The sequence below is a fragment of the Xiphophorus maculatus genome, chromosome 21 (assembly GCF_002775205.1).
Source record: "Xiphophorus maculatus strain JP 163 A chromosome 21, X_maculatus-5.0-male, whole genome shotgun sequence".
Lineage (NCBI taxonomy): Eukaryota > Metazoa > Chordata > Actinopteri > Cyprinodontiformes > Poeciliidae > Xiphophorus > Xiphophorus maculatus.
The window spans coordinates 16,908,443-17,035,508 of NC_036463.1; the positions used below are offsets into that span (position 1 = coordinate 16,908,443).

The 127,066-nt window shown below is 40.1% G+C and overlaps 9 protein-coding genes and 1 pseudogene across 14 annotated transcripts; 5 read left to right on the forward strand and 5 right to left on the reverse strand.

Annotated features, from left to right (window-relative positions):
• Positions 1–2,910: 2,910 nt before the first annotated feature.
• On the forward strand, positions 2,911–15,041 carry LOC102218620 (cyclic nucleotide-gated cation channel beta-3-like). The gene is made up of 17 exons (XM_023326442.1): positions 2,911–3,128; positions 3,606–3,660; positions 4,808–5,009; positions 7,043–7,203; positions 7,337–7,851; positions 7,931–7,981; positions 8,271–8,357; positions 8,430–8,494; positions 8,740–8,862; positions 9,803–9,944; positions 11,017–11,176; positions 11,263–11,360; positions 11,436–11,519; positions 12,729–12,847; positions 12,959–13,111; positions 13,916–14,066; positions 14,165–15,041. The coding sequence occupies exons 1-17, from the start codon at positions 3,018–3,020 to the stop codon at positions 14,180–14,182; spliced, it is 2,295 nt and encodes a 764-aa protein (XP_023182210.1). The 5' UTR covers positions 2,911–3,017; the 3' UTR covers positions 14,183–15,041.
• A 375-nt stretch (positions 15,042–15,416) lies between these two features.
• On the forward strand, positions 15,417–27,208 carry LOC102218879 (cyclic nucleotide-gated cation channel beta-3-like). The gene is made up of 18 exons (XM_005803693.3): positions 15,417–15,634; positions 16,410–16,542; positions 17,202–17,265; positions 19,693–19,835; positions 19,930–20,229; positions 20,320–20,528; positions 21,036–21,086; positions 21,418–21,504; positions 21,596–21,660; positions 22,110–22,232; positions 23,934–24,075; positions 24,321–24,480; positions 24,580–24,677; positions 24,812–24,895; positions 24,968–25,086; positions 26,107–26,259; positions 26,352–26,502; positions 26,902–27,208. The coding sequence occupies exons 1-18, from the start codon at positions 15,533–15,535 to the stop codon at positions 26,923–26,925; spliced, it is 2,208 nt and encodes a 735-aa protein (XP_005803750.1). The 5' UTR covers positions 15,417–15,532; the 3' UTR covers positions 26,926–27,208.
• nsmaf (neutral sphingomyelinase activation associated factor) lies at positions 27,197–43,949 on the reverse strand. Of its 2 annotated transcripts, none has more exons than XM_023326441.1 (31): positions 43,845–43,949; positions 41,322–41,408; positions 40,300–40,378; positions 39,898–39,959; positions 39,690–39,726; positions 39,547–39,597; positions 39,217–39,288; positions 37,596–37,643; positions 37,404–37,456; positions 37,178–37,307; positions 37,022–37,090; positions 36,810–36,918; positions 35,697–35,873; positions 35,491–35,570; positions 35,298–35,388; positions 34,586–34,649; positions 34,305–34,356; positions 33,769–33,889; positions 33,222–33,353; positions 33,097–33,139; positions 32,837–33,003; positions 32,167–32,278; positions 31,900–31,958; positions 31,691–31,758; positions 31,539–31,606; positions 31,336–31,459; positions 31,084–31,167; positions 30,738–30,888; positions 30,391–30,493; positions 29,409–29,518; positions 27,197–28,908 (listed from the first exon to the last, which is right to left on the reverse strand). In XM_023326441.1, exons 1-31 carry the CDS (start codon positions 43,880–43,882, stop codon positions 28,814–28,816), a joined length of 2,736 nt encoding a protein of 911 aa, XP_023182209.1. In that variant the 5' UTR covers positions 43,883–43,949; the 3' UTR covers positions 27,197–28,813. The 2 variants fall into 2 exon arrangements, with proteins under 2 accessions (XP_023182209.1, XP_023182208.1); XM_023326440.1 differs by having other exon boundaries at positions 37,022–37,093.
• A 959-nt stretch (positions 43,950–44,908) lies between these two features.
• tmem241 (transmembrane protein 241) lies at positions 44,909–49,850 on the forward strand. The gene is made up of 15 exons (XM_005803660.3): positions 44,909–45,119; positions 45,738–45,784; positions 45,866–45,943; positions 46,047–46,128; positions 46,243–46,320; positions 47,387–47,412; positions 47,779–47,830; positions 47,914–47,962; positions 48,048–48,090; positions 48,767–48,802; positions 49,035–49,069; positions 49,168–49,237; positions 49,374–49,467; positions 49,550–49,614; positions 49,697–49,850. Exons 1-15 carry the CDS (start codon positions 45,048–45,050, stop codon positions 49,758–49,760), a joined length of 891 nt encoding a protein of 296 aa, XP_005803717.1. The 5' UTR covers positions 44,909–45,047; the 3' UTR covers positions 49,761–49,850.
• On the reverse strand, positions 49,778–56,279 carry rbbp8 (RB binding protein 8, endonuclease). 3 transcript variants are annotated; one of them, XM_023326658.1, is made up of 18 exons: positions 55,737–56,279; positions 55,377–55,419; positions 55,214–55,309; positions 54,689–54,780; positions 53,860–53,932; positions 53,387–53,580; positions 53,212–53,304; positions 52,939–53,009; positions 52,264–52,331; positions 51,922–52,177; positions 51,643–51,787; positions 51,092–51,165; positions 50,864–50,978; positions 50,623–50,763; positions 50,500–50,542; positions 50,336–50,423; positions 50,124–50,265; positions 49,778–50,042 (listed from the first exon to the last, which is right to left on the reverse strand). In XM_023326658.1, exons 1-18 carry the CDS (start codon positions 55,837–55,839, stop codon positions 49,945–49,947), a joined length of 1,935 nt encoding a protein of 644 aa, XP_023182426.1. In that variant the 5' UTR covers positions 55,840–56,279; the 3' UTR covers positions 49,778–49,944. The 3 variants fall into 3 exon arrangements, with proteins under 3 accessions (XP_023182426.1, XP_023182425.1, XP_023182427.1); XM_023326657.1 differs by having other exon boundaries at positions 53,387–53,583; XM_023326659.1 differs by having other exon boundaries at positions 53,387–53,562; positions 55,737–56,277.
• Positions 56,280–56,897: 618 nt separating this feature from the next.
• On the reverse strand, positions 56,898–62,204 carry fam168b (family with sequence similarity 168 member B). 3 transcript variants are annotated; one of them, XM_023326420.1, is made up of 7 exons: positions 62,033–62,204; positions 60,781–60,872; positions 60,590–60,673; positions 59,896–60,035; positions 59,611–59,809; positions 59,407–59,531; positions 56,898–58,448 (listed from the first exon to the last, which is right to left on the reverse strand). In XM_023326420.1, exons 2-6 carry the CDS (start codon positions 60,848–60,850, stop codon positions 59,419–59,421), a joined length of 606 nt encoding a protein of 201 aa, XP_023182188.1. In that variant the 5' UTR covers positions 60,851–60,872; positions 62,033–62,204; the 3' UTR covers positions 56,898–58,448; positions 59,407–59,418. The 3 variants fall into 3 exon arrangements, with proteins under 3 accessions (XP_023182188.1, XP_023182187.1, XP_005803718.1); XM_023326419.1 differs by having other exon boundaries at positions 59,396–59,531; positions 60,590–60,676; positions 62,033–62,186; XM_005803661.2 differs by having other exon boundaries at positions 60,590–60,676; positions 62,033–62,179.
• A 466-nt stretch (positions 62,205–62,670) lies between these two features.
• On the forward strand, positions 62,671–66,950 carry fbxo45 (F-box protein 45). Its single transcript, XM_005803663.3, has 3 exons — positions 62,671–63,604; positions 64,469–64,825; positions 65,971–66,950. The coding sequence occupies exons 1-3, from the start codon at positions 63,272–63,274 to the stop codon at positions 66,154–66,156; spliced, it is 876 nt and encodes a 291-aa protein (XP_005803720.1). The 5' UTR covers positions 62,671–63,271; the 3' UTR covers positions 66,157–66,950.
• Positions 66,951–73,504: 6,554 nt separating this feature from the next.
• Positions 73,505–78,738, forward strand: nrros (negative regulator of reactive oxygen species). Its single transcript, XM_005803664.2, has 3 exons — positions 73,505–73,630; positions 74,911–75,025; positions 76,700–78,738. Exons 2-3 carry the CDS (start codon positions 74,924–74,926, stop codon positions 78,653–78,655), a joined length of 2,058 nt encoding a protein of 685 aa, XP_005803721.1. The 5' UTR covers positions 73,505–73,630; positions 74,911–74,923; the 3' UTR covers positions 78,656–78,738.
• A 5,879-nt stretch (positions 78,739–84,617) lies between these two features.
• Positions 84,618–95,121, reverse strand: LOC102232721 (endophilin-B1-like). Its single transcript, XM_005803665.3, has 9 exons — positions 94,904–95,121; positions 94,395–94,536; positions 93,563–93,691; positions 91,355–91,488; positions 91,011–91,103; positions 87,553–87,642; positions 87,298–87,398; positions 86,827–87,064; positions 84,618–85,728 (listed from the first exon to the last, which is right to left on the reverse strand). The coding sequence occupies exons 1-9, from the start codon at positions 94,964–94,966 to the stop codon at positions 85,621–85,623; spliced, it is 1,098 nt and encodes a 365-aa protein (XP_005803722.1). The 5' UTR covers positions 94,967–95,121; the 3' UTR covers positions 84,618–85,620.
• A 2,319-nt stretch (positions 95,122–97,440) lies between these two features.
• Positions 97,441–104,255, reverse strand: LOC102232984 (annotated as a pseudogene).
• Positions 104,256–127,066: the final 22,811 nt, after the last annotated feature.

Sequence of the window (127,066 nt, forward strand, 5' to 3'; positions counted from 1 at the left end):
ACAGCATCTTTAGGTGAGCCTTCTCCTTCAGCACAAGAGTCTGAAAGTACCAGCAATTTTCAGACTAGCATCTAGAATAGTGTTGATTTAGGTTCGCCTCCTTTCTCAGGACCAGACACAAAAACCCTTTGGCCCCTCTCAGTGACACACCTCGGTGCTGCGGGGGCTCGCTTGCTGGGTTACCACCGCGCCGAAACTCACACTGTAGAGTCCACGCCGAGGGTTGCCGTCATCGCCGCGGCGCACACGCACCCAAAGAAAACACCGCTTCGGCAGCGGGAGCCAATAAACCGGCACGCTGCAGCTGGAGAGACAGAAACGGCGCCAGAGAAATAAATGCATCGCAGCTGCAGCCCGGGGTGTTACTTCATTTTATCCTCCTTTAGCTAACAGCTGAAACACATGTTCACAGATGGGATGTCAATTAAAGGGTTGCTTCTCATTCTCCTGATGTATGAGTTTGTAGTTGTTTTAACCCCAGAACCAATATATGAATCAAATGTGCTGATGTAAGTAATGGCATTTTTAATGCCATTCAAGCTGAATCCGCTATTAGGGACGGGTGACGTCACGACAAAAAGTGCGTTTTAGCTAATCATTGTTTAATGTTGCCGTCTGAAAAACCACAGCAACCTTTTGATAAGTCATTTATCAACCATATCTGGTTTCCAGGAAAACTCTCAGTTGATGAATACCCGTTCTGCGGCTTTTGGGATTAAACCATTTAAGTTTCTTTCTGTTTCCTTGGGACGGGTTTTGACGTGACACCGGATGTTGGTGTCTTTAAAATGCTCATAAGTCATGCTGGCTGGAGTCTCTCAATGAGCCCGGAGAAATACTCGATGACATCTGGCTGGTTCTACTGAAATCGGTTTCACGATCTGCTGCAGGAAGAAAAAGGAGAGGTGTAATTTCTAAGGATTTACTGCCCCCGTGTGGCAGCTCAGAAAAATGCAACACTCCACACTAAACTGGAACTAATTGGATCTTTTAGCATCTTCTGCATTAGAAACTGGCTTTTTTTAAAGTGACAAAACTCAGGTAAACTTTAGAAACTTATATGTTGCTAAATATGTATAACTTCTGGTTTTTATTCTCATTTTTTGGTTTTGAGTTTCATTTTGCCGAGTTTGATGTAGAGATTTTGATTTAATTAGTGTGATCAAATCATGACAACAGTATAAACCAAAGAACAATAAAGCAAAAATATTTAATTTATTCTTAAATCAAACACTATAAGCTTGTTACAAATCCAGGTTTTGTCTTTAATTTATTTGTTTTAAGGCAGAGTTTAATAAATTTATGCGCACAATAGAGTCAATGGTTAAGAATTTGACATTATTGCGAATGTTAAAGTCCCTTTTTGATTTTTAATAAAGCGGTGTAATTAAAATATTCTAAGTGTGGATATGGAAGATGTGGATAAAACAATATTCATAAAAAACTTTGCCATAAATGTTTATCATGTAGATTCATATATATTTATTCGAAATAGTTAATATGTGATAAACCTAAGATTTCATATATCCAGAGAAATAAGATTACACAATTTATGAAATCTAAATCAATATAGAAAAAGTTATTGCATATTTTATTTTGATTTCATCATATATGAAGATCCAAATTTTTGTATGAACCATTCCTATATTTAGTGGAACTACATCTTCCTATATTATATGACCACTTAGGTGGCGTAAAGGTACGTTATGTCCACCATGCATAAGGAATCTGCTAGCTACTGTTTGTAATCTGACAATCCGGACTGAGATTATCAGATGAAGTTCAGACGAACTGAGTTTACGTCTTAAGAGAGGACATCGTTTTTTGACCTTTTCGGGTCTTTTTTCTGCAACCAGAACCTGTTGTTATCCATGTGTTATCTGAATGCATGTTAATTCCATTTCGAAAAGGAAAATCAAAGAAGCTAAAGTCCATTTTGCTAAAACAAAACCCCCAAAAAACGTGTTGCTCTGTCCTCATTAATAATCTAAGAAATAATCGGTCCTTTGATTAGCATGTTGTGATTCTGGGACTCAGAAGTTGTCAGCAGGTTGACCGACATGGACCTGGAGCTTCTACCACCGCCGTGTCAAAGGCTTAACCCCACAACAAGGCTTTAATTAGATTATTCAAGGCAATGGAAGAGGATCTAATGACTATTTTCTTTGATACAGTAGACAACACAAAGGTGAAGAAGCAAATGTTCTGCTTCTTCGTCCTCGTATTCTCTTCTTCTGTCCCAGAAAACCTCCGGTCCTTCACGAAACTCAACGGATGTTGCACAAAGAGTCGAGACTTTCAAAACGAAGAAATAAACCGGCCAAAACCATTTCTATCAACAATGAAAATTAAGCTAAATTAAATTAGAAAATCAAATCTCAGATGAAGGGGTGCTGAAGCAAACATGCAAACAGCTGAACTTTTTAGAAATCCAAACTGCTGACAAAAAATAAAAACAAACAAACAAGAAAACGGGAAACATATCCAGCAACAAAACACAGTGGCAAGGAGTTTTAACAAGCTACTTCTTGTTGCCAAGTGCTCTTAAATCTGCAAAAGGATAAATGAGCTCATTTCATTGCCAATTCACTCTTGGCCTTCTTGGTCTTGGTCTTCCTTTAATGTGAACCTCCATACTAGATTCAAGACCTCGGCAACAGGTTTTCTTCCAGGATTTAACTCCATTCAACGAGTTTGAACTCGTACCAATCTAGAGAGGGTGCCCTCGCTTTTTCCAGCTCTGCTGCAGCCGTCCTCCTTGCTTTCGTGGTCACCCATAAGCCTATTTGCATCCCAAATGAGATAGCGATGGGTTTACATGTCAGTGGCAATGGCGCGGACTATTCCCTCTGCGAGAGCATTAGTGGGGCTAAAAGCAGTAATGCCATCGGGGCCAGCTCAGTTCAGACACGTCGCTCTGCAGAGGACGGCGAGCAAAGTGGATCGGTTAGCTCCACGGGCCTCAGCAAAGGGGAGCGCAGTCCAACAGATGCGCCGGTATCCGCGTCTTCAAAAATATGTTTGCCAAGTTTAAGGGCCTCTTCTCAGGCCCGCATGTTCCACCTGATTCTGGGACCACTAAAGCATCACCAGCACCAGCTCCTGCTCCAGCTCCTGCACCAGCCAAGGTAAGACACCTTGTAAATATGCCTTTAAAGTCTCTGCTTTATAAGATGCAAGAAATGTTTTTATACTCGGATTAGCTTCCATTGCCTCTAAGCAGCATGAAATATTAGAAGTGCCATCCAAGCATTTTAAAAGAAATGCGTGTCCCGTCCTGCATGTCATGCAGATCCGTTTAATGTTTTCCCAAACTTGCAACTTTGACTTTCTATCCGCTCTTCCACTGATGGGCTCAAATATTTCTGATTATTCTAAATTGGATTTTTAATAAAGTCAAAGCCAACAAGTTCAACCTGAAGACATGTTCTTTTTTTATTTTTTATTGACTTCCAGCCAATAGAATAATTTGCTAATGTGGTACTTTGAGGGTTTTTTCCCCCCTTTCTTTTAAATAATAATACCAAATGTTTATCTGATGCCATCTGGTTTGACTAGTAAAACCAAGCATCTGAATCTGTGGAAAATGATGATTTGTCATGTAGGAGGAGAAGCCGAACGAGAAAGAAAATGAAGCCAAGAAAGAGGACCAACCGCAGGGTAAGCTTGTGACTTTACTGTGTCCTGAAACTAGGGGTGTAACTTTACACGTCTCTCTTTTCTGCTTTGAGTTTGTGGGAATACTGACTCATCCGTTCAAGTGGCAACACAGAATTATAGGGATGTATATTGTCATCAACTATATTCCAGAAGATATTGTCGTACATGGCACTGTAAAAGATCAGTGTTGTACGTATAAATGTCGAGAGAGAAAAAAAAGGCACGAGAATAGAGCCTTGAGGTACCCCACGTGACTTTTTTTTTTTTTTTCTCGCTCTGATTTATAATCACCTAATGACTCAAAGTCAAATAAGGCTGACACAATACTGCCATACAAAACCTTCACCGGTGCCGTCTCAGAAGAATCTGACTGAAACGCATGAAAGATATTTTGTTCTCATAAAAAAAATACTTTCTGATAAACAGATTTTTCAATTATGTTAACCAGAAATCCAGATATTAGCCTGTATCGCTGTCTGCAGTACTCCAGGTGCAACCTACAGCTTGACAAATAAAACCATTGGAACCAATTCAAGATGGCGAGCTGTGGATTTCGTGTCAATTCTTACTTCCTCCTGATGTCAAAGGAACATTGAAAAATTCTCCTTCAGGAGACTACGGTACTTTTGATCGTTATTCTTTTTTTTAAAAAAAGCACAAATAACTGAAATGCAAAAGACTTATTGATAGTAGATGTTACCGCCAAGAGTGACACAAGGGTTGCTTAGAATTTGGAGCCATTTGCTGCTTCACACAAGGCCGGTTAGTTCGGCCATTTTCACTCAATAAACTAAATCACTGTTTGAAAACTGTTTCTTCTACCTAAATTTCCGCAGTGTGGGACATTTTTTCTTCTTCTTTTTTTCCTCCTTCTCCTTTGTTTACTTCTCTTCTGTCCTCTTTTCAAATGATTATTTTCTGTATTTTTCGTTGCGACCACAAAGCAATAACAGAAGACTTCTTTAAAGGGGAAACTTTTCTTCTTTTTTTTTGGCACTGTAGACAGCCGGATGATACATGCTTAGAAATAATTGATCTGTGTAATATCGATGACAGCGAGATGAAAGGAATTAGAAAAGTCGCATGTGTTTTCCACGAGTGCATTTTATTTAGAGGAATGCTATATTTTTGCATGTTGCATCTCCAGCCCCTGCACCTGCACCGGCCCCAGAACCGACTGCTGCACCGGCATCGGCTCCAGCACCAGTCCCAGAACCGACTGCTCCACCGGCATCGGCTCCAGCACCAGTCCCAGAACCGACTGCTGCACCGGCGTCGGCCCCAGCACCTGCCTCAGCTCCGGCTCCAGCAGCCACACCTGCAAACCCTGAGCAGCCGGAACCTGAAGGGTGAGTCCCGCACCTGGCAACTAAACGAACACCGCCTGCACTCAAATGATTCATTTCAGGGGAGATTCATTCAATCTAAGGAGATTTAGTACGTCTCAGTGCATTTTACGTAGGCAGACACGGCAACCCAGTATCTAATTAATCACGACTTAATCAGGTAGCCCGATAAGTTGCGGGGAGAGAGGCGGAGAAAGCTGGGAGAGGTAAACAGAGTATCTGAGATCTTTATCCCTTGGTTTCAACGTGTATATTATCAGAGCAATGACCCGAGAGTGGATTATGGGCTTTTCAGCTCTTTAGGCATAAGAAGCTCATCAGAGCTGCGTGTGGCTCAGCCATGAAAGACATGTGGCTAACGGGAAGCAGCAGCTGCTAATCTTCTCAGCTGTAGAGACAAGGCTTGCAATCAAAACACGATGAATGGAAGAGGTAGAAGGGAGAGAATGAGACCTGATGGAGGTGTGGACTGAGCGACACAGGTTTCATGGGCGACATGAGGACACGCCCCCTGCAGGTGACCTGGGTGCAGGTCACCTGGGTTACGAGCTGGTAATTGTTCCGACCAAAATATTTCAAGATCTATCAACCGCGATGCGAGTCTGACTTTATTTTTGGGTCACACACTGCGTTTGTCTTCATCCCAGTGCTAAACACTATGGTGAAAAAGTACTTGCTTCCCCTATAGATTTATTTTTTGTGACACTGAAAAGTTTTAGACCTTCAAAAAACAAAAAGAAAAGAAAACAATAAATAATTTCAGTAAATATAAGATGCCGTTTTTATGTAATGATTTGATTCATTAGGGCAGGGAAAAAAATATCTAAACCGACCTGGACCTGTGTGAAAATATAATTGGCTCCCTTGATAAATTATGAAGTTTGATGCAAAAAAAAAAAAAACAACTCAAGGTGTTTATCAAATACCTTACACTAAGGAGTGCAAACAGTTACTTCTCAGTATCATCATGCTACTCTGTGATAAAGAAAAGGTTTTATCTTAAAATGATTTTCCTTAAAAAGTAAAAAAAAAAAAAAAAAACTTGCACACCCGAGTGAAGTCTTCAGTCTGGTGTATTACTGATTCTGTCCACAAGAGGGCATGATTTGAACACCCATTTTCTGATTCCATTGGGGAAAGTTACATCGATAGTATCTTCATTCATAATATTATTTTATATAAAAATATTAAAACTATATAATATTGTGTTATGCTTTTCATTGTACGATGCGTTGTTTTTATTGTTAATCTTCATAATTAATTTGCTTATTTGTGTGTATTTGCAAATTAATACACATAAATTATTATTTCACTGTTATTTTACTGCTGTACTCCTGTAGTGCACTTTGTAAAAGGGGGCAGTTGTCAGATTTAAATTCAATTCAATTCAATTAAGTAGCTTCACTTTCAAAAGTGGAGGTTCACTGACCACAACAAGATCACAGTAATGGGTTTGGGCTGAGATTTGACCACAACAACGGGTCAAAGAGACAAATGTCTAAGATTAAAGATTAAATGTCTAAGATTAAAGATTAAATGTCTAAGATTAAAGCTGCCATAGAGTTCATAAATAAGAATAACATATGAACTGGAGAACTAAATGAGTAATATTTGTCTTTGGCTTACGTCCAGTGGACAGCATGGTATTTCCTGGATATGTTGGGAGTTCATCACATTGAAGGTACAAATAACAAACATTTAAGCTCTCACACTAACCTGAGGGCAACGTAAGAGTGTTCAGTTGACTCAACATGCATGTTTTTAGGGTAAGGAAGCCATTAGATCCAGAAAGAAGCGATTCATACTCAAGGAGGACCAGTAAACTGCTTCAAGGACCTTCTGGCTGTGAGGCAACAAAGCTAACAGCTGCTCCACCATGAGCTACACAATGATTTTTATTTTTATTTCTTATCTAATCCAACAAACTCGGTCACAATTTTTCGCCAGAAAAGCTCGATTGAGACTTCTCAACTTCCATACACTTCCAGTTTTGTTGTCAGGTGACTTTTTTTTGTTTTTATTCTTGTTTTCTCTAGACAAAACGAGGCCCCTCCTCCTCCGCCGCCGATTGTCATCAACAAATATTCAGATGAGCAGCTCAGAAAGGTATCCCAACGGATGAAACAGAGGCTGAATTTATACAAGGAGAAAGTGATCGATCAGTACGCTTCGTCCCCCGAGATAACCCCTCCTGTCAGTGAGTACGACTGCATTCACCGTCTTTGTGCTCAGCTGTGACACATTCGTATCGATGACGCTGACCTGCGACTGCTAAGTCAGGACGAAAATAGAAAAATTAGGTCGTCTCACTTGACCTGTTGTCATTTTAGCTCCACTGCTACTTAAAGACGAATACGCCAGAGTGATGGAGGAAAGGGCGAGGCAAGCGGAGGAGGACAGAATAAAGAAGGAGGAGGCGGATAAGAAGAAGAAAGAAGAACAGGAGAAGAAAAAGAAGGAGGCTGAGCAGAGGAAGAAAGAGGAGGAGGAGAAAAGGAAAGAAGAGGAGAAGAAGGTGAAGGTGCCCCTAAAGACGAGGTTGATTGCAGCTTACTGGGCATCAGTGGACTTCGTGATGAACCCGCTGGCGAACTGGATGGATTCCGTCCTGGGTCCCACCATCGACCCCTTCACGGATCGTCGCTACATCGCGTGGCTCAGCCTGGTTACTGTGGCCATCAACTACAACACTTGGTTCATCACTGCCAGGATGTGTTTCCCGTACCACAACGAGATCATCAACCCTATCTGGTTCACCATGGACATCCTGGCGGACGTCATTTACCTGCTGGATGCCATCTTGTTTCAGCCTCGCAAACAGTTTGTCAAAGGAGGAGACATCATAGTGAGTGTGGAGACAAGAGACCGTCTCAGAAAGCAGCTAAGAGTATAATGGGTCAAATTATTTTTTGTCTCTCTTTTAGAAAGACCGTGTCTCGACAACCAAGCACTACAGGGAATCTGAGAGATTACTGGTACTTCAGCTCAGATTCATGCATGTTTAAACTCATAGGAGATCTTAGAAGCATACACAACCCTGAAGTCATTTAAAGCGTTTCCCATATTTAATGAGACATATTGTACATTTCAACTGAAACCTCAGAGTACCTCCAAACACTCTAAGGGGGACTTTCCTGATTGAGCGGTTGCGTGTCCAAATATCTCTCATTAGCATCCCCAGATAGACTAGAAAGCTTTTTAGAACCTCTGTAAATTTCTTTAAAGTTGTTTCGACCGCAAATGTCGTTTGTTTCCCGCCAACAGGCAGACGTGGTTTCTCTTCTGCCACTCGACTTGTTGTACCTACAGTTCGGATTCAGATCTGGTTTCAGAGTCAACCGCTTAGTAAAGGTAAATTTAGTAATGTGCTGACAGTGAATTGCACTTCCTCCTAACTGACATCCTCCTGCTCTTATTCTCAAGATAGATACATTTTTTGAGTTCAGTGACCGTCTGGAGAGCATCTTGGCTAAGGCGTACATCTGGAGGTGAGTTCCATTCATTTAATTTTGGGGCGGGGGGAGACATACAAGTTCTTGTTGCTGATAACGTTCATCTTTTAAGTGAGTCCAACAATGAATTGAGGTTCCACTCAGAAAGCTTTGCCTCCGATCACGGTTATTTCCCGATACAGCTCATTTTTAAAGAAACCTGTCAAGATATGCAACATAAGTCCCATGAATTTCAAGCTACGAACCTGTAACGTTTAACTGTTGCCATTATTCCTTTTAAGAGTGATTCGCACCATTGGGTATCTGCTCTTTATGCTCCACCTGAACGCCTGCTTCTACTATGTGGCCTCGGAGTACCAGGGCATCGGTGGAACAAAATGGGTCTACTCCGGTCTGGGCAGCGCGTGAGTACACTACCATTTATATTACTGAATGCGCAAAAACTCTAATAAACTATAAGCTTCTCATTTGGTAAAGTGTAGTAAAATTGTCATGGTGTGAGAATGTCACTGAAGATATACAGTTTGAGAAGGGAAAAGACGCACATCATTGGTAAGCCTTTGCTGAATATTAAATACGAATATATCAAAGTCAAACTCTACAATTGAATCCTCTAATTTCCTTTTTCAATTTATCACCCCAACATTTGAGTAAAAACCTTTTTAAACAATCCTGCTTTTAACTGCAGGTCATTGCATCAAGTTAATTATATATTTATGTGTTTGTCTGGACTCAGAATGCCAAATAAATTTAAATAAATAAACTGCTGACAGATTTGTTACCGTTTCACAGGCTATGATGAGACTCCAGAAATATAAAAATGTTTTGTCACCATCATGTTTAGCTGCTACGTGACAAAGTTTGTGCCAAAGAAATTGTCAGAAACCCCAAACCTGAAAGTTTTGTTGTTCGTTTGTGCTGCTGATGGAGTTACCTCAGCTGCTTCTTCTATGCGGAGAAGTCCCTTCTGATGATTGCTGAGTTGCCATTTCCAGACACCATGTTTGGACAGATCTTTCAGATGGCGAACTACCTTTTCGGGGCATTCTTTATGTCCGTCATTCTTGGCCAGGTAGCTTCTTTCTCGTGGCGTCCTTTGTGTTATATTTTTGCTTTGTTTTGTGTCTATGTTGGATTGTAAAAGAAAATGCACCAAAAGAAACTGCAGCAAGACCTCATGGGAATCATAAGGGGAAAAGAATTTAATATTTTCCAAAAGAAGAATACATATTTATCCCTGACATTCTTTCATGATATCCAGTCGAGTCAGGCACAGCTGCCTCTCGGGAAACTCTCAGCGCCGTTTGTGAACGTCCCTCTAACACCCCTTCGCCTCCTCCACAGGTACCTTCGCTGCTACTACTTTGCCGTCCGCAGTCTGATCAACATCGGGGGTCTTAACGAGCCTCACACGGTCTTTGAGATTACCTTTCAGATGACTAACTTTTTCGTAGGCGTCTTTGTGTTCTCCAGTTTGATTGGACAGGTAACGCAGAGACCAAATTGTCCGTAGCGTAGGTCGTAGACCAAGCACCTCTCGTCAGTATGCGTCCTGAAATTAGCGCCTCCTAACTTAAAACACTGGCACCTCTTTCAACATGTTTTATTAGCGTGATAGCTGAATGGACTGTGTCCCGGTAGGAGTTATAGGCACCCAACATCCCTATAATCCTTCACACTTTTGGATTTTTTTTTTCTGATTCCCTTTGGAGTCTTGACTGTGGGTACAGTGTCTAGTATGTATCTCTTGAACTCTTTTCCACTTTACAGCTACAAGCTTTGACAACGTTTACTGGTATTTTATGTGGTACACCAACACAAACCAGTGGATGATTGTAAAGTGGTAGATACCTTATACAAATTTCTATAGGAGAAAATTTGAGGCACCTGGTGGCCTGCTTTGTAGAGCACCATGTGCCGAGGCTACAGTCCTCCACTCAGTTGAACTGGGTTTGATTCCCAGTCTCAGACTATTTGCTGCATGTCTTCCCCCCCCAAATTTCCTGTCAATTTACTGTGTAGTCAAAGCCAATAGGGGCAAGAAAATTTGAAAAGCATCTTGTGCATTTGTATGCAGCCACCAATCACGATGGATCGGTTTTTTTTTTGGCAGTCTCTTTCATTCTTCTCTCCAAAATGTCTCAAACTTAGTCGGACTGGATGGAGAACATCCGTGAGCAAGAATTCAAGCCTTGCCACAGATTCTCGGTTGGAGTTAGCTCTGTTGACTGGATCGCTCTTTATAGCCAACAGGTGGAGTGTAGTCACTGATTTGGGGACTTCTGAAGGTGATTGGCTGGAATACATTTATTTTGTGGTACCAGAGTAAAGGGGGCGAATACAAATGCACAAACACATATTAAAAGGTTTTCTTAAAATTTGACACTGCTTTGTGTTGTTCAGTCTTGTAAAGTAAAATTAAAGTTTGTGGCTGTAACATGACCAAATATGAAAAGGTTCAAAGAATACGTTTACTTCTGCCCAGCACTGTAGCTTTTCATTTACGCGCCGCTCAGTCGTCCTCTGTTTATTTAACTGTTTTTATCATGTTGCTTTAGATGAGAGATGTTATTGGCGCGGCCACAGCAGGACAGACCTACTTTCGAACCTCCATGGACAACACAGTGGCTTACATGGTGACCAATAACATTCCCTCTATGGTGCAGAACAGGGTGCGCACCTGGTACACCTACACTTGGGACGCTCAGGGCATGCTGGGTCAGTGAAGACTGGCTGAATAATAATTTGGGGTTTGGGAGTTGGCCTGTTTCTCCTGACCTCTCCCGCTTTATGCTGATGCGCAGATGAGTCTGAACTGCTGGATAAGATGCCTCTCGTAATGAGGACCGCCATTGCTGTGGACATCAACCTGGCGACGTTTCAGAAGATTGATCTTTTCAAGGTACGGGCATGTGAAATCATCCCACCAACGTGGTCAGAAGACTGGTGTGCTAAAAAAAAACCCGTGCCTCCACAGGGCTGCGACCAGCAGATGTTGGTGGACATGCTGCTGAGACTGAAGTCCATCATCTACCTACCGGAAGACTTTGTGGTGAAAAAAGTGAGTTTGTGTCCTTTTCCCACTGGACATCTGACGTACGATTAAATTATTTGGATAAGGCCTCCGCAACATCTGTTGGCACCTTAAAAAAAGATGCGGAGAATAAACAAACATATTTCATACTTACATGGTATTCGCAAATACTGAAATAATGTCCTTCCTTATAAACGTAGACAAACATTTGCCTTTCCCGAATGGTGTACTTCCTTTGTTTTTACCATTTTGAAGAGTGACTAAGAGAAATTGGTATTTGTTACGAAGTGGTTTGAACAGTGAGTAGATCGCCAGTCTAATACCAGATATCTCACTTATGAGAATCGGAGTTACTTCAACATTCGCTGATTCGACTGTATCTGAAGCTAGAGAGTATTGTATCATCAATGTTTACAGGAAATTGTATGATTAATGTCAGAACAATGCAAAGATTTAGGAATGCACCATGTATCAGCACCAATATTGGTATCGGACAATATTAGTCGCTTTTTAACATATCGGTTTTGGTCCAATAATTAAAATTGTGTCCATATTAATAACTGATATTTATTTCCCTCTTCTTTGTTTCTGGAGAGGAAAGGGGGCAATTGGTGATGTGGTATCTGTTTGGTCATGTGACAGTGATAGTGGTGCAGCAAAGGATTGTGGGGAGTTATAGTGGGTGAAGCCAGCTGTGTGGTAGTTCTTTTCAAGGTGTCCAAAGGAAATATATATATATATGTGTGTGTGTGTGTAAATGTTGGTAGGTATCAGTTATTGGTCATAACAGCAATATTAATATCGGATTTTGATATCGGCTTAGATTTTTATATCAGTAGATACATTCTTTCAATTCTTTGTATGCTTTTTTTTTCTTCTGTTTTTGCTGGACACATAAAACAGGTGAGGTCTGTTTGAAAACCTCCAGGTGAAACCCAGGTAAACAGAGGTCACAGGTCGCATGTTAAAAGTGACTTTTTCCCCCTCCGTTACCTTATAGAGAAGTTGATTGGCTACATGTGCCAGAGACATTTTCCACTACAAAAAGGCACCTAGACACTCGGATCAGCTCAAAAAGAACACAAACTATAGAATTTGTCAACTGCGTTATTTGACAGAACTGGGTTTTTGCTGATAAGTGAAGTATTGAGGTATTTTTGAACAAGGGTGCTAATACGTGTGGAGGTTGCTGTGCAGACTGTGTCGTTTGTGTCAGTAGTTTTTGTCTCTCTGCAGGGTGACATCGGGAAGGAGATGTACATCATCAAAAGTGGAGCGGTGCAGGTGGTGGGAGGACCCGACAACAGCATCGTGTTTGTGACGCTGAAGGCCGGCTGCGTGTTTGGAGAAATCAGGTGAGTTCACACAGACGAAACGAGTTACGGGTTGCACACGCAGCTTCCATCGGAAGAAAAATGCACCACGAAAAGCTCTGCATATCATGAAAAATCACCTGTTTTCTGTAGTTTGTTGCAGTCTTCTAAGGACGGAGGGAACAGGCGAACAGCCAACGTCAAAGCTTATGGCTTCGCGAACCTTTTTGTTCTGGAGAAGAAGGACCTGTTTGACATTCTCATCCACTACCCGGAGTCTCAGAAGGTCTTGGCCAGAAAAGGAAGGTGAATACAGGACCTGATTAAAAGGTTCACCTTGAATATCACATTAACTTCAGGTGTTTGAGCCGTTCGTATTCCGGTGTGAAAGGGTTTCATAATGCACAGTCTCCTACTGCAGTATTTCATTTAAATTATGGAGTCATATACATTTATTTTTCATTTATAGTGAAATTACTCAAATCAAAATTAAAATCAATCACAATTATACATACAGGAACATACAGTGCTGTGAAAAAAGTACAGATGAGAGGTAGGGTTCTTTTTTCAGACTTTTTACAAAGTCACAAGTGGAGAAAATACAGGAGCTTGTTTTAAGTAAATAATTCCTTCATATAGATGAAAAAATGCTAGTTCCACTGGCAGATAATTTCACTTACAGCAAGACGGTTTTACCATGTTATGAGTAAAATATTCTGCCAAATGTAACTAGTAGTTTTAAGAATTATTTACTTAAAACAAGCTCCAATATCCTCCGGAAAAGTTACTCATAAATTAGATTTGTCTTATTTCAAGGGTACTAAGCCATTTGCAGTATAAACTAGATTAAAAATACCTGGTAAAATTCTGTGTTTTTGCAGTTTTAAATAAAATTTGCGAAATCTGCACAGAAAAGAAGTCAAATATTGAGGCGCACATTGCTAAAGGACATTCAACCAAATGTTCTTGGGGATGCATGAGTGTCCTTGATGTTGTATGCAACAATTTACGTTTTAGTAAAAGTTCAACATTAATCTGACATTTTCTCCTGTGATGGGTGGATGAAAACTTCAGAGTTACCTGTTCTTATTTTTGTGTATCTGCGTGTAGGAAACTAATGAAGGCGAAGGGCCCAGCAGTAGCAACAGCAAAAGAAGAGAAGAAGAAAGGACTGGCGCTGTTCGGCCCCAAACCGCCGACGCCCAAACTGCTGCGAGTTTTCGGAGGAAACTTTAATAAAAAGATGTTTAACCAATTAAAGGTAAGTCGACGCTACTTAAGACACATGATAGAAATCAATACTTAACATTTTTAAACCCTACTTGATTTTGTGTTTTTTTGTTTTGTTTTCCTCGACAGAACACTGAGGAAAAGTGAGAACTCAGCTAAACTGCATTTTTGTCGATTCCTCCAGTTTAGGAGTAAAGGTACAGCTTTATTTCAGGTTCTTTTCCTTGTTTTATATCAAGTGTTTTGTTTTAATGTGATATAAATCATGGGCTGTGCAGGCACCTGTAAGTTTGTTAATAACATCACTGGCATCAGAACCGTTAGAAACAGCTGTGGTTCTTGATTAAATGGCGCCCGATATTCTGCTGCCGCTTGCCTTTGCTTTTTTCCTACCACAAATAAAGTCAGTGAATATTCAAAACTCAACACTGTTTTGAACAAGCTGTGTAACCATATCTAAACCGGGGTTTGATCCGTCTGTATATTGTGGCTGTTATGTCATGAATCTTGAAACCTGCTGCCACCGTCTAATGGTTTTGCTGCCAGAAGGCCAATTGTTTCTTACATCGCTTTCAGTGTTGCAATGCAGGCTAATAAGAAACAGAAACTTAGCTTTTTCTCAATTTGTAAAGCACTCTTGCCGCCCCTAGATGAAGTGATGCCCCGGGTGGTGAGCCACACGGCCCATATCAAAAATAAAAAATAAAATAACCCGTCACTGGTTTCACGAACTACTTCTAATGGTGGGCAATGCAGGATGTTTATCGTTTCATTTTACACTGAATGTTTTTGTCTTTTTATGGCTTTACTGTCCAGTTCTGTTGTGTTTTCTTTTCTTTTTTTTACACAATTATTTCATTCTTATTATTTCATGTGACTGATTTAATCTTCCATATTTACCTTAATAAATAATTGACAGATGTAACGGCGGCTCTGTTTTGTTTTCTCGTGTCTGTTCATTTAGTCCCACAGCCTCCAGTTTGCGCAGCAGAAGCTCTGGTGCAGATCCGACCTAATCCTGTTAGACAGACAGACAGACAGACAGACAGACATTGTAAAGGCTGATTAATTGCTTGGTCTCTTCATGAACTCTGCATCCTCCTAAGCCACTGAAAAGAGTGAAATTTACCCCGTACCTTCTCACCCTATATGTTTTCTTCCACGTCCTAACCCTTAAAAAGGAATAAAAAAAATTTGCTGTATAAAGTATAGCTTCATCTCCATGTCAGATTATATGCAATATGTAATAATTGCGATATACTTCAACTGTTTTAAGTCAGGCTCTTCAGAGTACGGCAGGAAATACGTTTATCCCGCCTGGCAGGGATTGGCAGATGCGATAGTTCATCTTGTGCTGGCCCAGAGAGACAAGGGGGAGGGCCCAAAGGGAATTACTGATTCAAAGAAATTTAAAAGCCTCAGCGTGTTGTTTGGGTCCGACGCAGCAGTCCACCGGGTTCCTGTGGTTCAGACGAGCCCACGGAAAATTCCTCCAGCATGTTCAGCAGGTTGAGGAGGTTTCTGGGCGCTCCTGAGCCTCCGCCTGCCCCTGCAACAACCCCACCAACCCCACCAACCCCACCAGCTCCACCAGCCAAGGTAAGGCCTCGTCTGTGTTTATTTCCTTTTTCAAAATTAACTTAAGTTCTTCGCTTCTCTATCTTTTAGCTGCAGCTAAGAGATAAAACCTACTGAAATGTGAACTGGATGGCACTTCACTACACCAGATGATGATCAGTGGAAGCAGCTTGGCTCTGATGTGAAGAAGAGCTCCTGTTCTAGTTTTTACTCACATTCTTGCCTGTGACTGTGAATGAAATGATTTGTCTCTAGAATAATGAAAGAGAATCTTTTCTTTCAAATTCAGACATTTAAAAACATTTCTTTAGCATTTGGTAGAATTGCTCTAAGACATATAACAATGTCTTAGAGCATTGCTCTATGTCAGATGTTTTGGCTATCCTTCCATATTCTTCTTTTGGGCCAAACCTGCTGACAGAATTTGCTTTAGCTCATTTTCAGCTGACACGGCGTCATCGTCACCTGTTTGTGTCCAAGCTTTAATTTCCTGGCCGATGTCTTGAGATATTGCTTCAAATTCTCACAGGACGCTTTTTCCTCGTGCTGCCATCAGCAAAACACTTCCACAGCACGATGCTGCTTCCCCTATACCTGTAATTTAGTATAAATTACAATTTGATCCTAATTTAGAGAGCGGTGATTATTAAAGCTTTGGATACTTCCAAAATAATCCGCAGCAAAATAATTGAAACTTAAGTAAAAAGGTACGAGGAGGGGGGAGGGAGGGTCTGAGTAAGTTTTATTGATCCGAGAGAAACATCTAACAGATTTCTCTTGTTTTGATGAATTGCAGGAGGAGACGTTAACAGAAAAGAAAGATGAAAAAGTAGAGGAGCCAAAGGCGACAAGTGAAAAGAAGGAGGAGAAAAATGAAGAGAAACAAGAGGAGCAAATAAATGAGCAGAAGAAGGAAGAGCAGACAGCTGGTGAGACGTTGTTTGTATTCATGTGAACCCCAGATGTAGTTGTGTTTTATTTTACTAACTTTGCACAGACAGTTTTTGGCCTCACAATCTGTTCGTATTCTTCGTCTTCTCACTTCAGTTGTCTCGTAGAGCCACTTGGTGAAGCATTAAATCTCACACCTAGCAAGTTGGACTGATGAATGTGTGTTCAGTTATTTTCTGACACCAAACCTACAGTAATTACTGTTTTTGCCTGAGCCTAATGTCAAAGTTTTGCACTGGCCATAAGGCAATCCATTAAAAGATGTATTTAAAGAGTGTTGAATTTATCTTCTGGGGTCTTAAAGAAATCTGGTAAAGTTTTGTTTCTTTTAGCATGCTCAGTGTTATGTATATGTATCGACAGAAGTTTGAATTTGTTTTAAATTTTCCATTTCACACATGGACAAAGTCATACACACAGGCTCTGTCGTATGGATGCACCACTGATAATATTTAAGACTAAGGAGTTAAATGGGCTGTATGATCTTGAAATATTTTACAAACCGGTGATATTTACGTTACATTTACCTGTTCACCACCGCAGAGAACACACTTAAGTTTTCTCCGCCTCACCTTTTTAAAGTCTCAAGACTTTAAAACGACCCAAAAGTTTTTCTAAACTCTTTTTTTTTTTCCAGGTCCTGCTCCTGTTCCTCCTTCTCCAGCTCCTATTGCTCCTGTTAACCCAGAAGGGGCTGAAGGGTAAGAATGTGGACAAAGTGATGCATGCTGGGAACCTCAATCAGTTTGAGTTAGAATCAGCGTAAGAAATAGGATATTATACATTTCAGAATCGGTAAATCTGAAGTTTTAAGGCGGTGCATGTTATTTGTTTGGATTCACGTTTGGAAGGGATCCCCCTTCATTTAGTGTTTTGATAACTGCGTTTTACTTAAGCCGATGTAAAAGAGTGAAAGTTGGATGGGAAGTGTTTACATGAATACAAAGAAATGCAAAAGTAGGAAAATCTAGCTTGTAGATTCTTTTGTCCACACAAAGGACAATGTAATAATAACAGAACCTTTCTGGATATATCCATCTTCAAAACCCATAAAGATCCTAGCATTCCTTTTCAGAAGCTGATCTATTCAGAAGCATTGGCACTTATGTAAATATCCGTGGGTGAAGTCTTGAGATTTCATAACTTAAGAACCAAAGTCTTGTGACCAATAACTTGCAACATTTGTCAAGCTTAAGATTTCCTCTATGATGGCGGGAATTTCTTTTTGGTTTTTTTTTTTGCTTTGTACTACATTATACTAGTTCTACAATCCTGTGTTACGGTTTATTACAGCTGATAGCGATCGGAGGTTTGTTAGAACGTTCCAAGGTGGGTCAGGGGTATAATACTGGTGGTTCAATTTCATGTTAGGACCTTCCAGTTGATCGCAAGGCATAAAGCAGATCACAGAATGAAAAGATGAACTGAAAGGGACGAGAGAAATGAGCTTGTAGCCTGGAACAGACTCTTACGTAGACAAGCTAGCAAATAACAGTACCATGTTAAACGCAATGGCATGTCATGATGAAAGGGCAGGTAAATGACCTAAATGCCTGCATATGGAACAAAAAGAGAAAGCTCTTTATAGCAGCTTAGTCAAAATGGCACATTACTAAAGCTTAGAAATGCAATGAAAACATCTGTTCACAGTACTAATCTAAGAAAAACTTGTATTGATAAGAAGAATTTCCTTTGACCTAAAGTCTAAAGCGCTGGAAAGTAAAGGTTGTGGACAAGTCAAAAACAAAGTCCCTGAAAATAGACATCTAAGAATGACCCAAAGGCAGAAAGAAGCCTAGGCAAAAATAGACAAAGTAAATCCTGTACTGCTTAAGACCAACGCTTCCAGATCGTCCTGCAGGTACAGTGATCAGCCACTATAAAAAGGCTTGGCTAAGGTTAAATCCCTCCACATGAGTTCACTAAATTAGCTCCAGTTCCTCTCCACCTATTTTTATCTCTACTCTATTGTTGCAAATAAGCAGTGCATTCTACACACAATGGTTGCAGCATTATCTGGGCCTCGGTGTGTATTATGGCTAAAAAGCTTGAGAAGATTCAGCGATTCCAGTCTTTTAAGTACTGCAGAATCACTTTCACCTGAGTTTAGAACAAGATGATTGATATCTGCTGCCAAATTGAGTCTCTAGTAAGTGAATGATTGTGCATATTGATCAGTGTGGACAGGCTAGTGTGAAATTAAAGGAACAATCCCAAGCTTTCAAAGATGGCACGATGTAAGGGGTAAATTGGGTGAGTCAGGTTAGAGTGAGTGAGATATTTCTCAGTCTGCCCTCAAGTGGTGACAAAATGCCATGACACGTGCAAGGGGTTGCTTCAAAAGTGTACTATGAGTAGCTAAAACTATCAATAAGGCCTCATTGTAATGGAATAAAATGGATGTATTTCAATTCAGTCTATACACAATTTCATATTATGATTGGATATGAATTTAATGTGTTTGTCTTTTAAAATGTCTTAACATGACATTTGTTGTAAGTTGTTGTACAGTTGCATTCAGTCGTATATAACTAAACGTGAAAAGCCTCAAACAGTTTCTGTGGGTGCATGTAGCAGAATCGCAAACCTTGATCCACCTGTGACCTGCAGCGTGACTCCTAAAGCAGGAAAAGGAGATTACCAGCTCAGTGCAGCGTTTGGGACTAAGGATGATCTCAGGCTGCATTCTTGTTATCTTTTTCAATAAATAATTTTTTTCCCCAGACTTCATTCAGATGTAAGCTACCACTGATTTAAAACAGTCAGCTTTTTTTTTTTTTTTTTTGCCATCAATGTACTCAGCAATATAAATATGCATTATAAGACATTCATATAAAAGTTAAACAAAATCATAAATTTCAGGTTTTCCAAAACTGTGCCTTTTTTAAAGTAGCCATACCTCTTGGACTTTTTTTTTTACATTCTGACACATTCAATATAGAACTTTTTGGCCTCCTTGCATATGGGAAAATTAACAAAGTCTTGGAGTTTGTGTTTTACAATGCGAGTCCAAGTGCTAGGAATATTAATGCACTACGTCAAACCCTCACCTTAGAATGTTATTTAACATATCTTAACCAGCAGCTTTCAACTGATTTTCTTTTTTTTTTTTTGCTTCCTGTTTTCAGAGACGAGCCCCCGGTGGTCTACTCCAGATATGCAGATAACGTCCTGAGGAATGTCATAAAGAGTTTGAGAGAACGAACCGAAATCCTCAAAGAGAAGACTATAGACCCTTATGCTACATCTCCAGAAATCACTCCACCTGTTAGTAAGTGTGGGAAATAATCGGGGTCAAGTTGGTAACACGGAAACTCTGGAGAGTTGGGTTTTTTTCCCCCACCGTGACCCCTTTGCCTTTTCAGCACCCATTTTGAGGAAAGAGGACTACGTCAGACAGAAGGAAGAGGAGCGCATAGCCAAAGAAGAAGAAGACAGGAAGAAGGCCGAGGAAGCAGCCAAAAAAGCGGAGGAGAAAAAGAAGAAAGACGAGGAGAAACGACTGGAGGCTGAGAAGAAAGCAGAGGAGGAGAGGCTGGCGGAGGAGGCCAGGAGGAAGGCAAAGATTCTGCCGGACATCAGCTGCTCGTGCTTTGACGTCCTCTTCCATCCAGTCGAGGAGAAGATGGACACCATGTTGGGAAGCACCATTGATCCTTTCACGGGTACGAGGTGCCAGCAACGCAACACCAACGATCACATCTGGTCATCGTCAGCTTGAAATGCTTCACGTCTCCCTTCGTTTCTCTCGCCAGATCGCCGGTATATCACCTGGTTGACGGTCGTAGCCGTTGCGTACAACTACAACGTCTGGTTCTGCCCCACCCGGCTGGCCTTCCCTTACCACAACGACACTGCCAACCCATTCTGGATTTTGCTCGACGTCCTCTCTGACGTCGTCAACGTCATCGACATTGTGGTTTGGCAGCCTCGACTACAGTTTGTCAAAGCCGGAGACATTATTGTAAGTCCCAAAGCACCTCTGTCCGGGAGGTTGACCCGACCCAGGGGTCAGTCAGTGACACCAAGTCAGTTTTCGCCAAAGGAAAGTTTTTTTTCCCCACCGTTTTCTGTGACTGCATGCAAAAATAAAACAGAGGTGCTAATTCAAACACCTTTTCAACTTTAGTTACGTAATCGACTGATTGGAACAAGATCTGACTGATATTTAGTTTTTGTTGTTTACAATTATATTTTTTATTTATTTTGCTTCAAATCCTTAAATTAGATGATTACAAGATGAATCAAAGAAGTATCTCACAAACAGCAAAATGTGACCAAACAGACTAAATGTGACAATTTTTTTGTTGTTGTTGTTGTTTTGCTTTTGGAAAATTAAGAAAAGCTCCAAAACCCTTCCAAACCCAAGTTGTTGGGGTTTTTTTAAACAAATCCTGGGTGCATTCCCATTTTCAAAAGTCCAGATACATTTTAACCATGCATCATTCACATCAACCCTTTGTGCTTTCAGAAAGACAGAGCTCTGACCAAAGTGCATTATCGGAAATCTTATCGATTTCAGGTAAGAACGTATCTTCGTGTTCCACATTGAATTGCAACAATACGCGCATGCATATTTTGTTGTTAAATATTCAAACCTAACACAGTGAAAAAAGTGATCGTCTTTCCTGAGCTATGCAGCAAATGTTCAATGGGAAAACCGCCATCTTTCTGGCTCAGATCACGTTCCTTAACTTCGTAGGATGCTAATGAATAATATTTTAGTTCACTTCGACCAGCAAGTTTTCCCTACATGTCTTACAATGTTTCTTCTATGATTTAGTAATTGTTTCATTTAGACACGGGAACTTCAAAAGATTCAAACGTTTCTTTTTTTGTTGTTGTTGTTGCAGACAGACATGTTCAGCATCATCCCCTTTGACCTTCTCTCTCTACACTTCGGCTTCTCCTCCATTTACAGATTCAACCGCTTCATCAGGGTAGGCGGCCGTCGCGTCATCTCGATTGAAATGCTGGAATGTTTGTTGCTCCACTCGACTTCACACGAGTCCCTCTGTCTGTCCGTTTCAGATAGAGTCTTTCTTTGAGTTCAGTGACCGACTTGAGAGTATCATGGCCAAAGCTTACATCTGGAGGTAAATGCTCGACGCTAAACATCGCAATTACATTTTACACTTTTGCGAGATACAGGATTAGATGGAAACCCACATCTGGTGCTATTAAAAAGGTTATTCGGACGGCCTTTTTTGCATTTGTCTTGTAAATATACGACAGTTTCCTGTCTGATGAAGGGGAAAGAGGTGGCGTGAGCGAACTATGGAAAGCCATGTCACCACCAGAACAAAGGTGGAAGGAGATAACCTCTTAAAATATTCATATTGGTTAAAAACATTCACACATTGACATCTAATCTCAGTTTCATCTCCAGAAAACAAAATCACTTGATTACAGGCGATAATAAGACAAAACATATCAATATAACTTTGAAGACATGCAATATGCTGAGGAAATGAATTAAATCTGATATGTAATCCCAGTTAACCGTGTCTGCCTCTGTCTCATCATCCCTGTGTGTGTGATGCAGGGTGGCCCGTACCACAGGTTACCTTCTCTACATGCTCCATCTCAACGCCTGTGCTTACTACGTAGCCTCAGTGTACCAGGGTCTGGCTTCGACTACATGGGTGTATGATGGAAAAGGCACAGCGTATGTACTTTTTATCTTTGACTCCTTTAGGAAGTGTTTTGGGTGGGGGTTTTTTTTCTTGCCCAAAGATCCATTTAAGGCTGTAATCCAAAGTGCCAACCCTTCTGGAAGCCTCCGTACATGGTGCTGATGGCTTGAAGCAGAACGTAAAATCTCATAGAAATAAAATCGATGAGAAGTGTACTAACTGTGCAAGTTAATGTTGCTGCAGCTGCTATAGCTGAGTGATAAATGTGACAAAAACCAGAAGGTTCTGTCACATTTACGTTTTGAATCATCAAACAAATGTTAGTATCACAGAGTGATAACTTGAGTAAATACAGAAAAAGAGCCATTTTCAAATGAGGATTTAATATGGGCCCAAACGAACTCGATTCTATGTGAAAAGTAACATTGTGCCACCCTGGACGAGAACGTCTGTCACCAAACGTTGGTGCTAACTGGTAGTGGGTTTTTGATACAGCTGTGGAGGAACGCTGACCAACTCAATGTTATAATTTAGCTATAGTGGATGGTTTTATGCACAAATTGCCCTAACCATCACCTTAAAAGTACCAACGAAAAAACAAATCCTATCCAAATTCAATCACTTGTTGTTTTTGAACTTTTTGGAGTATGTGCAATAGCTTGTACAGGTCACAATTTGTTGTATTATAGACCAGTTTTTATTTATTGAAGTTGCAACACAAATTAAACTTTTTTTTTTTCATTCCCATTTTTAAATTTCCTTTCTTTGTCATGCAACTGCAGACTCAGTCCATGTGGTACTGACTGAAAAAAGAAAGGTGACTATGAAAAGTTCAAATTTGAAATCACAGGCATAGAAACGGGACTATTCTGGACCTGTTCTGTGGTGGTCAAGTCTCGGCATCGTCCATGAGTCATCCCTCCTCCGCGCCTGCTGACTCGGCTTCCCCACCAGACTAGTGGCCGCTAGTCTGGCCGCACCAGACTGAGCGTCTACTGAGCTTATCAAAGGAACTACAACGCCCCTAAGAACGATTGTAAACAGCAAAATGGGGAAGCATCGTTTGTGATGATGTTCTGAAGGGGGAGCGACGGAAATAGTAAGAGCTTCTTAAAGAGACAGAGGCGTATTTCAAGGCGTCCGATACTGCTATGACGCAATTTCCGATTTCTTTTAAGTTATTTTTTATACATGCAGCTTTTTTCATAACAATAAGGTGACATAATTACTTGATTATGCAATACAATGCCTGAAAAATATGTAATGACTCCTCCCCTTAAAGTTTGGAATGGGTTAATTATCTTAATCATTGGTCTTTGGATCATTTTCATACTGCAGAACTGAGTTGCACTTGAGCTTTAGGTCATGACCTCTCTACCCGATATACAGATTTCATAGTTCTGAGTCGTCATAAAAGTCCCAAAGAAGCTGTAAACTAATCTAAACTATCCTTTTGAGAAAAACCTTTGTGATTTATTCAGATGATTCTTAGAAACGGAAAGTGATTTTATGCAACACGTCTTAGAATGACCTCCATGTCTGCTAACCCTTCACTTTGAATATTCCTCTCCTATAAATAGTTCAACCAGCAGCAATAACAGCATCAATAATTCAGCTTGAGTACAAGATGAATTTTAAGGGTTTGTTACCTTAAATCAACTGAGCTGCTGCATAAATACCAGCAAGCCTACAACAGACCAGATGAATGTTATTTCTCTGCCGTTTCCTGTCAGGTACCTGCGCTGTTATTACTTTGCGGTACGAAGCCTCATCAACATCGGGGGCCTCCCGGAGCCGGTGACTCTGTTCGAGATCACCTTTCAGATGACCAACTTTTTCGTCGGCGTCTTTGTGTTCTCCAGCCTGATTGGACAGGTGGAATACTTTTTATTCATTGAAAAATTACTTCGCCCCTGACAAAAGGAATAATTAACACTTTTAAAATATCTGAAAGTGTGATAATTAAGGCTGGATGACCATATATTGTTAGAGGTGCAATAGATATTGACATCGTGGCATCCCTAAGCCTCCGTGATCCACATTTACTTCTAAGCTTGTGTCCACGTCCGTACAGGGGGGGAACCCAGTGATTAAGGAGAGTTTCTGTCTCTTCCCTCCAGATGAGAGACGTCATAGGAGCGGCCACGGCGGCTCAGGCGTACTTCCGCGCGTCGATGGACGGCTGCGTCGAGTACATGAACACGTACACCATCCCAAAGCTGGTCCAGAACAGAGTTCGCACCTGGTACAACTACACCTGGGATTCTCAGGGAATGCTAGGTGTGAACTAATATACTTCTACAATCAGTGAAAGACCGAAAATAAATGCTAAGCCACTGCGTACCTGTAAGAATCAGAAGCCTGTCTCGACCTCTTCAGATGAGGCGGAGCTCCTGGACAAGATGCCTCTGGTGATGCGAATCGCCATCGCTGTGGATATAAACCTGGCCACCTTCCAAAAGATCCAGCTTTTTCAGGTGATTCAGACTGAAAACTAAAGAATATGCCGTTTTAAACTGAATGCTAGAATGACCTGTTAGCAGAAAAGGATCACAATCTTAGCCAACCGAACTAATGTCGCTTTAATGAACTTAACTGGGGTCTGTTTCAGGGCTGCGACCAGCAGATGTTGGTGGACATGTTGCTGAGGCTGAAGTCCATCATCTACCTGCCGGGAGACTTTGTCGTGAGGAAGGTGAGAGCGAGTCGTGCTACTATGAGGTTAAGACCGAGCCGCAAGCTGACGTCCTGGCTTCCCCCTCTGCAGGGTGACATCGGGAAGGAGATGTACATCATCAAAAGCGGAGCGGTGCAGGTGGTGGGAGGACCCGACAACAGCATCGTGTTTGTGACGCTGAAGGCCGGCTGCGTGTTTGGAGAAATCAGGTCTGGGAGGACTCGGCCGACACAGAACCAAATCTGAATCGGCACTTTAGCAGGCTGTGAAAATAACACTGCAAAAACACAAAATCCTACCAAGTCATTTTGGTTTAGTTTCTCGTGAAAATGTCTGTGAAATATTCCACGTGAAATAAAATAAAACTAACTTAGTAGTAATTTTTCAGCAAGAAATAGGAGCTTAAGTCAGTAACTCCTTAATATTGACTAATTACTACCAGCTTCACTGGCAGATTATTTCACTTCTAACAAGACATTTTCCCATGTTAGAAGTGAAATAATCTGCCAATGGAACTAGTACTTTTTCATTCATATTAAGAAAGTATTTACTTAAAACAAGCTCTTACGTTTTGCTGAAAAGTTACTTGTTAGTCAGTTTTGTCTTATTTCAAGTTTGTTAAGATATTGTCACTAGAAACTAGACCAAAATTACGTGGTAAGATTTTGTGTTTTTGCAGTGAACACAGCAAACTTCAGTGAAGTTTAAAAAAAAAAAAAAAAAAGATTATTTGGTGCACAAATTTGAAATGGTGATTTTTCTTTAATCCAGGATCCAAATCATTCATACCGGTTCAAATACACACATTCCAGTTTGTGGCTTTGAGGATCGATTTCCTGTCGGAACATCCAACTGTGTGCAAATTCAATTGTCTAGCTCCTGATTTCAGGTTCAGTTGCAGAATTTCAGAGATAGTCCTCTGTTTTCATCATTTCACACATTTTGTGCAATGCAGAAGAGTCCCACAGCATGGTCTGCCACCACCATGCTTGCCAGCTTGTTTTTAAATCTGAAAACCTCATGTTGATTCGAAGCATACGTCTTCGCCGGACTGTTCGATCTCTGTCCTTCTCAACCACAGCAGGAGCAGCTATGAGTACAGGATTTATTTCTTTTTAGGTACAATGCTGCACCGCTGGAACAGTTCTATTCATATTTCAGTTCCATGCGTACCCTTTCCCAGTTTTTTTTAATCCAGTAAGACTTTAATGGTGTGCCCTTGCCTGTAGCTTGTTGCAATCTGCCAAAGACGGAGGGAACAGGCGGACAGCCAACGTGAGAGCGTACGGCTTCGCGAACCTGTTCGTTCTGGAAAAGAAAGACCTGTTCGACATCCTCGTCCACTACCCCGAGTCCCAGAAGGTTTTGGCCAAGAAGGGCAGGTGAGCGAGCCGCTTTCCGGGGAAGCAGTCCTGTTCTGCAGACGTTTGTATAACCAAGAATCCACTGAGTGTTGCTCGCGTGTGCTTTAAAGGCAACTGGTTAAAGCCAAAGCTGCAGCAGGGGCTCCGACCAAGGATGAAAAGCCGAAAGGTCTGACTCTGTTGGGACAGAAACCCCCAACGCCAAAGCTCCTCAAAGCATTTGCCAACTTGCGCAAAGCGGGGCTGCTGGACAAGCTCAAGGTGAGATCTTCATGACACGCAAACCAATGGAGAATCACTCATGGTCCTCTGTTCGGTCAGCAGGTTACGTCCAGCCACCACTGGCATGGGTGTCTTTGTAGTGCTTTTGTTTTGCAGGGTGAAATTGTTACAAAACAAATAACTTTAAAAAACAAGAATAAAAGTGTGCCTCTGACTTAGATGAAATGAACTAGTTTCCTTTGTGGATACGACAAAATCCTTAATTTCAAACTTGTTTTTTGATGGTTTGCTGCATGATCATTCCACTCTGGGAAGTATTAATTCATAAGCGTCGTTAAAAGCTCTTAAGATGATGTTAATGCCAGTGATTAGTTCAATGTAAATGTTCCGATCAGGATTGCACATGAACGCTCATGTCTGGTTGTCTTCTGTTTACAGAAAGCTGCAGAAGAGGAACAATAAGAGGCGGAAGTTTGCTTAAAAGTTAAGTGTCATCATGTACAGTGTTGTAAATTTGAACTTTGATTATTGAAACTCAAATGAGGACGTGGAAAACTTGTGAAAACTCTAAGATTTCTGATTATTTACATTTGCAATTTAGGATACAAAAAAAAAGTAAAAAAATAAAAGATAAAATCCAAGTAGAACAGAAATTAAAATTCACATCTATTGTAACAAATATTCTGATTAACCTTCTCAAATCCTGGAGAGACAGAAATCCATTAAAATGAACTTAAAAGCAAAACATGGAGTCATCTTTTAATAGTTTTTGCCTCATCAATTGTGTCATGGTTTAAATTAAGGTTTTCTACAGGTTTATTGTGACATGGGTGGTAGCTCCTTCGTCTCCCAGACTGTTTTACTAGAAATCAGTTGATTACATGAGATTACAATAGATTCCACTAGAAATAATCTTGACAAACACGGGTACAGATAAGCACACCAATGCTATTCCTCACTCACACCGCTTGATAGAAGGATATTGAGGCCACGCCCCTTCCATGCGCCGTTGCGTCAGATCCGTAAGTCATTCCCCTGTGCTGTACTACTAAAGCAACAGATTTGAGCCAGTGGACTTGATAAGGTGCATCGATAATGATACGATAGTTTGATCATTTGGACGCAACATTTAAGCTTTAGATGGCATCTTCGCCACGCCATTCCGCTCGATTCTGTAGCCTCTGTTCGGCGCTCCGTCTGGGTTTTCTCCAATTGAAGTGGATTTCTTTTCAAGCGGACCAATCAGCAAACAGAAAAAGACGAAGTAAGCTTCCGGCTTTGAACTGGCATAGTACATACAGTACAGCTTAACCTTAGAGATTGGATGAAATAGCAAAATAACTTCAACAAAGTCCAAGCCACCAGCAAGCAATTGTTTCTCAATCTCGACCCTCTGTATGAAACAAAGCTTAGAACAAGGGGCAGGTTTTTTACCAGATTAGCATCATTTTATTTCCCCGGTATCATATGATGCCAACTACTTAGCTATACTACATTTGTTGACTAGTGGCTACAGATTTATAGACTCTCAGTTTGTATGGATAGATAATATAAAATAATGGATGTACAAAAAGTTTTTTAAACTGCTGCTTTTGCTTATGGAGTCCCTAAGGGACATGGAAGGGGAAAAAAAAGGATAATTAAAAACAAATTAAAAAAAAAAAAACTTAACGGTGCGCATGAGATAGCATCTTGTGCTTACCATGCCTTGTGCGCACGAGATCAGGCAAGAAAGTTGTTTTTTTTTCCTTTCAGTATCCCTTTAGGTTCTCCATGTTTTGTCTTTCAGTTGTGCTAAAACAAACTGGACGACCGCTTTCGAGGTAATTTTGTGTTTCTGTGGCAACACCTGAGCAACATAAAGCACTGAGACACACTGGGTCCACATTAAATAATAAAATGCACATAAAGCAATGGAATTAGAAACATCACTGATGATTAAAAAAAAATATTAACATCCATCCTATGAGCTATACAAGCGAACCTTCTTGGGTTTACAGCTGCTCCTCAGAATAACCTAATAAAAAATAAAATAAAATCCACACAACTATCGATAAATGACAGGATTAAAAACAATTGAAAATAAGGCGATTACATTGTTTTAGCTTCCTGCTCTCAAGCAAACACTGCATTTAGACATGTTTGTATTTCCATATATCTGGTAACGTTTAACATTACGGTAACATTACGTCCTGCACCCAACTTTCTGACATACTATAAGGGTATAATCTCAGATCTTCCTAGCCGCCTCACAAGTCTGTTACTTGTACTTGGGTCACATGATCAGAGGGAAACATGGCCTGTGGGTTTAACTAGAAGATTTGGTCTCCGTCGCTGCAGAGAGAGACCTTTAACTCTGCAGCCTCCAGAACAGGATCTGTCTGTCCTCTCCACCTGTGATCACCGTGTTGCACAGTTCATTCATCCACATGGCGGTGACAGCACCTGGAAAAGCAAGCGCTTATATTAGGAGATTAGCAGATTAGGAGCAAACAACTTTTGCAGGTACAAACGTGTGTTGCTGTCGAACTCAAGATGTGTTTTCTTTGAATTACCTAAAGAAACATCTCAGTTCCAGCTTTAAATTCAGTTTACTTTTTTGCCATAGTTCATTTTTGTAAAATCTTTTGGAATAGAACCAGTAGCTTTACCCCATTTAGTTCGGTAATGTGGAAGTTATTTGAAATGTGGGTTTATACCTGACCCTGAAGCAAAAAAAACAAAACAATTACAGACACAATGTGCTGGAGTTTACAAGACTGTCAGATTATTAATAGACAATTTGACTTAACTGATTAAATTATAGATTTTGTATAAACCTTTTGACCTGATTCTTTAATAAGTCTCTCTGCCTTGATTGTGTATGATGACAGTGAGTCAGAGTGGATTGTTTTATTTCTATCCTTCATGGAAAGTTGTGGTTAACTCGTAAAGATGAGTTGTACCAGAGTGAGCGGGGATTCTGTTGATGACCGTGTTGCTGAGCAGGTCCCATAGAAGAAGGTCACCAGAGTGTCCTCCACACAGCACCGAGCTCCCATCCCAGCAGAAACATCTGCAAAACGCAGAGACGCTGATAAGTCCCACAGAAAAGGGTCTTCATAAATAAGGCAGCTAATCACAACAGCAGGAGAAAACAAAAACGTCAACACGCCATAAACTTCTCCACATTTTGTCACCTTACAGCCATAAACCGTAAATGTATTTTATTGTTGAGTCCAAACACAAAGTAGGATAGAACTGTGATGTGAAGATAAATACATTGTTACCATATTTCCTGCACAAATAAGGATCTGAAAAGTGTGCCAGGATTTAGTACTTAGCTCCTTCTATGCAAAATAGCTCAAGCTCAGCCAGACTGAAATTTCATTTTAAGTCTGATCTAAGATATTCATGGCCCAGTCATACTCATGGACTTTGACTGGGCCATGAATATGATTTAACCTAGAAAGCTCTTCTTTTGCAGTCCAACAGCTTGTCTTCCAGGATCGCCCTGAATCTCCCAACAAACACAAAACAAATGTGAAGTATAGATGAGATTTCTTACAGTTTTCTTTTTTCACTTTGGATTTTTGCAGCTACTCTAGAGTTATCATTGGCTTAACATTTTAAAACCCAACCATGAACTCTAGAAACTAATCAGATGACCTCTCAGGACGACTGGTTGACCTCAATTTTATTTATGGGTGTTTTAGTAAAGATCAATACAAATTCATGCCACACTTTTTGGTTTTTAATTGCAAACCACGTGTGCTTCACCTCCACTTCGTAATGTGTTGGTCTGTCACATAAAATATATGATAGTTTTCGGTTCACGGGTATCAAAACTTTTCCAAGGCACGTTTATGTTAGCAGCATCCAGCCACTTAAAAAATGTTAAAAAGCTTCAGACGTAGCGACGTCATCCCCGAAGAGTCAGTTTCCTACCTTTGCTCCTCCTCAGCTTTAACAGAAGAGATCATCATTCCAGTCTGAACGTCTATCACCTTCATACAGCAGTCGTCGCCAACGCTGAGAACATGTCTGCTGTCTGACGAAAGTAACAACCAGAGACTTGTTATGAGTTACCCAGACCTTTCAAACATGCTTCTAAAAATATATATATTCAAGGAGAAACTTGAATATTCTCCATATAAGAGAAAGTATTTTATAAAATCAAAAGGGTTGTGTGCAGAGTTGATCAAGGCTTAATCAGATCACTGATTAAGCGATCTGATCGCTGTTTTCGTCACAAGTGGCAGAAAGAAAATGGTGTTTGCTATTGTGACACACACCAGGACTGAAGGCAGAGTGGTGAATGGTTCCAGCATGGCAGTGGACCTGCTGAAGAGTCCGGTAGCTGCTGGTGTCCCAGATGGTGACCGTCCCGTCTTTGCAGCCAGACGCCAGCAGAGTTCCAGCGGGATTCAGACCGACCGTGTTTACCTGGACGCAAGACAGCAAGGAAGCCAGGTTTTATTAGCATCAAGCAAGACAGATTTAGCTGACAATCCTGCAATGAAAAGCATAACACATATTCTAGTACAAATAATGTTGTTGGATTTTTCCCCCCAAAATTTAAATATAGTAAACTGATGCAGAGATATTAGAAAACTTTAAACGGTTCGGCATGTGACTCACCCCAGCATCATGTTCCAACTCGGCCAGCAACTCAAATGTATTTTTTTTGTTACTGGGTTGGTTTTTAGAGGAACACTGCCATACCTGCAAAATTAACACCAGAACAAAAAAATAAATAAATTGGAGTAGTCAAGTGAGGTTTTTAAATCAGCCAGAAAATTGCAATCGGATCGTCGTCAATGCTCATCAGATTGTAAGCTTTTGTAGTGTTTAAAAATATCTTTTTGCATGTAAAAAAAAAAAAAAAGGCACCTTAACAGTGGAATCCCATGATGCCGTATAGAGCTTATTATCAAACCAGCACATCTCACTGACGGCGTCATCGTGACCCATCAGTGTGTCCTGCCGCCGGCCGTATGGGATGGAGTAGAAGTAGCTGCCAGGGAAGACAGAGGAGGTCAGTAAAGAGTCATCAAGTAAAATTCATTAAGCATTCACTCAGTCACAGTACTTACACGTTGTTGTCCCATGAAGAACACAACACAGTTTTCCCGTCGGCCAGCATCAAGCATGAAGATAACGCCTGGAAAACAGCGGAGAGGTTTACTGTTCGCAGAGCTGGACTGTTTCACATGATGGAAAACGGACGGGAAATCCAGCTGGGTACCATGTTGGAGAAGGAAACGCTCCTCTGGAATTCCTTCAGCTCTTTGGAAAACATTTTAAGTGTTGAGTCTGGAATAAAGGCATAAAGTTGACAGAACAGTAAGATATGTTAAATTGAACTTAAATTGGATGGAGGAGAAAACTTTCCAGTTGCTTAGCTACCAAGCAACATGCTGTACTAAGCAGTTTTGGGGGGTTTTTTCTCCAAACCTTGAGATGTAGAGAAGACAGAAGCTCCGTCTCGAGTCACAGCGATGCCCGTCACGGCTCTGGACGTTGAAAAGGCAGAATTAGTTACACGTTTAGAGTGAAAGGTGTGCATATGTAGGAGGCTTATTTCTAATATTTCATAAAAACAAATCTAAGAATAGATTCTCTGTCATCACAAAACTATTGAAATATTCCAAAGCAGATGATGCCACTGTTACATTTATGACTCTGTTATTACCGTTGCTGAGAAGAGAGCAGCAGACTTACTCCTTATGGATTTTGTGGCTGGAGATTCGCTTCAGAGTTCCCATGTTGGCCCAGGCCATCTTCCTGCTTTCCTCAGTCAGGTCTTCAAACGACGAGTCCTCACACAGGGAGACTGAAACAGCACACGGAAGAACACGTTTCACGCCGCTTTCTGTTACAATAATACATTTCAATGCATTTTAATAGGATTTTGTGTGATAGAGCAACACGAAGCAGCAAATAGTTGTGAAGTTCACATAAAAGTGGTAAGACTAGAAGCCGTAAGAAGTTTGGTTTGCCACAATTGATGTCAAATACGATGAGACCAAAATAAACTTTTTCAGGGAATAGAGGATACTTGGCAAAAAACTAACAATTTGTATCATCCTGGTGGGGTGAAACATTTAAGGGTGCACAACTGCTGCAGATTTTTTGTTTTTGGTGAACATTTTTCATAAATTAAACTTTTTCTTTTCACTCTACAATCCTGGACTACATCGTTTGATATTCAAGTTTGCGATTGCAACATGGCCTTCATTTCACATCCACTTTGTGGGTTTGCCACTGTGTGTGAACGTTGACCTTTATTTTGAAATCAGAATGCTTCACTGGAGCAGATTTGCTGGAAAACAGTAAATGTGTATTACTAATAATACACAGCTGAAACTGAATGTGTGAGCTGCAGCGTTACCAGGGGACAGCTCGCCGACGGCGGAGTTGACGCTGGAGCTCCGTGTGAGGTTCTGGATCCTGGGTGTGATCCTCTGGGGGTGAGGGCTCGTGAAGAGCTGCTTGGGCGTCTGGCCGAACTCCAGGATCTGCGTCAGCATGGCTATTCTCTGATCCGTGTCCTCGATGCTTCCCGGGCACACGGAGAGAGGGGGAGAGTGGTTAGTGACGAACCTCGTAGAATAATAATAATAATCATTTTCAACTGATTTTCTTTGACACCTGTCACAGTCCATCCCGCCTTCGTAGGTCAACGGGTGAAAAACTAGAACGAAAACATAAAATAGACATGAAATTTTTTTGAATAGTTTGGGTTTAAAGTGACTTTCTTTTTAAGTGAGTGTTACCATTATGAGCTTCAACAGCTTCACTGCCCCTCTGTTTGAAGCCAAACACCAAGTCGATCCATTCATGAAGGTGCTCTGATACATACTGACTCTCCAAGGCAAGCTGGTGCTTTTTGAGAAAATCACTGGCATCTGGAGAGAAGATAAAATGCACTTCAACTTCATCCTACGCATTTCCCTGTCAAAGTTCCACATTTTCCCCCACAATTAAGGCTATGAATTATAAAATCTCTTTAAGCCAGTTTTCCAGGAGCAATACCACAAAACTGCAACATGTTTATGTCAGATATTTCTGCTTTTGTCAGGCTGTAAGCATTGAACTTGTACAAAACAGACTGAAAAGAGATTGATGAATGTTTTACACAAACAGGACTAGAAATAAAGTCAGAAAACATTTTTTATTTACAGTGTAAATTGTCACCTGGTTAATAAGTTCAAATATTTCCCCTTATTTAAGTAAACATTGAAAATCATTAAATCAAATTCCAGGTTTTTCCAGGCTGTGTAGGTCACTCTGCCTGGGATATGCAGAGAAAAGTTAACTTACCCGAAGCCCACGGAGGGAGAAGAACATCACCGACTAACGTTCCATTCTGCTTTCGGCCCAAATCCAGACTCAGTCTGTTTTCCAGGAAGCTGGAGTCGTTTCTATAAAACTCTGGGATCAGCTGCAATAGTAAGGACACATAAAAATATAAACACACTCCTCCAGAGATGCTTTATTTACAAACTAAAACTTTTTTTTTTACCCTTAAAAGTGTCAAACTCAATGGAGCAAATCTTTCGTAAAACAATTCTCTAAAGTTCTTTAAAAACAATATTCTCAATAACATTCTGCTGGTTCCAAACAGCTTAGTTTGGATAAAAAGCATACAAAGAAATTATTAATAATGACTGAATGAAAAATGATTTAGCTGCTTTGATCCCATGTTTCCTCCCCTCCGATATTCCACTAGGGGCGCTGTTTTAACACAAACTGCTGAGGAAACCCACAAAGGAGTAGGAAAACTAGTCCTGTCAGTACTCGATGCGAGACTCGATGTTCTCAAAATAAACGTTGCCTTTGACACGTCCAGGTTTTACCTCTTTAAAGTCTGTTGCTCCCTCTAAGCAGTTTTTCCATGTTTCACTGATGCTGCAGGAAACAAAAGCACCAAAGTAAATATTCTATCAGAGAAATGAAAACACATGATTATTTTTATTTTATACACAAACGGCTGATGATCATCAAAAGTAGACATAATAAAAAATGTGCAATTTTTGTGGAAAATTTGATGAATGAAGAATTTTAGTTGAGGTTAATATAAGAAAACAAACATACAGATGTATGCTTTCTGCATTTTGATAAGTTGGAGTAATGCTACCTGTTGAACATGCGGTCTGCGTGGTCAAAGCGGCCGTTCTGCAGACACAGCATGTGCTCTGGAGCTGATGGGAGAGGACAGCTTCTGTTACATTTCATCAAAATCTTTAAATCTGATTTCATTTCTATCTAGAGCTGAAGCTATTAATTGGATTAATCGATTACTGAAATTATCAGCAAGTAATTTAGTAATCGCTTAATCTTTAAGTGGAATATAAAGACTCAAAAAACGTATTTAGAGCAGTAATTAATCCAAAATTGTACAAAATATGTGTTCATTTTGCCTTTTTGATAAAAAAAATAACCTTTGTCCATAAATCTGCTCCACCCAGAAATCCTCAGGTTGTATAACTGTTAACTTTACCTTGTTCAGATTTACTAAAAGAATGTTATGGTATTGAATTTTAGGCAATGAAAAGTAATTTTTTTTATTTAAAAAAGAAACTAAATCATTTGTTCAATTGCATTTTTAATCTATTTCTAATATTGCATAAAAAAAAGTCCTAAGTGGTTAAATGAAACATATTTAAAACGTGCCGTTCTTTTCAATTGATCATTAGAATAATTGATTAATCGATTACTCAAATAATCATTAATTGCAACCCTATTTTTTTATCAAATATTTACAATTAAAGGAGCTGCAATTGTATCATTCATCTTACCACAAATTTTCATAAATGCTGAATAGTTTTTAGTTTAGAGCTTCAACGTACCGACTCTGACGAGGTAAAACAGGACGTATCCCGGAGAGGAGTAATGGCTCCCGTAGATGAAGCGCGGTTCAGGCATGCCTCCGTACCGAGCCTGTGAGAGCAGAACCACTCAGAGGTTACCGAGGGAGAGGAAGGGCATCTTCTTGCACACAGCAAGAGATTAAAACACAGAGAACAACTTTAAACCTCTCACCAGCAGTCTGTCGAGTCGCTCCTGATTCAGGGCTCCGATGGGTTTACTCAGGTCTCTGAACGTGTCCGAATTTGCCAAGTCTTATAAAAAGAAACAGGAAAAAAAAAAAAGCATTGAATAAATAAGAACCTCTTTTACAGCTTTGGTTTTTTAACCCCCACACATTTCCTGCTTGTTTTCCGCCTGTAACAGGCAGACCGACCCACCTAACTGTGTGCTGGTGTAGTCGGCTATGACCCAGGGGAAGACGGGGTACTGGGACAGGTCGTTGCAGCTGCGGTCGGCCAGGTTGTTCAAATGGAGGAGATACTCATAGTTGCTGAGATGCCCGCGCTGCCACTGCAGCATGTAGCTCTCTGCTGTGTGCTCCTTGATGTGATTCTCTGAGCCAAACAGAGGAAAACTCAATGTAATCGGATTCATTTTAACATTTCAACACCGACAATAAGGGATCTTTTCTCCTGTACCGTTGCAGTACATTTTAAACTCTACTATTTTCACGTAAATAAACGGCAACTTCAATCATACATATAAAAAAAAAGCCTAAATGTCTGAATGCATTAGGAACATTCTCCACTTTTTAAAGTTTTATGTTTCTTAATGGCTTGTTGTCCACGTAATCATTACAACTAATGTGCCAAAATGCAAGATATAGAATCTATAATGCATTAATAAACACATGAAATGATTGTCAAGTGTGACTGAGAACCAGATTCAATGTTTTTTTAGGTGCAGAAATTCATGACAAAAAAAAAAAGTAATGTTCTATTATATAAAGATGCAATACCTGTTTGTCTAACAGCTCAACTTAGTATTCGTTTCTTCTCAGACTTGTTTTTCAGATGGATTTTGCCAGTACGTATGAGAAAATCTTTAAAATGACTTCTCGTGCTCAAAATATAATTTATTGATCACCCAAGAAAAATTGCTTATTTGTTGACAAGCTGCTCCCATCCAAAGAGTAACATATTAGCAAATGTAAATATAAGATATTAAGGATAAAAAATTAACACAAATGTGAAATTACAAGAAGTGCAAACATGACGTAAATACAAAATATAAATAAAATGAACAAAATAAAAACAAGTATGGAAATATATGAATCCATAAATGAGTTCAGAATAAATTTCAAGACATTCAGAGTTGGGTGCTGTATAATCTGATGCCTACAAGCAAAAATGACTTCCTGTGATTTCATTATTTATTATTAAATCATCTTTGAGGTGCTGACTAATTTTATTCACAGTTGTTTCCATTTCTGCTCGCTGATGACGAACGCTTGGCTCTTCGACAGCAAAAGCTTTGCTGCGTTTTCTTACCCAGAAACGTAGCGATGTAGTAGTAGATTTCATCTCGGTCGGCTGGGTAGTAAAACTTCAAGTAGATGTCAGAGCACAAGTTATTCTCACTACAGAACACCTCCAGCCCCTGAATAAACACAAAGACACACACGTTATGTAATCTTTTTGTAGCTATGGACACGACAGCAAGTGATGTGTTATTTTTGAAGCAGCCGTCCAGCGCTGCTCACCAGAGGCCTGAGCCCGTGCCGTCGTTTGTAGATTCTCCTGACTTCGTTCAGTTTGATTTGAATCACATGCTGCTGAAACGACACGCGAGGTTAACCGGTGTTTCTGTCGGACGGCATCGTTTTGCGAGCAGGCGGCCGCTGCGTCTGTGGACTCACCGGGTGTCCATTAAGGGGCTGGAAGTAAAGGTTTTCATTTGTGACACAGACGTGGCCCGGGTTGGACACCAGAGGCATCACCATCTCTACAGGACACTCCATGTGTGGCCTCTCTGCAACACTCTGAAAACTTCACAGCAGAGCATTGTCATATTTGCCCAAAATTAAGCTATGTTTTTGCTAGTGTAAGAAATTAAAGCGGTATGAATTTTGGATGTCTACTTACCAATTCTTATCAAACGACGACCTTGCCAGTCGGGACTGCAGATTAGCCGCAATCTAAGAAATTACAGATGTTCAAGTGTAAAAATATGTTGATGAGAAGGAAAATATGCCACGGGATGAGTCACTCAGGATCTTTTTTATCATGTTTTTTATTGTCTGAAATGAGGTGATGGTTAGGTAATGATCAACCTACCATAGCCGTCTGGTCTCCTAGTTTGTCCAGACAGGAAGCCCTGTGGAGCTACCAGATTTAGGAGGATAAAAAAACAGAAAAATAACAATGAGATAAAAGGCTAAGAGAGGATTAAACACATTCTTTTTTTATTTTTTTTTGCACAAATACTACAGAAACTGCCTGATCTCCAGGTCCCAAATTTGACATAATGAGTGCATCGCTGCTAATAGGAAGCATTATTTCCTCTGTAGATGACTGTGCAGGGTGGTTGTGGCTTTTTTATTGCCTGCAGACTCCATGTTTTCGGTGCTTTTACTGTGACATCATCAGTAAAGAAGCAGAGGGTAGCAGTGTGCTCACTGCAGTGTGCTCTAGTAACACCACAAATTTGTACAACAACAGTACAAAACATTCATGGCACACACAAGAACGTGTCTGTGAGACCATTTCTTAAAGACAGTCTAGTGCCAGTGCTGTAAAAATCACCCGAGTTGTCTCATGTGTTTAGTTGTACTGATATGTCCCCATTTAATATTTCTGGTGATGTTTTGGGAAGGAATGATGCCTCCTGTGTGGTGAAAATGGAGAAGGTGGTAAAGACCGGGGCTCTTATTTCACAATCCCCGGAAGATCCATTGGTTTTACTACCCTGTGTCTGAGTTTGACCGCTTGGAGCCAGTCTGCCTGTCATCCATCTGGTTTCCAGTATGAACCCATCAGGCTCCCACTCTGGCAGTTCTCTTAAGTCAGACTTTGGGTGTGTTTTTTTTTTTTTTAAAGTTTTCTTATGTAAAGTTCTGAAAAAGTGGCCAACTGAGTTTTTTGCTGGTTAAAATGAAATCAGGAAAGGGGAGTACCACAGGGTACTAATCTCAGACCTCCCCTTTTTTCTACTGTCTGCGCTGCGACTCTGTGCTCTTTTTCAGCATTTTTTAAGCTTTATTTTCTGCTCATCACCATCAGTGTGCGCTCAGTTCGGCCTTATTTTGACGTTAGGATGTTGCTCAATTTTTGAAACTTAAATGACGAGGTGAAAGTGATGTTGCTCAGAGCTAAAGACACCAGAAGGACACCTTGTATTTATCTTTCTTCCTATAAAACAAACCCTTATCATAACTAGGAGTGAATATTGATTCTACCCTGACACTTCATCGTCAAGTAAAATTAGCAGTAGACATAAACGTTTCTCCAATTGTGACCGGAGCAGAAGCCTTTTTGAAGTTGTTCCAAAGACGCAATGTAAACAGATTCCTTCCCCCATTAGCTCCAAACAAATGTGAGATATGAACTATAATTATGATTCCTTTGTTGCATTTGTTTTTACTTGTTTGACTCAGTATTTGAAATATCTTTTATACATTTTCTGAGTGTGTTTGTGCTGTTCTTTTACTCTGTCCTTTATGCTGCGTTTGACTGTACAGTACTTTGATGAGCTTTGCTAATATTGTTCAAGTACTTTGTAAATGATATGGTATCATTGTGTTGTGAATATCTTAAAGCAATGAAAACAAATTGAAATTTCGTTCAAATAACACTTTCAAAAGACACATTCAGCTGGAATAATCTGATTTTTGAAAATCAGATTATTCATGATTATTTGAAATCATGTGTTACAATAATCACAAAAATAGCCACTTACCTGCAATAATGTCTGAACCACATCTTCTGTTTTACTCCAACCTTCCAATTCAAAGGTCAATTTCTTTAATCCCTGCCAAAATAAGAGAAATTAAGTTAAGCAGACAGAAAACCTGGCAGAACTCTCTATTTTACCAATTGTTTAAAATATTTCTTATGCAACACTGTCAAATATTGAGTTTTACTTTCAGATTCCTCTGTTTTCTTTAGTTAGAATTAAATGTAAAAGTTATATATATCTATATAAAAGTTATAATCAGTTGAGATAATGACAACCATAAGGCTGCTACGGTGAAGCACGTGAGGTAAACAGCACCTCCAGCGGACTCACCCTTTCATTCCTATACGGCGCAATGATGTTGCTTTCCTTAATGAAAATAACCTGAAAGAAAAAGTGAAAATGAATCAGGCACATTCACTCAGACTAAACAGAAAAGTGCAGCCATGAGTTGGAGGCCTTGTGGAACATCTCACCTGTTCACAAGAGACTGTGATGGCCGGCGGCCTAAGCCTGAGAGAGGAACACAAATCCGATGAGATTGAAAGAGTTTTAGCAGACTGGGTTTTTACAAAACAAAACATGCAGCAGAGCTGCAAAACATTTTCAAGTAAGCAAACCAGTTTGACGAAACGACAAATATTCAGAGCTCTATGCTGAGCTCAGAAATGAAGGGAAACTCACTCGTAAAAAGGATTGTTCTCTTTCTCCACAAACTCGATTCTCTGACAGTCTCGCAGAGGAATCTGTACAAACATCAAGGATCGATTAGGAAATGCCATAAAGACTGACACAGCTATTTAAAAACCTGCTAGCACATGTACATTTCCTGATTGTGGGATCAATAAACTCTCTTATCTCACCTTAATCCTAGCAACACATAAACAGCCCATCATGAGAAAAATCATCAAGTCAGTCTTTATTGCACTTGCTCTACTTGATGTCGTAGCTTTCAACAATCCTACATTGAATGGTTTTTATGATTTCTACATAGAAGATTTAAGAAACTGTAAAAGTGTGACACCCATGTGCATAAACTGCAGGATTAAAAAGACAGAAATATGCATTTGCCGTATCAGCACAAACCTTTATGATTGGCTCTGTAAGGCCATCTGGATCAAATATGATGGATCTGGAGCAAACTTTGAAGGAACCTCTGATCTTACTGGAAGAAAAAAAAACAAACAGCTATGTTACCATTTTATTTAAACCACATTTGCAATTTTATTTTAAAGAACCAAAACCAAACAAGTTACATATTTCAGAAAAGTCAACAAAATGAACTATCAATATTTGCGAGCTACAGTTTTTCTTTGTTTTATTTCTATAAAATTAAACATTTTCTTACTTGAAAACAAAAAGATTTAAGTCTTTAAAGAAGATAAATGAAACTTTTTCTTTTTTTCTTTTACTTAAGAATCAATTATTGCCACAGCTATTTGAGTGGGTCACAGTCCATTAATATAATACGCATATATAGAAATGACAACCCCATGTAGGACCGTTTGTTGAACACTTGCATGCAAAACTAATCTTGAACATAAACGCACTTTATTCTCAACGAGACACTGCCACGAAAAAAAATATACTTAAAATAATCTAATAAATAATATTTTTAACTTAAATATTCTTACTGGTGCAGAAAGATTATAATACAAACAGAACATTATGATCATGTACAACAAAGCACAACTGGAACGTTTTCTAATTCAGAATAAGTTAATCAGTTTGCGTTGTGCTGATAGCATTAGCTCCTAAAATAAACCTTAATCGTCTAAAAAACAAACGTGAGAAGTACAGTTAAGCTTAACTGTCATATAGTCACTGTGTTTATATTTTGCTTGGTAACATCTGATCTTAATCTTCTTTTAATTTGCTCACTCTTTTATTACATAATAAAACAACGTCTGAACAGCTTCTTCAATAGGCTTCTACTTTAAGCAGACAGAAGCCACCATAGGCACGAAGCGAACATTACAGAGGTGACCGATTTGAATCAGTCTTTTATATTTCAGGGGAAAAAAATAAATAAAATTAGAAAGTCATTTCCTAAAGCAAAGCAGATGACGAGATTGAGTTTCAGAATCTCCATTAATGCTCTCACTTACTTCTCCTTTGTCGAAGGGCTTGTCACGTGGTAAGCAGTGTGCTGCTCAAAGTAATATTCCTCCAAGTCCAGCAACAAGAGAGAAAACCTGTGAAAATAAAATGTTTTAAAAATCAGCAAAACTGCACATCAAGCAACTGAAAACCAGCATATTAAAAAAAGACTAAAATATTACTAAAATAATTAAATTAGTACAGGATATACAGAGTATGACTATTTAGTTTCAATGTAGTTGAACAAAGTGAGAAAACAAAAACAAGAATACTCAGTTGGTTATTGAAGGACTCTTTGGCTATTTATTGGACATTTTCCCGCAAACATAGACTAACTTTACTTAAGTGATTCCTAAAGATGTCAAACTACATGTGTCTGATCCCACCTCAGTGGTGATGACATTATTTCAAGTTGTTGGGCTTTTTTCTGCCAGAACATGGGAACCTTTTTCCCCCCAGCTGTTTGGTCAGGGTGTCCACACAAAGCAAACAAAGGCTTTCTGTCAAACAGGCTTAATCATCTAATTGAACTCACATGTTGCTCGAAGAGCATCACTTTCAGCTTGCAGGTTTCTTTCAAGATGGCCGATCTACATACATACAGTACAGACCAAAAGTTTGGACACACCTTTTAATTCAATGAGTTTCCTTTATTTTCATGACTATTGACATTGTAGATTCTCACTGAAGGCATCAAAACTATGAATAACACATGTGGAAATATGCACTAAACAAAAAAGTGTAAAACAACTGAAAATACCCCTTATATTCTAGTTTCTTCAAAGTAACAACCTTTTGCTGTGATTACTGCTTTGCACACATTTTCTTGATGAGCTTCAAGAGGTCGTCACCTGAAATGGTTTTCACTTCATAGGTCAACCTGCCCTGTCAGGTTAATAAGTGGGATTTCTTGCCTTATAAATAGTCATGAAAATAAAGAAAATCCATAGAATTAGAAGGTGTGTCCAAACATTTGGTCTGTACTGTACGTCGTGCAACGAAACCGGTGAAAGTAATTACCAGGCGAGGTAGAGTCAGAATTGTTCAAAGTCTTAACTCAAGCACACAAGACGGCATGTCTCGATTTTCAATTCTTGCTCTAGATTTTCAGTTGGATTTAGTTCTGGACTTTAACTAGGCCAGGCTAACACATCTAAACTAAGATGCTAAGCTCAAATCCTTGAAGGTTGGAGTGTTGCAAACTTTAGATACATCCCTGCTCCAACAAACCTAAGTCAAATGGCTGAAGTGACTCTGCAGCACTTTATAGCTTGATGACCTTATTGTTTGATCCAGGCGTGGTAAAGAAGAATCACATCTAAAAGTTGCAGAACTGGAGATTAACTGGATGTTTATTGTCATAGTTCTGCTGGAAGGTGAACCTCCATTCCATTCACCCAGCCTCTAACGGGTCATCTTTCAGGACTGGCTTGTATTTTTGCTTCATCTACCTTCCAATCAACTCTGACCAGCTTCTCCACCATTACCAAAAAATTTTTTATTAGTAAAACAAAACAACAAAAACAAAAAAGCAAAAGGCAAAACCACGTTGCCTCAAAATTGCCACTGCTAAGTTTCATCATGGGGATTAGGGCTGCACATTAGGAGAAAACTGGAAAATGCAGGTCCAGAAATATATTATCCCTTTTATCGTATTGTTCATTGTGAAAATTGTATTATCATAATAAGAATAGTTAATTATGTCTTGCTAAATCCCATTTAATAGTCTTACAAAACAAAACTGATGAGAGCCATGCATTCACTGCCATGCAACTGCCTAAAAAAAATTATTTTAATCGTAATTTTTGCCATTGTCACTGTACCGCAAAAATATCGCGATAAAATTAAAATTCCATATCCTCCAAACAGTCATTTGAAATAATAATAATAATAATAGTCCGCGCTCTGACACTATAATATATTCGCGATATATCGAGGATGGTATCCTATAGACACGCGAAACAAATAGAGGTGTTTTTGCCATCTCCTGAACCAACAAGAACAGATTTACAATTTGTTTTCTTGTTGCTGACGGAATTCCGCTTGCTTCAAGGTATTTTACCTGCAACAACAAAAAAAATGTATTGCACAGCGTTTAGATTTCTAAACATTAAAACCCGTCTTTTTGCTGCCAACAACACTGTCACCGGTGTCAAACCACCGTCGATGACCTCAACTCGGAGAGGTGGGGTCAAGCAGAGCTTGTATGAGATGATGGCTGAGATAAATATAGATTGCAGTGCAAGTCACTTAGCACTTATTGTTTCCAGGCATGAGATGAAGCAGCTGTCGTGTGTTGTTTGGCCCCGGCTCGGGCAGCAGCTTCATGACTTCAATAAAGAGAAGCTGTGAGAGGAGCTCTCATTAGCTGAGTGGCCCCACACGGCAAATAAATGGCATTCTGCCGCAGTGAAAGCAAACACCCCCGCTGTATAAAATACGCAGCGGCGACTGAAAAGCAGGCTACAGAAAAACACAATAAGGTGCAGAAACAATAAGGTGGTGGCCAGCGGCAGTAGAGCGGCACTCACCTTTCTTTGGTTCGCTCTTGCGTCTTGAAAAACGCCATGACGGCGCCGCATCCTCCTCGGACACTCAACACCGACCGCTCTGCAACAAAGATATGTGTCAACACGGAAACTTGCTTGAAACCACGTGACCCGCTGTCAGCCGAATGAGATGCACGATATCGATAGTGAAGAGTCCTCACTCTGACTATTTTTTTTTTTTTTTTTTTTTTTTTTGAGTGGACAGCAAGAAATATTACAATGCTGCGGCATCTCTGTCAAAAAAGGAAGTCTAGCTAGAGCCAAATGTTTCTTCACTGTTTATGGAAGAAACATTTTATCCGGTTGTTTGGTCAAATTGTTTCAATTATATATATTTTTTCACGGTCATTCTTATGTTTTGCTGTTGACCATTCACTGGCTGAAAGAGTTCAACAAAAACAAAACAGAAAAAAAAAACAGGAAGTTAAAACAAAACAGTGCATTGCACTAGTGTTTCCCAACCATGGCCCTCAAGGCATGCGGCCCGGCACGTCTTAGATGTTTCCCTGCTTTAACAATCTTGCATTCAGTTGACGTTTGGCTAACAGGCTTTTCGCTGCAGTCATCCGAATCGGTTGTATTAAAGCAGGGGAAACATCTAAAGCATGCAGGGTAGTGCGCCCCGAGAACAGCAATGGGAAACACTGCAGTACGACATAGTGATAGGAATAAAAAGGTTTTAGTGGGTTGAGTGGGACGCGATATTCTGTGTGTATTTGCAATTATTGTTGAACAGACATAGTAAGTAAGTAAATAAATAAATAAATACACACACGATAATAATCAAACATGTCAAATCTCATATTTTGACTGGATGGTAATAGAGGTTAAATATATTATTTTATATATTATTTTTATATCCATAGTATTAACATACTACTACTACTACTACTACTACTAATAATAATAATAATAATAATAATAATAATAATAATAATAATAATAATAATAATAATAATAATAATAATAATTCATTTAATGTCGACAGTGCAGGCGGGCGCCCCGCGAGCGAGTCATCGCTTCATTTGTAGACGATCTTTGTTGTTTTGCGTCTTGACGCGCCGTCAGTGAGGGAAGTTTTGGGGCTTGAGAAACAGTTCCGTTTGGGAAGGCGCCGTACATTGTATCAAATGCAGGATTTTGTGTAGACACAATGTATCTTCTGCAGCGTGTCTGCGGAACATCATGCACTGGAGAAGCCACGTGTCTGGCCTCGCGTTCAGCTTCGTTTTCACCGTGTCATATTTCACGAATAAGGTAAGCGCTCAAAGGATACGGGAGTCTATAAATGCCTGGTTTGTTGGTAGAGTAGTCATCCGGTGTGATTCAAAACGCAGCCAGGGTATTATTGTATTAAAGGCAGCTACAACAAAGCTCTATTTAAAAGCCCCAAAGCAAACATAGACATTTATGGTGTTACGTAACCACGTGACAACATAAATGACCATGCACCCCCTTTTTTTCCTGATGCCTCTAAGTAAAATCGAGTGCTGCCAAGTGTCTTCAGAAGTCCATAAAATAGTTAATTTGCGATTGTAATTTAATCCCAGCATAAGTCCCGCTTTTTTGTGTGTGAAGGCCTCAGAGAACATTAGTGAACACATGAGAATGCACGTCATCCTCAATGTTGAAACAAGGATGATGGAAGTGGCAGCATCATGCTTTGGGGGATGCCTTTTCTTCAGCAGGGAGAGTGAAAGTGGATGGAGCCAAAAACAAAATGGAGGCTATTTCTGAAGAAAACATGCTAAGACACCCAAGACCAGGGTGGAATAGTTTCATTAAAAATAATTCTCAACCCTAATAATGAATGATGGCACCACACTATTCTATTTCATATCTACTGGAATATAACCCAACCGTTTTGTGTTGCAGTTTGTCCTGTCCGTGTTGAAATTCACCTATCCGACTTTATTTCAAGGGTGAGTAGGTCAAAACAAGCAAACAAACAAACCAACACTACTTCTTCACGCATAAAGTGACAAAGAGATTGTTTCTCCAAGATGGCAGACATTTATTGGAGCCGCCCTGCTTCTGCTCTCTGGAAAGCTGGGCTGGGTGGAGATGAGCCGCATCCCCAGGTACTCCTCTGCTACTTCTCTTGCTGTTTATGCTTTACCAGCTTTCCAGACATATCTTGTCTCTCTGTGTGTGTGTGTGTGTGTGTGTGTGTGTCCGCTACAGATCCGCTGCTCTCTCCTGGCTTCCGGGCTCATTCCTTTTTGTGGGAAATATATACGCAGGCTCTAGGGCCTTATCACGAATAGTGAGTGACGGAGTAACTGCAAAAATTATTTCTTTATTTTTTTTAATACTCGTGCGGTAAGTACTGTGGTTTCTCACCGTTCCCCCCCCCCCCCCCGTCTCACTTCCTGCACAGGACATTCCCTTCTTCTTCACTCTTCAGAATTCCTCCCATGTAGTCAGTTACATAATCGCCCGCGCCGTCCACAGAGAGGTAAGTGCATTCACCGCCTGCTGTTTGCGTTATTTAGTCGTGTCTGGGCAGCTGAGTTCTGTTACTGGTGGAACAAGAGAATGAAACGGCATCAGTTCAATTCAAGGTAGTTGGTTGTGGGCATGAAGGGCTCTCCTGTCTGCATTAAGGCGAATTTGTAGAAGCCTCTGACGGAGGACGCCGTTTTTTTTTTTTATAGAAAAAACTGAGTGTTTCATCACCGTATGCGTTCCCGTGTGATCTTTAGAAACCTGAAAAAATGATGCAACTTTTGGCAGTAGTGCCCCTCTTTACATTTTGCCACATTACAGCCAGTCAGTCAACATATTTTCTTACACTGGCGTCACCGAACAGCTGGATTAATACCGAGATTAGACACACAGCTGGATACGGAGACTCCTATACGCTGCATTACATTTTTTTAGGGGTACCTGGTTAAAGACTATTTGTATTTGTAAAAAGTTTTGAAAACCGTGTATTTTTTTACTTCCACTCAATAATTATACGCTGGTCTTTCTCTTTAGAAAGACCTTACAGATGCAGTAGTCAAGGCCCACAAATAGTTATGTTTTGTAATAAAAGCATATTTTTGAAACACTGTACCTTTTATAAAACTCATGACATTAATATTGTTACATTTTTTATTAAGTTTAACACTAACAGGTAACAGTTCTCCTCTTGGCTCCTCTTTGAAACCTGCTGATCAGTACAAATGTATCGTAGTTTTTTGTGACATTTTTAATTATTTTTTTTTAATTATTGGTCACCAAAGCCAGCTCTGGCCCAGAGGCCCTTCTCGTCCTAAATCCAGCCCTGGGTCTGTCTTATAAAACTTCAATGAAGTGAATATGTGGTTGCACTGTGACAGCACTGTGCAAAACTTAGATTTGGATTTAGATTGAGATCTGGAGTCAAACAGCTGACAGTCATTCAGGAACCAACATCTGGAACACTGTCTGCGCGATTTTTCGATCCGAGAACTCATTATGAATACAAAAGATTTAGACTGTCAAAGTTGGATTCTTGCTCAGTTAACATGAGTTTTGTGTTCTCTCTTCTGCTGCAGAAGACACAGCGGCTTAAAATAATCAGGTGAGCGTTTCTGTTCAGCCTCTATGATGGTAGAAAATCTACAGAATTTTCCCACTTAAAGAAAAAAATCTGCTCCTCATCAGGCCTTCGATGTGGGTAAAGCGCAGCGTCGGGTGAAAAATAACATCAAATCACGTGGAACAAATTGGACACCCAGTGTGTGTTTATAACACTTATAGTACTTTACATGTATTTGCAATACTGATATATTCCGACACCTTAGGTGTAACACATTTAGTTTTATCAAAATCTAAGGACTTTGGAAGACGTGTGAATGCGCACCACATTTTCATAATTATGTTGTTTTTAAACATGCATTTAAAGTCATAAATTTCTACATCTATATTATCCATCTCCCTGCTGCAGCGTTTGCCTCCTGCTGCTGTCAGCCGTCAACCTGCCCCTGTGTGACCCTCAGGTAACCGTTCTCCACAACGAACTGGAGGGTGCGACGCCGCCACCGCCACATGTCTCGTTACTCTGCGTATGCTTTCTTCGCAGTTTGACCGCAGCGGCTACGTCTGGGCTCTGTGCCATCTCTTCTGCGTCGGTAAGTACGGTGGTACGCAGCCCATCCCGGCGTGGTCGGTTTAAAGTCCGAAGCGTCCTCTGCATGACCGATCTGTCGTTTCCAGGCGCGTACAGAGTGTTTCAAGTTCACAAGTCCACTAATCTGAGGTTAGTAGAACACATGTAGTTGTCAGATGCATTTTAATGTCAGACTAAGATAATCTGAGTAAAAAAAAAAAAAAAGAGAAAAAAAAAAGGCTACCCAAACCAATTTGGTTCTATGTGGAAAAAGTGGGTCTCCCCACAGGTTTGTAGCCTTCTCGCTAGCTAGCAAAGTCATTTTCACAAAGTTTATAGATGGTTTTGATGGATTTTTTTTCTGCAAGTATAATAATATTAAATGTGGTTGTATTTTCCCATCTTTCTTGCTTGAGCTGAAATATTTTAACAGAAATCTAAGAGGGCAAATACGATTAGTCAGGACCATGTATTTCGAAGATTTGATGGTTCAGCCAGATCCCTTTCTTTTTTCTCTTAATACTCAGATTGCACACCTGATACTGTAATGCTTTTCAGGCTCCCTACACAGCCCTGCTCCGCAAATGCAAACTTCATTTTATAATCAGGAGCTCAAATCTGGGTTTGTTTCCAGAATATTACTGATTACAAAACATCAGGAGATGTAACAGAAAAAGCTCGGCTTTGCGCTATCCTCAAAGAAATAAATGCCAAAGTGAAACAGTAACTACATATTTAACTTTTTTTTTTTTTTTTTTTTATTTAAACGACTCACCTCAGTTGAAACAAAACAAACAAAAAAACCACTTTGTTTTTTCTGTTTTAGTGACATTGAACAGCAATGCATCAACTACTTGTTCAGGTAAGAATACAGTCGTATTAAATCAGAGTTCATGGGAATTGTTTTGTCGATTTTGTACAATTATATCGAGACATTTAAAACGTACAAAAAGTCACAAAGCAGGGCTGTAAGTAGCAGAAGACGTCTAATCAACGGGACATCTCAGAGTTTTCAAGGGAGGCTTTAATCAGCTCTATTAGGGTTGTTTGTCTTTCATACAAATATTCAACAGCTGTCCTTGTGTTTGAACTAGCGTGCTGCTGCTGGGTCTTGCTGCTCACCCAACAGGTATGACCGACCAAGTGGCGATTTAGCACACCTTTCGGCATGAATTCACCAAGCTTGGCGTGTGCGTATTTACATCGGACGACTTCGTCTCCCTGCAGGTGACGTTACCGGTGCCTTGGAGTTCCCCTCCCTCCAGTCCCACACGTTTCACTGCGGCTGCTGCGCCAGGTGAGTGCAGATAGCGGCGTATAATTTGGACTTAATGTTAGATAAATGTGAAACTGTGTTATTTAAAAAAAAAACAAACATGTATATAAACGAATCAGCCCTGTTTTAATTTAACTCTGTGTTTCTGCCTCTGCAGTGCGTTGTTGGGGTTTTTGTTGCTGTTGGCCACGGTCAGATTAAAACGTGGGCCGTCCCTCGAGCACTTCAGGGCTTGGGTTTTTCTGTCCAAGGTAAACGTCACAAAATGTCCGACAGTCGGCAGCTGCTTTCAAATTAATAGGAGGTCATTTATTTGGTACCGTTTCCTCCCAGGTCACAGCCATGCTCCTCTCGCCTTTGGTTTTCAACATGGACTTTAACTCTGCGTCTCTACTTTGGTAAGAATTTCACTCTGATTTCTAGAGAATATGCCTTGTGAAATTACATAAAAGCATTGACATTTTATTATTTTTTTTACAGTGTGATTGGCAGCCATGTTGGAGAGGCACTGTTGCTGTATTCGGACAGAGAATCTCCACCATAAAGACAAAAAACCTGCACTTCTTCGAGAGATTTTTTATTTCTTTTTCTAAATGTCTTGTTTTCTGATTATCTGAATAAAACTATACATGTAGCACATGTGTTTTATCTTACAGTTCTACAGTTTTTACAGTCGCATATAAAGCTGGAACGTCCAGCTCAGGTAACATCTGGAGTGGTGAACGGTTTTAGCTCTGCTCCTGGCTTTTCTTTGGGGTGAACAAAACATTAAACGGCTGTCGCCTTCGTGAACGAGCCTGAGGGTTCTTCTCCTCCCTGATGTAACCTGAGCAAGACACAGAAAGCTTTCAGCTCAAGGCATTGAAAGGTGGCAGTCGTCCTGTCTTTGCGGCTTAAAGTCGGTTACCTCTTTCGATGCAGGTCTGTGTTGTCGGGAATCCGACTTCCCAGAAGTTTTCAGGGGTGCAGGGTGGAATGTAGCGGTATCGATGTCTGGAGCAAGTGGATAACTTCTTCTGTTTTTCCTCCTCGGGCAGATGAGCGTAGTACTGCAAGGAACGGGGAATTATTTCAACAAAACCCGACGTTTCAGGACAGGCTCCAACTCAGAATACCCACCACTTCACATTCCTTGCATGTGGTGCCCTTCAGTTTGCTCCTCTCGTCTTTCTTGCGAACAACAGCCACGTGTGCAAACGTCGGCTGCCTGCGGCATACAGGAATGCGTTGGAACCCACGCAACCCTCTAAAAATCTAAAAGCGTTGATTGGGAACTTTCTTACCGGGTTCTGCTGTGGCACGCAGGAGTTTCAGGAAGATCTTGATCTAGTTTGATGGGAAAATCAAAAATCAAACTCAAAATAGGTGCCTGGTGATTGATTGATTCTGTCAATCTAGACGCGTACCGTTAATCTCAACTTCCTCGGCATCATCATCATCACAATGCCAACTCTGATCCAAGCCGGAGCAGGTGTACGACTTGTACTCCCCGAAAGTTGTTGCATCAAACATCATATCCAAACTGTCGTTGGCCTTTTCGCCGAGTCCTTGGAAAATTAAACGTGGCCGATTTTTTATTATTTATGGGAATCAACCACCTAATTCTTCCGCCCACTCATTAAAAAAAAAAAAAAAACTCGTCTATACCAGACTTGACGCGTTCCCCGTCCTGACCGTCCTCTGCTCGACGCTGCAGCATGCTGTGGCTGACCCAGGTGCAGTCGGTGTCTGCCAGCTCTCCGGGCCGCTGCTCTTCCACTTCCTAAAAACGCAGCAAAGAAAGTCATTTTTAAAAACACTTCAGAATTATGAACATTTTTTTTCCAGGCACTGTGAGTGAAGATGATAGAAACACCAAAGCTGCCCATGCCGTACCTCGCTCTCAAACACGGACAAGGCGAGCGCGGGGTCGACGCTCCACGTGGACTCCACCATTTCCTTCCTGCCGGCTGGAAAAACACCACAGTCAGCACACGGCTGAAACGATTAATCGTGATGAATCGATTATTGAAACAAACGTCAACTAATTTAGTAAATCGATTGTTTTATGCCCCCCTAAAAGGCCATTTTCTGAAGGAACAATACATCCAGAGACGTAATTAAGTCAAAAGTGTGCAAAACATACATCAATTTCGAATCTAAGATAAACAAACAAAAACTTTGTAAATATGTTCTACACAAAAGTCCTCACGAGGCTTAGTTTTAACTTGTCCTGGTTCAAATTATGCATAATGAAAATAAAATTTTAAAAATGTATTAACCACATTTTGCTACCCATTTATTTGCTGATTAATCCAAAGAATAATCAACAATTTATTGGATTAACAATTACTATAAGTGTTACCATTTTATAACCGATTAATCGTCAGAATAATTGATTAATTGGTAACTAAAATAATCATTAGTTTATGCTGTAAATGACTGACCGTTGTTAGATTGAAGGCGTTTCTGTGACGCACTCCGATCCTGCGGAGGCGCTCTTCTACTTCCATCTGGTTTGTCTCCAGCTTTACTCAGTGGCCTCTTGAAAGTGGGACTTGCATAAGAGATGTTCAGCGTTTGGTTTGGACCCTGTGCAACGTTAAGCGATTTTTCTGAAACTGTATTTCTGACAAACGTCATTCTCAGACTCTGGAAGGTCTTGGAAATTGAGTTAAAACATCATTTAAAAAAGGCATTGATACCTCGTTGTCCTGCATTCATACCTGTTCCTGTTTGAAGCCAAGCGTGGCGGCCTGGCTGGTGGTTTCAAGTTGTAAGGGTTTAACTCCCTTCTGATTATCCACCTTCTCTTTACTCCCCGCTCTGCCTTCTCCCTGCTGCTCAGTGCCACTGTCCTCCTTCTGTTTGGCCCAGCAAAAGGAACCTTCCTCTGAAAAGCGTTTAGTACTCGGAAGAAGAGACGGCGATTTCTCTGTGGTCGAGTCCGGTTTGCGGATCTGTGCTGCTGAAGAGAAAGGGCTTGAAGTGTGGGAAATAAAAGATTATTAGAACTTCCTGCTGATAAAACAGAAGGATCTAACATAATCGGAGGTCGTTGTGCTTGCCTTAAACGAGAGTTGCGCTTCCTGATATTTCGTGTGCCGTCTTGATGACGTGGAGTCAACTTGGCTTTCTAAGGCAACAGATTTAAAATGAAAGAAGAACAGAAACCTGTCAAGTTGGCTGGGATGAAAAACAGGCCCACAGCATCATAGAGCCTTCACCATGCTTATTAATTGGTATCAGGGGCCTTTCAACATACACTGACCAAAAGCACACAGTTCCAGTTGGCGTTTGTGATGGTAGGACAGGGAGATGTTTTACTTCCCTCAGCATTCAGCCTACTGTTGGTGGTGGTTCTTTGCCCAGACTTGCTTGTCGTAGTTCAAGTGTTTCAAACTTGCAATTATTGCCCTGACTGCCGATTTAGGAACAGAGTATTTTCATTTTATCTTTTCCATTCTAAAGAGAGGCTCCAATTAATGGAAAGTGATGGACTCCCTAATCAGCCTATAAGGATAAATTTAAAAAACATGTTGATGACTTATTTTGTAGAAATTGTTAGGAGTTGAAATAAATGTAGCACTTCTGACTTGCTTTTTTAAAGCAATTTGCTCCATAATGTAGAAATATTTCACTAGATCCATCAGTAGTGCAATAAAATATTTATATATTTTTGTTACATATATTCATAGGTTGGGTGCTGTATGTGTGACTTAATCAAACAGAGATGTACTTACAAAATGACAGTCAAGCACCTCTAAAGCACATGTTTCTCCAACTACCTCCTCCGTTTCTTCTTTCATGTCATCTGAAATAATGAAAATTTAAAAATAAAATCCACAGGATAAACCCCCACCAAACTTCAAACTTTACAGAATCTTAATCTGAAATTCTACAAACAATAGTACGAGTCTTATACTTGGTAAATACGTCAATATGCGATTTCTTTATGTATATTTTCCCTCTTTCTGGTGTCTTTAAACTGTAAAAACCAGTAGATGTGGTTATACTTGAGCTCTGGGATGTGTCCAGTTCACAAGTGTTTGGCACCAGCACTTCTCTCCCAGAATTCTTTGCACCGCCATCAGCCGCTTTCTTCAACTCTTTAATCAGAATAAAAAGACAGATTGAGGCATATTTTATCACTATGAAAGCCGTTTGTTGGTGCCTCACGATGGGACCGACCATTAAAGAGGGAGTTATTCTTCTGCGGCAGCGGCGTCTCTGCATAACGCACACGTCTGCTCTCGTCGGGGTGTTTACGTTTCCTCAGTTTGTTCGCCGCAGGCAGCGAGCTGGTCAGGATCGGCGAGTCCGGGATGACGCCCTCGTCCTGCTGCGACGTCTCCTCGAGGTCCGCACTGATGCAAAAACAACATCTGCTGATGAAAGGGGAAGTGAAACTTTCCTCTACCCTCCTGTCTGACACCAGAACCTGAAAAAGTTGCTAAAAGTATCAGAGAGTAGCTAGTGAAGACCTGGGTTCAGTTTCCAAATAAAGAGATATTTATTTTTGTCTAATCAACACCAGACTGAAACTATAACAATAAATGGCTTGACTTTAGAGGACACAGCTAATAAGATCGTTAATTAAACAGATGTTTAGTTTGAAAGAAAACTACATTTCATGCTGCATTTATTTAAGCTAGCAGACTTACTGGTGCATCTTCATCTTCTGCAGTTCAGCTTGAAGATTTCTGTTTTCATCTTCCAGGTTTTTGTTCTCATTTTCTGGAACAAGGTATATATAAAAAAAACAACAACTCTTAAATACATCCCAGAATGTAAGATCATTATGCCCAGTGATGCTCAGATTGACAAAGGTTCAAAATACACATGGTTCTTCAGGCTTTGATAAGTAGACTAAACAATAGATTAATCAACAACTAAACCTCTTAATACTTGTATGAGCTTTTTTTTTTTTTAAATAAACCTTTTAAAACATCTTTGGCTGTGTGATTGAATGGTTTCTCTCACTGTACATCAATTAGTCTAAATGAATTTAAAACAGAATGGTTTTAAATTCATCAGATAGCATATGGGGATGACCAGCCACACTGACGAGTGATTCACAGCGCAAAGACCCGCCTCCTGGCTCTGACTGGTTGCACCGAGTAAAGGTAGACTAGCTAAATCTTTTTCACAGATTATCCGTCTCATACCATTCTGTCACAACATGGTGACAGGTTTCAAAATGTGTAAAACTAAATATTTTTAGGGTTAGGGTTACTGCAGCTCTAATACTTTAGACTAAAACATTGACAACCTTATTGATTTGTGTACCTGCCATCTTTCTTTCTGCCTCTTTATTGTGATTGGTGCTCTTGTTTTAGCTCCACCTGTTTTACATGATGAACCTGCCGAGTTTATAACTGTGGGTTGGTTTACAGAGCTGTTATGGCAACATGTAAACATTAAAGTTTAAGTTTATTTAAGCTTAAAAAAAGGTTGAAAGTGCCTCTTTGTATAGAAGAAAAAAAAGCTCACTTAGTTTAGTGATGACATTCAGATTCTGATCCTGACTGCTTTTCAGCTTCTCCTCCAAGACGGCACATCGATTACACTCTGCGACACGGAGCCTGGAAACAGGAAATGTTCTTAGTTTGCTAGATGTCGTACAGCAAAATTGTGACACTTGAAATGTGATATAACCTGTCAGCTGTCCGCTAAGACAGATGCAATAATTATGGAGGGATAGTCTCCCCACCGGCGCTCAATGCACTGAGATTTACATTAGAAATCTTCCAATTTGTTTATAAATGCCTTAGTAGTCTCGCTCCTCTCTGAATTGCTTCAGTCTCATCTTATTTGGGAGCTATTTGAGCTTTTAGCTTCTAAATGTGCATTGGAAATAAATGTAACTTGAACCTGCAAAGCATGCTTTTATTTTATTTTTTAAAGTTATCCTAACGTTGCTCCCTTGTCAGACGTAGCACTGCAATGCAACCAGATCCACCAGACTGTTGACCCTAAAAGTTCTCTGGGCAGTGTGTGAGCCTTTGAGGAGGCTACCTGTCTTCCAGCAGGCTGATGGAATCCTGGAGGCTTTTGTTTTGTTCCTTGAGCTGCTGGTTGCGATTATAAAACACCTCCAGCTTCTGAGCGTCTCTGCAACGAAACAAAGTTCATCTCAGCTGGTGAAGAGCGCAGTTAGCCAATGGTGCAACATACTCACAGACAGCGGTCATTTTTCAGCTTGCTCACTTTCGACTGATATTCTAGAGGACGAAAAAAATGCTGAACGTCAGTGTCTAAATTTAACAGGGGTCTCAAACTCCAGTCCTCGAGGGCGGCAGTCCTGCAACTTGTAGATGTGCCTCTGCTGCACCACCTGAATAGAATAATCAGGTCATTAAGGCTCTGGAAAACTGATCTACACAAGGAGGAGGTAATTAATCCATTTCATTTCCAGTGTTTTGTACCTGTGGCACATCTAAAAACTGCAGGACTGCGGCCGTCGCGGACTGGAGTTTGAGACACCTGCTCTAAAACATAGTTTAAATTACTTTTATTTAATCTCGACTAGGTGTGTTACCCTGTACTGTGTTCTGGTGGCACACTTTTAGCTGCCTCCAAACGTCTTCAAAGAGGTCAGCGGGACTGACGGAGCAGCCGCCGCGGTCTCCTGGACTGCTCATCCTCCTTTGACCAGCCAACAGGCTATTTTTTTTTTAAATTTATTTAAATGTATGCTAAACTCCGGCTATTCAATAAATGCAGCTGCGAACTTTCCAAGACAGCTTCAGCTACTAAAAATACTACAAAGAAATAAGAAAATAAAGTTAGACTAATTCGTTGCGGTTCATTTAGCTCGAAGGAATGACACGAACAGTCCTTACGACCAACAGGTTTTAAACACCACTACAGTAAAGTGACAAATATCTACGCTGGACTGAAAGCAAACATGTCTCTCTACCTTGAAGTCAGCGCGCCGAGTTGCATCATGGGAAGTCTTCTTCTGGTCGCTGAGCTCCTGTGGCTCTGGCGCCCCCTGCTGCTGAAGGCAAATTCTTTCCCTCTCCTAAAGGTGACTTGCCGAAATATTTTTGTCACATTGCAACGAAAGACTTCAATATATTTTCTCAGGATTTTATAAGCTACGAGAACATATAGTTAATTCGGAAGTAGTAGAACATAATACGCTAATTAGAAACATATTTACAAAAAAGATTGGATTTTAAAACAAGAATCCAAAAGAAAATTACTAGCAATAATTGCATATTGTGTATTTTGAGGCAGGCGCTACTTTCAACGAGGAAAACATGTTTATGTAGGCTCATTCATTAAATAAAAGCTTCTTATTGAAAAATAAAGCAGACAATTTAATAATTTTCAAGAAAAGTTGGTGTTTAATCAAACTATGAATTGCTAAAGAGGCTATTTTCCCTTAGCAATTCTTCAAAAACAAGTAAGACCAAAGAAAATGCCATGCAATTAAGGCCTAAATGTGTGGCAGTAAATAAATAATAATAATACATTAAGTTTTAAGGTGTTGCTGTAATCTATTTTGACTCCACAAATAGTGAGCAGAATGGTAAGGGAGGCTAACAACATAAACCACCTTTTACGCACATCTTTGCTAGTGGTGCCAGTAATCATCAAGGGAACTACTTATACCTGAAAATGAGTTGCGTACGTATAAAGTCATTATTTATTCTGTGGAAAGTGTTTTGATTTGAAGAAGAAGAAACAGAGGTTTTCCCTTATAGTTGGTTTTTATTTTTAGAGTACAAAACATGAACCAAAATCACAAAAATAACATTTACAAAACAGATTATTTAACTGAGGTGACCGAGGCAACATAGAAAAAGCATGTCTGAAACGAGTGATACTGGTGGGATTACTTTGAGGTAAGACAGCGAGCCATGTCGAAGGGTAAAAACAAAAACAAAAATCTTAAACTGTTTTCACTTAGTGCCTTCATTCAGTTGTGCTATTCACAACTGGACTTGAACGTTATGATGTTTTCCTAACATAGCCACAGTTAGCAGTGATTTAATGCTGTAGTGCGTCAGAGCTACCTGGACACAAACTATCTTGATGTGAACGTTTAAAGCATGTTGCACTTGTATGGCACCGCTTTTTGTTTTTCTCTTTTTTTTTCAACATTAAGACCGTTTCTTTTACGCGCGCGCGCACACACACACACACACAAACACAAAACGGCGATCCCATTCATTCGTTCTCGTCAAACGATTGCCCCAACTTCTCTCCGTTCCTTGCTAAAAGAACACTTCTGGCCAAAACGAAGACGCCGCAGCTCTAACAGGCCGAAACTGCTTTTGGTCTTTTTTTCTATTTTTTTTTTTTTTTTTAGAAAGCAGCTTTTCCTAAAAACACAGGAGAAGAAAAAGAAATGAAACACTCGAGCTGGTTAAGTTGCGGAATGGCTGTCAGTCAGAGGCACGAAGTCAAACACTCCCCGTCTCTTTATTTTCCCCCCTAAAATACACACACACAAAAAAAGTGAAGACGCTGCGTCATTTGAAGAAACAATGAAGAACTCGCGTTACATATCGAAAGCAGTGGAAATGGTAAGACTCTGCGTTGGGGTACGCAGGCACGTTTTTTCACATTTATGAGACGGTCACTGGTGATTCAGCATTGCAGATTATTACTTTTTTTTTTTCTTTTTTAGTTCCTTTGGACGTGTGCCTTTTATTGACTTTGCATCTGTCACAGCAGGTAGATCAAGCTAGCATTACTTCATATATCTATATATATATATATATATATATTTATATACACACACACATGCATTCAACGTCATAGGTATCCTCCAAATAATAATAATAATAATAATAATAAAAAATAAACAGAAAAAGAAAACAGAACTCCCTTTTTTACCACTTCAGAGTTTAAGCTATAAAAACCTGCATGACAGTCCGCAAAAGGTTCGCCTGGAGGTTTTTTTATGTTTTTGTTTTTTTTTTTTCCTTTTTTGCAGTTTGATGCGAGATATGAGGCCAGGCTGCAGAGGTGCTGATGCTGGCAGGGACTGGAAGGAAAGGGGGGGGGGAATGCAGCCTTGTTGATATAAGGGGGACAAAGGAGGGGTGTACATGGGTCCCTATCCTTCCAAGCCCCCTCCATGTTGGAACGGGGCTCTGATCTATGTTAGTTGGGTTTTAGATTCACATTATGCTGGAAGAAGACTAAGTGGTTGCGGACGCTGCGAGGGCAGGCCGCTGCCGAGAGCGAAAAACACTGGAGTAGAGTGTGAATGCATATCTAACGCCTTTGCGACCTGCAGGGAGAAGAACGGGCATGAGTCAAGATGGGTTTCTGCACGCCGCTCGCCAACCAATCGCACCCTTTGAACTTTGTTTTTCACATTTTGACACATAAAAACAAACTCATTTTCGTATTAGGATCATGAATGGCTCGGTCGTGCCAGAATGCATCGATAAAACCCATTAACAAATTGTTAAAATAGTAACCGCATTCCATCATTATTTCTTAAAATTAAAATCTTTTCGCATTGATCAATTTCGCAACTGTGTTAGGGATTTCATTTTTTTACATCTTAATTGGGTGTTAATCTAGAAACATTCACAACAAATTTAGCTATACTCGACGTAAAATGTGAGTTTTTGTTACTTGTAGTATTGGCCATAACGACACCAAGTGAGGCGTCAGTGTGGTAGGAGTAAGAAATACTGCCACCTTCAGGTGGGAGTTGGAAGTCACTTCAACCGAAAGGGTTGACTTTTTTTGCTAAAAATTTTGCAAAAAAACATTCAACTGTGAATTAGTGCGAAAAAGTGGGAGGACCTGTTGATTTTGCGTGAATTTCCGCGGTCGCAGGATTGAGAAAAGGAGGAGAGAATGACTGATGTAATTTGGCAGTAAACAGATACAAATTGTTTTGAAATGATTGCTAGAATAATATTTAACAGTTATCTTGAAGGTCCTATTTATGAGGCTCTCTCTCTCTAGAGGGAAACAGAAAAAGCTATGGCGGGCCGGATTTGGCCTCTAGGCCTCAAGTTTCACTCGTGCCGTAGAATAACGAACTGTAATGCAGCTCCCTGGGATTTTAAGACGGGTAATTGTTCCCAGAGTGCACATTGGACACCCCTGCTCTATTACATAAAATCCTAATAAAAACACTCTTGACGTTTATGATGTGACAAAATGTGAAAAAGTTAAAGGGACGTGAATATTGCAATATTGAGAGACTTTCAGTCATACACTGGACTCACGCTTCAGTGTCTTCACCACTGTGACGGCACATAACTGTAGCTGGGGGTGCCAGGGGCCCGATATGTGGGCATCGTAACTTGATGGGGGGCAACGGGTGCAGGTGATGGACTTGTCAGCAAAGTTCCTAGAAAGAAACACAAACAAACACGTCTCGTTTTGGCCTGAAGCGCACCGCTAACGTGTTGGAAACCGCCGAAGCTCACCTGCTGACATGGCCATGGTTGTGCCCGCTACCATCCCCATGGTTACACCGTTGGGGCGAGAGTGAGGGATGGGCGGGGCATACATGGCTGCGGGCATCCCGTTGGGCTGGACCACCGTCGTGTGATGGATGACGTGAGGCGGAGCAGCGTACAGCGGCTGCGTGTAATAGGTGCCTTGCTGTTGTGACGGTATTAGCGCCTGGATCAAAGAGGAGCAACATATTTTTAGAAAAATACGATCACGTCATCAGACACAACAGTCCAAACTTGTTCCCAGTCACTGACCTGTGCGTAAGGGCTCTGCTGGGGATAGGTGCTCCTCACAGGGTAAACGGCGGCGTATGGGTTCGGGGAGGAGGAGTACGGCGGGACGGTCCCCGTGTTGGGAGAGCAGGACATTTTGAAAGCAGTGCCAGTGGCATAGCCTGGCGAGAGGAAACACTTTGTTTTATTCAGGGTTTCACCGACTTTGAAAACTTCTTTTAAAGAAAGCTATGAATGGAATTAAGGACCTGTATCACCACCCAAATGTACAAACTTTGTCTAGCCAACTGGTGATAAATTTGCACTTACCCAAGATGTACGCTAAAAAGGTAGCTAGCTAACCAGTGAGCAAATACTAGCAGCTAGTTAGAGGTAGCCTCAACCGCTACCGCAGTTAGTGAAGTTATTACAAGTCCTATTAAATAAATGTGACTGAATCATTTCTTTTGTTATTAATGTTTTGTCTTCAGTAAGTTAGATTAGGAACATTTCATTTATAATCATTGGAGGATGTGACCGACAAACCAAAAACCAAAAGTAAAATGCTACTGTTGCAACTCCAGTAGCATTTCAGTTATTTTTAGCTATACCTAAAATGGCACTGGAGTTGTAACAAACATTCAGTTTTGTTTTCTTTTCTGCCGATCATGGAGTGGGGACCGATGGTAAAGAGAGGGTAAAAGAAAAACGTTCAAAGCTACAGTTCAGTTCTTACCGCTGGAGAAGCCCGGGTTTGCTCCAGCATAAACACTGGGACTGTATGCCGGTGCAGCGGTCGCGTATCCAACAGGGAATCCGGCTGCTGTGGCCAAACAAAGGGGCAGAAAAAAAATTGATTTGGAGAACCTTTATGAATCTGTGTCGCTTTGTTTTCTTTTTTGCATGTGTTGCTGCAGAAGAAATTACCTGGATAGCTCAAACCCTTTGTGTTGGTGAAGGGGACCCCTGTTGGTGCAGGGCTGTATACAGGATTCATGGCGTCTGTCTGCTTATAGTAGCTGTTTTGGAAAAAAAACCAACAAAAAACATTTAAGATACAAGTTAGGCAAGCCAGTGGAACGTGGAGAACACACTATACATTAGCCATTTTTTTAAAACATGAAATATGTGCCTTTAAAACTAAACTCCAACATATTTATGTACAAAGTATAATACTAAAAAGAACCTAAAATGCATCCTACAAACATGACTCTCACTTACATCATATTGTTTGCTAAATAACCTAATAAAATGTTTATGTTTCAGAACATCGTTCCCCCCCCATGTGACTTTAAAGGCTCAGTTCCAGTTTAGACATAATGTTATGCTGCCCTCTAGAGGTGATGTTTGGAAACACCATTACATCACTTTACAAAAAAATTAAAAAAAAAAACAATTTGAAGGAAATACTGATAATTATAACTTACGTTTAATATCATCACTGTAGTCAAGACTTGTGTAAAAACAAGGTTAAAAGTTGCGCATTGGTTTATGTAAGAATTCAGCACAAAACTAAAACAAACAATGTGGTCAATGTCTGTTAATAAAAGTATCACTTTCAAAATAAAAAACACATTAGACAAAATAGTTTTAGCCATATTGGCGGTATTTAAGCTACATTAAATTTGCTTATTTGACGTAACTTAAGCAGCTTTTTTATTTTTAATTTTTTTTTCTCTTTAAAAATGAAGTCTATTTATGCACCACTTTCTGATTTTCTTTAAAAACCCGTTCCCTGTAGTTCCAAGCAGCACCAAGGACCATGTGTGTGTTCTGCCAAATAAGACGTCAGGTGTTCTCCTTGTGCATAGGAAAAGATGGCAACCTCTCTTTCAGCCGAGGAATTCCGAAACATCCCGTCGCTTTGTTATCATTAAGCTAGCTTAGCTCGCAGCTTTTAAATGGCACAGAACCTGCGGCCACCTCAGCGCGCCTGCTCCCCGCATGTTTTTCCTCGGATGTCCCGTGTGACCTGCAAGATCACCCGTGTGACCGCGCCGAGCCGCGGGACAGTTCCCGGACAGCACCGCAGACGGGACGGACTTGTCAACAGGCCGCGCCGCTCCGGACAGGAGGAAAGGCAAGGCAACCGAGACAGCTGTGCTCTGGCGGACTGTCCCAACATTGCACGCAACTCTCAACTCTGACTCGTTTCAGTACAACCCGAGCTGGAACTTACTGTCAACCGTTTCCGCCGTGTGTTTGCTCCCAGCTCCGGTCCTCCGCTGTTAAATAAAAACTGAGCTAGCTGGTGTTTTGTTCCCAGATGCTTTGCTTAACTCTTTTGAGCACCACGCGTCACTTCCGTACGTGTTCTGTCACGTGGTCTTCATAGCACAATCCTTCGCCGCATTGGCTTCGCAGCCCTGGTAGAAACGATACGTCGAGCATGTCCGCCATATTGAGAGTGGCAGGTTCATCGTGGGAAACGAAGAGACCCAGTTTATCTGATTTAAAGCAACAATTATAAGCGTTAGCTGAATTTGAGGAGTAACTTTTAATCAGTAAGATTTTTATTTCGATACAAATAACAGAGACTTCTACACGACCTTGAAATAACAATGTGAAATAAAATGTGCCTAAATTGAACACAGTCGCAAACTAATACATGTAATTAAGTTTGCGTTATATATATTTTTTAAAATCCCCATTAAGCTCGCCTTTTTAAAAATCACTGGGACACAACCGTCTTGCAAGTCTCTCAACACAAAAGTCCACTCACAATATGGCAGCAACGGCAACAACGAAGCGTTTTGGATTTCTTTTGCCCTTCGGAGTTAGTTATTTTTCTCTCTTTCTCTTTCTATCTGTTATGATATTTTTTTCTTAATAAAGCAATTATTTATTTTTTCACTATACGCCATATGTTGAGGACACAATTGACAACAAAAACAACCGTAATAGGTCAGAAAATATTATTTATTCCTTCGAGAAAGACATGGTTTAAGCCATAAGTTGTTTGTTTTTTTTTAAATACAATTTTTCAAAAATGTAGCCTCAAATTTCGTAAACATTGTGAAATTGTGAGCTCATTATTATGACAACTACGCGGTCCTTAAAGATCAATAAAAACATAACAACCCGATTTTGGGGCTGCAGTTCATTAGCCTTTGGTTGACTCGTACGGTTTAAAATCATTTAAGTAGTTCTAAATAGATTAAATAGTTTCACATTTAAGTGTAGTACAGTTTTCCGACAAGGCTCTTTGGATTGTATTTGCTCTTCCAGGACCTTGACGCATCGCTTCATTCAGCCATTGAACTGGGAAGAGCAGGGTCTGTGCTCATGGTTTAACTGCGACCTGCGTGGGGCTTCTACAGGTAAAATGACGCCGTGTTGGCTATTTTAGAGGCCGCCTCGCAGCACACGGTGAAACTATTCGGTCGGCCGGTGTCGTCGTTGAGGAGCGAGGACCCCAATGTCTGTAGCAGCCGCTGGGGGAGGAGGCTCTCCCTGCTTGGGCGCAGCAGCGGCGGCGGCAGCCAGTTGCAGCTCCGCCGGCTTGTCTTACGCCACTCCGGCGGGCGGAGGCGCAGGGGTGGCCGGGAGGTTGCCAGCCCGAGTGCTGGAGCATATTTTCTCGTATCTGGAGCTGTTTGACCTGATGCGCTGCTCGTTGGTCTGCTGGCACTGGAACAACATTCTGGCGGATGAGAACAGCGAGGTGTGGCGCAGCCTCAGCTCTCGGACGCTAAGCGATGAAGCCCTGCGGTCTGATATCCTGTGCAACCTGCCCACATATAAGGGGAAGGTAGGCTTCCACAGACCGCCTTGTTCTGTAGGAATGTGGGAAACGTGATAGATGACGAGTTTCTTTCAAAGACCCTTTCTATTAAGGTTTCTATTGGACAAGAAGCAACACTTCTCCTCTGTTATATATCTATTAGCACGATAAAGCTAATATATACTTGTTGTACATGTTTGCAATCGTTCTTTAATGTATATTTTAAGCTGGACTTAGCAGGATGGACCACATGCTTTTCTGTTTTCATCCTCGACAAGTAAGGATTCTCTGTACTGACTCAAACACTTGTTGTGGATCTTATCTTAACATGTCATCTGATCTTATAGAATTGAACAATGTGAAAGTTGTCACTAAATTGAAAATTCTCACTCCTTTAAAAATGAAAAGAAACAATGGAAATACTACACGTGTGATTATTATTTTTTTATTATTAAATTCTTCGTCATGCATTTTATCCCTTATTATTGCTGTGTTTCATTGAAGATGTGCTCAACAATGATCTCTAGATACACAATTCATACCCTCTGTAAACCATTTCACCTTTTGTCACTTTGCAACCACCAATTCAAGTCCATTTTATTTTGATTTGAACACAAAGTGGATGGAAAACTTTGGACATCTGTTATCAATAAGAATCTGAAAAAGTAAGGCCTACATTGTCTTACTATTGAAAACTAAATGCCATGCTGCAACAAAATGTAGATCGTTCTATTGCTGTATAACACAAAGATATGGCAAAAATCAATGCGAGATGACAATCCTTATTTAACAGACAAACTTTTGAAGCCCTTTTAAAGTGTAACAATATGCGCAACTAACAACCACAACAGATGCCAACCGTGTGACTGATGTCATGTCTTCTGCCAACAGCTTAAGGCTTTCCAACACGCCCTGAGCTCCCACGACTGCTCCCGCAACGTTTACGTGAAGAAGAACGGCTTCACTCTGCACCGCAACCCCATAGCCCAGAGTACGGATGGGGCGCGGGGCAAAATCGGCTTCACCGAAGGCCGGCACGCCTGGGAGATCTGGTGGGAAGGGCCCCTGGGCACCGTGGCCGTGATAGGCATCGCCACAAAGCGGGCGGCGATGCAGTGCCAGGGCTACGTGGCCCTGCTGGGCAGCGACGACCAGAGCTGGGGCTGGAACTTGGTCGACAATAACCTACTTCACAACGGGGAGGTCAGCGGAAACTTCCCGCAGTGCAACAACGCACCCAAATATCAGGTGAGCGCCGCGGACCCAGCAGTTTTGCTGTGATTGCGCAGAAATGAAATCCCGTTAGAAAATTAGAACTGAACAGAAAACCAAAATTCAGCGTTCAAATAAACGCTGTTTTTAAGCAAATTGAGGAGACGTTAAGTGGCAGGAATAAAAGTGTGATTAAAAAAAAAAAGAGGTTTATTGACCGTCAGGGATAATCCCATGTTCGGAGAGCTGTTAAGTTAAGTCCTCGTTTCACCAAGTCAAAGTGAGCGCAGCCATCTAGCAGGAAGCACTTTGTCCTTCCTTCTGCTGAGAAGCTTGATGGAGATGCTGAGTTTGTTTTCCAGCAGGACTTGGCACCTGCACACACTGTCAAATGTACCAGTACCTGCTTTAATAATCATGGCATCACTTTGCTTGATTGCTACCATAGAAAATGTATGATCTGCTAAGAGGCAACTGACAGAACAATGCAAGCGAGCCGTAACTCATGCCAAAAGATGTAGAGCTCATGTACTGTACAGTACATGAGCCTAGTTTTCAGTAGGACGACATTTCTGTATGAAAAATCCCTTCTTGGTTTCAGTCTTACTTAATGTTGTGATTTTTTGAAGAACTGAATTTTCAGTTTTCATTAGTTGTAAGCCATAATCATCAGTATAATAAAAGATAGACTCTTGAAGTATTTCACTTTTTGAACTGAATAAAAAAAAAAGGTTTTCAGTGATGCACTTCTAAAAGAAAAGTATGATTTTATTGCTTTTATTTAAAGCAGGAAGGAAACAAACAGTCCTATTAATGCAAAATATTGATTCTTACAGTTATAAATTTTACTTTGCATCATTTTTAGTGGTATTTTGGTAAACAAAATCTAAATTTTGTGCTGCTATTTGTAGGTTAAAGCAAGCTTGTAGCTGGTTATTTAGTCAGGCTATCTGATGAGATAGCTAGACTGTAGTTGGCTGCTCAACAGACAATCATTTTCTTAATATCTCATTAGAAAGACTTTTACTCTAAGATTCCCATAAACAAAAAATTTAAGCACTTAAAAGCTGAAATAATATCTGTATACTATTCTCAATTCATATTTTCTGCAAATTGTCATCCTTTGAAATCAATCCTTTCTGTGTAATCAAACTCCTCAATGTGACTACTTTTGTTGACAGATCGGGGAGCGAATACGAGTAATTCTAGACATGGACGACAAGACGTTAGCCTTCGAGAGAGGCTTCGAGTTCCTTGGCATTGCTTTCCGCGGACTTCCAAAAGTCTGCCTGTTCCCGGCCGTCTCCGCCGTGTACGGCAACACGGAAGTCACAATGGTTTATCTGGGGAAACCTCTGGACGGCTAGACGCACATTAACCCCGTTTTCGCATTAAACACAAACTTTCCGGCAGGAGCAGAGCCCCCGGCGCCCCCCTTTTTCGTCAACAGACTGCTACCACTTTCTGTCATGAAGTTCGAATGTGGCTGAGGCTGAAGAAAAACAGACTTTAGAGGTAAGGCGTGGCTGTTTTACTACAGCTCAACAAGAACGCGCGGGAGGGCGCGCACAACACCTGGAAACGGAAATACACACGGACTGTCATAAACATGTTTCTTTACCGACATGGAAGGACTCCACTTTTACAGTTCGGCTGCTGGACTGTTTTGATCAGTAAAGCATCGTTTTATTTCCTATATTTCAGATGAATAATGCTAACCAATTATGTAAGACGTCATTTCTGCTTCAGTGAGGCCAGAACCACTCTAAACTGTGGCAGAAACTTTAGCATTTTAAGTGAAACAGTAATCATTAAAGCAAACTGTTTGGTGTGTGTTAGTTAAAACAACACTCTGCGGGTTTAGCCAAAGTCATCTGTTCTGTCCAAAATCGGATTGCAGTGAATTGAAACCGAATCCTTGTGACTTGTTGGTACACTTTGATCAAATTCACAAATGGACGACCAGCCGTCAAGTGCATGAATTGCAGACATAATTATTTCATAAACGGTGCAAACTTTGCCTGTGTCATGACAATATGTGTCCTTTTTAATGTGCTACTGTAGTATTACATGTTATTTATTTTGTGATTTTATCTCTGGTACTATAGACACTGTATGGTTGTATTGGCCTGAAAATAAAGTCCTCACGGTGCCACCATAACGACAAAGATTCTTGTGTTTATTTTTTAGACATGTTATCCTCCTTAATAAAATCTTCTGTTTGTGTTCTTTTTTCTGTCATCACACTTGAATGTTTTAAATTGAACAAATTTCGATCTCAGTCAATTATTTATTTAGCTAAAATGCTAACCATAAAGACTGTCAGACAATCACCAACATGCTTAGTTGTTAATAAAATGTACTTTTCCTGAAATGTATTAGTTTTACGCCACTTTTAACAGGAACTAAAGCTTACACAATGTTCCATTTTTATCTTGTTGGTCCACAGAATTCGTTACTTTGGGTCAGCAGTGGTCTTGGCCTTGGAACTCTCCCATGGATACCTTTTCAAGCCAAGTCTGTTTCTTATTGCTGAATAATGAACGTTTAGTGGAAATGATCTTACAAATCATGATTCAAGCACCAAACCTCGTGAAAACATTCCTTGGACTTTACTCTTAAAAAAGTATGAGAACCATTTGAAATCAAAGATGGCTGCCATGCAAATAGCATATTTCACCACAGAATCCTACGACATTGATCAATCTGGATGCTATATGGGCAAGTCTGTACATAATTATAGCAAATCCTACTTCTACACCAGATATGGTGGGCATCTCGAAAATGTCTAAGGAGTATCTGTGCCAAATTTGCTGCTTATACCACTATTTGAAAAATTCCTGCAAAATATTATCCCATCTGTTGTACTAATCGACATTAACTGAGGCAAGCGTGAGATCTCCAGTGCGTTAGGTGTTGTGTTCTTTTGGATGAGCCAGAAGACTCTTGGAATAATTTGGACTATAGTTTCACAAACATGGCTAGGTTTTTTTGTACTTACTCAGCTCAACTTTACTTGAGGTAGAATGCTGGGACAGTCATTGACAAGTTTCTAGTTTCAAAACCCAGTCAGGCACAGAGTTTGCATGTTCTACCCGGTCGGTGCCCTGACCTTCTCAAAGTCCAAAAATGTCTATTTTATGACAATTTGTATCTCTAAGTTTCCCTTAGACGTGTTTATGCACATGCGTATTTGTCTCTGTGTTGCCCTGTGATGGACTGGGGGTCTGCCCGTTGTGTATCCTGCCTCTTTCCCAATGGATAAACGACACAGACAATAGACAGATGGATGTTTTTCTGATATTACCATTAGTTTGATGATCTGAAAGTTTGCATACTCTGAAATCTAAAACTATCTTCAAAGAAATCGGAATATCTTTTAGCTTGTGATTGCTTCTCCATGATGATCAAAGACACACAGAGGATTCCTGTGATGGCAAAAGGTACAACATTATGCTATGGTTGACTGCTGTAAAATGAAATCTGAGAACATGCACAAGAGAGCTGACCTCAATCACAACACTGATACCAGATGCTAAATTATGTAGGAGCCATTTATGAACTAACATAATGTATGTTAGGTCATATCACAATGCTCTTCACAACACTGCTTGTGCACAGTCACAAAGGACTATATCCCTTTTTCTCCATAGCTGATATAGATGTTACTCAATATGATGCTAAATCACTAATGTGTACTTTGTTTTTATTACATTTTTATTTTAATTCTGGCTCCAGGCTTACAATGTCTTATTTACCATTTCATGGGAAAACACTGAAGATGACAGTTTGTTACAGTGCAAAGAATCACTGTACGTCTCGTGAAGCCGTGTAAATTTGCTGTCCCCTCAAAATAACTCACTCAAAAGTTAAATGAAAATGTCCAAATTGTGTCCAATGTGTCAATATTTTTGAGTGGCCACCATTATTTTTGCAGCACTGCCTGTACTCTCCTGGACATGGAGTTCACCAGAGCTTCAGTGGTTGTCACTGGAGTCTCATGGCATCACGAAGCTGATGGAAGTTAGACACCTTGTGTTCCTCCACCTTCCCTTTGAGGATGCCCCACTGATGTTTATTAAGGGTTTAGGTCTAGAGACACGCTTTTCTAGTCCAGCACCTTTACCCTCGGTTTCTTTGGTAAGGCAGCTGTTGTCCTGGAGGTGTGTTTGGTGTGATTATCATGTTGGAATACTTCAAGCGTTCTAACCAAGTTGTAATCTTTCTTGCACCCAGTCCTTGTTCTCAAAAACATTTTTCCAACTGGCACTGTTTTAATGCATCATCATGAGCTTTGGACTTGACCATTCCAAACACACTTTTGTCATCTAATCTTCTGCATCTCTCGGCAATACAACTACTTGGTTAGAATTAAAGCAAACCCACACTGTAAGGGGTTAATCCATAGTAATAAACTATGGATAATAACTCATCTCTCGCCTACTGACCACAGCAAAGTTAGACACTTAAGGTGGATGAAATTATGAAAGCGCCAAATGCATTTACATGCAGTTCCTCATATGACCAGGAGGTGTCGTAAATGTCTTAAGATCAAACATAGGATATTGTTCTCTACACGACAAAACACTTGACAAGATCATCCTGTATTCTTCCATCTTCCCTACCGACTTTGCTGGCACCCAGCAGTCAGTGGAGGATATATATGTCCAAAATCTATATTGTTGGACTGTGGGTGGAAGCTGGAATTCCTTGAGAGAACCCACACATGCATGGGGAAATCATGTAAACTCCACGGAGAAAGCCCCCAGGCTGTGTGTGGACACAAATCAACCATATACGCATGTGATACAAACACATTCTGTCGTTTGGAACTATAATACTTTGTGGTTCGCATTCATTGGTGAAGTACTAAGAATAAAAATGGACCTGGCCATGGGATTGGATTTTGATAGATTACAGCGGATAGCAGACGTGGCAATACGGGGATGCAGGCCTGAAATCAGGAGGCTGTGAGACACAGGATGTCACATGCTGTAGCAGAATGCTACTTCAGTGACATCCTGTGTCAGTGTGCTTGACCCCCGCCCTTACTGGACTGCTCCAACCCATAGCAGTTGAGAAACCTACGAGGCATCTCTAGTTTTTTGGTAAGATTAGCTTTTTCTCATAACTGTCCAATTCTCATAACTGTCACGGCATATCCTATGTCATTTTATAGATGTGCTAGCTCTATTCACCTAAATTAATTTATTCACCCATCTTGAAGTAGCTAAAGTAGGTTGTTTTGGGTGAATGTCTCGAGAGGCATCAACAAGTCCTGCTAAATCAGAAGTTTGAGTGTAGGGGGGGCAGGTAGGTGGGTGAGTGAAATCTAAAAGAGCAACATGTCTCTTTCCACTGGATGGAAGTAATTGTCCCCACACATGCTTCTCTTTTTTACGATCTGTGTATTCATAACCCCATTTATGAGACTACTCACGTTTCCTCTCACACTCCTTACATATCAACCAACCAACCAACCAACCAATCAATCGATCAATCAGTTTAGCTGCATAGCACATTTCAGCAACAAGGCAGTTCAAAGGGATTTACATAAAAACACAAAAATACAAAGTTATACAAGACACCACGCAGTCAATAATTGAGAAAACCAGTAAGCATTACATTTTGCCAAGTGCCACCATTACACATCGAAATGTTTCATGCATTATGGTTCAAAAGCAACTCCAAACAGGTGGGTGTTTTAGTCTGGATTTAAAGCAACAACGTGTTTCAGCTGTTTTGCATATATTTTTGACGTTTGTTCAAGATTTATGGTGCATCGAAGTTGAATGCTGCTTCTCCGTGTTTGGTTCTGGTTTTGGGAATACAGAGCGGGCCAGAACCAAAAGACCCGAGTGGGCTGGAAGGTCACACTTACTTACTCACTACTCACTGTTTCTGTCTTGTTTCGAACCAGAGAGCTTTTGCGTGCGAAGCAAACGTGATGACAACTACATTATAAGCCGATCTTCTACAAGCTGTTCTTGGTGACACCATTTGTCATAGGCTAATTGTGACGAGGAGTTGCAGACAATGCCAAACATTTATGCGACAGAGTCTCTCAGAGATCAAAGTAGCTTGGCGGACAAACTCTATTTTCAACCTATTTCAAATATAATGCCTTAAATTAAGCCTGAGAACAACTGCTGCATGGGTGCTGCTTTTGTGCAAAATATTAGGTGCAATGCCTGAACGTCCTAAAGAGGAGGTTGATTGCATGGGGGGCCCTTCAACCTCAAAGACTTGAAGCTGATCAACAAAGATAAACTGTGAGAGCACCTTGTGGAAACCAGCTAAAAACCGGTGAGCGATTAAAAGGAGGGCTTGAGTTCTGTCGTGCAAAACCATGGATTTTTCCTGGTGAGGCACAGACCATCTTGTTTCCAGAATTGGCAGATTGTAAGGTGGGGTTGTGATAATCAGCAGTGATGTCAGCCTGAAGAAGACAGCAAAAACACCCTGCTGTTGGAACTAAAGAACAATTCTTAATGCAAGAAGGATTCATTTAAAGAGAAGATGTAGATTTCTTTGAGTCAATCTTTGAAGAGCCGGTATTTGCTGAACTAAATATAGTTCCTGTGAAAAACCCATATCAATGTTGGTCTATTATATTTAAAACCTCCTTTTTGCAGAGTGGCTGGAATATGCAAAAATAAAAATGTATATATACAGTATATATATATATATATATATATATATATATATATATATATATATATATATATATATATACTGTATATACACCAGTGGCGTGCGGTCAGGGGAGGCCTGCCCAAACGTCACTGTCATCATGGAAGAATAATATAACGATAAGATCATTTTTATTGCTATTTTCATCCTGTGCTTTGTACTGTGAAGTATTTATTTTTTATTTAGCTTGACCAATTTTTATTATTTTTTTCTTCAAAATTGCTGAATTTGTATATATATATATATATATATATATATATATATATATATATATATATAGTATATTATGTATAATATTATATATTATATACAGTACATACATATTTGGTGAGGAAACTGATGCACAATTTTGGAGCAGACCCTTCTTTATTTGTCTGCACCGTTGTAATCCACAGTTAATTAAGACCGACTCCACTCTCTTCCAGCGATTTTTAATTAAACCTTTGAGCTTTAGTGGTTCCTGGATTCCTGATCGTTCTCAGCAGTTTTCTTTCATGTGGAAAAGGTAGCCTAGGTCAGACGAGTAAAACCTGGACACTGTCGGGGGCTCCAACCTGACGATGATCCCCAAACATCCAATCCATATTGGATGTTTGCTACACTCTTGCTGTTAAAAACACCCCCATTTTAAGTTACCTCTGCCAGTTTTGAAAAGAAGAGCGGTCAAATATTGAGAAATCATTATAACTAGAGCCTTGTTGTTTTCTGATGAAAGGAAGTTGTTTCTTTGGAACTTAGTAATGGTTTCCAAAACAGACATCTGTGGGGGTGTATTGCTTGATTTTGAGCCGCTATAAAATCCAGTGCTTGTTCTTAAGATTAAGTCGTTTGTATAATGTTGATTTCACCCTGAAAATAGAATGATTCAAATGCAGGATGGAAAATAGAAATCTAATAGATTTCTATTAGTTTTCTAATAGAAATCTAATCTAACAGCTATCGGAGCTGTTTTTGATGGCAATTCGTGACAGATCGTGATGCCACACTGAACCACAATTTCAGAAGACTTCCATGTCATCTGATGGACTCAAGTTTTCCTAAACCACCAGAAGGTTTTGCTTCCATTATTTCTCGCGGGACAAGTTTGCCTTTGTGCAACAAAAAAAGGTTGGCGGCACGTTTTTGTCAATAACCATTCTAGGTTGTCTCTTAGTCGTCTCACAAAGAGGCAGGTAGCTGAGTAAATATGCACATTCTGTAATGCACATGCCGCCTATTTTTAAATCAGTCAGAACAGAGAGCCTGAGATATCCTGCACGAAAACAGGAAGGAATTACTAACAAATGAGCCCTCCAAGGACAGAAACAGCACTTCCTGATTCCCAATTCCCTATTCTTGCACCCATTAGATTTCAAAGCAGCAACCACGCAGGAGCTCGACCAACTTGATTAAGTTGGTCGAGCTCCTGCCGATTTTCAACAACAAGACCGGAACAGTTTGTGGAACTTTGTGGTTGCCGAAAGTAGCCATTTTGTAGATTTATTAGAGGTCCTGTAGAACATTAGTGACACCCCACTCTGTCAGTTTTCCTGGTCCAGAACCATTGCAATCCTTCAACAGGCAGCTTTAGTAAACCTGCCTTTATGCAGATGTGCCTCAGCTTCTGCGAGAGGCCGAAAAACAGGCAGGAAGGGTGTGTGTGTGTTGAGTGGTTTCCTTTCTAGTAGCTTGACTGATCAGAAAGAGCGGAGGGTGTGAAGGGTGTGTTCTCGTTGGGGTTTTGTGGTGGCACTTAGGCTGCTGGTACTAGTCGTCTCTCTTGTCACAGCACAACTCGTGTGATGTTCCAAAGAGCAAAAAGGAAGACAGAAAGAAAGAAAACCAAAAAGAACATGAACCGTGCACACGGTCCTGCTAGCTGTTGAGCCTGCGCTCGCCTTCCTGTGGCTCGGGTCTTGAGAACCTCAGTGTGTTTGCAACACGTCCATGTGACTCGGTTTCCGTTGCCTGCCTGCTTCCGTGAAGAGTAACAAAAAAAAAAAGAAGAAAAAGAAAAGGGGGGGGGGGGCACTAGGGCTTCAGTAAGAGAAGAGCGCTGCAGCTGAAAGTCACACACATGAGAGCTCTTTCTACAACAGCAAGTCACTCAGCGATATGGTCAGGGGATCAACCGTCAGTGGCTTGGGAAATCCGCATCTAACCACCAGTGTAAGTAAATGCACTATGCTCCATTTAACCACTGCAGTATGCTGAGAGACACAGCTAAATAAACAGAATTAAGGATGCTGAATGTTTGACCTTTACAATCTTTAAGCAAGATATGGGAATGGTACGCTCTGAAAACAGATGTTGCTTGCATTTCTTATATCAGCTGGTTGAAGCCTTTTAAGCATTAACTCTGGGATGGATTTTAGTTCACAATAATATAAGGAATTTACATGCAGGGTGGCATTACTTCAAATTGTATTGTACAGCATTTTTGTCCAACCGGTGATTTTTATCTCGAGCGGACTGTGTGTGTTATCTTTTAAGCAAGTTTGTTCTCAGAACAGCAGTCATGTGCGACAAAACTGCACAGCAAGCAAGCGGCGCGCAGCGGCGCAGTCGCCGCGAATCCCGAAGATTGCCGATAAACTCGGCAACAAAAGTACCGCAAAAAAATAAAAAATAAAAAAGTTGACATCGAAAGATTTTGTCGTCTACATGGCATTTCCATGTAAAAAAAAAAAAAAGAAAGAAAAAAGCCAGTATTAAAAGTGCATCGATTAACAATGCGTGCCGGCAAAAAGGGGAACACAAAACCTCCCTATTTCAAACGCATGACAGCGGTTTGAGAAGAAATTTGGGAATTTTTTTTTTTTTTTTTAACAAAGCTGCCGTTCTCATGAAAAAAATATGCCACTTTCTGCTCCCTGATGTAGGATCTAAATGCAAAAATTCTAAATCTGTGCAATATGTTAGACTGTCATCAGCATATAGATTAATGGAAGCAAGTTACATGCAGTGTACATCTCGATTTTTAGGATTTCTAACCACTAGAAAAAAAGATTTGTGGACCAGACATTTTAGTCATACACCTATAGTGACAACAATTTAGCGTAGTGTGACAGTTAAGTTTTGTGAAATTACTAAAATTGGAAAACACAAGGTTACGTAATTTATATTATAGAAAATGCATTACTTCACTTGGAGTATGACCATTTTTTTTAAATTTTGAGTCAGAAACTGAACTCTAGTTTTGGCAATTGCGAAAGAAAAAGCCTTAATTTTAAATCAGCTTAACGTCAAGCAGCTATTTCATTATTTTTGCTTTCATTTCTTTTTCTCTTTGAGTAAGTGCACAGTTAAAGAAGTTACCATAGAGTAATTTCAGCTATCGTTCATGTATCACAGGCACATGAGGTTTTTTTTTATGATAAACAGAAATGAAACTAATGAGAAGTGACAACTTTTTGTCGTTTTGTCTTCTTTCTTTTTTTTTTTAACAGTGAGAATGATAAAATGCCAGACCAAGGTCTTATTCCCGTCCTACTTTGCTTGTTGGCCATGTGGAGAATCCTGACACCCGTCTCCAGCCATCCACAACACAGTCACTGCAAGCTGGTAAGATGCATCACTTTCAGTAGCAATAGAAAAAATGTGAAATATACAAAGACAAAAACAAAGAACACGGGAAGACGCTTAGAACAGGCTGCTTCAAAATTTTTTACTATTTTACTTCCGCCGGGTTATTTATGAACTTGCTTAAAAAAACAACAACAACAAATTAAAGTTCTTCCTAGCTACTGAGAAGATGTACAATGTATAAAGTAATTCGTACATGCTCATAAAAATAATAATAAAAATAAAACTAATTAAGAAAAGAGCAAAAAGTGATTGTTAGAAAAGATAATAAAATACTACTGGTCTAATACAAGCAGTTATTTAGACCAGAAATAGGACGCCATAAAATACTGCTGAGGAAATCTGTAAAGTGTATCATTATTCAATTACCCGGAGTTTTCTTTATATACACTGTTGTTTTTATTAATTATAATAAAACACTACTGCTTATTGCTTCACTACTATCTGATCTTATTTTGTCTGCTTTCCCAATACAACCAGACTAAGTAAACATTGTAAAATATTTGCATCGCAAAACTGATTAGAGTAAAATATACTAAAATTTGTTTTTTCTTGAGTTCTTGTCTGTGTTAATTTATTTGTTACTACTTTTCACTGCACGCTCGACGCACAGGCCAGAAAGCTGTCAATTACTGCACTGTTTCATGTTATATGATGCTATAATATAATATAGAAAATAGCTCTGGGGTAGCTATTTTATATACCTACCCCAGAGAAGGCCGGTACATAGTTTGCAGGACGTTTTTGGTTGAGTGGTAAGAGGAATGTTGAGAATTTGTTTTCTTACTGTATTAGCCTCAGCCATTTGAAACAGATCTCATGCACATGAAAAACCCGTTCTGCTCAGATGATGCGCTGAAAGCAAACTGCAGATCTCCTGAAAAGAGATCTGCAGTTTGAAAAGAGAAAACAAAAGGTTGGTTTACTTGTTGTAAAAGTGGGCTTTAGTTATCATCTTAGTAGGACGAGGTCAAATCAGCAATCTAAAGCTAGCAGAAACTGCAATATCTCCTTTGAAATTGGTTGATCACTTTTAATTGCCTAAGATGTGAAGTCAGCTTTGTTTAAGGACGTAACACCAGTAGCATTGTTAAACTGTTTTTTTGGGGCGGGGGGTTAAGCAAGAACCTGTTTGACAAACAAACTACAATTATCGTTTACTAAAACTTTTCATGAATTTCTCAGGACGAAAAACTTACTTGACAGGTTTCCTGGAAATGTTCCTCCTAAAACATTTCTAAAACAGGTGACCTAATGAAGATGAAGTTTATCTCTCTCTCTCTGTGTCTCTTTACAAAAGAATACTAATGCTTTGATTTTATTACTGCTAAAATTAGCGTGCTTATATAGTAGAAGTAATGCCAACATAGCGGGCTACCATGTGGATGATTATATCAATGTGATGTGCTGTTGAAAGTAATTTAAAAACTAAAAGAGCTCTGACATGATGATCTTTAACCCCGCACTTAGCCCGATGCTACAGCCCACAACGCTGGTCTTTAGTTACGTGGAAATATTTATTTTTCTAAATGTTGGTCGTCACTTCAAATAAAACCAGATTTTTATGACTTTTCAGAACAATTAATGAATTCTTCTTCGCGACTAAGAACACAATGCAAAAACTGAAACCTGCGTGCTTTCATTTTTCTACAGGTACAAAAAGCAGCGATGTGCAACAATGGCCAACTCTCATCTGTACCTGGAAGACTGCCTGGGAACTTAGAAGAGCTCCAGCTAAACTACAATCAAATTAAAACACTACATAGCATCTCTTTCCTTCGCTACCCATCACTAATCACCATAACTTTAGCTTGCAACGGTCTGGAGACAGTACAATCAAATGTTTTTCAAGATTCACAATTGTTAGAGAACCTGAACCTTGCAAATAACAACATAAACATTGGCTTTGAGGAAACCAGCCTTGCATTAAGAACGCTACCTGGTCTGAGATTTCTAGATCTTTCTGAGAATAAGCTTACCGATGAAATGGCTTCCACTCTACTTCAAAACTTATCATCCCTGGAGTACCTCAATCTTTCTGGAAACCTCTTGCAGAGATTGGATGAGACCTCGTTCAGGGATCTTCATAACCTCAAAGACCTTGATCTTCAAAGAAACATAATGTTTGAAATTGACGGCGCCTTCGGGAGCAACCCAAAGCTTCAGAGGCTCAACTTGGCCTTTAACTATCTGCCTTGTCTGACGGACTTCCACATGACTCAATTGGTCGTCCTCAATGCGAGCTACAACTTTATCGAGTGGTTTATCTCAAGGCAGGAACTCAACGACACTTTCCAGCTGCAGACGCTTGATCTGTCAAATAACAGGCTCTTCTTTTTTCCTTTCTTGCCAACACGCAGTAAATTACAGAACCTTTATCTCTCGCACAACATTCTCAGGTTCTATGAACATGTTGCAGACAATAGCACACTCCAGAACTCAACCACGAGTGTTGAGTTCTATAACCTAAAAAGGCACATAAAAAACGTGACTGCTCAGTTATGGGACGAAAACCTTCACGGTGATATTTCTTCTCTGGACACTTTAGATTTGAGAGGAAACCAAGTGGATTATTTCCCCGATGGATTTATAGGGAAAATGCCCACCCTGTCAAGACTCCGGATCGGCACGAACTGCCTAGAAACACTCCATTTCTCAACAGAACAGTTCTCTAGCAACTTGTACGAACTGGATATTAGCAACAACAAACTGAACCAGGTTTCAGCGAATGACGGGTCGCTTAGCATGCTAGGCAATCTGACTTACGTGAACCTGAGTCGGAACGATCTGAAGGAGCTACCTTTTGGATTATTTTATTCATTGCCAAGAATCCACTCTGTAGACTTGAGCTATAACAACATTGGCATTTGCCTACCCGATGAAACAAATATAAACAGCAGCAGCATTACAGAATGCTTGCAGTGGAACAACATTGACTCCCTTAGGCAGCTTCACCTTAAAGGTTGCTACCTTGAAACTGTCCCAGACTCTGCATTCGCAGGGTTGTCGCTAACCCACCTAGAACTGTCTGACAATCCTGGGATTGATGTCCAAGATTCATTACAATGTTTAAGCAGGACGTTGCAACATCTGGGCTTAGGAAACACTCAAACACGAGACATTGACTTGTCCCATTTTCAAAGTCTGAAGTCACTTAATCTATCAAGGAACTCTCTTTACCGTCTTCCCAAATCACTTTATGATATTGACCTGAAAGTCCTGGATGTAAGGGGCAATAGACTGTCCACCATCCCCTCTGGTGAAGCTCATACACTAGCCTCAAAACTGCAGACTATTTTCCTCAGTGGAAATGCATTCAACTGCTGCCAAACAGAGTGGTTTAGGATATTTGAAGGTGCAAAGACAATTAATATGGTTGCAATGTCAGAAATTGAATGCCGCGATATCCTACAAACGACACACAGAGTGCAGGACTCAGAAAGATTTTATTGTTCAGAAGCAGGGGAGTCAATCCTGTGGTACATTCTGCTTTTTGTGCCCGTTTGTCTTTTTTTGACTGGGATCTCTATTGTTACGTTGCTTACCTACAAGCCCAAACTCCTACAAACATCGATCAAAAAGAAGTATTTGAAGCCCACGTCCTACTGATACTTTATAAACACCAAATGTGAATGCATTTTGTACATTGTCTAGATGTTGAAAATAAAATAAAATAAACACTTTAAAAGCTATCGACAGTAATAACCTCATCAACATCTCTTTATACACGCATCCCGTGTATAAAGAGATGCATTTAACTGTGTCCTATTGCCTTGTGTTGCTCTTTGAACTGTGGTTAAAAACCAGCCCGAATCCTAATACCGTCATGTAAAACTGTGGCTGCGTTTTTGTGGGTCTCGGTTTGTCAGTGTGTGGGTGTATGTGTGTGTGTGTGTGAAGATATGCAGAAGTAGAGTGATGCAAGCTGTAGCTATAAGCAGCAGAGGAAACATGAAATTTCCTGTTTTGCTAAGATGTGCAGCAACTGCCCAGTTCTGTATCTCAAAGAGGAGGGGTTTGGGCCTTTCTTCCCATCAGCGAGACGAAGACGCTTCATCGACATACGATTCCAGCGCACCGATGCATGCAAGGAGTCACTCTGATCCCTCTGCTCAGTCTTTTTTAATAAAACGTGCAGCACGATCTGTGTCGACGCAATATTTTATTCACAAATCAATAAAAATACGAACATCTACGGCTGTGAAACAACAGCTCGACATTATGTTGCCCAGAAGGAAGCAGCGGAGGATTCACACTCCTTTGCGTGCGATTTGTGTCGTTGTGTAGTAGCGGGGAGGCTGGTAGATAAGTGTGCAGCTGTATAAAGTCCCGGAGTCAAACCAGAAGGTAACCAAAATACCACTGTGGTGATGCTCAGGGTCATGGTGGTTGGAACATAAAAAGAGAAATCAGAGTGAAGCATTCTCCGAGTCTCAAAAACACTTCATTAGTTTTGACACTGCTTCTGCCTTGCGCATTATGAGTCAGTAAAAATCAAAACGTGATTTCCGCTTTTGTCTTGCCTCAAAACGTGTTGAAAAGGAGAAAACAATATAGCACGAGTGCAAACTGGGTCAAAAAGCAGGTGACGGAATATTGTCAACAGAGGGCACAAGCTGATAAGAGTGAGAAATAAACTCATGGCTTGAGGTCTTTGGTTTAGGTGTTGGTTATTTATGGAAACGGTGTGGCCGTGCACAGATGATCATCATATTGATGTCTTAAGAAGAGTGTAAGGTTACTGTGAAACTGAAATACTGCAAACACATAGAGGTTTTGGAGCTGAGGAAAGCGAAGATGCTAGGTGGCAAGTAGTCAATGTGCAGAGGTAAAGAACTGATTCTGGTTGTCCAAAATGGCAAAACGACGACAAGACGGGCAATCAACGCCATTTAAGGAAGGTCCTTCGCTGCTGCTTTAGATTGTGGAAAATTAGTCATTCCATTTGATTACTCAACTACGGAAAACAACTTTACTAAAAACGTTAAAAGAGCAATAAACACTGCACTAAACACGAGCTACTGATTTCATAATCTATATTGAGAATACAACACGTACAGGAAGTTACGCACACAGGACATTAGGCTGGAAATACATATCTATGTTGAGTTTTTTTTTTCTCTGTTAAATAGCCCATCTGTGGTTATGTGGAACAAACTGAGATGGGTTACCAAATATACACCACAAAGCATATGCATGGCTGACTGTAAATGGTATTTGCGTGTGTACTTCTTTGCATGCGTGCCTCAACAGTTTCACACAGACGAATGCAAATAAGTTTAGAGAAGTGAAATTGGGCATGAAATGGGTGAGCTATATGTTTTCTGGCAGCAATTTTGCACGTATGAGCTGCAAAAACCTTCGAATGTACCAAGTGGACATGTTATGTCAGAAGAAGTCGAATTGGCACAAATACCAGCCATTGGGATCAGAACAGCTTTGGATGGTCAATCTGCGGATGAAGAACATCCGAGGATGTCCGGGCGTTTTTTGGAAACAGGATGTTACAGGAAGACCCTTTCTGAGTGGAGTAGTGGGGTGCAACCAAAATAGCATTGTGGAGAAGGGACAGTGCTGTTGCACATACCATACCCAGCCTAAGCCTTCTGACTTAGGCTTCTTTTTAACAGACAGCTTTGTTTGACTTGTGCTAAGGATGAGATTTGTGGGTCTAGTCACAACCAGCCAACCAATATGGGTTGCTGCGGTAGCAATGAACATCTCGGCTCTGCACTGCAGCTGTCTCTGAGCTGTGTCCGAAATGAAACCAACCTCCACAACGAATACCTCATCTCACTGTGCCTGTCCCACATTGTCTTCTGTTGGTGTCACTACTCGACGTGACTTCTTGCTAATATCAAAAATTCCCTCTGCTCTGTCACTTGTATATCTACGCTCGCAGTCACACATACGCACAAATGCCGGCTATGAAAGCCATATTTACTTACAAATATCTGCCTGGATGTGAACTCTCACTGGGGCAAAACGGTTTCTTTGCTGGTTTAGATTGTGATGTCTGATTTGATTGACCGTGATACTTAAAATTAGCTTAAATAAATTCTCAGATTTAATCATTATAAAAGTCAGGTTAGCTATGTTGTACTTGCGAGTGGAAAGTAGCATGGAGCTCACACATTACCAGCTACTATTAGCTGCCGCTAAAAATAAAGCATGACGCCGCCTTTTCCACATAATGAGCTAGTACCAACATTAGATGAGAGACAAACTAACAGAAGTGCTAACGCTGAGCATCAGAGGAGCAGGAAATGTTAGTAATGCAACCAATTACTCTCCATTTTTGGGTAGGATGGTAGACTAAATGGTTACTGAGGTCAAATCATCTAGCAACTATGTAACACTACTTAAAAAAGAAAATAAGTTGTACACAAGCATGTAGTGACATTTTTTCTCTTGGTGTCCTTGTACTTTCAGCTTCAAGTACTTTCAGCTTCCTGCACAAAACATCTTAAATAAGCAGATGCTTATCACTGTGCTTCTGTTTATCACTCTGTTTAAACTGTTAACTTTCCTGCAGAATGTGTTTATTCAGCGGTTTGAAATTGTCACCATTGGGCACAGGTGTCAATCTCCAGGCCTCGAGGGCCGCTGTCCTGCAGTTTTTAGATGTGCCACAGGTACAAACGCTGGAATGAAATGGCTTAATTACCTCCTCCTTGTGCAGATCAGTTCTCCAGAGCCTTAATGACCTAATTATTCTGTTCAGGTGTGGTGCAGCAGAGGCACATCTAACAGTTGCAGGACACCGGCCCCTGAGGACTGGAGTTGGACACCCCTGTGGGAGTTGATCGCACACGAACGCATTTGTTTCTTTGGTGTCTGCATCCTCTGTTACTGTGACTTGAAAGCCTTCCTCAAGCGGGCTGCAGATACATCGCTGAAATAGCACATCTTTAGAGTTGTGGCAGCCATCAAAATGTGAAAGAAAATAGGGACTGCTGAAAGAGGAAGTGCTTTTTCTCAGGCATGCTACCGCTCATCTGATTATCTGTGTGAGCTGGCTGCGTCTCACCTCTCTGCGAGGGACGAAAACTGTGAAAACGCTCATTTTGGGAACGCGAAATGATAAGCAACAGTTAGCGATGTGGTACGGTACGGACTAATGGCAGCGTGAAGTATTTAAACTCTCAGCCAGCACTGTGGCAATACTTTCGTTTGACATGTTATTGTCTCAAATGACCTAAATTAAACGAAATTAAATGAAAAACTCTTTAGTTTGGCTGTAACATCTATTTAACTTTGCAGCTATAAATACAAAATAGCAAAACTTAAGGGCAAAGGTAACGAGAGGCTAGCTCTTAGGTTTCACTAATAGCTATGTTCTGTAAAATGAAAATATTCTCCCGTGTATAAAGAGATGTACAGGGAGCTTATTAGTCAACAGGCAGTTTGCAAAACTCACTTCCTCTTTACCCTCTTCTGCTCTTATGACAGGCCCTTCGCAGTGAACGTCGAGCTTTACCAGGATGTCAAAGAAAACCAATCGCACAAAACACAGCGACACTACTTATCAAAAAAAAAAAAACGTAAACAGAAACTCAAACTTGCACATGTCCAGTTCAAGGTGCAGGTGTGAAAGGAAGGTCACACAACAAAGTGGATGGAATCTATTTTGAATGCTTGTAACAATTTGATCATACAACAGGAGAGAACCAAATTAAAACAAGAACCCTCCCACCCACCCCGCCACCCCCAAAAATTGGTTAGATGTTTTTGTTTTTTTAACTATCCAAACAGACCTCTACTACCTAATGCCGAATGTAGTCTCTGATAGACCGCCACGATGTGAGGTTAGAGTTTGGTCCCAAAGAGTGGAGATATGGGTTTACCGCTGGGAGTAGAATCTCATCCTGGCATCTCTGTTCATCGAGATTGCCTTCAGTGATACCAAGCTGTTCGTCACTGAACAGCTTGAAGGAGAAGCTCAACCAACACACCCAAGCCGAAGGCCAATTGGCCGGTTTCTCCATGGTTTTGACACCTTTGTCGTATCAAAGCAACGTCATTCAAGGGGAAATTTTAATATTCTATAAAAGAACAGATCTGCTAAAACCAGTACACACTTGAATATGAGGGGTGCATGTTTTTTTTTTTACTTTTGATTTTCCTCTTGCAGAGAACTCTGAAATTCAGATGAGGAACCTCAAATGGAAAATGTTGTGTGGCACGAACATCTTGTGAAGCTTTCAAAATGGCTTCCTGTCCTCCGGGGCCACTAGTTTATGGAATGATAAAAGATGACGAATGTTTTATTGTAGAGGGCTTGGAGTTCAGCAACAGTGAGGCAGGCCGTGGTTAACGCGGCCAAGGGGTAATTCTTCAACAAGCTCAGGACGCTGCAATAACAATCTGACAAACCTTTGAGATTTAAGATTACGTAAGAAACATCAGGACAAAAGTTTGAACCAGCTTTTATAAATGCACTGGTCGTCAATGATTGTAGTTCGAATTAAAGCGGTGTAGAAATACAGGAACGTAAAAACATCACCCAGTGGAAAAGAGAAAAAAAATTAAAGATACTTAACTGATTTAGTTGAGGATGTTATAATTTATTCATAGGTTATAGAACACTGTTGAATTTTTTAGCGAAATGCTCAACAGTTACTGTCGGATACTTCAACACGATGAGGTAAAGACAGTTTTGGTTTTGAGATGCTGGGGTAGGATATGACATATGGATATTTATCCAAACATAAAACTGAACTATTATGCTGCATATTTTGATTATATATGTTCTATATTTTGGGGGTTTTTTTTATTCTTACTTTCCAATCATGTCTGAAATAAACCACCATTTGTCAGTACTTAATAGCGCCACTAAGTTCAGTTTGAAACGTATAAGAAAAAATGTTAATTAACAATTTATGTTTAACTGTTGACACAAAAAACGTTTTTTTTCATGACTAATAAATTCCAGCCACATGAGTTAAATGTTCCCTGTAATGTAGGAGTCAGACTGTGTGTTTAGTTACCATCTAAATACGTCTGTTTTTTGTTGTTGTTGACTTGTCAACTAGTTGGTATTTAAAAAATAGAAGGTACTTTTGCGCCACTGGTGCAGAAAAACTTCTGCTCCTAATAGTTGGACACACGCTTTCGTAATTGGGAAAGTGTTTCTTGTAAGAGCACATTGTGCAGCCTAGCTGTGCAGAAGTACACAGAATAAATGATGGCATGCATTAACAACATCAAATAGTACACAAACTGCTTCCCATAGGTCTATGAATATCCACTTTTCTGTATGAAAACAAGCTCTTTTAGTTTTTAGTGGTACAATGATTGACATGTCTGAATGACCAAAAGTTGACTTTGTGAACTTAATTTAAAATGATTCTTCCATAATTGTATTTTTTTTTTTTTGGTCCATTTCAGTTTTACTCTGCTGGCTTTGAAAAGCAAAAAATATTCAAGCAACGTTTTCACGGATTGTGTGTTTCACACCAATATTTTTTTTTTCCTGCCCTGCCCTCTAGTGGTCTCATCTGTAAGTACACCCGAGCGATCTGAAACTTTCATTTAACCCGTACAATAATGTTGAAATGCCTACTTTCGATGGTTCATATTTCATATTTATTTTACAATCACATGCCACCGCATCCGTTACACAAAATACAAAAGCTCAATTTTGTAATACGCCCTCAAAATGCAACAATACAGCTCATATAAAAGTTGAAATGCAAACTTGAATGTCATTCCAGATGGGCTAGTAATCTGTACTGCAGGCATTTTCTTTAGTAAAACAGCAAGCTGATCAAAACCAGAGAAACAAATGCCAGGCTTTCTTTCCAGAACAAGGCAGAATTTTTTATTTTAAGCACAGTCCATGGCTTATTTCTGTCCCGCAAAACTGGTGAAAAAAAAAAATATATCGGCTTTCCGTTGGGGGTTGAAAAACTAGCAATCAATACTTAACAGAGTGAGCTACAATGCTCAATACTGATGGAGGAGATGCAAATTGTAAAAGGCAATATTCCAACAATCCATTGGACAGGAACAGAAATGGCTATGAGCTTCGAGTTAATACATCTGTGACAAAACGCAAACAATACAGTCCAAATGAAATTCGTTTTCAGGACAACCATAACAGCTACTGCTCCTCGAGATTACCGCTTATAAAATAAGAATTAAAAATATTTAGCAAAACTCTTCACTTCAAGCTGAAGTGCTCTTTTTTTTTTCCCAGTAGGAAAAGGGGGAGCGGGGGGAGAGGGAAAGCGTTTAGGTTACCAACTGAGATCAATTTTGTAAACAAAATCTTTAAAAGTGTGGCAAATGTTTCAGTTCGCGTGGAACCAAACTCAAAGGCATCAAAGAAGGCCTAAGAGATTTTCTGCAAACTAATGAGGAAAAAGGTCCATCCGCTCTCCCGTCACTCAAATTTATTTATTCCTGTGGCATAACAGAGTCCATATTTTCTTTTTTTTAACAAAAGAAACGTAAAAAAAAAAGGAAAAACCCCAATGAAATAGAAAGTGTGGCCTGTCCCTGCAACGTGGTATAAATACAGGATCACAGCTGGTTGCACAGGATGCGAGTAGAGAGAGAGGATTTGTGCTTCAGTTGAGCAACTCTAGGTAGGTGATTGGGACTTTGCCCTTCTGGTTGCCTCGCTCCCCCATCAGCCAGTCTGAGTCCATGCCTGGGACACTGTTAACTGTGATCACCTGGGGAGGAGGGGAAATAAACAGGAAGTGGAGAGAATTATTAACAAAATGTTTGCAAAACTACAAAAGTAAGGTCATCAGCATGGTCTGACAGGGAAATGAAAAAAAAACTGATGGCAAAGAATCAGATTCACTGTCAAATCTACATTATTAAATATTTTCCTCATGCAATTGAATCAGGAGTTCCACTGGGCATGGTTTTTGGCCCAGTACTTTTATTTCTCTTTCACCCATGTAATATTGCTCTGTCACTGTATTATAAGCCTGGTGGGCCAACAGGCTTTACTTGTGCCCCCACCAGGCTAAGCATGTCTTTTGTTTATTTATTACAATTGTTTTTATACACCAGTAGCAGTGATGGCAAAGATGGTTTAAAGAGTCTTTTTGGTGAAATGGTTGGAAGCACAATGGCTGCATAGTATGGTTAGTATGTGAACACATAGGGAGACTGAGGTCAGGTGTCCCTTTTTTTATTATTATTTAATGGAACAAGCCAACATCATCAGTAAACAAAGTGGCATGTCACAGAAAAAGGATCAGAAATTTTTGGACATTTTGGAAGTGCAAAAAACTGATATTTATTTTCGATTTTTTTCTTTTATGCTTGCTTCTTTTAAGACCTCATAGATGGTGTTTGTAATGCCTTCCAATAACAGATAATTAAGCTGGTGATATTTTCACATTTCCACTTTTAACTTTTTCTAACTCAAAAGCACAGCAGCCAACTGAATGAATTCTCTGCTATTCCTACCATCAGAATTAGCAAGGTGATGAAACCAAAGAAACCTCTAACAAAGACTAATCATTTATGGAAGAAAATGAGGCAACGTGGAGGCAATATTAGTCAGCCATAAGTTTGCCACATACAGGGAGTGGCACTTCTGCAGTCCTGCAATGGGAGACCATGTGGTTTAAACAGATGGTGCATCTGTGAGTATACAAAAAAAACTGCTGTGATTCAGAGCTGACTGAAATTCTGTGGATTCTTAGAAAGAAAACTAAAAATAAACTACAATACTATGGAACTAACAGTTTACGAGGAAAGCATAATGACGAAAACACAACTATAAGTGTTACTGAATTTCCGTGAAGCCTCACCTCGTCGGCCAGCAGGGAGAGTTCGTTGCTGCTGGCGGCGTCGTAATCGTAAAGGACCCGCGCTTTGCGGCTGACGTTGGAGCTCCGCAGCTCACTGAATCCGCCCGACGCCGCCGCCAGGCTGCCGCTGCCTGCCGAGACGCTGGGCAGAGAGGCAGACATGGGTGCGGTGGGTACGGATACGTTGGCCCCGCCCGACATGGACGACTGGTTGTTGTTGGAGAATGAGGATGGGAAACTGGTGGTGGCGGGAGACAGGATGAGCGAAACGCGTTCGAAAACAGAGGCTGATTGACAATGAGCACGCACGCAATATGGCCTTTTTTTTTTAAAGTCTTGACTCTTAATTCGTGCACTAAAGATACTGTGACCGAACTTCATTTATTCAGGATTAGTCACTCTTTTATTGATGTAATCTCTCAGCTCTTTGGGAATGAACAAAGCGAAAGCGAGGCGGCAGCAACGTTTCACCTGCCGAGTTGCTTTTGGAGGTCCACCATGTACTGGTAGCACTGTGCGTAGTACGTCGTCTGGGCCTCCACAAAGTCATTCAAGCAGCGTAGATGGTGTGCCTGATAATGTGTGGGAAAAAATAATAATAAATTGATCAATTTAAAAAAAAGAAGAAGAAAAGAAACATTTCTGCTTATTTTAGTCATTTTAATATATATGTAATTTTTTAATCACAGCAGAGAAAGACATGTACCTATCTGTGAGTTTACTTACATGAGTGCTGCTGACGCCCTCTAGCAGCAGACGCGTGATCTCTGCTTGTCGGTCGAACTCGCTCTGGGTCATCCTCAGCTCCTGCTCTGCCTGAGAACCAAGAAAAGTCGGTTTAATTTTCTAAGTTTACGACAAATAAGTTGTTTTTATAATTAAATATGGGTATTACATTTTCTTTTTTTTATAAAAATCTCAACCACTTTATATGCCAAGCATTCACACAACATAATGAATTTAGGGGGGGGAGGATGAACACAAATGCACACCACAACTTTAGATTTTTATTTGCTACATTTTTTTTTAATTAATTTTACAAAAAATGTTGGTCTTGAACATTAAACCACGAAGGAATATATTTACTGTGGTTGTAACACTACAAAGTTTGGAGGGTGGGGGGATAAACGTTTTAAAAATTGGGACTGAATGTGTCATGGAGGAGATGCAGGAAGATTAGCAGCTGTTGACAAAACTGCCCTGGGGCTTTGGTGCGTCTGTGTGTTCAAATCAAACATGGCTCCAACATTCCACTCACCTCCGTCACTTCCTCTGCTCACATCTGCGGCATTGCGTAAAAAAAAAACAACAACAACAAAAAAAAAAAAACGTGACACAGTAGTTAGCGCTATAGCTGCTGCACGGCTGCAGCCAACACAGCAACATCCTCACTCCCGTGTTTGTATAGAGGCGAAAAAAACAAAACCGCACTCCGCCTGTGGCGACGCCGGCTGTTAGATGGTTCTCATCTGTTTTCTTACACCTAAACGGTGCAACAGAATGAGTGAAAAAAAAAAACAAGGGTTGGTGTTAACCCACAGAAACTAATATTTATAGTAGAGGTTTTGTGTTTGCTTATCAATCAATCAATCAATTTTTATTTTTTTGTATAGCACATTTCAGCAGCAAGGCACTCAAACAGGGTTTCGGCAGGTTTCAACAACTCAAATTTAAGTCTTTTTTAAGGACAAGAGGAATTTAATAACTCGTTATGTCCTAAATTTAAAATCTCCGCCTGGATATTTTTTGCTTATTTTATTTGTACGCAGTTCTTTAAATGTGCTGTGAGTAAATGTATTTGCCCATTTATCCATAACAACTGGAACTTTCAACATCTAGCAAGTTATTTTCCCAAATTACCTTCCATTAAAAGTCCCCATCAGATTAATTTCACTCCCTGCTACGGCGGGAGGGTGAAATTACCGTAATAAACCGATATTGGCTGGAAAGCGCAACGTCTCCCCTTTAAGAAACCGTTGGAATTTTTCAGATGGAGCACAGTGTGGTGGAATTACAGTACTGCAAATTTGGCTCGATTGTCGGCGCTCCATTTAGGACTTACAGGGTTAAGACTTATTTCTCAAAAGGAACGTATGAACTTCGTCCAGCCAACTGGTGATAAATTTTCACTTTGTGATATATGCTAGAAAGTTAGCTAGCTAGTAAGGGCATGTTAGCAGTGAGTCGCAATGAAGATGTCTGCGTGTGGCTCAAGCCTTTTTTTTTTGCCTGGCAGAAAAGTCCCACAAGAAAAAATAAAACAGATAAGAAATACTTGATTAAAAAGTCCTGACAAGACTAAATTTAAGACCTGTCATTAACATAATTAACGACAACCTCTTTTTCTTTTAAGTGAATTTAAGATATTTTAAGGGCTTAATTTTAAATACATGAATTGAAGACTTTTTAAGGAGGCAACCTGTCAGACTTTACAGGCGTGTTGCAACAAGAGAAAAACTGACTCTGCCTACGGAAATCTGTCTAATGTCTTTAATGGTTAAAAGATTTTCAGCCTACTGACTCCACAAGATTGCTACTGAGCCACGATGTAGCGCATGGTGACTGTTAGATATCTCCCTGTTTATCTGCATGCACAGTTGAGCTTTAATCACACGGAGCAAATTTTAAACACCGACATAAGACGCGCGCTTAAAGCTGTCCACTTGTGTCTGAATCGGCCTGGACACGGGTTAAAGTCAAGTCTAATTACAGATGTCAACGAATGAAGTAAGACTGGCAAATTAGAAGTGAGGAAACATCGACCAAAAACTGCTTAAAGACAATTTTATTTCATCACGTCTCTACGACCGGTGCACATACTTAGAAAAACACAAGACTTTGGTGAATGTCAAGATAACGATACGATTCATTAGTTAATTAAACAGGGTTAATGTCTTTCTGTTCTTTATTCAATGCATGGAGCCCCAGCAAGTAGCCTATAAAACTGAATTAGGGGTGAAGCGATTCATCGTAATGAATATTGAAGTAATAGTCAACTAATTTACGATTATTCCATAAATCAGTTGACTTCAGCACAAAGACTCACAGAACGGCCGGTGGCTGAAGGAACAACATATTCAGAGCAGCAATTAAGTTAAAACTGTGCAAAGAATTTACATGCATTTCACATTTAAGATTAAAAAAAAAAAAACTGTCTGTAAATACCTAAAACTCTCAAACTCCTCAAGTAGCAGAGTTTTAGCTTCAAATTCTGTAAAAAAATAAAAATAACTCCTATTCAGCACTTTTTGTTTTTGAATTATTATTCTGTTAATCAAGAAAATAAGTATATATTGATGTTTGTCAAGCAGAGAGGACTGAAATGTTCACGTTGATTTTAGAAGGATTTGTTTAGCTGCAGATGCATCCTTTGCAACAGATGATCAAGCATTCACAAAAGAAATTCAAGTTTATTTAAGTTTCATATTGAAAAAGGAATTGAATTATTTGTTCATTTGCCTTTTTAATGTATTTTTAATATTGCATAAAAAAACCTCAAAGGGTTAAATGAGATTTTCTGTATGATTGTCAGAATAATTAAATGAATACATCAATCACTAAAATAATAATTTTATTATTGTTATGATTAAAATTGTGTGTTATCTGTCTACATCTGCTGTTTTGGACTTAGCTGTAGTTCCTAATGACTTTACCATAACACCTCAATTTTATGCTACATTAGTTATTGCTGTATTTTACTGGTATATATACATACAGTCTGAATGCATAATATTTTAATAATAACCAGGCATGCACTGCAGTGGCTTGCAGCCCTCATACAAACACGTTTAAAGCTGGTCAGTAAGAGGTATTTCAAAGTCTCTACAACCTTGCAAATATCGATAAGTTGGCTTTAAAATTCTTTAGAACACATTGAGGAAAAGCCCTAAAGAATGCGGAACTTCAAAATGAAGAAAAACTGGCTGTCACAGTGAAAAACCAACCGTCCAGAAAAAGGAAACCTGAAACTTCCCATTGTTGCTCGGAAGAAGGAATAAAAGTCACAAGGGCTTTCCACACGTTCAGCTCCGTGTGTCAGTCACAACTTGTGCAACTTTAGAGGGCAAAATAAATCCTGAAGGCTTTCAATCCGTATCAGGATGTTTGTGTCTCTAAAACTGCTTACAAATGTGATTTAAAAGACACAGAAAAGCTCTGTTTTTTTTTTTTAAGTGTCTACTTACTGCAGCTCTTGCGTCAGGCATCCTGGCTTTCTTTAGCCGGGTTTTGGCTGCGTCTAGATCCAAACGTTTGACCTGTAGAAGCTTTCGTTCTTTCTAAATGGGCGGGGGGGGGGGGGGGGGGGGAGAAGAAAGTAACATCATTAGTAATCCTGGATTCTAAAAACGGTACAAAATCTCAACTAGTATAAGGGTGCGGTTGCTGTGGACAGCTGCTTTATTTTAGATAGGGAATTACGTAAAGTTTAAAATACATATATATTAAAAAAAAACCCTGACATTTCCTCCGCGCTTGCTCTGGGACAATTTGGAAACTCTCACACATTTGTCGCGTTAACCCAACTCACCAGGATGGTTTTGAAGTCGCCCTCTAGAAAATTTCGAAACGGCGTCAGGAAGTTGATGGCAGAACTCTGAATGAACTCCCGCTCGGCTCCGCCGATCTGCTTCTGCGTCTCGCCGCATTTTATCAGCGCATTTCCTGTTAGTCAGCAGCACAAGGAAGAGTTCACAAAGCGCTGCAATCTGCCAGAGGCCTCAACATGTCTGTCCTTTAAAACATCAGGAGCTGCGTTACAGAAACATTCACGCATGCAGATCCTTCCCGTTAAATGCTGCACAAATAAAATAATCTTCCAAAGGAATGTTATTTTATTAGTTTTAAGAAATCCAAACCGTCGCATAGAGGTGATTTGTTGAGCAGTTCTTCTGTCTGACACACTACGTTTGTTATTAGCTTGTTAGCAACTAAATCCAGACATGTTTTTCTCTCTTAAAGAAGAAAAAAAAAAAATGAAGTTTAAATTTAATTCAATGCAACAAGAAGAGAAAGGTTGCTAGTTGCTAGGCAACACTGACAATTTCCTAATTTACTGCCTGTATGTACATTTCTGAAATATCCAAGTCTTAAATAAGAAAGAGGGTCAAATTCTGTTTTAGACTTTCGGGAAATCAAACCTCTTTGTAATTATTCAGACGTAAAAAAAAAAGTCTTAAGCTAAAATAATAAAGCTTTACGCTCTGGAAGATAAAAGATACGTTTTTGGGCTCAATAAGTTGGACTCCCAAAGAGAAATTAGCTGAAACAATGACAAACTATGAAATATGTTTTATTATTGACAAAATTTCTTTGTTTTTTTCTTTTTACAAAACTCCACTCTTACCATTATAACCATAGCTTTAAAAAAGTGTATAATTATGGAAAGATTGAAAACAATTTAACAAATCAATACCCAGAGCTGGAAATTTATTATTATTAGTATGTTATTCAAGTTTCATGAATGTAACAAAGCGCTGTGTGTCAGCAGAACATTGCATGATTTTACAATGTGTTGAAAAGCATTTCCCTGTCACTTTTTTATGTGCAAAGCAAAGTATTTCATGTTTGTCACATTTTTTTTTTTTTTTTGTTAAAGAAAGAAAGCAAAATATGTCTCGGAAAGAAATCTGCATCAGTAAAATCTTGTGCACCCTGCCATAATAATCAGGACCTTTGTTCATTTTTATTTCTCTGATGATATACATTACTGTGAGTAAGTCTTTTCGCTTAGCTCTCATGTTTCTACAACTTCACAGTATTAACTTAGCATTAATCTATTGTATCTGAAGGTCGATTTCTCGTCAGAATAACCATCTCATGAGAAAAATAATCGGCAGGTAATATATACGTTGTTTTCTATCCTCTTGCTCTTTCCTCGTCCGTCTACCGAGGATCGTGCTTGATTTGAAAGTCTTGGCTCTCTTTAGAAATAAAAGAAAAAAGTAAGCAATGGTAATGGTGCGTTCTCTTTGTAGTCTTTGAAGTTCGATTTCCCTGAGTTTCCAGCCAGAAAAACAACAGGAATGCAAACTGAAGTTGAAATTCCGACTGGGAAAGTCAGAGCAGCACTGCTGCAGGCATAAACTATTTATCAGCAACACTGACCAGGTTTTATTAAACCAGTGACACAGCCTACTGTAAAAATATCGGTTAATGTCTTCATTTAGTGACTGAATTCATAAAACGGGATTATAGTGTTATTAATGCTAACTGTACAACAAACCACAAATCCCACCGGTTTCCAACCTGCAACTGGAATGCTCAGAAATACTAACAAAGCTAATTTCCAGAAATTAGCAACAGACAGCTTAAAATGTCAACTTTAAACTCAACTGTTCATTCAATCACACAATGCAGCACTGATATGTCAAAAGATATATTTTGAACACTGTACTATGGGTCTTACAGAGAAATGAGTCAGAATAAAAATTTTAAAAAAAGGAAAATGGTCCACAAGAACCGATCCTTTGAAATAATTAATACGGTGACACATATTCACATCAAAGGAAAATGCAGATGAACTATTTTATGCTTTCCCACCTTCAGTCCAAGCTAATGCGCTCTAAGAAGCTTTCAGCCTTTTTACTTGTTGCATAAACAGAAAGAAATTGATGTTTGGTACAAAGCTTCTGAGTCTTAAAGGATCCGAATCTTATCAGTAACTTTTTATGTTTTATTTTTATTTTCCAGTAGAACAAACAACGTGAAAGCTCATCGACGTCATAAACTCCCTCACCATAAGCAGTCCCAGGACCAAAGTCGCTTCCGGCTTCAATCATGGAGTGGCCCAGCAAGTCGTGGTTGTTGATTCGTGCGGGGGCTTTTTTCTCCAGCTTCTCGTACACAAATTCCTCCAGTCGAACATCTAAAGGAAAGAAGAAAAAAAAAATCGTTACAGGATAACTCGATTACAAAGTCATAAGACATCCGTGAGGGAGCCACACGCAAGGAGTGTTCTCATTGAGCTCACTTCGGCCTGACTCCAGTTATCTCAAAACAGAAAGCTGCATTAATGTCAATCATAACAAGCAAAGACTGAAATGGTCTTCTGCTGGTTCTGATCAAATATGTTTTAGTCGTAAAAAGACCATTAGACAGGTCAGCACCGACTGTTGCACAAGACCTGAAACCCCAGATGGTCCATGTGTTTGTTGTGCCTATAGCTGCGGTTGGGCTTTAGTGATATGGCATCAGGGTGTGAACTGTGGAGGATGCACAGTTGAGCTCACACACACCAAAAGAAGACGAGTGTCAAAAAAAAAAAGAAAAGGAAAAAAGCACACTGTCTCGGGGATGTTAGGCATTGTTCTAAAGGGGCGTTGAGGTGAAATTGACACATATTATGAAGTTCAATCTGAACAAATGATGAACAAGAGATAAATCAGTCGGCTTTTACAATATTTTTCAATCCATTAAATGCATCACGACTAAGAATCTCACCATTTCCAGTCTATAAAATGCATCAAAATACAGCATGTACAGTAATGTCAGTTTACATATGATTACGTAATTTTCTTAGATGATCAACAAGTCCATGACAAGGTTAAAAACTAAATAAAAATACTCACTTGGATTAGGTTGTAGTAAGACCTCTGTCTGCTTCATGATCTTTTCTGTCCATTGCTTGGTGTTCTCAGCTCTGCCTAAGAGGTTCTCCAAATGGGCATCCAGCTCAGTCTTCTCAGCCTGTCCAAGCTTCTCCTCCGTAAACTGTCAGACAAATTATGAGAATAAAAAGGTTCGTTTCGCTCATTTATCGGCTTATCAAAAGAGGACCGAGATGTCAAGTGGCTATCTGCCCAGCTACATCTGATCCGTTTAGTTTGATGGTTTCTGAGGCCTGCGTCGGTGCCTATATGGAGCACCATGTAAAAATCGAAGACTACGCGGTTTAAAAACACTATCTAAAAGTAACAGCTAAGCTTGGAGGGCACAGAGACGTTCACTTAGGGGACAACAGGGTACTTAGCTACATAGTAACAACAGCAGTAACGGTAATTATCTCACAGCTGAGCTAACTGGCTAGGCTAGCAGCTAGGTTAGTTAGCAACAACTTGCTCCCGACGGTTTCACTTACTTGCACCGCGCGGCTCAGGAAGGTGCCGGCGTCCGCAGCTAAGCGCTTAACGTTAAAATCCATGGCGGTCCAGGTGAAACTGCTCTCCTCCTGACACAAGAACGGGCTTATCTCACTCTCACGTTCAAGCTGTCATCCCAACAAAAAGTGTCATTGAAGCAACTTTTTTTTTTCTTCTTCTTCTTCTTCTTTTTTTTTTTTTGTTGTTGTCTGAGTTCCACCCAGCTGTTGAGCCAGACAAAGATGGTCCACTACTGAAAGATAGTTCACTGAAAGATAGTTCACGGCTTTGGCTTCTCAGAGAACAACGTTTTACGTGGCCGCGCGCATGCGCGAGAGGCATTCGCTGGCAAACGGAAGGTAAAATATAAAATAAACAAATTCGAATGAAATAACAGAGAAAATTCATAATTTACACACTGTTTGTAGCTTGCATTTAACAGGCAAAATTAATCATTTCATTTTATTCGACGCCCTTTTATAACTCACTTTCTTCACTTGAGCAAAGAAATGTGGCGGCATAGGCTATCTCTCTTGATCTATATTGTTCCTGTATGGCAAGTAGTTTTAGACATATAAGATGTACAAAATGTGCTTTTCGCCTACTGTTTTTTGGGATTACGTCGCTCTAGCCAAACAGTTACTTAAACTAGAACTGTATTTTCAGTACTACTATAAAAGTTCCCACAGGTCATCAGCTAAAGCAGATTAGTGGGTGACCACTGACCAATAACAATTGGCTTTAAAACCTCCAAATTGTTAACAACTATTCACAAATTATGCAAACTAGTTAATGGAGAGCTGCCATCTTAAAGTGGCTCCAATCTCAAATCTGCTTCCATGTGAATGGAAGCAGATTTCATCTACACTGTAGCTGTAAGTGTAGATGAAAAATGATGGCCGTACTCAGGGATGTTTATCACTTGGAAGTATTATGAGAGAGAATAATGCTATAAGTCATGGACATCTTTTACTTTTTGATAGTACTTATATTCATAATATAAAGACTTCAAGGGGCTAGATGTACAAACCCAGAGTAGGTTACCCCAGAACCTCAAAACCGGGATAATTTGATTTAATTGAGTGAAATACTCTGCTCTCTACCAGGAGAACCTCTGAACATTAGTACATTGCCAGTGATCTAAAGCACACAATCAAGTTCATTTCTGAATGGCTCAAAAAGACCTAAATGAATATTTTGGAGTGACCTACTGAAAGTCTGGACTTCAATTTGATTGAAATGCTACGGTATGACCGCAAACAGGCTGATATGGTTTTAATTTAGCTAAATTAAAACATTTCTAACAAAATTAGTGGCCAAAAAATTCATTATATCGTGTGTGGAGTTTATTACATCATCCATTCCCAACTTTAAAACCACAGTGGAAAGATTAAAAAAATAAATAATAACAATAATAATAAAACTGAGAAAACAACAGAAGGATCAGAAGAACATTGTATTTTTTTCTGTTAGATGGGCTTTTATTTTTTCTAATCTGATGAAAATTTGTATAAATAATGGTGTTAGGGTGATGTGACACCTTTCTCTGAGTGGGACCGAATGCATCCTTAAAAGAAAACATTTAACAAGCCTGTTCAAGTGTTAAGCTATTCAAAGAATGCACAATTTGGCAGATCTTTTGAAAAAAAAACAAAACAAAAAAAACAATTAAATGTTCCTTCTGTCTGGAGGTAATTATGACAGAACAGGCATGCTGTGTAGGAGGAAGCCAAAAGCTTCTGCTGGTCACAACCTTTTCACTCTCCTAAACGTTGGCTAACAGACCATGCAGGCTGTAATTACGCAATCACAATTGCGTTTTCTTCCTGTTACGCAAAGCCATCGTTTGTGTCAAATAAAGCACGCATTTAAGTTTGTTTGTTTTTTAAAAAAAAAAAACATTTTAGAGTTTAGACTTTAAACCACTTCCCATTTGTCATTTTTCAACAAGTGGGCTGGAAAAGCAACTAAGTAGCCTACACACCACATTTTTATACCCACGCTGTGCTGCAGACATAAAAGTCTCTGGCATGGCCTTGTACTTGGCCAACATTCAGGAGTGTTGGGGTGGATGCTTTAAACATGTGAATGTCGAAGTCAGCACTTTCATAAAGGCAAAGAGGCTCCTCGGAGAGAGGAGAAGGTTGCAATCTCTCCTCGTTCCAGAAGTAAATCTGTCCGCTGCAGCTCCTTCACTTCAAAAGTAGCAGAACGCACTCAGAGGAATAAAGAAGATTGAAGTGATGCTGAAGCTTGACTGCGGCGGATGATTTGCCCACCAGACATGTTTCCTAATATTAAGCAGCCGAGAAGATAACAGACGGATACAGATATGGTAGTTAGGGGGGGAAAAAAGTTTTATTTTGAGCACAAGCAATTTACACACATTTTCTCCTCTCCTCCTCCTCCTCCTCCTCCGCCTCCCGCTGCCCCAACTAAATAAACTTTGACAGAGCAAATATTTTCAAGCTACACTCAGACTTTAGAATGCAGCCGTCATGAACTGCCATGTCAAAGTGCATCTGCATCATGGGGAGGCCTACACTCAATTGATCAATAATAGATGTCGTGCTAAAGCTACAACTGCTGCCGTTTGCCGACCACATTTTCAGCCAGCTCCAACAGCAGAGGGTATCTGAGCGTCCTCTTCCTCCATGACTCCGGGATTCCGCGGAGACCGGTCTGCAAATAACGTCGAGAGGACAGATTAATGCAGAAGAACTCTTGGAATGGACGAGCGCGCTGTCAAAGCTAATGAGTGTTTCACAAATATAGACGAGGAGGATGTATGCACAATGTTTCCAAGCATCGTTTCTCATCAAGACCTGCAAAAACATTCTACTTTTAGTGCGTCTGACTGACAATTTCACAAAAATACAACCTTTAATTTGTAGGTAATTGCTTGGTTCACAGGTAATTTTGTTCAACAAAATTGCCAACATCACACTTTCTGGTACCTTCGATATGAATGAGTTGTGCTCTCTACACCATTACAGAAGGTTGAAACATTGAGAGGAATTTTTTGATACAATTATTGATTGAACCGCGGCCCCGTTTAATCACAGAGGAAATGGACCGCAGCCAATCAGGTGTAACGATAGGAAGTCGACTACCTCTGCCAAAAAAAAAAAAACGGAACGATGAGCGTCTCCGCTCCCGCACGCACTTCGCGATCCAATTTACTCTCGCAAATTTTGCCACAATAGTCCAGTTCAATTTAATTCAAAACTACTTTATTGGTCACAAAGGGAACCATTGCTCTAGGGACTGAGGCGACCATGGAAGAAGTTTGATGCGTGTGATGAAACGTTTTGCGCTGGTTTGGTGGCGTTCTGATCTGAAGAGCTGCACTCCCAAAACTCCTTTGGTAGAGTAACAGAACCACAGCATTACACGTCCTCCGCCATGTTTTAACAGTGGGGCGTGAGTTCCATAACCTTCTCTCACAATCCTTGCTTGGAGGCGCAGTTCCGATCAAAGTGCCACACATTAGCATTTGTTATTATTGTCTCTTTCAGCTTTTAATCATATATGTAATAATGACCATTTTGTGAAAGCGTACCTCTACATTGAAATGCATTACATCTGCAGATATTTAATAAAAAAAAACTATGCACAATCTTTTTCCCACACCAGTATGAGTTCAGATCATTGCCTGACATTCCTACTGTACCTGCGCCCCGAAGCAGGCTCCGATGAAGGAGGCCCGGCTGGCGGTGCATCCCCCTCGGCGCATGGTGTCCCTCACAGCCTCCTCCAGCTGTTTCATAGTCAGGACCCCGTGCAGCGCCGCCTGGAACGCGCCGGGCAAAGCTGGACACAGACGACTGCAGGCATGTTTCCAATTATCCGCAAAAGCACCGTCATTTGCTCCGCTCTTCAGACGCCATTAGCAGGGACGTGAGCGGATCTAGCGAGGGGAACTTTAAAAGCTGTTTAAACCCCGAGACAGCCAACTCAGCAGGGGAGGGCAGGATAAAAAATAAATAAAAAAAACGGAGGAGGAGGGAGAGCATTACAGATCAAAGGCAAAAGGGGGGCCTAATGACAGGATCTACATTCAGGAAGGGCGTGCAGGCCATGCCAAGTCAACAGACCTGAGTCCCGCTGCCATCTACTGGCTTACCTCATGTGTTAGTGAACACAGCGGGTATGAGCTGATGGGACACTTTGGCTAAGTTCTCCTTCACCTGGCCGATATGCGCTTCAGTCAAGACAGAGAAGAAGGAGAAGAAGAGAAACAAAATACAGTGGTTCATTCGAATCTCATCAGTCAAACTTTGGTGTTTATTCAAAGATGGTCTGCATATACTTCTATTCTAACTGCTCCTGTTTAAAGGGGAATTAGTTTCCGCTGTGCAAATTCAAGATAGACATCAGCATGTACAGCATTTCTTATTGGAAAACTTATGCTTAACTATCATGGATGCTCCAGGGCTTTTCATTAGCTCAGTGAAATTAAATCTGAGAGGCAAACTGATTGGACTGAGGTTGTGGCTCATTTCACATAATGGTAATTATGTGGTTCTTACCCAAGATTGCATGTTTACTCTCTCCTCTTAAGATCACCTTACAACTCTTAGTTTCCCAATTTCTAATGACCACGGTAAATGCAACCCCTAAGTACTAACACATATAGGCCTAAAGACTGCTACATTCACAAAGCAGGGCCCCACTTTGATAGTTGTAGTTTACGGCGTCAGATCAATTCACCAATGACAGCCCTGTCCAGATCCTGAGGGTTCTTCCTGTTGGGGTCGCTCAGCTGAGCCACAACTGCATCCAAAGCGTCGGGATCCGGGCCTTTCAGAACGAAACGTTCCAGAAATCTGGAATTCGCACACAAACGCACCACGATTCAGGACGCCCCTGGCGCTTAAGATGCAATCCGGCGAAATCGTCGCTCCCCTCTCCATCCCCGTCCTCACCTCGCAGCAGCCAGAGTCACTGCCACGCACATGTCGTTGTTTTGGGTGACGCGCGTGGCGCTCTCCACTTTCTCCAGCATCTCGGGTCGCCCGGCGAACATGGCGACGACCGGAGCGAGTTTGGTGACAACGTCAATCTGACAGTCCACGTCGCAGCCTTAAAGAAAAAAAAAAAAAAAAAAACGTACGGCGGGATTATAGTCTTCAAATATTTTATATCAGATGCCAGTTCGTTTGAGATTATGGTTACATTTTTTCATCACCTGGTTCTTCTTTTCCGGCGTCAACATTTCTTAAGAAAGCCTTCAGGCTCACGTTCCTCCACGGACCGTCAATGGAAAGAATGGCTTTGGGACCTAACCGGTGAAACGATGAGAGGGTTTCATGGCGGTCAAATCACCAGATAGATGTTAATATTACACAAGGGTATATGCAGATTGTAGTTTTGATGGTGATTGTTTCAGTTAGTACGGGAGAGAACCTATGAAACCAGCCCAGCACTTTGTCAAAATATCACTGCTCCCTTTGTTAGATCAGGAATTTTATTGTCATTAACTCCCTTTTCGGGTATCAATTTCACAACCCAAATCTAGGCCTGATTACCGCCAGACTTGTAGAATAAAGAAATTCACCCAGTCCGAACCCGTCTGACAACATGAGGTAGGCTAAAAGATCTCAAAACCCCAGTGGTGTTTCACATTTTCTCCATATGGAGAAAACATGGAACAGCGGTGAACCGTGCCAGTAGTGGCTGGCCCATCGGAACCACCGTAAGAATGCAGCAAAAAACGTATAAACTTATCCAGGAAGTTGCACAAGAACCACAAGCCTCGCTTTGTGTTAAGCTTTGGACAGTGTCAATTATTAGAAATAAGAAAATAAGGACGAAATAGGGGTAAAAATTACATTTGTGGGAGAGTTTCTAGGCTGACTCCAGGGAACAAGAAATTCTGTTGCTTTGGGAATATTTTCTGTGGATTATTGAGACAAAACTCCAGTGGAATTTTAGTTTTCGCAAAACGTTATTAGAACTGGTGTAAGACTTGTTTAAAATCTACATCATGGTTGTAGAGCCTGTCGTTGCTCTGCTGTGTCAAAAAAATGGATGATTTGTGGTAACTGATGAAACTTTGTGCCAAAAAATGCTAAAGGACAACGTCTGACCTCGAGTTATTAGTAACCTTACGCACTAAATTAATTGGATTAGGCAGCAGGACAATGATTCAAAGCATAAAAATGTGTCTACCTCTGAATAAAAGCAAAAAAACAAAACAATAGAAAATAAAATAAAAGTGAGGATTTTGCAATGCCTTAGTCAAAGTCCAGTTCAATAGATCATTTATCCGTAAGGCCCCATTAATGTGGCTGGTGGTATTTAAATGAATTCATCACTTAGAAACTGTTTTAGTATAGTTTTCAAATTCAGATGATCTTTGTTTCGCATAAAACACTGCTTGGATGTCTGAAACTTTTTGTGAGTTTTGAAGTGTCAAACAACAGAAGAAATCGTAAAATATCTGTATAGATTTTCACCAGATGGAAAAAAACGTATGCTTTCTAGAGTTCAGGTTTCTCTAGGTGAAGCTTGGCGTTCGGTCCCTCCGAAGTTCCCTCCGAAAAATAACGACGCAATGACTCCAAGACATGCAGCTGTCTGCCGTTTACTGGACCCAGCGGCGTACTCTGCTGCTGTGGTAAGTTACTGCAGAACTGAATCTTACATGTCACCCTCGCAGTAAAACAAGGCAGCAAACATTTACGGCGCAACAGAGAGCGCAATCGAGAATAGGGAAGTTGTGCTTCCTGCCACGTTTATACGGACAGGGACTGTCCCTTCAGCAAAAAAAAAAAAGACAAAAACATACAGAGGGTTTTAACAGATCGTAACAGTGGCTCTCACATCCCCTCCGGCCTACAAAGTTGGACATTAACGCATAGGGAAATCGGTGGAAAACGGAAAGTCACCAAGTACCTCCTTTTTTCCTGTAAGGATCATTGACGGGCAGATCGTACACCGTTCCCGGCCCAAAGAACTCGTAGAAGCGCCTAGTCAGGTCTTTCACATCGACATCTATCAAAAAAAGTCAGAAACTGTAATTATTAAGTGATTAAATAAGAAGAAAGACCAGCTGTAAAGCTTAGAAAAAACATGCTGACTGATAAAAGAACAGCTTGACGTCTTTAGGAAAAGGTTTTCTGATTCCGTTTATTTTCACGTGACGTTTTCTTTCAAGCAAAAGTGAAAACAAACCATTTTGATAACAAGCAGTCGAGCCAGGGCTCTGAAAAGTGTCTCGCGTGTGCGTGTCACACTTCTCGCCGCCCTGCTTTGGGAGAAGTCCAGTACCTCCGCACTGACTCAGCGACTCCAGCAGGACGTACGCCTGGTCTCCGTAGCAGGTCTGCTCGCCCGTTGTCCTGCGATAGAAAGGATTTGCTGACAGAGGCCGAAACTCGGGACAGGGCTCCAGGTCGGAGAGGACTTCATTCAGCCGGTCCGGGTTGTAGATCCAGTGCATCGGCTGAGCTGTAGGGGTAAACGGAGAACCGGAGGGACAGGAAGAGATGGAAAATCTTTAAAATATCTTCTTTTTTCTCTCTCTCTCCTTTGCTTTCCTAAAGTGTTTTACCTGCTGTTAATGGTCTGTATCTCTGTAACGGGAGATAAGGGCGTTCAAAGCCCTTAACCTTCTTCATTTTGTCAAGCTACATCTTTAGACTTTAATGCATTGTACCTAATGGACCCACACAAAGTAGTTTGTAATTGTGAAATGGAGTTTAGGGAGCGTTTTATTTTTCACAAGTAAAATCTGAAATTGTGCCACGGTACAACAAAGAGAAGCATTTTTCCTTAACCAAGATGGAGACGTTAGACAGGAAGAAGAAAAAGAATCCTGGGAGAAAACTTGCTTAGACTTAGAAGTGGGGCGGAGCTTCATCTTCCAACAGAACAACATTCAGATGTGTTAGATCGGCCCAGTCGAATTATGACAAATGAAAATCATAGATGACCTCCAAGTACGATTGAGTATTAAGGCCATATTAATAATAATAATAATAATAATAATAATAATAAAGGAAAATGACTTCCAATGAAGTCATTGCATTGCCAGAATAAAGTCATAATATTACGAGAATAAATTTGTAATAACATGAGAATAATTTTACAAGAAAAAAGTTGAATGAATATGAGAATAACGTCAAAAATGTTTCAAGAATGAAGTCATAATATTACAAGATTGGTTGTGACATTATGACTTTATTCTTGTTTATACTTTATTATCGTGTTATGTCGAGTTGATTCTGGTAATGCTATGAATTTATTCTTGTAATTTTGAATTTATTTGCATCATTTTATTTTTATTTTCCCAGCACCCTGTCGAACTCCGTCAAATCTGACCGAGCCCAGGTTGTGTTTCTAAGTGAAAGGGCCGACTAAAATCCATCTTTGATTCAAACTGTACATAATCAGAGTTCGTCCGTTCATTTTGTTCAATTTGATAGTGTTCTGAAGGCTAACACGTGGTGACAAGAACGAATGCACTTGTTTAGAATTTGTTTATCAGTGTAGCTGTTCGGTGTAATCAGCATGGCTCAGAAACGACGGCACCTCCCTTAAACTCTACCGGCACGTCCAGATGTTTCTAACGGATAAAGCATCTGCGCAACTGGACTAAACAGAAACAACATGGCAGCAGCATTCTGTTTGAAATATGTTGAGCTTTTAACAGCAACGTTACCTGTATGACTGAGCAGTGTTATCTGTACAGGTGGTGTGTATCTCACCTGCTGCATCTGCCACAGCTGCCCCAATAATGGCGCCAATGGCTCTGTCAGCCGCGCTCGAGGCCATCTGCTTCTATTAAACCACAGACAAGACATTCAATATGTCTGACATTACGACGTCTCATACTAAAAAAATACATAAATAAAAACAAAAAAAAAACAACTACAGCTTGAAATGAAAGTCTGCGAATTTCATTAGAGAAGTGGAAATACAGTACAGCTCCCTACTGCTGTTGGGGAAAATGGTAGCTTGTGGCTAAAAATACTTGACCCGGACGCAGAGTAAAAAAAAATTAAAAAAAAAATCCACATGCAGAAGTCATTGCGTTTGGTTCTCGTCGCGCTATTAGCTTCTGCGACTTCTACGTTGCAACAGACTGCAACGAAACATCACCAGTCATCACTTTTGTAATGTAAATTACAGTGTAATTGAATATCTATGCGAACACTTCAGGTTTACTGTCACTAAAAGGTATCAAAACATTATATTCTGCTACAAAAAGCATCAGTAAAACAGTTTTTTCTTCTCTTCATACATACCTCGAAGTGCAACCTTCTGTGCTGCTCCTTCTAGTCCGGTTTCAGTCAGTTTTCTGGAAGGCGCTAAAAACAGCGGTCAGCCAAGTGATAAGAACAGCCAATCACATGCAGCCTATGAGAAACTGTTACTTAACGCAGTGAATCAAGGCCTAGTATTTAACACTCTGGGATGCCTTCAGTTCCTATTCCATTTGTGTCGTTTGGACCCCCCGTCCACACAAACACACACACACACACACACACACACACACACACACACACACACACACACACACACACACACACACACACACACACACACACAACAATCTTTCGAAAATTGCCTTAGAAATATTCTGTATGAATTCATAGTGCCCAATTTCTTTTTACAGCCACTCCCTATTTAATTCGCCAGCATACACAAAAAAATATCCACAGATTTTCAGAATTATTTAGGTCCTTAAACACTAGGCTTAGCCAATAAAGTCTCTGTGTATAATGCTAAGTTTTTTCAATTTTAATTTTTTGTTTTACCTGACCCTGCCAGTGTAAAGAAAATGGGCAACGACAGTTTCTGAAAATTCACCAACATCATGTTTTGTGTGACTTTGTGTTTTTCTCTTCACCCCCATTTATGCAAATGTGCTGTTTTGCAGCATTATGTCCCTCCACGCCACTAGGTGGAGCCACCGACAAGAAGTAAGAGAAACGGTGGGAAGAGTAAGAACGTGACGGAGACGTGACGGTGCTGCGCTCCTTCGTTTGGCTCGTGTCTGATGTCCTACATTAAATAAATGCACTAAGTTGTCCAAGAACGTGACTTATTTTTCCACACCATTACACAGTAGGTGTATGAGAGATTCGCTTAATAAAATGATGCTAAATAAAACTGTCATGTGTAACCAGGTGGCACCATTAGGTGTCGCACTCTCTCCAGCCAGAGCCTCCAGAAAAGGGAAGCTGGAAGGGTGGTGGCCAGGTGTCAATTTCCTGTGTGTTAGACCGGCTGTGTGTTGGGCCAACGCTGTTTGCTGGCTGTGGTAGGTTGGGGGAAATCGTTTTAAAGTGCTTCTTTTAAGCAAGTGGTGCTGATGTGGTGTTTTTATACAGGACTGCATTGTTGATGGTGTTCGGCTGGTAGCGTTACCTGGGCGTGGGTGTTCGACGCCGCAGGTAGGTTTTTATACATTGGTCCTTTTAATCCGAATCCGAGTGTGTTTATATATTGTTTTATTTGCTAGGGTTGCACCAGATTGGATACACCAAGGTTTGATTTGGAAGTGTTGATTTATGCAATGCAGGTAGGCAAGTGTTTTAATGTGTTTTAGGTTGATTTGATTAAAATGACTTAATACACATTTAGTAATTTTTGTGTTTTTGTTTCACAGTTTTTGCACTGCCTCCTGCTGTCCCTTTTAGCGTTTGGTTTGTTCTTTTTTGTTAGCCCGCCGAGTTAGGATCATTTTTCTGCTTGTAGTACTTGTGAGGGCGGGCTGACAACTTTTTCATTCATTTTGTTTGTTTTGTTTTTTGTTTATTTTGTGACACTTCCCTGATTTCTTCTATCCTGTTTGGCGTGATCCCCATGTTGGGTTGGCAACGAACGGATAAAGCTAGCTTTATGTATTCAACAATAAATATCAACTAGAAAATTCCTGAAGAAATTTAACCGGGGCCTGCCAAAGTGTGCCCGTCGGTTTGGACCCAACGTTCTGATGCTAGAAATTAGCATCAATGCTAAAGAAAGCTGCAACGTAATCAATAGCATGAGGAGATTGACAAGAATGTTTACTAACATGGACTTGCACCAGTCAGTATGATAAAGTAAGTGTATCAGCTAAAATGAGCAAAAATGCTAATGTTAGCGTGATTGCTGTCAGTAGCATGTGGGACATCACTAGGATGTTTTCTATAATTGACTTACTCCATGCAGTATACTAAACATGGCTAATAAGTCAAATAAATAGCTAATAGCTTATTAAAGCTAAAATGCTAATGCTAATGAACTGCCTTGCACAGCAAGGCAGTTCCCTAACCTGAGAGAAAAATATAATGCATGCTAATATTATTGCACCGCCTATGGCGGTGCATTAACCTGAGGGGGATATTGAGGCTTTTATTTTGGAAAAAAAACATAAGCTTCATATTAAACGACCACACTAATTAAAATGTCTAACAGTGTTTGGGTTAAATCCGTTATTTACTGGCCAAATCAGCCAGTAGCTCTAAATGGCAGCTCAGCCCTCTGTTTTAACTGAGTGTTAGTTAGAACTACAGTGATGCGTATTTGTAGTCCTCTCATCTAAAAATTGTCAAGGCTTTTATTTTGAAATTTTTGTTAAGCTTCATTTCAAAGGGCCAAACTAATCCCATGTATAACAGTCATTGGATTGAATCAGTTATATAATGCTCAAAAGAGCAATTACCTGATCTAAAAATATTCAAGGCTTTTATTTTGAAATTTTCAGTGTGCTTCATTTTAAAGTTCCAAACTAATCCCTTGTGTAACAGTGACTGAGTTAAATCAGTTATATACAGCCCATAGCAGCAAGTAGTTCTAAAGGCCAGTTCAGTCAACCTCTGCTTCAACTGAGTCTTCCACCATAGTTAGAACTACAGTGATGCGTATTTGTAGTCCTAACCAGCAGCCAATAGCCTCCTGAGTTCCGTTGCTATGGTAAATAATTCTCTCTGCCAACTGTCAGCTGTGAGTGAGACATGCAGGGGGAGACAATTCTCTGTTTGAGCCAGACAGTTTGACACAAAAAAAGCATTCGGAACAACTCCTTCCCGTTCGGGAACCGTAATACATATTTGAAAACCGTTTGAAGCGCATGAGAGGGCTATTTGTCGTCTCCGATAGTCCCGCGATTCATATCTCTACCTCACTCACAGTATTAACGGCGATGAGAGAAAGAAATGGTGTGCCGAGATCTGAAATTTTTGAGAAATATATGGAAATACATTGGTGAGCGCCTGAGAGAGCGACAGAAAATCCTGTCGCATGACTTTGCTCTGAAGCACCGTGACAGAAAACCATAAGGCCTAGAGAAATTTCGAAAACATTTTACCGGAGCAGGCAGTTTGATACCAATCGGGCGATATTTGTGGGCGTGCCGGCGATTTCAAACTTATTTTGGGGTCAAAAATTCTCTTCACTTCTCGCTCTAAAGGAGCGGCAGTTGGTGTCAGTTACGCTCTGCGTTTCGGCAGTTGGAAATTTGGATCGTTTTTCGCTTTTTACGTCGCCATCATAAGTCCGATTCCCAATAAAAGTAATAGCTCCCTTCTCGGCATCGAGCCGCACGTTTTGATACCACTTTTGTGGGGGTGCAGGCAGCAGTACGAGCCGCGCTAACGGTGATGGAAGAAAAATAAATAAAGAGACATTATATTGGGTGTAGAATAATAGGTGCCTGCCATGCAATGCATGGAGGCAGTTAGAGAGTAGTAGGGGAAAAGTGGTAACGTCTATAATAAATGTTTGAAACTGATGAGAACTGATTTCTGGTACATGTAACAGAGAGTAACTTTAACACTTCCTATCAAAAGATAACACAACACGTCAGGATACCACCGTAATCCTTAACAAGGTTGGGTCGGGGAGTGGATGGAGGTTTAGATACATGTAGCAAACTCTCTATAACGGCTGTTTTACGACCGTTATCGCTAAAAACCGTAATTATGAAACAAAATCTTTTTCCCTTGAACGTCTAAGCACGTCTAGCATGTAATTACGAAATCAGCACCAAATGAACTTGTAAATTTACATTTTAGCGGGGACAGTTTCCACCTGCTTCACACTACTAACCTGTAAACAAGAACAGTTTAGCAAACGAAGAACGACTGCCATCTTTTTCCCCAAACTGTGTCTGAGGCGCGAGGGGGCGGGGCTCCTCACTCTAGGTCTCCTGGTGAAACGCTGTCTATAATTTGGTTCTTTTTTTTTTCTTTAATTTCACGTGGTATTTTGGTCAATTTCACTCTAAAAAAAAAAACATATATAATGCATTGTAATACTAATAATTTACGTGGTGGCTTATACCCTTAAATTTTCTTGACTATATAAACAAATGATTATTACAATCTCCCACTTTATGGTGAATCACATTAGCAGGGTGCACCATTGAACACAGATTTGTCTTTTTTGTGTGTGTTTAGGGTCTTAACTGTGTTTTGTGGGTGTTTTTTTTCATGGTGTTAGACAAGACAGCAGTAGCTATCCAAGGAAGACCTACCTGTGGGTTCAGGATTTATTTTTACTGTTTTGTTTTTTTTTTTCTTGAGTTTCCTTTGGTAGTCTTCCCCTGCAGGTATGGAGGAGGTGGCGTGCCGGCCGGTGGACAGCAGGAAGCAGTGGTAAAACTGTAAAAACCAAAATGACTAAAGCTTATTATTAAATCACTTTAATCAAGTCAATCTAGAACACATTAAAAACACGGCATCACATAAACCAGTCAAACTTGGTGTAGTAGATCTGGTGCAGCCCTACCAGATAAAAGCAATATCAAAAAACAACTACATACAATTCAATCTGATTAAAAGAGACAAATGTATGTGGAACAACCACACGCCCAGGTAACGCTGCCACCGTTTTTATAATGCGGCCCTGTATAAAAACACCACATCAGGACAAACTTATTTAAGAGGATCAATTTAAAACCGTTTTCCTCCAAACCTGCCACAGCCAGCAAACACACACCTGGTCACACACACAGGAAATTGACACCTGGCCACCACCCTCCCAGCTTCCCTTTTATGGAGGCTCAGGCTGTGGAGGGAGCGCCACCTAATGGTGCCACCTGTTACACACAGTAAGCCTCCCAGGAATATGGTGGGAAGTGAGCTGGCTTTGCTGTTGCCTGGCAACATGGCATACATGACATTATTCCACTAATGTAATCTGATGATGTCAAAGTGTTATGATGTCATAAGGGACATAATGATCTGTCCCTTATGACATCATAAGGAACAGATGCCTTGAATATCCAGCGTCTGAATCAAACTTGCAGAAGTCAAGCAGCAGCTCGGACGTTGGTTTTTCCACAGTGGATTTAACATTGAATTTTTTCGTAGCTTTTCTGATAGATCGATCGAACAGTCAACATGTCGGCAGTTACACCTCATGCATTAAACAAAGACGAAGTCAACCAAATGACTAGAGAGGAATTGGCCTTTGTGGTCCTGGATTGGATACAAAGGATGAAAGAAATTGGTGCAATGCTGGGAAGGGAGGAGGAATTGAAAAAACAGTTGGGAATAGCTCAGGATCAAATTGAGCATCTAAATACAAATAATGATTTGCTAACTCAAGAGCTAAAGGAGTCTAACCGACAAAACAGGAACCTGAAAGAGAAGACAATCCCGAAGTTACAACGAGAGATCGAGAACCATATTTCCCACAGGAATCAGTTGAGGGCTGAAAATGAAAGCTACCAAAAGAAAGTCAAAGAGTTGCAAACATCTTTAACTAAACTCAAGAGGGAATCAAGACAGGAGGTGGATAATATTTCAAAAGGAATAGATGCAGTGGAGTCACAAAGAACAGCGGACCAAAAGACAATTGACAGGCATCAAGATGATGTGAAGAGACTGGAGGTTGAGCTGTTAAAGAGGATGAATGATATCGGCATTTTGAAGAACGAGGTTACACACAACAAAGACAGATCCACACGTCTTCAGGGCAAAATAGAGCATCTAGAAAGGCAGTTGGACAAAGCAGCGGAAGAAAAGAAAGCTCTTATGAAGAAAATTCCACAAAATCCATCGGAGGACGTCATAATTAAAACTGAGCAAGAGTTTTTAGCTCAGCTGGAGTTATGTGGACCAGCAATAGCGGAGGAAAAACTGAGACGCAGGAGATTATTAAATCAAATGATGAAGAAAGAACAAGAGATGAATGAACTGCAGAAGGAACATGCAGAGAACCAGTCTGAGCTCTTAGCCTTACGACACCAAAAAGCCTTCCAACAACAGCAAGAAGCCAGGAAGAAAAAATGTTTTGAATTTGATTGGAGAAAGATGAAGGACGAAATTAAAGCCTTAAATGGTCAAATACAGGCACTAACAGAAAACAGGGATCAGGATCAAGATTATATTCAAAAACTAACAGAACAAGTGAATGAGTGTAAAGACAAGTACTACAGGGAGAAGAAGAATCGCGAGGCTTTGCAGAAGAAACACAAGGATTTGAAGGAATCCATAAAGACCAAAGAGGCAAAGGTAGAAAATTATATTGCTGGGGAAACATCTAAACATGAAAGCATAATTGAAAATCAAAGCGATAAACAAGAAAACGTTCTACCACCTATTGACCAAAGGTTTACGCGTTATCGAAGAACTTTGCCTCTGGGTGAAGGCAGGTTAGTGCCAGATTTTAAAGAAGAGAAGCTGATAACACAGGAAAAGTTCAATCAGAGAAAGCCAGCGCCCCCTAGCACAACGAAGCCTGAAATCTCAACATTCGCACCGGCACGCAGGAAGCGTATTGTCCAGGGAGAGGAGAGAAGGTAGCGGGCAACCAGGCGGAGTGACCCAATGAGATCGCTAAAGTTCCCTCATTAAGAGGTTAAAGGCAGCTGATCTGGGAACTCCTGGACCAAGAGGCTGAGGAGAAAGAATCAGTTCCTCCTTACTTATAGGCTGCTACCCCTGTGATCCGAAGCAGATGGAGAAGCAAAAGAAGATGGATGGATGGACGGACGGATGGATGGATGGATGGATGGATGGATGGATGGATGGATGGATGGATGGATGGATGGATGGACGGACGGTTCCAATCATTAACTAATGATGACTAGACTTTTATTTATTCTTGCAATTTGGCCAAAACCATAATTTTCTGATTTAATCTAATCAACTTTAGAATAAGTCCTTAATAAATAACTTGTACTAACCTGTACAAAACTAAATACAAAGGTTTTCTCCGGGTGCTCCGGTTTGTCCTACCTTCTGGAAAAAAGTGATTAGGTTAATTGGTGCCTTTTAAATTGACCTTTGTCTCTCGTTCACTAACTGCTGGAGACATTCTTTAAATGGACACACTCTTTAAAGTAAATGCATAGGTTTTCTCCGGGTGCTCCGGTTTTTCCTACCTTCGGGAAAAAAGTGATTTGGTTCATTGGTCTCTTAATTTGACCTCTGTGTCTCACTCACTGACTGTTAGAGATACAAAGAATATGAACTTATCTAGTTCAGATTCTTAATGCGTTTCTTTTTAGCACACACTCCTTACATGGCCTCATAAAATGGCTTCCAGTCCTAATGTTTCTATATTTTCTGTTTTCTTAGTCGTCTTAATTTTGAACAGGTCATAGAATATGATCAGTCTCTCTAAGCTGGAGTGTCTTCCTGTTAAAAGGGAGTTGTTCCTCTCTACTTGACTGCTCAGGATGAGGGACGGTAACAACTATCAATTGGATAATTGGATGAATGGATTGATGATTGGATTGGATGCAAAGTTTTTCTCTTGGTGCCTCGATTATTTTGACTATTCAGGAAAAGACGTTTTTAGGCTAAGGGTGTAACTTTGTGTTGCAAGTTGGTGGGAATGAAGGGGGGTTAGAGTGCTGATGCACCCACAGTCACTGGACGACCTTTTCTTTTCTAGTGCTAAGAATAAAGAGAAAACTTGCATGAGAATGCCAGACAGGCTTATTCAATAAATTAAGATATGATGTGTCTTTAATATAGCAAATAATAAAGACGCAAAACCTTTTTTGGATCTGGTTGGGGCAGTTAACTCTTTATTTAGTTATTATTGGATTCTATAAAATGTGGCTTAAAGCTGAGATGCTGATGTTTGGATATGTAAAATATATTTTATCTCTGATAATAAATCTATAGTTTGGTTTCTGTCAGTTCTAGAAACAAGAGAGAAAAAAGCCAATTTCTCTTTATAATGGCCCATAATTTAATTTTACTTAGTAGGAGTCGTGGTTTAAAATTGAACAAACTTTGGCTCTTTATGCTTTATTAAATATTTCATCCTATTTGATGATTGATCTGAATATTGCCACGTTCTATGAACAAATGATGCAATTTGTCCAGGGGAAAAATGTAGAAAAACAGGTCGTTATATTATGTTTTTATGTCAATCTGTGAGCTTCATACAGACTCGTTGCCATAGCAACCAATAAACAGTTTTTGGAAAAAATGTTTAAAAAAAAAACGACCTGAAATAAATATATAAATAATATTTATATATATATAAATAGTATATATATATATATATATATACTTATATATATATATATATATATAGTGTGTATATATATACTTATTATTTTATTTATATATATAATTAATATGAATAAATATATAAATAATATTTATATATATTATTTATATATTTATTCATATAAATTATATATATATATATATATATATATAATTTATATGAATAAATATATAAATAATATTTATATATATTATTTATAATATATATAAATATTATATGTATATATACTTAATATGTAATATTTTAGCTGCCTGAAATAACCTGTTCTCCCTCTGCTCTTTAGAGGGGGAACAGATTAATTCAGGAAGCTGAAATGTTTGGCTCCTCCCTCTTAACTTTGTCAAATAAAAAGCAAATGTCTCCAGATATACAGGATTTAGTGTTGATGAGAGGAATAATCACAGTTAAAGCGTTTGTGAAAAAAATAATTGGCTCCCATTGCCTCTTTTTTTCCCACCATCCACATTTCTGTTGGAGTTTCTCTCTGACTTTCTTCTGGAGAGTCTGTTCCAAAGCGACTTCATCCTGCTGCTCTTACTTGTTCAGTTCTCCCTAAAACTGCATTCAGACTCTGGTTGCCTCGATAAATATGGTAAACTATTTGCTCTGTGCGAAAAGTGGGCGTGTCCAGACGCTTCATTCATCCTCCTACAAAATACATAAATGAAACCTGAACTGCTGATTGCATTAGCAGTGTTGTAGCGTTATTTCAAATAACAAAAAATAGGACAGAAATAGAAGAAAAGATCAGTTTCATTTGCGTTAGCTCTTCATGACGATAATATTTCATAAAGACCGGGGGGGAAAAGCCTTGAATTACATGATGAGGGTTTTTCTGGGGGTCCAGATGGGAAGTGTGTGGAATTCACTCCTCTACATGTTCACATTATTTGACTGTATCTAAGAATATCAAATATATTTTGAATTTAAGTGAAGATATGACATAATACAATATATAATATACAATAAAATACAACTAGAAAATTCCTGAAGAAATTTAACCGGGGCCTGCCAAAGTGTGCCCGTCGGTTTGGACCCAACGTTCTGATGCTAGAAATTAGCATCAATGCTAAAGAAAGCTGCAACGTAATCAATAGCATGAGGAGATTGACAAGAATGTTTACTAACATGGACTTGCACCAGTCAGTATGATAAAGTAAGTGTATCAGCTAAAATGAGCAAAAATGCTAATGTTAGCGTGATTGCTGTCAGTAGCATGTGGGACATCACTAGGATGTTTTCTATAATTGACTTACTCCATGCAGTATACTAAACATGGCTAATAAGTCAAATAAATAGCTAATAGCTTATTAAAGCTAAAATGCTAATGCTAATGCTAATCCCTAACCTGAGAGAAAAATATAATGCATGCTAATATTATTGCACCGCCTATGGCGGTGCATTAACCTGAGGGGGATATTGAGGCTTTTATTTTGGAAAAAAAACATAAGCTTCATATTAAATGACCACACTAATTAAAATGTCTAACAGTGTTTGGGTTAAATCCGTTATTTACTGGCCAAAACAGCCAGTAGCTCTAAATGGCAGCTCAGCCCTCTGTTTTAACTGAGTGTTAGTTAGAACTACAGTGATGCGTATTTGTAGTCCTCTCATCTAAAAATTGTCAAGGCTTTTATTTTGAAATTTTTGTTAAGCTTCATTTCAAAGGGCCAAACTAATCCCATGTATAACAGTCATTGGATTGAATCAGTTATATAATGCTCAAAAGAGCAATTACCTGATCTAAAAATATTCAAGGCTTTTATTTTGAAATTTTCAGTGTGCTTCATTTTAAAGTTCCAAACTAATCCCTTGTGTAACAGTGACTGAGTTAAATCAGTTATATACAGCCCATAGCAGCAAGTAGTTCTAAAGGCCAGTTCAGTCAACCTCTGCTTCAACTGAGTCTTCCACCATAGTTAGAACTACAGTGATGCGTATTTGTAGTCCTAACCAGCAGCCAATAGCCTCCTGAGTTCCGTTGCTATGGTAAATAATTCTCTCTGCCAACTGTCAGCTGAGTGAGACATGCAGGGGGAGACAATTCTCTGTTTGAGCCAGACAGTTTGACACAAAAAAAGCATTCGGAACAACTCCTTCCCGTTCGGGAACCGTAATACATATTTGAAAACCGTTTGAAGCGCATGAGAGGGCTATTTGTCGTCTCCGATAGTCCCGCGGTTCATATCTCTACCTCACTCACAGTATTAACGGCGATGAGAGAAAGAAATGGTGTGCCGAGATCTGAAATTTTTGAGAAATATATGGAAATACATTGGTGAGCGCCTGAGAGAGCGACAGAAAATCCTGTCGCATGACTTTGCTCTGAAGCACCGTGACAGAAAACCATAAGGCCTAGAGAAATTTCGAAAACATTTCACCGGAGCAGGCAGTTTGATACCAATCGGGCGATATTTGTGGGCGTGACGGCGATTTCAAACTTATTTTGGGGTCAAAAATTCTCTTCACTTCTCGCTCTAAAGGAGCGGCAGTTGGTGTCAGTTACGCTCTGCGTTTCGGCAGTTGGAAATTTGGATCGTTTTTCGCTTTTTACGTCGCCATCATAAGTCCGATTCCCAATAAAAGTAATAGCTCCCTTCTCGGCATCGAGCCGCACGTTTTGATACCACTTTTGTGGGGGTGCAGGCAGCAGTACGAGCCGCGCTAACGGTGATGGAAGAAAAATAAATAAAGAGACATTATATTGGGTGTAGAATAATAGGTGCCTGCCATGCAATGCATGGAGGCAGTTAGAGAGTAGTAGGGGAAAAGTGGTAACGTCTATAATAAATGTTTGAAACTGATGAGAACTGATTTCTGGTACATGTAACAGAGAGTAACTTTAACACTTCCTATCAAAAGATAACACAACACGTCAGGATACCACCGTAATCCTTAACAAGGTTGGGTCGGGGAGTGGATGGAGGTTTAGATACATGTAGCAAACTCTCTATAACGGCTGTTTTACGACCGTTATCGCTAAAAACCGTAATTATGAAACAAAATCTTTTTCCCTTGAACGTCTAAGCACGTCTAGCATGTAATTACGAAATCAGCACCAAATGAACTTGTAAATTTACATTTTAGCGGGGACAGTTTCCACCTGCTTCACACTACTAACCTGTAAACAAGAACAGTTTAGCAAACGAAGAACGACTGCCATCTTTTTCCCCAAACTGTGTCTGAGGCGCGAGGGGGCGGGGCTCCTCACTCTAGGTCTCCTGGTGAAACGCTGTCTATAATTTGGTTCTTTTTTTTTTCTTTAATTTCACGTGGTATTTTGGTCAATTTCACTCTAAAAAAAAAAACATATATAATGCATTGTAATACTAATAATTTACGTGGTGGCTTATACCCTTAAATTTTCTTGACTATATAAACAAATGGTGAATCACATTAGCAGGGTGCACCATTGAACACAGATTTGTCTTTTTTGTGTGTGTTTAGGGTCTTAACTGTGTTTTGTGGGTGTTTTTTTTCATGGTGTTAGACAAGACAGCAGTAGCTATCCAAGGAAGACCTACCTGTGGGTTCAGGATTTATTTTTACTGTTTTGTTTTTTTTTTTCTTGAGTTTCCTTTGGTAGTCTTCCCCTGCAGGTATGGAGCAGGTGGCGTGCCGGCCGGTGGACAGCAGGAAGCAGTGGTAAAACTGTAAAAACCAAAATGACTAAAGCTTATTATTAAATCACTTTAATCAAGTCAATCTAGAACACATTAAAAACACGGCATCACATAAACCAGTCAAACTTGGTGTAGTAGATCTGGTGCAGCCCTACCAGATAAAAGCAATATCAAAAAACAACTACATACAATTCAATCTGATTAAAAGAGACAAATGTATGTGGAACAACCACACGCCCAGGTAACGCTGCCACCGTTTTTATAATGCGGCCCTGTATAAAAACACCACATCAGGACAAAATTATTTAAGAGGATCAATTTAAAACCGTTTTCCTCCAAACCTGCCACAGCCAGCAAACACACACCTGGTCACACACACAGGAAATTGACACTTGGCCACCACCCTCCCAGCTTCCCTTTTATGGAGGCTCAGGCTGTGGAGGGAGCGCCACCTAATGGTGCCACCTGTTACACACAGTAAGCCTCCCAGGAATATGGTGGGAAGTGAGCTGGCTTTGCTGTTGCCTGGCAACATAGCATACATGACATTATTCCACTAATGTAATCTGATGATGTCAAAGTGTTATGGTGTCATAAGGGACATAATGATCTGTCCCTTATGACATCATAAGGAACAGATGCCTTGAATATCCAGCGTCTGAATCAAACTTGCAGAAGTCAAGCAGCAGCTCAGACGTTGGTTTTTCCACAGTGGATTTAACATTGAATTTTTTTGTAGCTTTTCTGATAGATCAATAAACAGTCAACATGTCGCCAGTTAAAACTCATATGTTAGACGAAGAGGAAGTTAGACAATTGACTAGAGATGAATTGGTCATCGTGGTCCTGGATTGGTTACACAGGATTAAAGACATAGGTGCAATGCTGAGAAGGGAGGATGAATTGGAAAAACTGTTGGGAATAGCTCAGGATCAAATTGAGCATCTGAATAAAAATAATGATTTGCTAACTCAAGAGCTAAAGGAGTCTAACAGACAAAACAGGAACCTGAAAGAGAAGACAATCCCAAAGTTACAACGAGAGATCGAGAACCATATTTCCCACAGGAATCAGTTGAGGTCTGAGAATGATAGCTACCAAAAGAAAGTCAAAGAGTTGCAAATCACTTTAACAAAACACAAGAGGGAATCAAGACAGGAGGTGGATAATATTTCGAAAGGAATAGATGCAGTGGAGTCTCGATGCACAGCGGACCAAAAGACAATTGACAGATATCAAGATGAAGTGAAGAGACTGGAGTTTGAGCTGTTCCAGAGGATGAACGATATCGGCATTTTGAAGAAGGAGGTTACACACCATAAAGACAGATCCGCACGACTTGAGGGCAAAATAGAGCATCTGGAAATGCAGTTGGACAAAGCAGCAGAAGAAAAGAAAGCTCTTTTGAAGAAATTTTCAAATCCTCCAGCAGAGAAAGTGATAATAAAACCTGATCAACAGCTTTTAGCTCAGCTGACGTTATGTGGACCAGCATTTGTGGAGGAAAAACTGAGACGCAGGAGATTAGTGAACCATATGATGAAGAAAGAACAAGAGATGAATGAACTGCTGAAGGAACATGCAGAGAACCAGTCTGAGCTCTTAGCCTTACGACAGCACAAAGCTTTACATCAACAGCAAGAAGACAGGAACGAGAAAAAAAGTTTTGAATCGGATGTGAGAAAGATGAAGGACGAAATTAAAGCGTTAAATGGTGAAATACAGGCACTATCAGAAAACAGGGATCAGGATCAAGATTATATTAAAAAACTCACAGAACAAGTGAATGAGTGTAAGAACAAGTTCTACAGGGAGAAGAAGAATCACGAGGATTTGCAGAAGAAACACGAGGATTTGCAGAAGGAACAGGAGGATTTGAAGGAATCCATGAAGAGCGAAGAGGCAAAGGTAGAAAATTATATTGCTGGGGAAACACCTAAACATGAAAGCATAATTGAACAGCAAAGCGATAAACAAGACAAATTTCTACCACCGATTGACCAAAAGTTTGCGCGTTATCGAAGAACTTTGCCTCTGGGTGAAGGCAGGTTATTGCCAGATTTTAAAGAAGAGAAGCTGGTAACACAGGGAAAGTTCAGTCAGAGAAAGCCAGCGCCCCCTAGCACAATGAAGCCTGAAGTCACATCATTCACACCGGCACGCAGGAAGCGTATTGTCCAGGAAACTGAGAGGAGAGAAGGTAGCGGGCAACCAGGCAGAGTGACCCGATGAAATCGCTAAGGTTCCCTCATTAAGAGGTTAAAGGCAGCTGATCTGGGAACTCCTGGACCAAGAGGCTGAGGAGAAGGAATCAGTTCCTCCTTACTTATAGGCTGCTACCCTGTGATCTGAAGCAGATGGAGAAGCAAAAGAAGATGGATGGACGAATGGACGGATGGATGGATGGATGGATGGATGGATGGATGGATGGACGGACGGTTCCAATCATTAACTAATGATGACTAGACTTTTATTTATTCTTGCAATTTGGCCAAAACCATAATTTTCTGATTTAATCTAATCAACTTTAGAATAAGTCCTTAATAAGTAACTTGTACTAACCTGTACAAAACTAAATACAAAGGTTTTCTCCGGGTGCTCCGGTTTGTCCTACCTTCTGGAAAAAAGTGATTAGGTTAATTGGTGCCTTTTAAATTGACCTTTGTCTCTCGTTCACTAACTGCTGGAGACATTCTTTAAATGGACACACTCTTTAAAGTAAATGCATAGGTTTTCTCCGGGTGCTCCGGTTTTTCCTACCTTCGGGAAAAAAGTGATTTGGTTCATTGGTCTCTTAATTTGACCTCTGTGTCTCACTCACTGACTGTTAGAGATACAAAGAATATGAACTTATCTAGTTCAGATTCTTAATGCGTTTCTTTTTAGCACACACTCCTTACATGGCCTCATAAAATGGCTTCCAGTCCTAATGTTTCTATATTTTCTGTTTCCTTAGTGGTCTTAATTTTGAACAGGTCATAGAATATGATCAGTCTCTCTAAGCTGGAGTGTCTTCCTGTTAAAAGGGAGTTGTTCCTCTCTACTTGACTGCTCAGGATGAGGGACGGTAATAACTATCAATTGGATAATTGGATGAACGGATTGATGATTGGATTGGATGCAAAGTTTTTCTCTTGGTGCCTCGATTATTTTGACTATTCAGGAAAAGAAGTTTTTAGGCTAAGGGTGTAACTTTGTGTTGCAAGTTGGTGGGAATGAAGGGGGGTTAGAGTGCTGATGCACCCACAGTCACTGGACGACCTTTTCTTTTCTAGTGCTAAGAATAAAGAGAAAACTTACATGAGAATGCCAGACAGGCTTATTCAATAAATTAAGATATGATGTGTCTTTAATATAGCAAATAATAAAGACGCAAAACCTTTTTTGGGTCTGGTTGGGGCAGTTAACTCTTTATTTAGTTATTATTGGATTCTATAAAATGTGGCTTAAAGCTGAGATGCTGATGTTTGGATATGTAAAATATATTTTGTCTCTGCTAATAAATCTATAGTTTGGTTGCTGTCAATTCTAGAAACAAGAGAGAAAAAAGCCAATTTCTCTTTATAATGGCCCATAATTTAATTTTACTTAGCAGGAGTCGTGGTTTAAAATTGGACAAACTTTGGCTCTTTATGCTTTATTAAATATTTCATCCTATTTGATGACTGATCAGAATATTGCCACGTTCTATGAACAAATGATGCAATTTGTCCAGGGGAAAAATGTAGAAAAACAGGTCGTTATATTATGTTTTATGTCAATCTGTGAGCTTCATACAGACTCGTTGCCATAGCAACCAATAAACAGTTTTTGGAAAAAAAGTTTTCGAAAAAAAACAACCTGAAATAAATATATAAATAATATTTATATATATAAATATTATATATATACTTATTTTATATATATATATATATATACTTATTATTTTATATATATATATATATAATTTATATGAATAAATATATAAATAATATTTATACATATTTATAATATATATAAATATTATATGTATATATACTTAATATGTAATATTTTAGCTGCCTGAAATAACCTGTTCTCCCTCTGCTCTTTAGAGGGGGAACAGATTAATTCAGGAAGCTGAAATGTTTGGCTCCCCCCTCTTAACTTTGTCAAATAAAAAGCAAATGTCTCCAGATATACAGGATTTAGTGTTGATGAGAGGAATAATCATAGTTAAAGCGTTTGTGAAAAAAATAATTGGCTCCCATTGCCTCTTTTTTTCCCACCGTCCACATTTCTGTTGGAGTTTCTCTCTGACTTTCTTCTGGAGAGTCTGTTCCAAAGCGACTTCATCCTGCTGCTCTTACTTGTTCAGTTCTCCCTAAAACTGGGTTCAGACTCTGGTTGCCTCGATAAATATGGTAAACTATTTGCTCTGTGCGAAAAGTGGGCGTGTCCAGACGCTTCATTCATCCTCCTACAAAATACATAAATGAAACCTGAACTGCTGATTGCATTAGCAGTGTTGTAGCGTTATTTCAAATGACAAAAAATAGGACAGAAACAGAAAAAAAGATCAGTTTCATTTGCGTTAGCTCTTCATGACGATAATATTTCATAAAGACCAGGGGGGGGAGCCTTGAATTACATGATGAGGGTTTTTCTGGGGGTCCAGATGGGAAGTGTGTGGAATTCACTCCTCTACATGTTCACATTATTTGACTGTATCTAAGAATATCAAATATATTTAATTAAATTTAAGTGAAGATATGACATAATACAATATATCATATACAATAAAATACAACTAGAAAATTCCTGAAGAAATTTAACCGGGGCCTGCCAAAGTGTGCCCGTCGGGTTGGGCCCGGCGTTCTGATGCTAGAAATGAGCATCGATGCTAAAGAACGCTGCAACGTAATCAATAGCATGAGGAGCTTGACAAGAATGTTAAGTAAGGTGGACTTGCACCATTCAGTATGATTTAAAATTTTGTCAAGGCTTTTATTTTGAATTTTTTGTTAAACTTCATTTCAAAGGGCCAAACTAAATCCATGTATAACAGTCATTGCATAAAATCAGTTAAAGAATAAAGAAACCCTTGTTGGGTGAGAATAGTAATAGGTTCCTGCCATTGCTTTGCATGGCAGGCCCCAATAATTAACTTAATTCCTGTTGTTGATTATTACTCTTTGGCTTGCCCAAGCTATAACACATGGAATTCCTTCACAAAGGAGTGAAATGCATAAAATAAATACACGACAGCAGAAAATATTGGTGTTAAAACATGTATAAAGATAGACAAAGGGTCATAAGGCAAAAAATGGAAAAGAACACAGTTTTTATGTAGTTTACCATGACCCAGGGGCAGACTTCAGTTTGAATCAGTTTTATTTATTGCCCCACAAAACAGCATACCAAAACCTCTTTGGCCTGTTTATGTATTTCAGAAGCAAATACAAGCTACTTTCTTGTGCCTTTCGATCAGTATTGGTGTGGGTCTTCGAATTCAGGCATGGAGCTATTCAATATTAGTTTCATTATCTATATGAATAGTTCTTGAATAAAATGTTTGCTACAAACACCTACAAAATTTTTGAATTTTCCCCCAAAATTGAATTTGGGGATTCTCATCTCCCCTCAGAGCTCCGTGTGGCGTTTCTCTCGCTGAGCATGATTTCAACAGCAAAATTTCAACTGGACCAATCAGCGGACAGAAGGAGAAATGAACGATTAAGTCTATTTTCTGTTTTTGAATGGTTGTAGTTTTGACGACAGCAGTGGTGGGAGTTAAAGCTGTTCAGTCCGTGTTGGGGGCGCTTCCAAATATTGAATCAAAATCCACAACCACATTGTACAGTGCTTCGCAGTGGAGCATGGTTATTTACAGTGCACGCAACTTCTTGTAAGCTTCACAGCATCGAACTGGCGCGCTATATACTTCACAGGCAAACATTAGCGACTGGGTAAAATGTAAAACCTCAAAGCCATAACAGCCGAGAGCCCAGACCTTCTCTACAAAGCGAAGCGTAGAACAAGAGGCTGGTTTCTATAAGGCTGATGTTCCACTAACATACTTTACTAACGGGTCAATAGTTCAGTTTCTGATAGCCTGTAGTCACCACAGGGTGAATTACTTTAACAGACTCTCTATGTCATTTCTTCCTCCATCTCTTCCAGTCCCTTGCTTCCATCCTCCTTGCATCGCGGCTGATCGTCCCCGGCGGTGTTACAGTTCCGATGAGACCTCGCTAATCCAGGCCTGTCACCACTTATCCCAGGGCCCTCACGGGTATTCCCAGCCCATTGATTTCTCTCCTGACCTCCTAAAACAGCAAAAATGGAGTGCTGAGGGTAGAGTCGGGCAATCAATAGCTGTAACCAAAAAACAATGAACAAAAGCTGCAGCGATCCGCTTCTGCGTGACCCCACTCTCCGGCACTCCCCGTGCTGACACACTTCCTGCTACAAACCCCGCTGCTTTTAAGTGCCAAAGTGCTTGAGACAATGTTTTTTAAAATGAGATTTCATGCTTGCAAGTGAGTCAGAACGCGATTAGAGATGACAATGATTCATTTCAGGCTGCGATCAAGATGTACCGCGTTCAGATTTATGGGGGAAACATCGAGTCGCCAGCACCGGGCGGAGATGAATCTTCAAGCAGCTCATCTGCTGTTATGCACAGCTTTTGCCCGTCTTTGGCTGGGAGATGACGTGCCCTTCACAGAGAGATGAAAGAGATGCACAAATATATCTGCCGCTGTCACCAGATCAAATGACACAATGAGCAGGAGGAGCCTCTATAAATGACACTCTTAACAGAAATGCAACATGATACGAGGATTTGATGAGGAGCGGCGGGGTGACTCGCTGCCTGCTTCGTGCCCGAACCTTCGAATGGACGCTGAGCCGCTCTCACGGCTTCCCTTTTCAGGTTCAGCGCGGGTGTTATGGTCTACAAGAGGCAAAAATGCAAGAACAAAGCCGTTGCTTGAGCAAAAATGGTGCTTTGAGCTCAACCGGCAACAAACGGTTGCTGGATCTTATGTTGCATAAGGACGTTTAGTTACACCATGTCTCCACTATGTCAACATGTATTGTAAAATGTTGCATCCCGTTGCTGATTTCTATGGGAATACAGACATATTCAGGGTAATGTTGGGTTTGGCAAGTGAAGTCACGTCTGTTTGCTGCATCACCCGGTCTATGCTAATCGGCTAATTACAGCGGGGCGCCTCCCACCTCACCCCTCCTATCATCTGTTATCGCCACATTTTGTCAAGCAGGTGGCCACGGGCGGCTGTCTCATTGATCGGTCCAGATTTCCACTTGGGCGCTCCTCTTTAGGCCCCAGAGACTTCCACTTTAATAAAAGCATATTGATTGATTGCTATGATTTGTGTTCATGTCCCGATAGCAATCATTACCGTTTCTGTTTCTCATGTACTGCTGTACACTGTTTCCCACACACGCTCAGCAATTCCTTGGTAGAATTTTCACCGTCTTTTGTTTTTAATCCAATCCCAGGATCAGAAAAAAAAATATATACTACAAAGACTTTTGGGAAAATGTGCAGCTAATGTCTTGGAGGAAAAAAACGTGGGATTTTTGGTGCGGTAACAGATCCACCACATCGAGAAAGCCTGCTGGCATTAGATCAGTTTTTCTTTCCTCATATTCAGATTTCCTAGACAGCTCTTTCTCCACTTGGTGATCCTTATTTTGTTGTATTTCCAAGATGACAAGATCAGAGATCTTCTCTTCTTCAGTGTCCTGGTGTAGTTCAGAGATCACACTTTCATCTGTGTTCTCATTTTGAAGTTGGCGGTCTGATTCTCATCTATTTCTGTCATCGAAACTTCTTGTTGTGCAGACATTTCTTCGGAAACCTTTTGATTATTGAAGGTTTCCAGCTCAGAGGGCGCTGTCATAGCCTGCTTCTTTCTCCTTTTCTTACACTTAGATTTCTTAGAGGGCTCTTTCTCCACCTGCTGATCCACATTTTGTTGTGTTTCAGTTTGTGTGGAAATAGTTTGATGGACTGGTTCTGACTGATTTCTGGTGTCCTGTGCATCCACCTTGGTCAGTGTTGAAACAGATCGGTAATGGACTGTTTTCAACTTTGTTGTTTCCGGTAAATCTGCCTGTGTTTCAACGGAGACCATTTTATTTTCACATAGATGGAGCTGTATCAAGCAGCACTCGTATGTTATTTTTCTCCACCAAAGATCTCTTTTCAACTTCCTTGACGAGGGATTTCTTGGTTTTCATCAATTCCTGAAGAAGAAGGTGTGCATGTTGCTGAAGGTCGATAAACGGTCCAAGTAAAGTTTGTCCAGCACAGAACTATCAGCTTTTTCATCCACATTTCCAGCGGATGCCTCAGAAGTCATACGAATTGACGATTCAGCATCTTCAACAGAAATCTCTTCATCTGCGGGGCCGCGCGTCGCCAACCAGAAACGAAGAAGCTGAAGCGATTGCTTCTTTTTCTTACTCATCCTAGGCGGCATTGTCTCTCCTAGCGCATCCAATTCAATTTCTGTGACCAATTAAGAATCTTGCTCTCTAGTATTTTTACCATAAATCCTTTGATCAACGTGGCTTTGTGAACCCATAGCCATTGAGAAAGATAACTCTCAATACAGTATGAGAAACAATATTGAGAAATGTTTCTCAATACCGTTTAAAGTATTTTTAAAATTTCAATTCATGAGAAATATATATCATAGGCGTAACTTCCTGAAGGACTGGTGTGGACATGACCCCGCCAACTTTGTCCTGACGGGGACAGTCAATATTTCCTGCACCTTTTTTTTTAATGTGCCTGCCTCCATTTGAATACAGTAACTCGGCAGCAGCTGCACGCTGTTAAAAGCATTAACAGCCAGTTAATGCTTTTTAAAATTCTTTTGTAAAACGTAAATGGCAAGTCCGCGCCGTGGCAGTGCACCACATTGCTTTACATTGAGTCAGGAATATCAATGGTGGGGAAAATGACACAATCAAGCAAATAATCTCAAAAACGGATGCAAAGTTTTGATATTGTCGAAACTACGACAACAAGGTCCAGCAAAGCTTTGTCATTACTTTTTTTTTTTTTTTTTACAAAGTAATGAAATAACGAACTGCAGTCTGATTTTTATTGTGAATGTGTTTCTTCCTATTGAGCAGTGAAAATGAATAAAAGGTGTTACATGTCTTTTGCTTTAAGTATTTACTTACTGGAGGGTTGTTAGTTGTGCTGCAGAGCCACAGCAACAACTAGCTCCTCATTTCTGCGGTTCTGGCGGAGCCTGTGCCGTTCAGCGCTGCTGTTGTTCCTCCTATACTTTGGATGGAATCATTGTTCTAATAATGGTGGGGGGGACCTAAAAATTCATCCTTATTTTTTTTTTCTTAGAGAAATGGCAGAGTTACTTCATTCTTTGTTTCTATTGCCTTTTTATATTGATATTGTATACTAAGGTTTGTTTTATGATTTCTTTGGGGGGGGGGGGGTAGGGGATCATTCTGGACTTTCCCAAGATTGGGGGGTCCAGACCCCCTCTGGGATTTACGCCCATGTGTTAATTTGGAAGACCCATTTGTGCCCAAGCTCCAACTCCATGGCTGATGTCTTAAGATATGGCTTCAATATTTCCACGTGATGCTCCTTTCTCATAATGTCATCTGTTTTGCAAAGTTTTCCTGCAGCAAAACATTGTTTTCTGGTTTGCTACCTTTCCTATTTTATTCCTCCAAATTGACCAACGATTACTTTGAACAATCACTTAAACCTCAGTTTGACATGACATGTCTCCAGAATGAATGCTTTTTTCCCCGAAGTGCTTTTGTAAACTGCAAGCTTGGTTCATGTTGTGCATTTGAAGTAAAGGCCACTTCCTCTATGATGACTACATTTCCCTAGGGGATAATTACAGTCTCCCACCAGCTTCAGCCAGCATCTTTACAAGGTCTTTAGCTTTTGTTCTGGGGTGGATTTCCCACATTTCCCTACGGTTTATACCTGCAATTATTTGAAAAGTTGAACGTGGCACCTGAACGAATGTAAACATTTGAAAGTAAAAAAAAAAAAGGAAAATATAATCTTCCACTCTTCCTTAGTTCGTTTTAAAATAAGAAGTACTGCATCAATGCTAAACATTTTCTGAAATATCATCTCAAACTGTTCATCCTAAGAAACATTCTTATTACTGGGGAGAGTGTTTTCACATCAGCATGAGGTTTAACGCTCTGCAGAGTTTATTACACAGACTGTCTGGCACCAGTAACCATGCTGCAACCCAAGTCTCATATGTCGTCTTCCCTTCACTTTATATTCTTGCTTTGAACCTCAACCAGTCATCATCACTGTCTGTAGACTCAATGCTAAGTGCATTGAATTGCTGCCATGGGGTTGGCCGATTAGCTATTTGTGCTAACAAGCTAGGCGCTTATAATAATGTGATCATTGAGAGTATGTGAGCATGATAATTACCTTAATATATTTTTTTTAATCCATGGGGACAACTGCAGAGATGAATGACTTTTTTCAAGTAATTCATCTCTCTGCCTCTGCCACACAAAAATGGTGGCACACTAAAATGCGACTGCTACGTTAGCATGCTAAAATGTGCCAGTTCAGGCTAAATATAGATTACAGCTAGGGTTTATGGGTTTATTTTGGCTTATGGGGATTTGAATACATTACCAGCTAAAAACTGTAATCAGTTATACATTTGTGATTCAAATAACTTGGATACTATCTTTCATGTACGGTGGCCTGTGAGGGACTGGTGAGCTGTACTCTGACTCTCACCCAATAGAGACAGGCATTGGGTGAGCAATTTTGGACCCAACTCTGAAAGTTAAATAGCACATTTACTGTAGAGGTTGCAAATGAAACTGACATTTGGGACCAAAAAGTGCAATAAAAAGACATCAAGTACTGTATAATGTCAATCATATTCAAGCAAGGCCTGAAGCAAGAAGTTGTTTGTGACATAATTGTTAGGGCTACATTTTAAAGCCTTAAAATGGGGGATGGCAACATGTTTTTTTGGGGGGGTGGGGGGGGGGGGGTTCTTTTAGTCAGGCCGAACTATGCTCAAAGAAACTTTGTTG

What these genes read in the sequence shown, in the direction of transcription:
- LOC102218620 (XM_023326442.1), top strand. Translation starts at nt 3,018, where the DNA reads ATGTTTGCCAAGTTTAAGGGCCTCTTCTCAGGCCCGCATGTTCCACCT. An exon ending in GGGAATCTGAGAGATTACTG is followed by an intron (nt 7,982 to 8,270) that starts GTACTTCAGCTC and finishes TCCCGCCAACAG; the next exon opens with GCAGACGTGGTTTCTCTTCT. An exon ending in GAGTCAACCGCTTAGTAAAG is followed by an intron (nt 8,358 to 8,429) that starts GTAAATTTAGTA and finishes CTTATTCTCAAG; the next exon opens with ATAGATACATTTTTTGAGTT.
- LOC102218879 (XM_005803693.3), top strand. Translation starts at nt 15,533, where the DNA reads ATGTTCAGCAGGTTGAGGAGGTTTCTGGGCGCTCCTGAGCCTCCGCCT. An exon ending in GCCAAAGCTTACATCTGGAG is followed by an intron (nt 21,661 to 22,109) that starts GTAAATGCTCGA and finishes TGTGTGATGCAG; the next exon opens with GGTGGCCCGTACCACAGGTT. An exon ending in TGCGTGTTTGGAGAAATCAG is followed by an intron (nt 25,087 to 26,106) that starts GTCTGGGAGGAC and finishes CCTTGCCTGTAG; the next exon opens with CTTGTTGCAATCTGCCAAAG.
- nsmaf (XM_023326440.1), bottom strand. Translation starts at nt 43,882, where the DNA reads ATGGCGTTTTTCAAGACGCAAGAGCGAACCAAAGAAAG. An exon ending in GCGTTTCCTTCTCCAACATG is followed by an intron (nt 31,607 to 31,690) that starts GTACCCAGCTGG and finishes GCTGTTTTCCAG; the next exon opens with GCGTTATCTTCATGCTTGAT. An exon ending in CATGGGATTCCACTGTTAAG is followed by an intron (nt 31,168 to 31,335) that starts GTGCCTTTTTTT and finishes TTAATTTTGCAG; the next exon opens with GTATGGCAGTGTTCCTCTAA.
- tmem241 (XM_005803660.3), top strand. Translation starts at nt 45,048, where the DNA reads ATGCACTGGAGAAGCCACGTGTCTGGCCTCGCGTTCAGCTTCGTTTTC. An exon ending in CACAAGTCCACTAATCTGAG is followed by an intron (nt 48,091 to 48,766) that starts GTTAGTAGAACA and finishes TTTCTGTTTTAG; the next exon opens with TGACATTGAACAGCAATGCA. An exon ending in CTTGGGTTTTTCTGTCCAAG is followed by an intron (nt 49,468 to 49,549) that starts GTAAACGTCACA and finishes GTTTCCTCCCAG; the next exon opens with GTCACAGCCATGCTCCTCTC.
- rbbp8 (XM_023326657.1), bottom strand. Translation starts at nt 55,839, where the DNA reads ATGAGCAGTCCAGGAGACCGCGGCGGCTGCTCCGTCAGTCCCGCTGAC. An exon ending in GAATAACTCCCTCTTTAATG is followed by an intron (nt 53,305 to 53,386) that starts GTCGGTCCCATC and finishes TTCTGATTAAAG; the next exon opens with AGTTGAAGAAAGCGGCTGAT. An exon ending in TTGGCTTCAAACAGGAACAG is followed by an intron (nt 51,788 to 51,921) that starts GTATGAATGCAG and finishes AACGTTGCACAG; the next exon opens with GGTCCAAACCAAACGCTGAA.
- fam168b (XM_023326419.1), bottom strand. Translation starts at nt 60,850, where the DNA reads ATGAATCCTGTATACAGCCCTGCACCAACAGGGGTCCCCTTCACCAAC. An exon ending in AGCAGAGCCCTTACGCACAG is followed by an intron (nt 59,810 to 59,895) that starts GTCAGTGACTGG and finishes TCTTTGATCCAG; the next exon opens with GCGCTAATACCGTCACAACA. An exon ending in AACCATGGCCATGTCAGCAG is followed by an intron (nt 59,532 to 59,610) that starts GTGAGCTTCGGC and finishes GTTTCTTTCTAG; the next exon opens with GAACTTTGCTGACAAGTCCA.
- fbxo45 (XM_005803663.3), top strand. Translation starts at nt 63,272, where the DNA reads ATGTCTGTAGCAGCCGCTGGGGGAGGAGGCTCTCCCTGCTTGGGCGCA. An exon ending in TGCCCACATATAAGGGGAAG is followed by an intron (nt 63,605 to 64,468) that starts GTAGGCTTCCAC and finishes TTCTGCCAACAG; the next exon opens with CTTAAGGCTTTCCAACACGC. An exon ending in ACAACGCACCCAAATATCAG is followed by an intron (nt 64,826 to 65,970) that starts GTGAGCGCCGCG and finishes TTTTGTTGACAG; the next exon opens with ATCGGGGAGCGAATACGAGT.
- nrros (XM_005803664.2), top strand. Translation starts at nt 74,924, where the DNA reads ATGCCAGACCAAGGTCTTATTCCCGTCCTACTTTGCTTGTTGGCCATG. An exon ending in AACACAGTCACTGCAAGCTG is followed by an intron (nt 75,026 to 76,699) that starts GTAAGATGCATC and finishes ATTTTTCTACAG; the next exon opens with GTACAAAAAGCAGCGATGTG.
- LOC102232721 (XM_005803665.3), bottom strand. Translation starts at nt 94,966, where the DNA reads ATGGATTTTAACGTTAAGCGCTTAGCTGCGGACGCCGGCACCTTCCTG. An exon ending in TGCCTGACGCAAGAGCTGCA is followed by an intron (nt 87,643 to 91,010) that starts GTAAGTAGACAC and finishes CTTGGTTCTCAG; the next exon opens with GCAGAGCAGGAGCTGAGGAT. An exon ending in AGGGCGTCAGCAGCACTCAT is followed by an intron (nt 87,399 to 87,552) that starts GTAAGTAAACTC and finishes ACACATTATCAG; the next exon opens with GCACACCATCTACGCTGCTT.